Raw genomic sequence first — 118,307 nt, 5'->3', positions numbered from 1 at the left:
CCGAATACCTCCAGAATGTGGAGCTCGTGTTGGCCGCCAGAGGTTATTTTCAGTCGGTGTCTGTCAATGAATACACAGTGACGTACGGACTTCCTTCCCCCTGACGGCGGTGAGGGGGTAATACGTCATTGCTTTTCATTTTGACCTCAGGGACTTCTCTCCAAAATCCCACAGGGTGCCTGTGGCTTTACTAACAAGGAAAAGGAGGAGCGCTTGCTCCAAACAGAGAGAGATAGAGTGAGCCTTCGTTCTTGTGCCTTTAATGTAGCATAGAGTTCAGTTTTCCACTTGTCTTAAGTGCACTTATGACACTGTGCCTTGCATTGTCCTGTTCAACTGACTTTGTACTGTAACTATACAAAGATGACCAGTTTCAGAACTGGTCAAAAAAGCAATAACTTGAACTCTAAATGTAACTGTAAACATATTATATTTAAGTGTTTTTTAATTATTATTATGTAGAAGGTAGAGCTTAGTGTTTCTCTGTATCCCATGTATTGGTTTGTACACCATAAACAATGATTGCTTTTTCCAAAAAAAAAAAAAAACAACAACCCTGTTCTGTAAATATGTCTTCATTGAGTAAAGCTTATAGAAAAAAACTTGTTTTTTCAGTTGATTAGCCTTTGTCTATAGATAGATTGCTATTTCAGAGACTCGTCCAAACAAGTGTTTTGAACAGCATTATCTTGGACACGCACAGCCTAGCACGTCTCGTTTGAGGTTAATAAGGCTTATTGCAGCAAGATATTACTGTAATACAGCATTTCTGTAATTGACTTTAACTTCAGGGTACAGACACAGAGAGAAAAAAAGAGGTAATTGGTGACATTATCAAAGTGTGTCGGTCAGCTTTGTTAGCTGGGAGATTTGTTTAATGCTGAGGGTGGTTAAAGACATGTAGTGGACAGGGACAAATGATTCTAATACTGTCCCACCTCCACAGATAATTTCCTCCCCTGTGTCAGCGTTCAGGCGTGTAATCACAACATACTTCATATCTTTTTCATTACACACTTTCCCTCTAAAACTATAGCACTTTAGAGAAGGGCCTTGCAGTAGCTGAGCAAAGAATCTTCTCAAGAAAGGCTGCTCCTCCATCGCTTTGTTCAGCAACCGTAAATAGGATTTATGTCAATGGATGTGACGATCAGGACTTGTTTGGAGAATTGAGTCAAATTACAGTGCGCTAATGCACTGGTAGTGCTTCAAATACAAGTCAGAACAGCTGAATTCAAGGTTGTTGTTTTGGGCTGTTGTCCCCTCCTCTAATTTTTTTGCAGTGTCGATCGGATAAATTGAACGCATCTGATGGAACCTTTTGTAATCAATAATATTCGTGACTAACATGGGTCAATTACTGGAAAGCTCTGATCTCCCACCTGATATGACAGAAGACACCCCATCTAGTAAAAGCAGGTGTCTAACTTCAGTTGCTCTGTGTGTCTCACAATAGCCAATCACAGTAATTGTAAGAGGTTTGACCAGTATATGCGTGTACCAGTGTTTGGCATTCATATGTAACCACACACAATCTTGTTAAACCTGACAGGTCAAAGGTCACGATGACTCCAGGCATGATCACAGGTGAGGCTACTGAAGAGTCAGCGTCCCAATTTTACAGAGTGAATTTTAGAAGCCTTTGATGTGCATTTTGAAAATTACATTTATGATGCCTCTAAGCATAACAAATAAAATAGTGTACTACCATTATCATAATGTTTTAGGAAAAAGTATTTTTTCTAAGCCTCTACAACCTCCCCTCCATGACCAAGAATCTTATGGTGGTTGTACAAACACTAACAGTATGCTTATAGAGTATAAAACTACACATGAAATTCAGAAATATATGACAGATATGATCTCTAATATAAAGCACATTTTAAAAACATGCAAATGAAGTACTGTTTTAGTGTGGCACGCGAATGTCCGAAAATGGTCTGGTATTTCCTCTTCCATTCACCACTGCATGTGTAACATGAACAGTGAGTCATTTTCTGCAGTTCATCTGCTAAACCCAAGCATATGTACCAATTTACAATTTAGTTATTTGGCAGACGCTTTTTACCAAAGCGACTTACAATTGGTGCATCAGTCGGATTTCTTATACCTTCAACAGAGATCATAATAAGACTGAGCGTCAAATTGCCCCTTCGCATTGCGCCCCTGGAATACTTTTACAAACAGAAATACAAGACAAAGGTACCACTTACACTGTAGTTCACACCCGCTCTCACCGTATCCCTTTCTTAAGATATTTACCTGTTTAAAATGTAGAAAAAAATCTGAGAGCAACTTTATTTCATTTTCAGCTCAAGACTGTCGCCGCTGCAGAGGTAAGGTGACGTGAAGAATGTAATGGAATTCCTATCCTGGGCAAACGGAAGTTTGCTCAGTTCTTGCCCCTCCCCAACCAGAGACACATACATACACCTACTCACTCTGGCTTGTGGGTCAATCCATCAGTGATGGGATACAGGATGAGAATTACTGCAGCTCATGGTAAAACCCTGGGGGAGGACAGCTGTATTGTAGCACTAATGATATCCAGCAAAACAACACACACAGAATCTTGTACAGATGGTGGGGTGATGGGTAAGTACTGTCTGCAGGGTAGGTCAGTCAGTCACCTGCCCTTGGCCAGATGGGAGTCCAATCTGATGTATAATAGGGGATATATTTGAACATTTTAACAAATCTTTTTTAGTAAATGAGGATGTGGAGGTTATGGGCCTTTGGAGTGTGCAGCAATGACACCCAATCATTCATCAATTACAATTGGTACAGTTGAACATTTTAGCAATTTGATATTCATCTACTGAACACTACTTTGTGGTAAACAAGGCTCATTGTAAGTGATGATTTGCAAACTTAATTTCTGCTTAGTTCCAGCTTTGAGAAACTAGATTTCTCCAATTCCAATTTTTTTCACAGTTTTTAGGAGTACTTTGGGCTTGCTGCCCCCTACTGGCCGAAGATCTACATAACCATCATACACTTTAAAGTGAAAGCAATGTAAAAGCTGGCTTGACATGGGTTTTGTGCAAATTTGATCAAACTAAAAGAAGATGAAGCAACTCCAACCATTTATCACAAAACAGGTTTATTTAATATCTCTTTCCTCTTAAAATAATTAGATCTGTTTCTATTCATCCAAGCCTTTCATTTGTCGACTTCATATCAAATTTGGGCCATCATAAAACAAATGGTGACGATGGGACAAAGGGGGAGAGAGAGAGAGAGAGAGAGAGAAAGAAGAGAGGAGACAGAGAGACAGAGAAAGATGATATTAAGACTAAAACACAACATCCTCGGCTGTTAAATCTGCACTAAAGATTGGTCAGACTTGTTATAAAAAAAAAAAAAAAAAAAAAGTCTGAGGTCCATGTTAGAAGCCATGTCTAATGGAAGTGCTTTAGTCTTGGTGCTCCTCAAAGCCTAAAGTTCAACTGCTGAGGAATAAGACTTTTTTGATTGTATTAGTGTTTGGCCTTATGGGCCCTCCAAATATCCCAGGGTAAGCAGAGGTTTTCATTCCAACCAATCACTTCTGATTGACTCTTAAACTAACAGAAACCAAAAATATCTAGAAATATCTCCAAGAGGGCATTCAAGCATCCATGAACACAACTGGTCAAGATGAATACCAGGACATGACTGGGGTGACCCAAAGCCAGCGGTCCAGAATGATAAGAGGCTAAAAATGACTGACCATTAAAAAGAGAGAGAGAAAAAAAAAACCTCACAATATTAGATATGTTCTGAGCACTGTGACTGCTCGCAATCCAGGAACAAATGTTCTCGTCAGAATTTGGAAAGCCAGTTTCATCTGAAGTCACACAACTGCTATGCCACATACAGTACGTCTTCCCCCAGAGGTCTCCAGACAGGGAAAAACAGCATTAATACCAGGCTCGAACAAACAAACAACAAAAAAAAACAGGTTATCTGCTGGTTTACACACTGAAAAAAATAACAGCCTTCAGTGAGTGTTTTCCTCTACATATAAGAGCAGGTAACCACTGTGGCCTACTGGTTGCTGGTTGTGTTAATGGGTTTGGTCAATGGTACCAGTGCCAGACTAGCACCTACCCATTCATTTGAGGAGGGGAAAAAAGTTGACCAGACATCCTGGTTAGCCTGAAAAAAAAAAAAAAAAAAAAAAAGATTCTGACATCAGAAAAGACTGTGTGTGTCCTCAAGGTAGGAGGTGGGGATGGGGTGGTAGGGGGATACCCCCCCCCCACATCTTCATGAAGTTCCCCCACTTCTGTGGTGTCTCTGAAAGAGCATGAGCCCCTGTACCCCTTGACTGAGCCTGTTCACCTATTCTTGTTTTTTCTTTTTTTTTTTGTTTGTTTCTTTTTTTTTTTTTCTTTTTTTTTTTTTTTAAGGAGCACATTCTGAGTCTCTTCAGATGAACACAGACACACACTTCCTTTTTCTTTTCTTTCTTTTTTTCCTTCCTTTGTCTTCTGTTGTGTCAATAAAGCATCGTTGTAAAGGAAGTGGAGTGGGGGTATATACAGTGCTGCTGAAATAAGAGACAAACAAACGTGGAAGTCGACAGTAAAGTACACAGCACGATATGTGTGGGGGTGGGAAGGGGGTGGAGTCCCTCTGGCAGAGCGGAAGTTGACTGGTTGGAGTTAAGTGAAGGGGCGGTGCCCTGTCTACGTTAGGTTGGAATGACCCCGTCGCTGTTCTGGATGCCTCGCCTTAATTCAAGGTCCTCCAACTTCTTCCACAAATCCTCCCGTTCCTTGTCTTTCTTCTTTTCCCTAAAAGAGAAGAACATCACCGATTAAACAGAATGACAAAGAGCCAAGAATTCAGAAACTGACTTGTTTGTGTTTTGCTAGTGTCAGATTTGATGATCGGGACAAGAGAAACTATTTACACAGTTATTCGAATGATGTAGAAACATCGAAAGACAAAGGACTGCTTTCATTTTTTCAGCTGACACACAGTACATGCAGCTGCAGTGTTCTTACCTCTGGCGGTCAGCTTTATAAGTTGCGGCGAGTTCGTCAAATAAAGCGCTGTTCATCTCCATGAACGCTTTGAGCACGTTGTAGATTAAAGCTGATATCGCCCTAGGAGAGAACAAAGAGCGGACTATTCAGTCACACAAAGATTAAGAGATCTAACGTCTTGGACACAGTCCCTAGGCAGGGTTTAAAAAAAAAAAGAAAGTGGGTTACACATGTGGCAGTGGATTCTAGACCAACTTATGTGGCTCCAGTCATTTCACCCTAAACTTGTGCATACATCTCACACCATTCTGCAGCTACCGCGCTCTTCCCTGACTCAACTCAGGAGTCCAGCAGCAATTGGACTAAACCAACCTTTCAACAAACCAACCAAAATGTATCAAAAACATGACAGATATTGACTTAGTTAATCAATGCCTGTAGTTAGTACAGTAGTTACAGTAACTAACCAGTTACAGTAACTAACCAGTTAACCAATAGTTAATGAGAAAACTGCCCTGGTTCTTTGGGGTGATTCTAACTGGTAACTGGCGTCGTGACTGCTGTGGTTACTGGCAGTGTCTTTTGTGTTGGGAGTTTAAAGCGTTGGACTGGATGAGAGACTTACGGGTTCCAGTGCTCTTTGGAGACCCTGTAGAGACTGGCAAACATGATGGGCAGGATGACACTGGAGTTCTCTTCAATCAGACTCATGATGTACTCATTGTTCCAGTAGTACAAGGCTCTCTCTGCCACCTGAAACACACAACAGCTCCTTTTCCAATCAATCACATTCATTAACAACAACTCTGTGTGGGCCTCTAGTTTTGGTCCTTGAGACCCACAGACGTGCGCATTTTGAGCGTAGCCCAATGCAAACACGCACAGTCTATATCATCCACTTTATCAAACCACATGACCAAAACTCTGATAAGCTAAATCAGGCATGTCGGCGCTGAGGTAGACCAATTGGGTGAAGTCCTGTGAGTTACCTTGACAAATACTGTTACATTTTAGACAGACTAGAAAACACAGGGGGGCCCTTTTAATTTTTGGCCACAAACAGTCATCAGTACAGCAGGATAGCTAAGTTAAGATCACTTTTCTACTACTTTACAATCCAACAAGTCTTTGAGGTCACGCCCTCATCTTTTACCTCAGACAGGCACAATAGCAAGTCTATTAGATAATTTCATATTACTCTTCCTTTTAGCTCATTTAGGTAATATTTCACGGTTATTCTTATGGGTGAGTTAATCTGTGAAGGATTAAGTCTGGTTTGGAACCAAATTACGTTCTGAACAGAGATTCACCCACAAAAATGCAATTTAGTCCAGAGCTGGTCTTAATCCTTCCCTGGGAATGCAGCCCACGATGGTCAGAGTCAGGGAGGAAGGGTGTGTTTGGATGATACAGACCTGAAAATGAGGGCTGGACACACATCTGGAGATCTGCTTAAAAAGGGGGTCTTGGATTTTGACAAACTGTGTGGGCTCAATAACGTCCAGAATCTCTTCAAGCTCTCCGAGGAACATCACCTGAGGGAAAGAAGAGAAGCAGGACTGGTAAGGCAAAAAGATCACTGCATCCCTTCGGCACCCCCTACAGATCACGCTTTTCACAACACAAGCTTGACATACTACTTAACAGAGCACAGAGTCAGATCATACTGTTAACTGTTTTATTTTTTCTGTCAACCTGCAAAAGAAGCTGACAGAGACCGTGTTCATGTGTAACACTGACACAATGATGTCATCTCTTTGACCTGTATGTAGGACAACAAGTTTATGACCGTCACTATACAAAACTGTCAATCAACATTTATGTAGCCAATAAGAGCTCTTTACATGAAGAACATATAAGAAGTCATACAGTACATCAGCTGGTTGGCAGAGTAGCCAGAATATTTCCAGTCAAGCTCTGTTTTTTGGGATTAAAAAGACTAGTTACCTACAAAAAGAATGTTCAAACAGCATTTAGGGCTGGTTTCCCATAAAAGGATTAAGGCTAGTTCTTGGCTAAACTGAAGTAGAATCCCATTTCAAAATCTAAGTCAGTCCAGGGCAAGGCTTAATCCAAAGAAACCAGTCCATAAATTGCTGCTTTTTCTGTCTTCACATGTTCCTCTTTCTTTAGCACTAGCACCTAACAGAGAGTTGCATCCATTACCTCTTTCTGACTGCAGGTTTTTGGCCAATACTTCAACAAGCCTCTGATTACCTGGAAAATACCAGAACAGTCACTGAGAGAACACACACAGCGAAGGCAACAGAAAGATGCCGGTACTGATGGGGGGTGGGCTACTTACTGGTTCTGTTAACGTGGGATCTTTCTCAAGGAACTGTACAATACAATAAGCCAGCTGAAAAAGAAACAGATGCTTTTTAGTGTGCGTGTGTGCGTGTGTGTTTTACACCCTAATCTAATAGAAAAAAAAAAAAACCTTTACATGTACATGATCACTCTTTAATATTTAATGATGCTGATATTGTGCTATCATGGCACAGTCTGCACTGTGTGTATTGTATACCTGTGCGTGGAAGAGGGACAAACTCCGTGCTGTGTGTAGAGGAAGTAAGACTTTGACCAGGAACTGTTTGTGCTCAGCTTTCAGAGGCAGAGCAAAACCATTGATTATGCTGCAGGAAAAAAAAAATCTTTTTTTTAGCAGTCAGCAGTAAACAACACACCTTAATAACACATTGGTAAAACTGAGGTCCCATGTATGCAACCACAACAAAAGAGACCATGCCAATTAATAGCCGGGGGGTAAAGTTAAACCCTAATTTGAGTCAATAATGCTGTAGTGAAACTTCACAGAATCCCCCATTAGAACATGTGACAAAAATCTCAAGACAATAATTGCTCTATTTACCTCCCCAGGATCTCCAGCAATTCTGCCACTCCATTGAAGTGCTCTGTTTCATAGATAAAACTGCACCAGACAAGGACAAAAGAGGAGAAAAAAACCCCCAACAATCAGTGATTGTGACTTGACAGGGCTTGACAGTTGGCTCCATAAATTAAGTGTCTTCATGTGTCTTACCATAGAAAAATATTATTTATCTGTTTGCGGATGAATGCCCTGAGGCCCAGAAACTTTCCGTAGATTCTGTGCAGGACTGTCTTCAGGCAGTCCCGTTCTCGGGGGTCCTCGCTGTCAAACAGCTCCAGGAGCTGAGAGTAACAGGATGGAAAAATGATCAGTAACCTTAATGACCTTCACAAAGCACCAAGATAACTTTGCCTATACTGAGCTATGTCATAGGCATACTGCAGTCACTTCCAGAACTGCTACAACTCAGCATATTTACAGTATCTTTCTGCTATTTCTGTAAAACATCTTACTCCTATATTTCCTTCAACATCATTTCACAACATTAGCACCAACCACACTGGTTTCGGGGGGGGGGGGGGGGGGGGGGGGGGGGCCCTAACTGTCAAGTGAATACTTCCACAGCATACCTGTAATACAAATTTCTGGTCAATGTACTTTTTGGCAACGCTGGGCTGAAACTCTTGGCTCTCCAGGAACCGAATGAAGAACTCATAAACCAGCTATAGCGGGAAAAAAAATGAGAAACAAGTATTGAGTGAAAAAAATTAATGATGGAAAGACTGACAGAAAAGACCACACTGATTGGTTGAGGAGAGAAAAAAAAAGTGTAAGTGAAAGAGACTAGGTGCTTCTGCTTCAGCACCTGTAGGTGTGGCCATGAGGCCTCCAGCGTGGGTTCATCCTCCTCCGGGTCAAACTCATTACTGTCACTCGGTGGAAGGGTCCGGAAAATATTGTAGGACACCTAAACGAAAGAGAAAGTGAGAAATGTGATGGAAGAGGTTGAAGGCCATTCCAATGAATTCACAATATATGGTACACAAGGTGTTAATCATATTTAACTTCATAGAGAAAAGTCCTGCATCACAACTCAAACTAGGACAGGGGTGTTTATTTGCACAGAGCTATCTGTAAACTCAAGCTTTCTTGAGTCCAGAAGCTAAAACGTCCTGTGTTTCACGCACACAAGTTGGTCTGTTTTAAGATCTAAGCTTAAGGTCAACATCAAAACACTGTTTTATTTGTATCGCAAGACAAGGCCAGCGAAGGCAGCGTTAACTGTGCTATGGATGGAGGTCACAGTTTTACACATAAGTGCGAAAGCCTTGGGCGTCAGGAGGCAAAAAGAGTAAGTGTTCAGAGTGAACTGTTTACAGTGGGGAAATAAAAGCCCTCTGCTTTTCTCGTCTCTCACCATTTTGACCACCTCAGGGTAAGTCTGTTCTGTGAGGTAGCCCCTGCTGACGGTAACGTAATCCACCAGCTCGTTGAGCGTGGAACGCTTGTACTCCTTCATTTTGAGATCGGAGAGCGTGTCCATGAAGTCAAAGAGGGTACAGCATTGTTGAAGCTTCTTCACAAACAACTCTGGCTGTTCCTGAGCTGACACATCTAGACAGAAAAGAGATCAACAGTGAAGGAAAAACAGAGAAAACTGAGTTAGGTTAAGCAGAAATTCTACTGAATACACACAACCTCTTTGCTGCCCAGTTGTTTTGTTTGTTTTTTTTTTTTTCCCCCCTGAATGGTACCTGTCTTGCACGTTTTGGCAGAAAGCATGGAGGGCCCCCCGAATACCTTTCTGTCCATCCTACAGAGGCTGTATCTGACCTCTGACCCCAAATATTTATACTGCGACTGTCCCGTGTTTGCAAACCTAACCACCCCATGTTTTTAAAGATGAAACTGGAGACACCCAGGCCTGGTCTTGGAAGTGAGCATCCATTCATGAGGATTCTTGTCTAACCACATTCTGTGTCTGACTGCTGTAACCATACCACCCCATTCCTCCCGAGCCTGGACTCATACTGGTGTTCACAGTCTCAAACAGCAGACTCAAAATGCTATATGAAACCTTTAGATTTCATGAAAATATAATGAGACCCATCTCTCCGTTAAATGAAACCCAACAAAAAGTTATGGGAAACTGTTTTCAAAAGTTCTAGTCTGTTTCTGACACATCTTGAGCTGCTTTGCCTTGATGAGGTGAGATCTGGGCCACAAAAGGATGCGCAATAGGACCCAGAAATATCCATTACCTTCATACTGCTCATGATAATAACATTATGTACATACTACTCTGACAGAAAAAAGGCTCTGCACCTTTGGTAAAACAGCAGTTGGTTTGGTTTTTAAACTATGCCACCCTATTCCATCCAAGTGCAGCGTGATTTGTTCTTAGACAAACCTAATGATTTTGCAGAACTGATTAGAGTACAAATGGATGGAAAAAAAAAAAAGAATGAATTACAGTTCATCTGGGTGAACATTTAAAAAGCGCCAGTCTAAATGACAGAACCGAACCTTTGAGCAGTGGCAGCTGGGCCAGCTCAATGGGTTTATCCTGAGATCGGAACTGGGAGGAGCTCTGGGCCCGCTTCTGCTTGGCCTTTCGCACCGACTTCCGCGAGAATCCATCCACTTTGTCCACCGACGGAGGTGTGGTGGCCGACGAAGACATAGCCCTGCGATAAAGGGAAAAGGCAAAGGAAGGATGGAGAGAGAATAAGCATATTCTGGACATTTTATATGAATAATCTGTAAGGCTTGTCAAACAAGAGCAGCAGGATGAGTGTTCTACTGTCTCATTCTGAGAGAGAACTCAACATAACATTTTCATGAGGCGTCAGATTTTGACATCAAACGAAAACAAAAAATATTATTTCTGAAAATATGGAGCATGATCTCAAAATAATCATCTTCCATTTTGCTCATTTTTCGCATATCATTGCTTAGACCAGTGAATAACAACTCCAGACCAGACACGGACAAATTAGCATATTCTTTATCTAAGTCAGCTCCACCATGCTTGACTCAGTTTACCTACTGATTACTGAGCCCATGTCTTCTTGGACTAGGTGTTCTGGTGCTAAGCATTAGCCATAATATGCAGTCTAGTGGGTGTCCAGTAGTAGAGCTGAGAAGTGCTTATCTAGAAAATACTGTGTACATGTAGGAAACTATCAGGGTTGAAATCTCTGATTCATCTGGGGTTAATGCCACTTATGTACATATGGGGAGGATCTTATGTGTGATCCTTAAACCTGAACAATTTATTTACAGTTCTCCCAGGTCCTCCTCTTGTATTCTGTACCTATTTGACATCTTCCAAAACATTTGTATTCATTCTCATTGCATGAATAGCATTTGCTTTCGCTTGCCCTTCAGAGTTGGAGCAAAAGGTACTTTTTTCTCAGTTGAGTGAATGTGGTCAAAGAACAGTCAGTTTTAGGTCACTAGTGCTGATAAATCTAATGAACACACACACAAAAAAAACCCCACCATTTTTCTGTAGTGTTTACCAATAACACAGTACATGGTGACCTAAGCAATTTTGTGTTCTGTATGTGGGAGGCAACTGAGATTGCGATTCCAAACCTTGGATCAGCTTTCAGAGCCAGAATGGTTGCTCGAATGAATCAATCAATGTCTCTTGATGGCAATTTTTTTCCCTCATACCTGCAGCGGCGTGGGTAGTGCTACACATGACCCAGCCAAATGCCCTTCCCCCGACTTTACTAACAATTTGGGTTAAGATGTCTGGGTGCCAGCTCTACTTGAGCCAAGGTTGGGAACTATCCATGACATTACATATGATAAATGTGTAGGACCTGCAAGAATTACAAAACAGCTATCAGTGTGCACTAGAACACTCACCACAAGAGTCATTTGAGAGACTGCTGATAGGCTATAAATCAGCCACTGACTAACCAGTGTCAAGAAGGCCTGAAAGATCTTAAATTAGAATATGCATTCCCCATTCATCTCATTCATTCTCTTAACAGTTGCAGAGCCTTTAATCAGGTACGGCGTACAGAATATGAAGACGGACTTAGAAAGAGCCGCAATTAGGCTGTTCAGATTTAGACATTACATGTAAAATACCATTTACTGACCTCCTTCTCCCCCAGTATAACTAGTCACTATCTCAAATGGACCAAAGATCCCACACTAATTTTTTTTTTCTTGAACTGCTACAGTACAGCATATACATTGCAGCCTATTAAAAAAAATACTCAAGATGTACAACAATTACACTTTGGAGTAATATCTTTATACCTTGCAGAGTTAATATGTTCTGGTGTAATTTGCGTAATACTCTGGGGACTTCTGGTCTATCTTGAAGAGGACACTGTAACAATCACAGCATGTCCCTGACTGTGTGCACTAAGAAGTGAAGGAGAAGTTCATAGAAGATTGTCAAATATGGAAAGTGCTGTCGAATCGCTCCACATAGAGAGAACCACACTCTAACTGAAAACATTACCTTGGATCCCATTAAAAGTTAAAACTGGCCAAACCACTAACCACTGAAAACCGTACCAAGTGAGCCTAAAAATCTACTTTAGTATGTTTATAATCTATACAACCTACACTTATTTTACAATAAACATAGATAATGCAGACATTTTTTTTCAGTCAGCTCACAAATGGAAGGTGGATTTGGTATAGCAAAACACTGATTTACATACATGTGGCTTTGCCCTTGTTGTGTTAGGGTGAAAGCACAGAGAATGTTAGATTGTTAGCCTTTTTAAGGAGAAGTGTGCTGCTGTCTTTTCTGACTGCTTCACAGTTACATAATCTCTCAGACAAGGTCCCTGCAGGTCACACTGGGATTAGAGGTCTGGACACGCGGAAAATCTTAAGACTCCCATGCATAGGAGGAGGTGGAGGAGCACGAGGAGGAGGAGGAGGGAGCAGATAACTGGGGTACCACTGATCTATATTTGCACCGGACTAGCCTCACTGGGATCTCCCTCTGATGCAAAGCATGGAGCTGCTCCAAGTGTTCCTCGATGTCCACTAATATTCTTTTCTCAACTTTATGAAAGGGAGGGCCAAATCAAGGTGATTGTAACACAAAGAGTTTGAACTTAACTTTAAGGTTTCTGGAAAATACCTGACAATGCTAGTTAGATTTATATCAGGAGACATGTACCTTTTACCAAGGCCCTACAGTCAAATTTCATCAAAAACTTTGACGGATCTACAAATCTGGCCTTGCTATGAATGCCCCTGCTAGACCCACTCTGCCACAAACATCTGTATGCAAATGCCCCATGCAAAACATTTGGAAAAAACAAACAATAATTAAAAACTCTCTCACGAGGAGAGGCAGAAGAGAAGCTGGTACTTAAACTAATATAGTTGGTTCAAACCTTTAAATATGTGCTGATTAACTGCTATAATCGGCTAAGGACAACATGAAGGCTATGACTGCAACGTCCATGAGCAGTTATTCTTGTTGTTAATTGGAACAGAGCAGAACAAATACTAAAACCATAACTAACTAGCAAAATTAATATGAAGGTAAACTTATAGAGTCACTAGAAGAAGTTTTATTAAGATAAAAAGCAACATTAAATTTGTTTTAGATTGCTGGTTGTAAAATGACTTTTTGTACATGGAGCTAAGAAAACACTGGTCTGTTTCAACAACTGGCCTAAACACAGACTCTTAAAGTTTTCATTTCAAATTCATATACCTGAAATTCATATTCTCATCAAACCATAGTACGTACATGTGCTACAAAAATAGTGATTGCTACACAGCAAAAACACGCTGGACAACTGGGATAAAACAAACAGTTAAACAAATGTACTCAACGGGTGATTTTATAACCAAAACGAGAAGCCATGTACTGCAATAAAAATTAAACATGCTTCCTGATGGAAAACATTTGATTTTTAATTGTAAACATTTCCCACCCACATCTTGGAAATGCTTCCTAATTTCAAATCAGGCGACACATGCTGACAAAGCATGTGTACAGAGCACAAAGACCACGTAACTGAACTGACGAAAAAGGCCTAAATGATGATGCTAGTAATCAATATCCCCTTGAATAGAGACACTCCAAATCAAACATTTATGATTTAGGTACAGCTGCTTTGATACTTCAAACATATAAAATGTCCAACAGATATCCTGCTTCATACATATTACCGTCAGACTACCTGGTTTTTCACTGGATTAATCATCAATGATGAGGAAGCAGCCAATCCCAGCAACATGCATATGGTTACTACTATGTGTGCCTGGAGGAAAAGACTCACCTCACCAAAGTTAATGTTCATCGCTCTACCATTTTCTCAAATTCCACCACAAGGCGTTGGCAAATACCGTCCTTTTATAGTTGGAATAACTAAGCAATTCTAGGGTTTTGTCGACAGGAACTAATCAACAAATATTTCTAAGGGTGGGTCACTTTTTTTTTTTTGTGTTATAATTTTTCAGGATCTTCTGCTCATTCCTGAGGACATTAAAGCTTCTCTACTGACAACTCAGTACAAGTTTCAAATTCAAGTTAAATAGAAAAAAAAAATTCTGTTTTAGCTTTCAAGCTAAATTCTGGAGATACTACTACAATACTGAGCAAAAAAGAGAGGATTTTGGGACATCAAAGTTTTCATTATGTCATTTTAAAGACAATTTATTCTGTAAATCTTGTGCAGGCTTGTAAAACTGTCTGCTTACATTTACAACAGTTGTGGCACAACCTAGAAATACGATATTACAGTGCCAGTCTCTTTCAGTGGTCAAAATCCACAACGGTCACTACAGACCAAGAGAGTCCAGCTACACCCATCATGTTCTGTATGCTATGAGAATCTTCTAAAGTGTGTGGACCAGCAGTTTCCCTCTGATTATCCTTCCTTTATTAATTCAGAAATACCCGCCTTACAAGTTCACATTCACTTGCCTATCCAAGTACTGTATCCTCAATCCTCAATGGAGTGCACGTTTATTTTTGTTGGCATTAGCCTCAAGGATTTGGTTAAAAAACCCAAACAAGTACTCATCAGATGTGTGTGTGTGGGGGGGGGGGATGTGTAAGCAAGATTTGAAAGGATTTTACACTATAAATCAGATTTAAAGCTGTTCTCAAGTTTTGATTCAGAACATAAATCCACAGCCGAGTCCTCCAGCTGGCAAGAGTGTAAACTGCCAAAGCTAATGCAGCACCTCTGAGTACAACCACATCCATGTTAAGCTACGAAACTCGGAGACTCGTTTTTTAGTGGACGAGAAACAATAAGCAGGCTATCATGTGAAACCAGAGGAAAAGGTTTATTTGGATTAACATTCAACGTCCTGTCATAGTACAGAGACTTGAAAAGTCCTCGTTTTCATACGTGAAGTAAAGCACCCCTTGTATGGAGGCCTGTGTATTTTCAGCCTTGGCGCACAGGATAATTCACATTTGAAAAGTGATGTTACCTAGATGTCACCAGAAAGTTTTATTGGTGATTATATCAAACTTTGGACTATGACAATGACAAAGTATTATTGTATTAGTCATTCAAGAAGACAGAATGCAATGTAATTTACTCTTCTGGGCACAACTCAGTTTTAACTATGGAAAAACAAGAGTTCTACTGCCCATCTACCAAAGTTTGGTGTTGTCAGTACAGTTTCTCTGATTCTGTGTGTTATCGCAATGCTTTGGTGACAAGAAGAGTTATTACAAATAAAATGGCTCTGCCCCATAAAGGTGCACAGATCAAGACAAAGAAGTGCAGTGTGCTACATCATTCTAGTTTTCAGACCACAAAGAACACAGCATATTTTGCTTAATTTCACACAACACAGTAATGGCACATACGTAGACAATAGGTGGTATCACAGGGAAACAGTTACACATCATGACAACCTCATGTATGGTTGCAGCTTCACACTATTATTGGTATCACAGTTCTAGTTTTTGTCCCAATAACCTAAATGTTCATCTCCTCATAAATGTCACAGGCCCAGCATCCACAACAGAAACAGCAGAGATAAGGTGACACAGAACAACGCTGATAAAGTAGAGGCAGTCATAATTCTAGTCATAAACTGAAAGGACTTTGGAGGCTAAAAATACCTCAGAATAGCATAGCTGCACCCTGAGAAGGTACTGGCCATCCTTTACACTGTCTGTGGAGGCTGAAACCACTGTGCACAAAGTGCAAAGGGTTACACATCTCAGGGGAGACCGGTCAGAACCCTGGCACCCACTATCGCCTTAGCCTAAATCCTAATGCCTTTACAACCAGGTCATCTGAGTCAGGGAATAAAGTCAATCTGGATAATAATAATAATAAAAGAAAGGCCCTTCACTGAAAGAGCTGAAGCTGGCCTTTTAGGGTGAGAGGTAGAATAGAGGTTTGGAGATACACAAATAACGCTATTTATTACTGCCCTGAGTTAACTCAAACTGGGTACATTTACATCCAGATTATCAAAGTGCATTCTTACACACTTAAAGGGTGAATGTCCCTCTGTAAGAACAAACGGCAAGTTGTCTCTAAGCCACCAAGAAAGAAGAGAGAGATTTAAAGGGAGCGTAATGCTTTACACACAGGTAAATGTCAGTGGAAAAATAGAAAGGTATCGGAGATAAGAGCAGTCCCAACAGTTCACTGAAGAATTTATGTGCGTTCGTACCAAGGTGGCACTGACATTATGAAGCCAAGACTAAGAACATCACAGGCCTGAAATGAAAGTATCCATGGCATGACATTGTACAATGTGCAATGTACCCGACTTCTAACTAAATGTGCCAGTATTCATTAGCACATACATAACAACTCTAATTTCTCTAAATGAGAAATTACTTTTGCAGAAGGCTTTGTTTTTTTAGTGCACTTATGTGGCATTTAGCCAAACCCACATCTACAGTTTGACACGGTCTGCACAGTTCCTAGATTACGGGTGCCCTCCAGTCAAATTCTATTTTTCTTTTTTCATTTTCCCATTTTTCAGATCAGGTTTGACATGGGGTGCGCTGCAAGAACAATGTAACAAAATAATACTTTTATTTTATTGTTACACCCCCCCCCCCCAACCACACACGCGCGCACAAATTTACGGGAGGACACAGAGTACATATTTACGAGAATGAACAGAGTATCAGTCGATAAAACGCATGACTGCAACTGCAAGACAAAACCAGGTGTGGATCCTCTCATTCCCCACGAGCCTGTAGGACAAGGTGAATTAACTAAATTGTTTGTCCACAATGAATGGTGAATGACAGGCAAATAAATGAAGATAAAAAAAAACACTCCCTAATAAGACCGAATCAGGGTCTACAAAATACTCTACAGTTTGATCTGATGGTGAAGTAAACACCAGTTATATCAGATTTGTTTTGTATATCAGCGAGGAAGAAATCACACACGAATCTCAAAATGACACATCTGTTAATTCTTATAGCAACGCCGTTTTGAGATAGCTGCACAATATTTTACAAATTCCAGAAAATGTCAAATTACAGTGAATCCTATTAATCTGGTGGTTTGACTCTTTCATCTGGATAACATAATTTAGACCAACAATTTAGACCAACAACTATCTCGTTTTACTTCAGAGTTTGGGATTAGCTAACAAATGAGTGGGTGTTAGCCAGACAGGTTTGTGACCATAGACTAGCTGGAAACCGCTAGCTCAACTACAAAACAATACTAACAAATCAACATACTGAGCAAATGATATCCATCATACGGCAATATTTATTACTCAGACTTACCTTGATCGTAATTTTTCAGCGTGGTGATATTAGTTGGTTGCTTGCTCTTCCAGTTAGCTCGAGCTAAGTAAAACAATCCCGTGCCGTAACGATGAACGATAACGTTGACTAGCTAGCCACTGCTTAACATTAGCCTGCGAGCTAACAGAGTGGCCAATAATTTGAGACTTTAAGAAGTCACCGGCGACTCTAATGATCTACAATCCTGGTTATGATCTTGCGTAAATTAAACACCAGATCCCTCGCTTCTCTTGAACGATACCAAAGCTTCCAGTGATATGCCAACATTTGCTTGCTAACTAGATAGCTTGCTACACCGACTAAGTTGTGCTAGCTGCTACAGTAATCCCTATCTTGCTCCAGGCTGCACGAACAGCGACATTCGACAGCGTCAGATCTCCTTAATTTAGGTTGTTGAAATTAACTGACCGGCTACATACCCTAATGTTCCAACACGAATATCAGATATGACGATACTCGGTTTAATCACATCGATATTGCAATTCTCTCTCTCTCGGAATTTACGAGCAAAACGGACTCCCTGCACCTCTCCTTCTTGCCGATACACTATGCTAGTAAGTTCAGGATGCTGGCTCAAAACAGAACGCTCTACTTAGTGTGCTTGAAATTTGTCATAGACTCAGTAACTGGTAATTGGTTGGTGTGAACGTAAGTAATGCATTGGTTGGTTACGAGTCCTGTCCATCCATCTTTGACATAAGACACGCCTGAAAAAGTTAAACAGCAATGACAAACCATGATAGGTTGCAAAGCACGTAATATAGAGGAGGTTGGATGAGGGAAAAAAGTTCCCGTATGAATAGAGATAACCTGTGATCAACAAAACCCAAGTCGCTCAAGTCTCTGACGGAATACATACTCTTTCTCAAAATGTATTTTTCTTTTTTCGTGTCTGTTATCGATAATAGCAGTTTCAAACGTCGTGCTCTTTTCTCGGCGAACGATTCCCTCTCTTATTTTGCTATTTCCACACTTAGAAAAATGTTACATAATAAGCTTGACAGTAGCCAATGATGAACGCCAGTTACATGTCATTCCTCGACGTATTTGATGCTTTGACGGTGTATGTACATCAGTCCACAAATGAAGAAATCCAGAGCGAAACGATTTACCGAGGCAGGCTTGTAAACAGAGTAATTTAATATACTACTCAGAGCAAGCTTATCGCGTCCCTACAACCATACCTACATCCATTCACACATCCATCCACCCATTCATACATTCGTATGTTCATCCGTGCATACTTGAAAGTACATCAGTCTTCTCTTTTCTTCTTAATTTCTTCATTTTCACTTTATATTCCAACTTTCTTTTATTCATTTAATCTCGTGATCAGAAAGTTTTTCACTGAACCATTAACTTTCCATCATACGTGCCTTATCCCAAGATACCATTTATGCACCTTCAAAACAGAAACAAGAAGAATATTATAATCACAAAGTACGCTGAGCGCCTTAACAGAAAGTGTCATGGCTGTCTCATAAATCAACGAATTACCATCTTCATCTCGAGCAACTACTGATATTCAGAGCAGTTCATAGCAGCTCATTTCAACACAAGAGAGGGCATGTTCCAATCCATACACACGAGGTGGCAGTACAGCGCTGTAAAGGGGCTTCATTGCAAGCCGTTCTCCTCAAGGTGAAACATTGTGGATCTGAGTCTCCGTTTTTGTGTCCTTTCTGCGATTTCTATTCTTCTCTGACCCCCTTTGAAAAACAACCACCCTGTTTTCCCAACGAGCCAAAACAAAAATAGAAAAAATACCTGGCTACTGTTTTTTACCTTTGGAACATGACTCATCGTGTTGAAATCAAATTTATGCCGTCAGAGGTAAGTGACATTGTTCTGTTTGGGAAATGCACGAGTGAGAGTTGAGATGAAACCAATAGTTTGGTTTCCTCAGACCTACACTTAGGTCAAATGACATCTCATTGTAAAGAGAAACATTTCCTCTAAATAAATGCTAGGAGCTTGTCATTTGTGTGTGCAAGTGTTTTATCTCTGAATGCACTGACACGCACACACACACACACACACACACACACAAAGAACATCCATCCAAAGTACAGAACATATGATTAGATGAACAAGGACATTAAATTACTTAATCTTTCTCTAACTTCATAAACAGCTCCTAAATACAATGTAAGTTCTGCTAAAATAATAGATTTCTTAATTCTGAAACAAACTATACATCAAGAATCAAAACACAAGAAACATTTATGCTGATCAATTATTAGCTTTTTCTTTATTTAGCATTTAAAATGAGAGGAATAAAAGATGACTGGACTAAATATAAGGAACTTTGTTTTTGTACACTTGTGTATGTAATTATACACACAGGACAGGCTCCTGTTTATCATAGTAACACTCACCATAGTAATATTTACCAAAATAAATACCTAGTTGAGGATGACCATGGATCATTAGTATTAGATCAAGACCAAGCACAAGTCTATGATCAAACTCTTTATCAATACGTTTAAGCAAACAGTGCACCACATGTTGGATTCATTCCACAAGAGGTTGAAACCAAAAAGAAGCAAAAATCAGTTCAGCTACACACGGGTACTCGTGTACTGCATAATGAATAAACTCATATCTGCATGTTATTTAGTATGTGTACCCTCAAAGAACTTCTCAGGAACACGACCATATATTGAAGCCTGATAAGAGAGAATGAGATAAGAGAATCCAAAAAAAAAAAAAAAAAAATGCCAAAAAGGATGGGCCAGTGATATCTGAGCTTGACAATGTGTTGTGCCACATTGATCAAAAAAGGGTATGTATAAATTAAAATTTGCATCAAATACGTATATACATTTAATATTCATTTAGAACAAGATTGGGTGGCCATCTTTCAAGGTATCTGGGATTTAACTTAATGTGTTTTTGACCCGTTTTGTCAACCAGATATTTGTGCAAATATCAAATATGTTTATTTATACTTGTTCACAGGTGAATGCTGTTTAACAAACACATCACATTGAAACACCAAAATGATAAACAGTGGGTAGCAATGGCAAACACAACCCACAAGAAATACATAAGTAAAAAAAAAAAAAGAAAAGAAAAAAACATCACAAAGATTTAAAACCCTGCAGTCATAAGTCACTAGCAAATAAATCAATTAACCTATATTGTCACTTTATAAGCTTTCAAAACAAGAATAATTTTGCCGAAATACACATATGATATTAACTACTGTATGTCCAAGTCAGAGTTTGCTCCAACTCTTGTCATTACAGTTATTGGGCGTGCCCTCTTGCCTCTGATTGGAGGACTGGGATAGCCAGAGGAACAAGGAGTCAAGGCACTAAGGGTATCTGAGCCAATGAGGAATGGTTGCTGTCAGCTGAGAAATGAGGATTCAGATGATTGGTCAATATTTCTGGTACAGGTAGTTTTGCCATCCTTCCTTCTCAAATTTCACCCACAAATACTGTCAATCTGTACATCCAGAAAACACATTCACATGGACAAAATAACGTATTCCCCAGATTTAGAATAATACTGACAATCAGAATCAAACTCAAACATTGATCATTCTGACTTTGATATAACACCATTCAACAGTTTATTCAAATACATAAATAAACTCAACAAGGAAACATACATGAACAGTGAGAAAAATGATAAGCACAGAATCATATTTCAAATATATCACTTATTAAAGGACTCTGTGTTAATTCCTGCTGCTAACAGTTAAGATTCTTATATCTTAGCTTGATTATACTCAGAGAGAGGCCTATATATGCCAAGCCTAAAAACAGTTTTACCTTTTGGTTTTCTGATCGCCACAAGCTTTGAGTGATTTGTACCCTCTTTTCTTACTCTGCTCCGTTGGCTAAACGTCAGCTTTTATTAAGCCGTTAGCAAAGCCCGAGGAGCACAGACATTTTCTTTGGTCTCTCACATCTTTAAGTGGCTTCCCTTTCTCTAATAAGAGCCACAGAAGTGGTCTGGGATAAATGTCTGTTTTTCTAATTGTCGGGCTTCTGTTAGACTGGCAGATCCAGAACTGAATCTATGGAACATTTTATGAGAGAAGAGTGGATGAGATGAGAAAGAGGGAGCCCTTAAGGCAAAACTCTGAGCACTGAATTTGAAGGATGTTACAGGTCCAATAGAGAAAAACCATTCTATTATATAGCTTTCCCAGGATGTAAAAATAACCAAAAGGCCTACAGCAGTGTCTGTGTTCTGTTTGGCTGGAGGAAAAAAGGCAATATTGTTGACAGAGAGAGGAACACAATGACACAGGACGGGTGTGTGTGCATGTGTCTGCTGAGGAAAAGTGGAGGGAGGTCAATTCAAACAGGATTCAGATATTACCAAAGTGAATAGTAAGATTAGAAAGGACAAAAGACAGGTTTTGCACACTACAGAATGGGCTTTGTACAGTTCAGCTGCTGGGCAGGCATTCTATATAGGCCTGTCCCAGGTCAAAGGTTTTTCTTTTGAGATCTGATCAAGTATAAGGCTTTCCACACTTCCGACCCAAGCTCCGGGTTATTCTCTTTACAGATCTTTAAAACTGTCTTTACAGGTCACTTTCACCAACCAGTGACAGTCTTTGTGATAGCCACTCTCAGTCACAGTACACTGACTAAGAGTAGCAGAGTGGGCTTACTTAAGTCCTAACTGTTTGGCAAAACCAAAGCATGAAGACATTTTAACTGTGAAGCAAATGGCTGTCCAAACACAAACTGTATCAAACACTGCTGAGGAACACTGAAGAAGGAACAAAAGCAAAATGAATAAAGTGATAACAAAATTTAAAATAATCAGCCATAGATATTTTTCTCTTTTTTAAACTTCTAATTGCCCTCGTGGCCCTAAGCCACTGGAGAACACTTCTTAGATTTGGACTAACAATTGTTAAGGGAGCGATCAAAAGTGATAGCTGCATCGTATTGATCAAAATAGGCAGGAGGGCAAAGTCTTGCTCTTCAGGATAAATTCATGTAGCTGAAGAAGACAGGAACCAGGAAGACACAGCAGAAAGCCACCATGCCATAGACCAGGTAGCGATAGGTCAGCTCCACCGGCGAGTGCTGCCGTGCCTGTCGCACGTCGTCAGAGGGTACGCCAAACACCCGGCAGGCCAGCGGGATGGCCAGGGCTTTCATGACCGCCCTCACGGCCAAGAGCACGGCTACGCCCACCAAGAGGCGTGAGAGGGAACGCCCCAGCAGCGCTCCATTGATTACGGGTAAAGTGAGGGGCAATGCTGACTCCGGAGGATCAGGAAACAGACCCAGCTGGTGGTTGAGGTGGGAAGCCAAAGCTGCTCCTGCACCCGTAGCCAAGGCCTGGGCGGTATCGCCCCGGGAGGTGCTCCAGGTGTCCAGGGAGAAGGCAAGCAGACCCAGGCCGACATGGACGACTGGGATGACCAGAGGGGCGTGGTCATGTGACAGGTAAAAGTTGTCGATATCATCAAGCACAGGAAGGAAGACGGCTAAGATCAGCAGACTGTAGAGGACGCCAGTGATCACCTCCTGAAACACAAGTCAGCATGAAGACCCCGACACATTACAACATATATACATGTACATACCTAAAGTAAACAGTCTTGCGTTAAGGCAAACAGGCACAACCGATAATAAATCATTAAGCAGTCATAAACAAACACGCAGAGGGGAGTAAGCACAGGCTGCTACCTGCATAATGCTGCTTCACAAAATGATCTGGCTTAACATATTTTGACCAGCAAAATGAGTTTACAAAATCTTTGTGTATTAGCCTTCCAATCCTTGCACTTTTTCACAAAACATTCACAGGTCCTAACACTGTCTTGTTAGAAAGCAGTTTTGAGTTTCTGATGTGTTGGTACATGTCACACCTTTTAAACTGATGAATCAATCATTCTTTAAAGGCATTATGAAATCACTTCTGTGCTTCCTGTGTGAAAAGCAAACCTCCCACAGAGAGAATAGGCATGGGACCACTGGGAAAAGCCGGAGATTGTGTTTGTAGAGAGCAGGAGAGACCAATGTGTGCCATTTAGAAAGAGGGTAAGATATATTGTTCAGCACACTTCTTTATTGGGCATTACATTCCACAGGTGCCACTAAGACAAGAGATTACAGCTCCTCACATAGAGTTTCCTCTAATTCACTGTCTCTGTCTCTGTGTAGAACTCTCCTGAGGGTACATCAATATTTTTGTGTTTGTTGTCCTCTAATAACTGCATCTTTGTGGCCTCCTCTTACCATTGCTAAAGAGACTTTGGACACAAACATTGGAGTACACATACGTGTATGCGTTTTGCGAGGAGTACTTAGTTAGCAATAAATACGACAAGCATTGATACCAAATGTAACAACTAAGCAGATGCATTTTCATTGGTCTACATCAAAGGTGACCTCTCAGCCCATGGCTTAGCAACTCACAGTGGGAGGAGTCTCAAGGAAATATAAACAGCATCTGAAAGCAACCTTGTACTTGCTGAAATGACAATATTAACAAATGACCTGTCTAATGTGTGCATATCACAGTTATGACGAGCCATTGTAGAAGAACACTGAATTCCTCTAGGAAATGATATGACAGGTTTCAAGGAAATGGTGCAATAAAACTTAAACGCGCATACTGCAAGAAGCTCATCAGATTCTTGGTATGTCCTGAGAATCGACCAAAGGCATAAGCATTATCTTGGACAGGGGCCAGTATTTTTCAAACATCATATCAATTCCTTTTTTTTTTCTTCACCATTGAAAAGAAGTGAATCTCTAGCTGTTTTATTCACTTCCTCATTTTTTGTTTTTCTTCTTCCACCACACTTCCCTCTCTTCTTTGCTCTCTTATAAATTATAACTGAGCTGCATTAAAGTGCATGAGTTTGCTTTTTCAGGGCATTCCTGCAGCCTTCTCTGCTGAAAAGATTATCTGCTTGCGCTAGCGATCCTATCTGATGATAGTCCAAGGTTTCCCCGTGATTAGTGAGTAACCTTTAAAACTTGGGGAAGAATGTTGCCATGACCTGATAACAATCATATTTAGGTGATATGCCTCCAGACCCTCTGTTAAACAGGCCTAACCGTAAATCTAAAGAACTCAGTAACCCCTATAGGAAGCCCAGATTAGCATAACTGTGACTACAGTAACTGAGAGGGGAAAAGCCTTCTTTCGTCCACCTGTCCTGAGCATGTCAGCTATATTATGTCCAAAAGACTCATAGTCAAACAGCAATCCTTTTATCTCCTCTTTCTTTCCTCATTTTGTCCGTCTCTCCTTCGCTAATCTTAGCACTCTCACTTCCTTCACACTGCCTTCCACTTGTAAGCATTCATTCCCACCTTCTCACTCTCTCTTGCACACTCTCTATTCTTGTCTCTTGCACTGCCTGACTGGTTGAAGTGGCAGCTAGACAGACTTGCCAGAATTTCCTTCTGTCTTTGTCACATGATCATCCAGGCACAACACACACAGATCACTCGACTTTTCCATGACTCACCACTGTTGGGCTACAATACTGACCAATCAAAACTCCTTAAAGAGTCAAAATGGGCTAGTGCTGCCCCCCACATCATCCAACCACAGGGCAAAACAGAGAGGCCAATTCATCCAATCACTATTGGCAGCCTATCATGACCCATTTGTGGGGACAGGCACAGCTGGAGGACAGTGATGAGTGATGTACTGCAATCTCTCTCTCTCTGTAACAAGCAGGCACATATTCCCATATGCGCATTTGCATTACTCCAATATGCGCATATAACTAAAACATCTGTTTGCGAGGTTTGCTTTTGTCACATTTACAATGACACACTAGATACCTGGAAGTCACTTTGAATTAAAGCATCTGCTAAATGAATAAATGTAAATGTGTGGCAATCGATGTTCAGGTAGGGTGGCATACGCTCTCAAAATCAGAGCTCTGTTCAGCTTTAAACTGTTCATATCCAGATTAAAGCAAACAGCTCTTCAAGCTACATTCAACCTGCGTCACCATTAAAAATGTCTGTTACACCAAAGTAATGATGTGTAATGGGCAGACTGGGCTCCCAGTTGTCTGTCTGCGCTGCTAATTTCACTGCCAGGTTTGGAGGCATGCTCACTGGCTATGCAGAGCAGAGAGGATGTAACTGTCCAATCAGAGAAGTCTACACTGTGAAAAACAATGGATAACAGATGGAGACAACAGTGCTGTGAAATTAACAGAGCTCTAAAGAGCAGAGCAGCTACTGAGTCAGCTATGACTCACTGATATATCTAGATATAAAGACTCTGCACCTTTTGGACTGCAAATGGAGAAGGGCATGTGATAGTGCCATTGTCTTTTATTATATGTATATAAAGAATGACCTGTTTGACATTAAACAAATAAAATGACCCACAAGATTGTGAAAAATATTTATCAAAAGCATATTTAATTGCACACACTTCAAAATTCAGTGCCTTTTTAATTGATACGCACTTTCTTGTTCTGAATAATCAAATACATAAATATTCATCATAATCAGTAAACATCATGTCATTTTTGGATTAACATATTTTGGGAGTGCTTTTGTTTTTTAATCATCTGGGGTTCAGTTATCTTGAACTGCTGCCTTAACCAAACTCACAGCAGTGTCAGCCAAAGCACCCAAATGTTTATCAGCCAAGATTATACAGTCATCCTGAACCCACAATTACAGTTCTATCACAATTACAGTTCTATCATACACAAAACACACTCTTTACCAGGGACACTTTAAAGTTTTAACAAACACACAAAAAGCGGAGGAGGCGTTGCTTTGACTTAGTCTAAAACTGTGAATAACAAAAGGTGAAAGTGGTGGAGAGGAAATTCAAAAATAATGACTGAAATAAATCCAGTGGACTCACCAGGACAGAATGCATGCCCATGTAGATTCTGCTTATGCACACCAGGAAGCTCCAACACACTGCAATGCTCAATCCAAACAGGAAAGGATACTGTGTGTGTGACAGACAGAGAGAGAGTTTATCAGGTCAAGAAACAACAGCGTCGACCTTCTAAAACTAAGCTCCTGTTGTGTTTACAAGCACTTCTCTCATTTAAATGATTATTATGGAATTTCTTTCATTAGCTGTTTATTTGACGTGTGTTATTTATTTGCTAACTGACAAACAAACTGAAAAGTCATTGGTGTTGTTATAGTCAATTACATGTTCAAAATAAATGCCCTGTTCAGAGTTTCATGAGTGTGGACAAACCACAAAACAATCATTTTCATTGTTCTGTCCAATTTTCTGACAGATGCACTGAGTAAACAGAACACAAAAGAGGAAATGAAAGCTAGGAATTTTTCATCGGTCTATATGTTGTCATTCTAATTCTCAAACAGGTATTCATAGTTGCATGTTCTAAAATAAGATTACATCAACGCACGGTTAACAAAAACAGGTTGGAGAACAAGACAGACCAGTGGAGAAGCAATGATGGTTTACTATAAAGACAACACTGGGAGGGGCAAATGAAGCCCTGCACCACATAAGCACTAGAAAGGGGCAAAGAGGCCTGCTAATGGCACAAAAGGCCTTTCAATCATACATTATTTCAAACCAGATAAGCTGCTTTTTAATATTCACTTATTGCTCTGCTAGGCTGAAAACCTGCTCTCTGCTCTGGGCTGCTGCTTTATGTAATTCAGGCAATAACGCTCTCCTCCATGTACTGTCCTATTCAAATCTGGTTGAGGAGTGGGAAAATGAACACTTCTGGCCCTGTGCATGGTCTATCAAGGCTGCTTGGCACAGCTATTGATCTTATTCAGACCCACACAAATCACATGATCATTTGGAACAAACTTCCCTGTAGAAAAGATGACACACATAATTCACTTTTTAAGAGATGCTTCTACTTAAACACTAGTCTGTTCATTTTTTTCAACTGTCAGTCATATGTTTTGGAAGTTCCAAGTATAAAAGAGGTCTGGAAATGTATATATACTGCCTTGAGTCAGTCCTGGTGGTTGGCACTCCATGAAAGAAAAGCCACTTTGATCCCATAGATTAACTCAACACCAGTCTCACACAAAGCTGCAGAAGTGTCAGGTCAATGTCCTCACAAGGCCCCAGATCAAATTGGACATATTCAAGTCAAGCACTGACTATGGTTACTGTTTCCTCAAGTCACTTCTAGATGTCATGTGAGTACGATACTTTGACCCTATCTATACACTGTTAAGTGTGGTCTCTTACTACCCCCCCCCCCCCCAACCCCATGTTCATCTACTGGACGCGGTACAAAGGTACAGCACCAATAGATTTTGATCTGCTAACTAGTGCAAAATCCAGAGGGAATTAGGGCTGACTTGACTATTTTCACTAACTCAGCACAGAATTTACACGCTGTGGTGTGAGTTATGCTTGTGAAATATTAAGTATAAAGAGAGAGTCTATGGCCCATTATCCTTTAAATTGTGGTCCTGATGCTTCGAGTCCATGTGAGCCCTTCAACCATATAACTGAGCACTACATTAAAGCACAGCTGTCCACAAACACATAGAGACAGAGAGAGAAGGGGAGCGGAAGGAACTAACGTTATTGTTTCAGGCTTCCTGCTAAAGTGTTTGGAGGGAGGAAAATACAAGAGCGATGCACAAAGAGGGGCAGAACTTTCCAGATCCTTGAACACATACTTTGAGTCCAAGTTAAGATCCACCTCAAGTATCACTTCTAGCTCATTTCATCATTATGTTCATGCATTTTCTCTCCGTTGCTTTATAAAAATTCAATAGAGGAATCAGTATAATCAGTAGACTTCCGCATCAGTATCACAGTAGCAACCAGCTGAACTGTGACAAACTGTAGGGTAAGACAGCTAAGCAACTGATTTATGAGAAGATTACAAAGAAAGAAAGAAAGAAAGAAAAGCAATATGTAGGGTCGGTTTATGATTAAGAGTAATGCTGGACTTAGCCTACTGTTCACTCTAGACCTTTTTTGTTTCAGTCTAGGTCATAATCCTTGTCCAGAAAACCAGCCTAAGAGTTTATGTTTAATTCCCTTCATCAGGTTTGAGTCATGCCCTTGAGACGAAACAGCAATGTCAGATACTATGAATGCTCTTTATCAGTACAGAGTACTAAGATGTTTAATTTCCCAGTCTCATAACAGTCAGATTGACCCCTCACCTATTTAGGACTACTCACGCCACCTCAAGCCAATTCTGTGAACTTTGTGAATCATGTTGTGCACTGCTAAACAGATAACAGATGAGAGGCCGTTATCAATTTCAACTGAAGAACTGCTGTTTCTTCTCTTTTTCTCCAAACAGGACAGTAAGTGTACAGCACACTCTAACCTACTAAACCTACTATCATTTTTTTCTTCTCTTTTTCTCCACACAGGACAGTAAGTGTACAGCACACTCTAACCTGCTATCATTTTTTTGAGTCAAGGGTCTGTGAGGTTCAGAGCAAAGAGCTATAGCCATGATGAGGAAACTGAATGGATATTATTATAATAATATTGTTGCACTCCAGTTATGAATTTGTAACATGTCAATTTTAGACACATAATAAACACCATTGCAAAAGAAGAAAAATACTACGTAAACCAGAGGTGGTTGAAGATTCCGCACTTAATAACAAGGCTACATACATACAGCCCAAAACCTGCTGGGTTGATATGGTCCAGCACCGCATATACACTACAGCATGACCAGTCCATGCAGTCTGGGCCAATTCCAAGACCTCACTTGCTACAAAACTGAATCAGGGTCAAACTGCACTCTGAAACGCTGCTCTTGTGGCACAGCAGAACAGAGCCCACCACCGCAAAGACCTGGGCTCCTGGAATCCTGGTAGCAGGGCTATTGGTTTGGCTCTGCATCCACACAGACATGACTGGCAGTGTTTGTGAGGTGGAAGCTGGCGGGTGATCGTATTCCTGACTCTGAGACTGTGACTCCCACCGCTTTATCAGTGAACTACATTAGTGGTGAACACAGACCTGGGGAGCACAGGGTGTTATGGAGCAGCTATGTGGTAGTCAAAAATATCCCTGGCCCATTTGAGGGTTGTGCAAACTAAAGGGAATAGAAATACGAGGGAACTGGCTACAGCCAAGCTGGTAGAAAAAGGGGATTAAAAAACCTGCACCCAATATGTAACGCATTAGACGTCTGCACTATGTTCATATTTACACAAAGGTTTACTGTATGTTAACTGTGAAATTCCAGCCTGCTGCTGTTTTTCAGGTATTAATGTAAATGTGGCAAGGTCCTATTGCAGCCATGGCATGTTTAATCTGCTACACCTACTGGGACATGGTTTGATTTTGTGGATTTCATCCAGCTCTATAACAACAGAACCTATACATACCTAAGCAGATCTAACATACAGACTAATGTTTGACTTCTTCTGCATGCTCAAATCAGCTTATTTTCTTATGTGACGTACTTATTTATAGAGGGGGAAATAGGGATGAATGTAACATATTGCACAGCAACTTTTGTATGACCACTATTACGTACATCATTGAGCTTGTTTCATAAGAACTTCATTTCTCCTACCTTATGATAGTCTGCAAGTGTGTGTATCTTCGAATGTAGGTAAAACAGCGGATAGCAAAAGGCTCAAAACATAGTTATCTAATTACAAAAAAGATCATTTTAGACATTGAGCTATTCCATCTCCTCCGGCATTCTTAGCTCTCTGAATACCCTATTTTTCCTGTAGGCTAGGTGAACACAGTTAACCATCACTTCTCAGTTAATCAGAAATGATAACCTAACAATCCTCACCACTGCATACCAATAACAAAAGTATTACTGCATATTAGTGGGTTTTTGAACAGAAAAAAGTACTGTAAATTCTTTATGCCAGTAAACAGTTTTCTCAAGACTTGGGTGGTCTAGGTTGTGAACATTAAAAACGCAATGACGTAATGGGCTTGTGCCACGCAATTTAGAAACATAAAAAACGAAAAATGAAAATAAAATGAAAACACGTGCATTGGCCAGTATCTGTAAACACTGTTGAGTATGGAGAGTGGTTAAGTCTATTCACTATTCTGTATCAATAATAACTTCCATTGTCTATCAAAATTAGGAAGCCTTTTAAGCTTCTGCACTATATTTTAATAATATCCTTTCTTCACTATTATATCTTGTCTCATTCGTCCCACCGTTCCATTCTGTTGAGGTAAACATGCATAATAGACATCCGATACTACGTTCTCTCATGACAAATAACTGGTTGGATAATTCTCAACTTCTATACAAGACAGTGCACTGAGGGGCAAAGCATACCTCCCAACGGTTGTATGTAAGCAGGAATAGACAGAAAGGGATGGCTGTTCCAGTCATAGCGTGTGTAGATGGCATGCTGTATTCGGAATTATAGAACACTTCCACTTTGACCACGGGTGGTGATGCTGGACGCGTCCACCGGACAAGATCTTTTGTGGATTGCCCGAGAAGTAATACCAAAACCCAAACCACGATAAGCTGTCGGCTGACATAAGCATCGACGTTCCACATCAAGAAGGGGAAGAAAACGATAAAAAACATCTCATTGCCAAGTTCTGTCCCGAGGGTGAAGAGATAGAACAGAAACTTATTTTCAATGATAAACTCCTGGCCAACATCACCGGTCAGTGAGTTCTTGCGTAGCGGCTTCACTATTGCCTTTACGCCGCCTTTCTCTCTTCCGCTATCGACCTGCTTTGGAGGGTCATTCGTCGGTCCAGTATCGCTGTCAGTGAGCTCTGCATTTTGCCCTGCTCCCTCTCCCGCCTCTGGTATCGTAAATGGCCCGTTGAACATTCCATTAAAACGTTCGTCCTGTTTTATGTTTCCAACATCAAAGCCTTTTCTCTGTCGTGCTCCTTCTGTTTGCTGGACATCATCTTCTTCGCTCGTGCTATCAACCGCAAATCGCTTTACATGGGCACCGTTAATAGACGGTTCCACTTCACCGTCCTCGCTACTGGACGTTTTTCTAGCAAAAGTCCCTCTGACACCACATAACTGCTGAAATTTCGCGACATGATGAGGATTCTGCAGATATTGACACAGGCGAACGAAACGCTCAACGAGGTCACTCGCCATTGTAAAACCGAAAGAAAATCAAACCGACGCAACGCTCCACACGCTGGGGATGCGAGGCTGCTTCCTTGAACATATGACTAGCTTGCTAGGTTAGCGAAACCACAATATTCGCTCAGAAAGGTCTCCCGCTGCATAACACCATTCAGTATATATACAAGCAATACATAGGAGTGTGCATCTATACTAAAGAATCTTTTTATATTTAAAAGTAAGGATATAATAGCTCTGCTCCGAGGAAACTGGTGTAGCTAAACGTATGCCCGTTATCTGACGACGACTGTAATGTTATTCCAGTACGACCACTGTAGTGAGTCGTATACGAGCTGCGGGAGCGCGCATGAACGGTGACGTAGGGCCATGTAGTTGGATATCTATGTAAAACTCCACATGTTTACGTCACATTTATTTTATTTTTTAAAAAAATATGCTGCAGAACTTATTCACAGGTTTGAAATGTTTGATCGATATTGCATTTTAACAGGTCTCTCTCTGAAATTAAATGACAGAACAATTTAGTTTGCAGCAAACAATATCAATTGCATGTAATTATTTAGGGCGTATGCATATCTTCACCTAAAAGTTTCTCTAACAACTGCCAAAGTGGAAGGATGATTCTATCTACTTACCTATTTGACTAGTCCTACGAATGCCCTGGACATTTTTCAAATGGCACACAACTTGTGGATGGATCTCACCCATGCATATCAGAGCAATCAGCATCGTTTCACAGTTGAACACCTCTTTTGGAGTGTCACGTAGGCCTACTGCAGGTCCCATCAATGACGTCACCAAGCCAAATGTCACTATCCTCACTAAACCAGTGGAAGGGCCTTCTGCAGTTCTTTTACTGTCTTTGTATGAGTAACAAGAAAATAAGGAAAATGAAATAAAGTAAGTATGATTTCTGACATGGTGCTCTAAGAGTTCTGAGGAGCAAGTTAAAGGAATGACTCTCAAGGACACATCCACTGTACCATGAGTCAAGGTTCCAGCTGATTTAGTGAAACATAAAATTCTATTCTCTCACAAATAGGATTCTATGAATTATTTCATGATATGTGTGTTCTCTCCAACCTCTAGCCTCTGGGAAATTGCCTCTGCGACACACTACATAGCACACAGAGACAAGACCACTCACAAACGCATCACAGCTTCTGCCTCCTGTGCTTCTCTCCTTGACAGATATCTAATTCTCTCTCAGTGCATTACAGCGCAGTTAAAGGTTTAATAAATTTGACAAATTATCTTAGTTATCTCTGCATGCATAACATCCTACTGACACTCATAAGTGTGCCCTCCTTCAGGAAGAATATCGAGACATCAGAGACATGATCAGTGTAACATCAACTATGCAAGTGATTTGGGAAAACACCACTATTTAAAATTACCCAGCCACACAAAGTAGAAAATACTTTCAGTCACAGCTGAAAAATGCCTCCATCTACTGGTAGCCTATTAGTGCTACCAGAATGGGTGTAGTGCTCGTATACTATGGCAGTGTCTTAATGTCTCTGAGGGCCCTTAATGTTTGTTACTCCTTATGGGACAAGAGCTCTTAAACCGACAGGAGATTCTGCAAATGTAAGTAGAAATTGACAAGAGACAATAAAACAATAGCCTGCCAGTGCAGTTGTATGCATAAGAATGTACAACCCAGCTGCATTCCCACGTATACAAATGCTCAGTTGCTCCAATCATATTTCTAGGGATGAAGTAAACCATATTTGTCAGCTGCACTCGCAGACAAACAGAAAACATTTGCAAAGCCATTTAATATAAAAGTTTCCTGCTATAGGACTTTGTGTAGGACTATTCTGCACTGCCTGACATGGCTTCCTGCCTCTCGATGCATGACGCCCTTCCTTCCTGACTTAAACAAATCAGAGGAGGGAAGCTCTTTCACTAACATTATGAAAGAAAACATGGCTGTTTTTCATAATGATACTTCAGAGAAGAATTGAACCTAGATGATGGAAAACTGTTTCAAAGAAATAGCAAGAATTGTTCTGATACATTCTTCGTGATAATACACAAAGTAGATAAACCCTTTAAGGAACAGTGAAAACAAATCTTTATTACAGGCCCCAAAATCTAGTCAACAGAAGCTAAGGATCATATCCTTTTGAATTAAAAATGTGTACACATCAACACACATTATACATGAACTCGGTAGTCATTTAAACAACTTGAAACCCACAACCAAGTACAAACTATTTTCACACATGAGGACATTTTTTACCACACATCTCAAATGGTCAACACATTTAATCCAAAGCAAACCAGTTTTAAATATAATTTCCATTTCACCACTTGAATTTGTACCTTTGACTTCTGCGTTTCACTGAAAGGGAAAAGAGAGAGCACACAGACATTATTTTTGTGCTTTTAAATGCAGAAAACTGCAGTGCACTTTGACATATTATGACGTTTTTCACTTTTTAAAACAGTAGTAAGCAACCTTAGTCTTACATCCCCATCCCTGCTCTACATACTAGAATATTCTCTGAGGTCTCAGGAAACATGGCTTTTGCTTACATGCTGATTTGTCCTCCTCCTTTGAGCTCAGAATCCAGAATTTTGTTAGTTCATCTTCCCCTGACAGACAAAAAACAGGGTCACAATACACTCACATTAGTAATGCTATTATGGTAAGATTAGGTCACGTCTTTGTTCACAAAAATGCAGTGAAAACCACTGAGCTCCAGTTTGACTCACACTCTTTCTAAGGCAAGACAGAGCCGATTTCCTAAACAAGAATTAAGGACTAATCCTTTTCTAAACTGTACTGTGAATGGATAATCTCAACATGGGCTGTTACATTGCTTTATGTATTTAAATATCAGAGGGTGTAAGTGAGCAGATACCTTTGCCACCCAGACTTTTCCACGTGCGGGCCCTGAGAGAGGGGGGTCTTCTCCTGCGGTAAGCAGGGGGCTCCTGTGCATGGTCTGTCCCTGATCCTGAGGTGTCCATCTCGACCTGTCTGTGTCGGCGTGATTTTGATACCTGCACACAGGAAGTTAAGAAAAAAGAAAATCAGTCCCACTCTTCGCTGACAGACATGTAAATGTGAGACTGGTGTGGAAGAACATGACTGGCCTCTACAGAACCCTGAACTCAACACCACTGAACATGTTTGAGATGATTTACAACACTGGCTGCTAGCCACGCCTAATTACCCAACATCAGCACCCGACCTAACTAATTCTGTTATGCCAAATCCCTACATCAATTTCACAAAATTTAGTGGAAAGCCATCCCAGAGGAGTGGCAACTATTATAGCCATAAAGGGAGGACAAACTCCATGTCAATACTAATTATTTTGGAATGAGATGTTTGATAAGCAGGTGTCTGCATATTTTTGCTCATGAATTTTGGCATTGTATATAGGCTACTCCTGTAAAATTGTCTGCTGAAAAGAGTCAAGACAGACAGCCACAAACCTCCGTCAGGTGTTTGTAGGATTTCGACTTGATAGCAGCCAGTAGTTCTGCCCTCTGGGAAGACTGCAATAACATGATAAAAATCCATTAAAGAAAAGCACATCACAATCTATACATTTGTCTGGTGTAGTTATCTACTACGCAAGATGCTTTGAGAACTGATGTGGAAAGCGATTTCATTTGACTCACCTCAGATTGCTGGGAGGTTATCTTCTCATTGGCTTCCAGGGCTTTACCTTTCTCAGTCTGGCAGTGCTAAAGTTGCATAAACACACTGTCACTTACAGAATGAGAACACAGATCAAATCAAGAGTCTCCACAATGATCGGCACCGAAACACACTGACTTTTATGAGGTGATAATTAAAATATGTTTTGTTTTTATTATGACACACATGAAGTCAGATAATACATAGGGGTCTGAATTATGTAGTTTGGCCTGAACATTTTTTAAATTAATTTTATACAGGCCAAAGAATCAAATGGAAGACGGTGCTTTTTACACTGTGGCTTAAGGACAAATGGGGTTGCAAAGAACAGAACACTCACACACAGTACAAACTGTCACAATGCAAACTCAGTGAATTGATTAGAGCTCAGCTTTTGATAGCAGTACTGCACTTTAAAGACAAGAGGCAGAAAAAGCCTCCAGATTATCTAAGCTGACTCACAGTGTTCTGCTCTTGCCACTGGTGAAAGTCTAGTGCGTAATGCTGCAATCGACCTGGCAGATCAAGAGGCGTAACACCCACTTTTGAGGATAAAGACAAAAACTCTTTCATGTGGTCATAATGGCCCTGGATATTTGTAATTTCCTGCAAATGACAAATAAAAACACACATAAACATACTAGACGGATGCCATCAAAATTACATGAAGGTTTGCAAATAAAAGACTTTTTTTGATCAATAAATAAGTCAAATCTCAGTAAGTGGACAACAGGACTCAATGGGGTCCAAGATAGTGTTCAGAATTTTTCTAAAAATGTTAATAGGAATTATCCATCAATCTAAAAAAAAGTACAAAAACAAAAAAAACGATATCCCAAGACATGTTAAAAATAGACATGTTAGGTACTAAAGCACCTACAGTATAAACTGCTGGGGTGCGAGAAAACACACTGATGTTGTTATAAGTGCACACAGAACAACACATATAAACAGAAAAATCACTCACGTCCAGTGTCTCAGCAGAGATGAGCTCAAAGACCCTGGCTGGGCGGTCTCGGAACTCTTCACACACATCCTGCGTGACCGCTTTTCTCTTCACTTGGTACATGAGCTGCAGATCAACAATGAGTCATGCAGAAATGTTAGAGCCATGTTTAGTCTGAACCTTTAATAAGACAAAATAACACCTTTAAAGAAATATATTTCAGAGATGCTATAATATAGAGACACTTTCAATCTCAGATGCCACTTGAGCAACGTTGAAGTTAAGTGCCTTACTACAAGACACAATAGTAAACAGCAGTGAGTAAGGAACTTTGAGTAGTTTCTCTCGCCTGCTAGTCATGTTTCTCTTGGTAATATGTAGCCTGTTATCAACCCCAACCCGCTGTTTGCCAGGTCTTTTTTCCTTCCCTTTTACTCACTGACAAGGTCCTGAGTTACACAAATTGACTTTCATATAACACAGTTCCAAATATGACAAGCCAAATGGAAAAATGTTTCATTCTCGGGTCTTACTTCCTATACAACTGCACATACAGCAGGTTCCTCATGGTAGTCATCAATCTAATTTAGCTAGTTCTTTTGCTGAGCCAAGCAAGTATTATTCGAAAGCAAGCAAGTATTATTATCGAGGGTGAGATAAACATAACAAAACATAATTTTTTACTTTAAGACAAGGTTGACCATCTCTCATACTGCAGAATTTTATTCCCACACAAATCTGATACACCTGGGCCTAATGTAAAGGTGTACAATTGTGTTTTAAACAACAGCTTACGTATTGCAACACTGAGATTCAAATGAAATGATTATGCAAATTAGCATTAAAGTATAGTCTTTCAAACACAGAGCCCTTGACTTTGTCAAGTCTGAAACGAAACCCTGGGACTGACCACCAGAGAAAGCTTTGACCATTTCTGGTGTAGAACAAGTACTTGATTATAATGAGGACAGTGCACTACCTGTTTGGGCATGGCACAGAACAGAAGAGCCTTCTCACACACAAGTCTTTTGTACACATAGATCACATCTAGGTGCTGGCAGCTGATAGCATCTTGAACAAATTTCTGCACACCTTCCCAGTCTTTTAAAGCCATCCAGATCTGGGAGAGGAATACACAAGTACCAACCATTAGCTTGACAGTCTGATTCAAGGCTTATCATTTCTTCTCCAAGTCAAGCTGATTTATAGTGACTATGGAAGGCAAGCATAAGAAACAGAACTGTGTAGCTCTTAGTTTAAGATAAACGCTAGGTTAAAGAAAAATGTAACCTTGGGCTTACAGATTCTCCATATGAAAAGATTTAGTGAGACAGGAGGAGTATTGACTAATACCTTTTCCTTAGGTGTGGTGAGTTGAATGTGGTACATGCCAAAGAGCATGTACAAAGCCCCAACTCTGATCTGAAAACTGTACGGGGGCAACAAGTAATTGTAGGTCGTGGCAAAGGCAAGACGTGTGAAGATCCTCCTATCATTTAGATTGGGATCTCCGCTTTTCAAACACAAGGGTGATAAGAGAAGTTGTTTTTTTTTAATTATGTTTGTGGAAATACAATACTGTAAGGGATAACAGGAATCATAACATACAATTCAGTGTTTCCTATCACGTGCAAAAGACGCACTTAGTCTATATTCACACTTCATTTAACTAACCAAAGAACTGGTTAATGAACAGATTCTGCACAAGCTAACAACAGCTTACTAAAATAAACTGGAAAAGTCCATATCTCTCCAAACTGCTGCAAACTCCTCATATCGCACAGACTCCGTCATCTGAAAACGCCCAAGCAATTCCTCACAGTCCATTTTCAAGGGCTGCAAGAAATGGTCCCAAGTCTTTGCTGCGGAAAAGAATATTTTGCCAAATAAGAGTTCACCTTTGACACAGAAAGACTCGATTAGCTGATTTTTTCCCGATAGTTTACCCGAGGGCATCTTTCAACAGATACAAGAATCGCAGTTCACGATGTACAGATTTCCACCACGACCTTCTGTAGGAGTTTGCTGAGAATCAAAAATCGAGCCCACTTGCGCGAGCGACCTAGCAAGCAAACAAACAAACACCGTTATTGCAAGAAGTCCTACACAGCCTAATATCTGTCTCTTTGAAATGGAGTTTAGTGGGCTTTCTAGTTTGTCATGGTATGAAGATTCATAGGACTTAAATGTAACCTTTCTGGCTATGCTGAATGGGAGAGCGCCTCAGATCTGCAACACACTCATTAAACGTCAGTTTGAATGTGATCACATCGTTTTAAATATGGAATCCATCGATTCAAGCAACGACTTGGTCCAACAGCACGGCCTTGTGGACATCTTGAGCTAATGCATAACATGAATGGAGCGTGTATAACAAAGGATACATATATAAAACTTAGTATCGCCCCGCACGAACGTTTCGATCTAACCGTTGTAACAGTGATTAGCATCAAGCTAAAAAAACGCTAAATATCGTAAGATACATGTATATTTAGTGTGAATCAAATTATCATTTACTCCGGTGTTTCTCAAGTCCTGGTGACCCGAAACGCAGCACACTTTGGCCAGTACCAAGCACCATTACACCTAGATTTCAACGCCAAGGGCTGGGTAATCAGTAGCTAAGTTGAATGAGGTGGATATCACTGGACTACAAAAAATGTGTTGTGGGTCTCCTGGACCAAGGTGGAGTACCATCAATGCAGTTACTGACAATACATATTACTCGTGAATGAAAATGAGCCACAAAAGTTCAGTCACTTTGATCTTCCAGGCCATACAAGCTGGGTAAAGAAAATGATTGAAAATAATTTATTCTGGTAAAATAACAACTTAAAATCAAAACTGAGAGTAAACTATGAGTGCAAAGTCCACTATTGACATTGTTATGGACACAGTATTCTGGGGGTCTAATTTACTGACTAACATAATACCCTCAGTGTCACTAAGGACATATCGTGAAGACAACCTGTCCTAAACTCACTCAGGCAATGTGAGCATTTAGGCTAATGACACAGTGGCCCTTTCTTGGCATAAACAGCCAATAAGCCCTTCCCCTCCCGTGCTCTGGAAGACAGTGCTTGCAAATCTTCCATGAACCAATGAGGCATTCATACCTGTGCTTTATTCTTTCTATGAGTAAAAGTGCATGGGATGTCATCTGTCTATCTGTGTAAAACAGTGGTTCATAAAATGAGTAGAACTTAAAAATTCCACCTTTGCATTCAAATTTTCTACAGCCAGGAATAATACACTCAAAGACATAAGATAATCTGGTCCACAGTTGTCTTTTACTGATGATGCATTAAACAATACATTTAGTGTTAAGAGAATACAGGAGTACAGACTGCAGAGATGAAAGAACAGAAGATTACTGTGTGACACAATCACAGAAGTAAATGTCTCTCCTAATGCAAAAAAAGGAAAAATAAAAGACAAGGCTTTCAATAAAATATTTTCAGCTCAATGTCAGCACCAATATAAGGGTGACATTGACAAGAAAGCATGAGAGGAACAAATATTTCTTGACATGATTTGAGCATTCATGTTATATGCCATTAAACACTTGTAAAACTGGAACAATTGATACATCAGCTTCGCATTATCGTTCTACAACAACTTTAACATCCATGACATTAAAAACTAAACTGCTATATGTTTCTGCCCAAGCCTGATGTGCATCTAAGCATCTACTATGAAGAGAAGTAGACAAAAAAGACTGCTATAAATATAAAATCTATCGCATCATTAAACTATAAATCTGTTTCAACATCTCCAAGATAAAAATCATGATACGGTCATTTGCTTTAAGCCAAAAACATGTCAGATTTTTTTTTAAAGTTCCCTTTAACACATTCTCTGATATTTACTTTCAAATGGTACTGTTACCATTCTCCTGTGCCATTCTTTCGGAGATACAGGTTATTTACGTGGGTCTGTCCACAGAAATGGGAAAATAACATGAGCAGAGAGAGAAAAGTATTATTAAACCACTCGGTCTATGGTGAATAAGCCTTTCATATAACTGTCACTGAATGAATCTGAAAGTTAGGAGGAGACAGAAAACAAAAAACAGAGAAAAATAAATTGTTCAATCTTTCATTAAAAGTACATATTTGTAAAAATGGTTTGTATATTGCATGAACTGCTGGTATTTTGCTTTAAGAAAATAGATTGTTGTGCGACTGTAGCAACAATACACACTGCTGCGGAAAAAAAAAAAAATGCCAAGGGGAGGTTGTAAGGCGACGGGTGGAATCCAGGGTGGAAAAGGGAGAGATGAAATGACAGAGATAATTGCGTTAGAGAAGTGTGCGCTTTCGAGTTAAGGCTCTTAATTTTGCCATTGGTCTCTAAGAACACAACCTCAATGTAATACTCCTCATTTTCCACAAGCAGGAGCGAGGCTACTGCTCCTACGCACTACTCCCTCACATTGCTGGTGGGACGGAAGCCCATTGAGATCTGGGGAAGGTGCAGGTCTGATAGGACATAGAAAATATAAATAGAGGGTGGGGCAGGAGAAGTCGGTGTGCAATTGAAGTGGGATGTGGGTTTGGTTTGAGAGTGGGGAGAGGGAGTAAGGGGGGGTTGCAGTGTCCAGTATTGCAAAACAGAGCACCACTCAAATGACTTGGTCCAGGGCACGTAGTAGCTCATCTCCCTGGAGCAGAGGGTGTCTGTCCTGGACAGGAGCGTTGACCTCGCAGTCATAGCGTGTGAGCTGTGGGAGGCCACCACTACACTCCAATGAGCTAGACAGCAGACGACTGGCCACCTCTGCAAATCACAGAGAGAGAGAGAGAGATGAGAAAAACTGTTAAACTGAAAGTAAATCAAGACGCTTAATTAAGACCAGTATGTGCTTCAGACCTAATGGACAAGTGTCCCTGAATGAAATCCATTAAACCTAGTCCTGGACTAACAGACTAGTCTAGTCACTCTGACTAGTCAGCCTCACACGTATTGTAATAATCCCCGTTAAAATCCGTCAAAGACTAAAGTTTCCTAACTAGAAAGAACGTAATTGTGCAGAATTTGAAAGCAAACACTCATTATTTACCTGAAGGCAGTATGAGAATAGTCTTGCTTCCACCGAGTGCACTGGAGCCTTTCACCTCCAAGACCTTGGCCCTCTTCCCTGGTTCTATAGCCTCATCCACACTCTGAAGTAAAGCACCCTACAAAAGGACAAACAGCACACTTAGCATGGTTGTGCAAATTACATGCAGGCTAATGTAAGGGCTGTTAAATTGAAAACACAAAAGGTCCTTTAGGATTATCTCATCCATGCAGACCGTGCAAATCCTCCTCCTGTGGGGCCAATGCATATGCAAAACTCTGCCCCCAGTGAGTGTATGAGAAACAATGAACCTGTCTGCATAGGGTAGAGCAAAAGCTTGTACACACATGGAACCTTAAGCTGATGAGAACTATCCGCCCCTGACCTTGTGCTCAACAGTAACAGATTTATTTAAGGGGAAAAAAAAGATAACAAGATCAATTAACATTCATGAGAGTGGAGGAGACTCACCAGCCCAAAAGCCTGAGACAAAGAGGTCACTTCCTCCAGTTTCCGTTTGCGCTGGACATTCTGAAGGGCTAACATCTTTGGAGAGAGATCTCTCTCCATTCTGGGTGGCAAAAAAATGAAAATTGACATTCCAATAAATAATATAATAATGAAAAAAAACCTTTAACTTTCTGCTAATCCAGCATTTTCCTCTTCCTCTTTAGTCTCTCAGTCTGTCCTAGCCTTTGCACAGATTAAACCATCACCTACACTGATCATCAAGTCTTTAATGGGTTTAATACACAGGAAGCACCACTAATTTAAGTGGTACATGTGTGTCTTGGTACAAATGAACCTTCTGACTAAATCAATGCAAACAAATCCTAAGCTGAATTAGCTATGGTATACCTGTTACAAACAGGGCTGCCGCCTTGTGGGGTGGCACATCTGACTGGGGAGGCGTCACGGCTGCAGCTCCCGCTCCCACTCCCACTAAAGGGCGAGACAGGTGCACTGCGCACCTCCTGCAGGAGATGGAGAGGTGAGGGAGGACGGGAGGAGGACTTCTGTTTGACCAGACTGGCAGAGTCGGAGGTCACGGCAGCAGGGCTGGGCAGGGGCTGGAACAGTGAGCTGATGTCAGACATTGTTTGTGGAGCTGAGGGAAGAGGGTCCAGTGGGGAGGGGATGCGCAGCTGGAAGTCATCATCCATTGGGATGTAGGGAGCCAACATCTCCAGATCCAGATCTCCCATGTCCTACAAGCAGCACACAATGTCGTTACAGTCTATTAGGGACCTGATGTTCCAAGAGGAGTTTGATTTTACCTCCATGATTCATTTTTATAATCAATAATATTCGGTTAAAAACTGAGATCTACAGACGTATCAAAAGATACACAAAAGTGTTATTGTAAGTGGTGGCACTTCTTGTGGTTAATACTGTGGTCAAAACACACATCAAATAATGCTTTACATATAATTTAAAGATGATTTTATTTGTTAACTTTAAAGCAAGAGATGTAACTTGGGTTCAGTCAGTGGGTTCATTTATGGCATACGCCAGTGATGAAACACTTGATGGTACTACTAGCCTTTAATGCCAATAAACTCAGGCATTAAACACAGGCGTGACGGAAACAATACCATTTTGTTGTGATGTACACATAATATGATTCCTGTGCACCAGTTTTATCCATAAAATTAAAGTTATTATGTATCACTTTTAGCCAGAATAAAAGTGTTATTTGTGAATTTCTGTCAAGTTTTATACCCTCAGCATATTATACTTATTACATCAGATTATTTTTTTTTTTTTTACTGATAACCTGATGCTATTTATCACCTAGCCCTAAAACATCATACACAGATTGCAAAGTCAAGAAAATTATTACCTGAGTGGTAAATGGGTTCTTCGCTTCTGTGTCAATAGCAAACAACTTCTCCACAAGATCTAGTTTAAATTCGGAACCAATGTCTGTGTCCACCGGGAAGCCGTAATCCAATGGGCTGTTAGGCTGAGGACACATCAAAAAGCACATTAGTACATTTAACCAACTCCCAAGTCTCAACTTATTTATGTCTAACACACAACAAAATATCTTAAATCAAGCATGATTTTTTGGCTCAAATATTAACAGGGCTTAAACATGAGTAAATACCTCTGGGGAGCTGGCTCCAGTACCGGTGCTGGAGGGGGTGCCCACAGTGTCCGGGGCACGGTGCGAGGCATTGGAAAATGGGAAGTCCTCTGTGGCAGGCTCTGTTTTGGCTAGAGCTGGGGTGGGCTCACTGGGAGCCAGAGGAGAGAGAGCCAGGGGCATCTTCTCACTGGAGGCTGGCAGCATGACATCGTTGTATAGGGGTACATCATTAAGCAGCTGCATGTCCGAATCTGAGAACCAAAAAACAAAAGGAGAGAGAAGGGGAGAGAGAGAGAGAGAGAGTCAGGGACACCTCTTTCTGTACAGCAGACTATAATATTATGAGGTAGGGAAATGCTCTGACCTGAGCTGGTGAAGTCCAGGGAGATGATGGTGTCTCCTGCAGCTGGAGCCAGCAGGGTGAGGGCCTCAGGCTCCTCCTTCAGCTGCTCGTACAGGGTCTCTGAGCTCTCCGTGGCACAGCCCAGATCCTCCTGCTTGGTGAAGATCTTCATCATGTCCACCTCTGTGCTCTCTTCCACCTCCTCCTGTTCCTCTATCTTCTCTTCTTCCTTCTCCACATCTTTCTGCTCACTTGCCGTCTGCTGCAGGGAGAGGATCAAGTCGCCCTCTACTATCCCACTGCAAAAAAGGACATGGCGTATTACAGAAAGCACATACAAAGGGTTGAGAGAATACTGTTACCGCTGCAAAAATAATCTGTACCACACTGAGTAAGTTTCCCTTCAACAAATGAAACAATTAGCTTGCGCCAGTGTTTTTTTACTAACAGACAGTTTGGCCACAAACAGTAGTAGAACATGAGCAGATGTTCTCCTACCTGAGCACATAGTTGACACATACAATGCACTGAGGCTGAGAGTTCTTTGGGTTGTAAATGACTGTGGCTTGGGTCTCTACCCACACGTAGCCTCCCTTTTTGGCCAGCATGCGATACTGTCCGGTGGTAGCCTGGCCCTTGGCAAACACTGAGTAAGCAAAGGTGAAAAGGAAAGGAATATTAGTATCCATTACACCCATCGCAGCTTAAATAATCAAATATCTGAAAAAAAAAATCTGGCAGTATTATCAGTTCACTGGATATTATTAATGGGTTTGTTTAAATATTTAGTAAATCATCCACTGAGTCAACCATGTTAAACAGGTGACAAAATAGCACAATTTTAATTTATCAGGTGAGTTCTCTTGCAAGAAAATACAAGCATTACAGATGAAGAATAAACTCATTGTAACATGTCATAACGTAGTTCAGTATGGGATCCTTACAGTTGTGGAGTGTCTTGGTCAGGTGGTCTGAATCCAGGGCATGGTAGAATTCGTACACAGACCTGTTCAGCAGGTCGTCGGGATCATAGCCCATCAGCTCTGTGATCCTAACAAGCACACAGAGACAATGGTTAGCTTCAGACGCTGTTTCAAGCGCAGGTCCTAAACACTAAACACATAGTTAGGTGCTTTCTAGAATGGAGCTAGCCAGTAAGCGTCAAGCTAAAATGATTATATAAAAAATGAGTACAACAACATCATGCTGAGCAGCTGGAACAGAGGGATATAAAATAGGCATTTGCTGATGACGCTGAGGCAACAAAAAAAAAACAAAAAAAACAAGGCAAACAAGAAAAGAAAATATAGAACTGAGTAAACCTGTAACAATCATTCTGTATTTGACATGCAGCGCAAACAAAGGCCACTGGGGGGCAGGTTTCACCACATTAGAGCAGAGTTCACTGACTTATCTACAGCCTATCACAAGACAAATAACCTCAGAACAACTCAAAGCACTTCAAGTGATATTTCCATATTTAGCCACAAATGCAACAACAGGTCTTGTGCTTAAATCCCAGGGGCTATGTCACAGCCAAAGTAGCAGCAGCAGGAAGAAGCCTAACACTACAATAGGAGGAAATGCTGAGAAGAATATGACTCCAACACAAGGGAAAAAGCAACTTGTCAAGACACTGAACATAGAGAAAAGAAATAAGAAGTGTCCACAAAGAGAATCGGACATGTCATTTAAGAAAGAATAGGGGTAAAATTACCGACAGCTCAAAAGCACATCATTTCCAGAGAAATGCTGTGAGTAACTGACAACAGGGAAGTACCATCAGACATAATCTGACCGTTATCTTCCTAATGGGATCAATAAGAAATAAAGATGAAGGGATATAAAGGCATGAGAACAAATGAGAACACTGGTTTCTCTTCACCTCTCATCACAGTAGGAGAACTTCATGTCCAGAGTGTGGCGGCTGAGGAAGGTTTTGCTGTCCAATGGGACCTCAATGTTAGAGGGATGGGGGATGGGCTCACAGATCAGCACCAGGTAGGTAATCGGGGGCTCCCTGAAACCACAGTCCCCGTTGGACTCATTGTGGTGCTCCTGAACACGCACATGCCCAGTACAGTGCAGAACCTGACAGAGTATGAAGAGAGGTTCTTGAAACTGGACTACACCAAATTTACACAAAAGGTCCAAAGCAAAACACTTAAACATTTATTTCCGTTACATACTGCACAAAGCAAAGCACTCAGATATTAGTTTTTCTTACATATGATACAAAGTAAAACATTAAAGATACTTGTAATGGGGTCAACTCAAAAAGCATGTCTTAAAACACAATGGAGGCATAATTAAATACAACAGATCAATCATTTTAATCTTCTCTTTATGTCTGTCTCAAACCTCAAGCTAACATGCTTCCCTCACAGTGAGAGGAGAAACTGAGTCACAGTGAAAAACAGTGCTGAAATGCTCTGCTTTTATGTGCATACACCCTTAGAACTCAGAGTGCTGCTCCGCCTACAATTATTAGTGCAAACAAAAGTCAGGAACCTCACAATGACCCACACACACTTCACAAAAACATCTGAAGTTTAAATAAGAAGCTCGAGGAAAACACTGAGGGTTACAGCTTCAGACAGCGTATTGTTTGTGATCCTGTAAACAACTATCCTTGGCAGAATGTAGCCTCAGATTAGTGGGGGAAAGGATATTAAGGGACTGGTCTGATCGTTGCTTTGTTCTAAGAATACAGTAATCCTGCCTAGTGATCGCTTTTTGTGGCTGTGCGTGCCAGATATTACATCATTCACAAGTCCTAAGTGAAAACTATTTTTAAATGACAGTGTTCGCTGTACTGCTTTTGCCTGTTCTGAAATCAGATTTGACATACTGGGCACAAACAAATAAGGTGTCGTTCAGATTTGATGCTTTGAATAAAAAAGACCTAGGATCAGTTTCAGAGCTGGGATTAACATAGGATCAGATTTGTACCTTCCATGTGGCAGACTTTATATTCACAGTGCGCCCTCTACTGGTGAGCGTGCACTTCATCCGAAGGAAGAAGCTCCGTTCTGTGTTCTGGTCCTTGGTTTTCTTTGATCCTGAAAGTTAGACGGATGGCACAGGAGTACGTAAAAGACCAACATCTGTGAAAACTGCACAAACTATTATCATACGTTTCAAAGCATTAGACAAAAATTGTTCCAGAATCAAATAAGACCGGCAGCCTGACATAACACAGTAGTAACTTACCCGTCCTGTGGACCAGCATCTCCCTCAGTTCTTCATGGTCACAAGGGTGAGCAAAGTCAAAAACACTGTGACCAGTGAGATCAAACTGTCACAAAGAGAGGGAGGGAGGGACAGAGAGAATACTAAATTATCCATCATGTGACTATGCAATATAAACTACTTGTTATATGATGGCATTATGGGTCATTATGAGTCCAAGGTTTCCAAAGAAGATCACAAAGAGACAGTGACAAATGGAATGAATCAGGCGTGGCGGGTACCTGTGTTAGGCCCATGCACTTGTTTACATTCTCGGAAAGGTAGACCATGTCTCCATCCTCCGAGAGCACCATCAGGAAGCCCTCCAGGGCTTTCAAGTAGAAGCTGTTGAGTTGACTCTCCAAATCAGACTCTTCCTCTTTTTCATCTGCACAGAGAGAGACTGCTCAGTTTCTTTTCAGCACTTACTCACTTGTGCAACCCAGTACAAAAAGAGCACTCAGGCACGCGTTATGCCAGCTAACACTACAACCCAACATTCAGTTCAGCTAATTAAGGTCCTGTGTAGCATCTGAATACTAGAACAAGGCCTGTTAGTTTAGGTGTGCAACAAAACTCTGGAGAGGCAGCTGGCTTACAGAAGAAGGATTGCCTGCCCTGGTGTTAAGGCATCGCTAAGTTTAACGGTGCAGTAAGGACATGAGAGGAGGAACTGCATTCTTTAAGAGGATCAGTACAAATCTGCCACTTCACTCTCATTTACTGACCAGAGGTAAGCAGCTTCCTCATGCGCAGGTAGCTGATGGTCAGCCTCATGATGGAGGCTTTGTCCAGGTGGGAGGTGACATTGTGCGGGAGGGGCAGCTGGTGCGCTAGCTCGTAAAACACCTCAGACTCCTTGCCCCTGCGACACCGCGCTGCATCCCTGGACTTCTCCTTCCTGCGCTCCGAGCTCACCCTGAAAAAGGGAGGAGGAGAGAAAGGCACATTGAGCTGTGTGGTTTCAAACGAGGGGGAGAGACACACATATCACAGAGTAGACAGATGCAGTTTGTCAGCTGAACGGGAACTTGGATGGCAGCTGTACAGTCAACATCAAATCTGCATGAACAGCAAACTCATAATCGTATTGGTCTCTGCTCAGACATGAGAGTATGGGCTAATCGTGTGATTGGGTGGAAGAGGGGGAGTGTCTGGGCTTCAGATTTGAGAGTCAGTTACAGTGCCTGGCCTTGAGCCAGTACCAAAGGTGGTGACAGAAAATGGTGTCAAAGCAAATCCCTCACTTTCAAATGAAAACACAACATACCACTATTGCCAAAACTGCCAGGTACATTTTCCCACACACTCAGAATCTGAAGCAGAGGAAATCTTATAGGTATTAAAAATGAAGCAAATTCATAGGGAGGAATATATCTCCTACATCTAAAAGAGAAACACATCGGGTAAAAATTCTTTTTTGCCAGTCTTTCAGCAACAGTATGCACAGATTCATTCAGCTTATTTGTTCAAACTGCCTTTCATTTGATCCAATATTACAGACTAGACCATGCAGAACCACTTTTACTTTACTGAATATTCCATAACAGGGAAGCTGTTTTAAAGAGAGTCTCAGTTTCATGTATAAACAGCTTGTTTCGTGTCTAGGCAGGTGAGTGACTTTACTAGCAAAAAGACAAAAAATAAAACAAAAAAAGACTGTCAGGTGATATCGCATGTCAGCATGTTTAACACTAGGATTCACTGCTTTCTAAATCACATGTACTGACTTGCCTAACAAACAATAAATTTCTAAATTTCAAAGCAGACCAAATAAAGGTTAACACAATACAGCCAGTGCACTCAGAGTCAGGGATGAGCCACCCTCCTGAAAGGCACTGCAAACTCAAGGGCCTCTTTGAGAAAAATCTGATTTGTAGAAAAGGTATGCCTCTTTCTCAGTTAGATATGCTACCTCCCCCTCTTCAGCTTATTCACTAAGTTAGGGTCTATGGCATAGTGATGATATGACACAAAACCAAACAACTAGTCTGGTTTCCATTATTTTGTGCAGCCTGGTCACTTAAGGTGAGTTCTAGTGATCTGGTAACAGGTGTGTCTAATGTTTGCTGATCTGGTCATAGGTATGTCTACTGAAAGCTTGCTCGGACCTAGGTGTTAGTTCTCCTGCACCTGCCAACATCGATCCCACAGAGATGACACCCACAACCATCCACATTCAATACCAATACTTCCCCACTGTCCCCAGAATATGAAGGAAAGGCAACTTAATCCAAACACCTGAAGGGCTTTAGTAAAAGGGCAGGATGCCAAGGCCGGGGAGTGGGGGGGGGGTGTTGACCTTCTTGACTGACAACAGCTTAAAATTATTCAACAACAAAAACACAAGAGACTACATCTCTCTTGTTGTAATAACACATAATTCCAAAAAGGCAAAACAACAATTCATGTCATGTTCTATGAGTCTAGAGGATGTTTTGGTGAGGGTGATGCAGTTGCTGGTTAATTGTGCAATCATCGCAATTTCCTGATCATTCTGAACCATAGCCAGAATGTTTGGTGTCACAGTAACTGGATTGAGAAACAACAGCATGTATTCACTCTGATAAGATTCACTGCTACAAGTTTCCTTTGGCTCTCACCAGCTCCAGTCATGTGTATGGAAATATTATTCTGGATGTTTGAAAATTTACTAAGCATAAAAGCAAAAGTAGGAGGCTTAACATTTGGAGTGTGGAGCCACATTCAAAATACCAAAAGACCGGTCCATTGTCTACTCTGCCTGATGCATTAGAAAACAGGGCAAAACACATCAGCTGTTAGATGATTTGTAAATGATAACCCTGTGCAAGCTGGGATAAACCCTATAATCAAAACCACAAACAGAGATTTAAGAGAATGCCACCAGGTGCGAACACCACATGACATTAGACGACTGTCTGCCAGGCAGGAACTTCGTGGTCTTCAGGGACTCCACACACTGAAAGACTCAACGTGTTCATCAAGTAAAAAAAAAAAATGTATATTATATATACTTGACAATTAAATGTTTACCTTAATACAGCCTTGAAATTACATACAGCTGTGCAGGCCAGGACAGGAAATTCTATTGACGTCAGTCAGAAGTGAGTAAGATGTTGCAAGGAATGAGACACAACAGCTATGCGTTTCACTACTAGAGTGTAGCCTAAGTGAGTCAAAGTTCACATCGGCACAGCCAGATTTCCAACTGACTCCAAACCTACACTCATCCTACCTACATGCTAACGATTTATCTGAATAACGAGATTAACATAGAATAAAAACAAAGAAAAATTAGGCATATTAAGACGATGGTTATGAAGGTTATTATAACAGCGATTCAATTCCTTTAAAGCAAAGACGTCCTGATGCTCAAAAACACTTTAATAAGCCTGGCTTTGCACTAAAAACTATTACGTAGTCAAAGAAGTTAAAAACTGTCATCTGTATCAATTAAGGCCAAAATTTAACAACAAATGCCTGTTATATTTCCAAAGTCAATACACTGTCGTTGGCCTTCTCAAGCTATAAAAAAACATGAAAAAGAAAATCATGACATACTTCAATACGCAGCAATCTTATAAAAGAACGGCTACTGCGCTCCTGTCATATATTTAAAATATAAGGTGAATTCAGGTATATTGGGACATCAGGTAAATTGAGACAGAATTACAAAAACTCTCCCAATATAGCTGAATTTACCCTTAATACATGAAAATAAAATACAAATACAACAAAATCAATAAAAACCAGAAGAACCTATGACTAACTTTTAGCACACATAACTTACATAATACTAATCTGTTTGAGGTTTAAAACGAAATAAGGCCAAAACACTGCCTATGCTTGTAGATATACATCAAACTCATTCAACATCTTCATCGCAGTAGCTTCACAAAATGAACAATTCCATTCAGATGTTAATTATATCAATACTGAACACTGCAATGGGCATTTCGTCTTGAGAGCCTCGTCTGTACCTATATAATAATGATTTTTTTCATTGTGAAAAAAAGTTCCAAAGAATGACTTGTCAAGTTTAAGACAAGTCGGTGTTTTGAGATGTGAAAAGTATCACCATAATAATTGCATCTGTCATACTTGCGTCGCACCTAACAGAATTTTGAAGCTTAGCGCACACCGGGCCACAAATACAACAGATCTTTCTCAAACTCAACATTTTACAACTGAATGTGCACGAGAAATTTGAGTGAACGGATGCCATGCGTAATATGCTCATTTTCACTCTGTAAAGTTTAACACCCCAACATACGTAACTGCAAGAAAGTTAATGTCGATGGGCAGCTACACCTCTAGTTAAAAGATTCCAACGTTTCGCTCTACGCTGGCAGTCAGGCGCGAGCACTTTGAAACTGTTTTCATTTACTGCAATCAGAATCTTACAAACTATGTGAACGACTAATGTATTTATTTAGATGACATCCGGCGCAGATTCAAGGAACACTCACTGACCTCATCAGCTAATTACCTTTGCCTGGAGATCAGACTAGTTAAACGTGTCAATGCCGGCCAAATAACTACAACTTTTGCTAATGCGGCACTAGTGCATAATTTTCCGTGTACACCGACAACCCTGCCAGTTTAATTCCAAAAAAAGCGTACGATGTGAATGGATCTCAACAAATGCCCAGTCAACAAGATACGTTTGTCTAGAAGTGAAATTTGTGAGAATTTACAAAACGAGTTATGTGAAGTAGAGTTGAAAACGTTGGCTCAAACACAAACAGCAAGCAAACTGAGTGGAAAATAGCCTTTTTAGTTGTTTTTTCTCGGTATGTAGCTAATACAAAATGGCGACGTAGTTTATAGCTAACCTATACTGCTAGTGGAAATGCTAATGTTAGCAGGCTGTTTGCTAACAAAAGTATCATAGCCGGCTAGCTAACAGGGAGAGCACTCCACACTGCACGGTTTGACACTCGACCCGATAAATTACCTGGTTGTAGGTACCACTAAAAACAAATCTCAAACCTTACCTTTTCTTTTCAGTGACAACTCCAGTATCCATTCCCGGGGAAACCTCTCAGTAAGTAATGTTTTCTCAATCCACCGCGACAAAACAGTAGCTACTGGCTCCCAGGCCCGAGAATGAAGGACGTGGCTGTCTGGCTAATAAAATGAGTAAATTCCACGAAACTTGACAGAAATAAACCTGTAATAGACCTCAAAATATTCTTTTAAAGGATGTAAATTCCAGAGGTCAGACCTCTCAGTTCCTGAAGGTCAAAACATTTGTCTTCCACAGACCACTGTGGCACCTCGCTATCTTCAGCACAAAGAGTTACTGTCGCTCCGTTGATCTGGTTTGCCAATCATGTTACTACGTTGAAGGTTGTATGCTCGTTCTCGACTAGTCTCCGAGAGCGAGCAATCACGTTGCTGTTGCGTCACCTGTCTAGGAAAAAAAGTATTTCCTTGGCGATACCCCTCTAGCAGAACGAAATATACATGTAAAACATATATATGTACACATTTTTTATAACACATAAAGTACATAAAATTAAATGCTTAATATGGTTAATGTAAGGATCTGTGGCAGAGTACTCTAAGCACTAGGGCATGCTAGATTAAATAGATTGAAAATGCTGCTCATAAATTACTGATTTACAAAAGGCCAGAGCTGCTCCAAAGTGGTTTGAACAAGTGTTATTGATCTCGCGGGCTTTAGCTGACAAGGGCTCCTTGAAACTGTGAGACGAGCAAAGTGTGTGCTGATGAGGAGTATTGACTGAATTTTGAAGCTATGCCATGACAGTGATTAAGCCTGAAATCTCCAGATTAAATTAAAAACAGGACACGGGAAAGAATACAGCAAACAAACTAATTAACAAAATATGACCCAGCTTGTCTTGAGTCATGACAGACTGAGCAAATCCCTCAGATCCATCTGATGGTAGACCATTCCACACCTCACTGGCAGCATCTGACCTTAAAACGTGCTTAGAGTAAGATTTAAAGAGGAAGTGGACAACAACAAGTAAATTAAGTGCTAAGGCATGGCCAGGCATTAATATTAAGGCATGACTGTGCATCACCCATGTTTTGAAACTTCCTATTTGTCCTATCTTCCTCAAATGTTTTTGTTCTTTCTTCTTTTCCTCTCTCTCTCTCTCTCTCTCTCTCTCTCTACCCCCCCCCCCCCCCTCTCTTTTTCTGTCCCTGAGTGGAATTGCTTTGAGGCTATATCTGAAAGCTGCCAGAGAGCACAGAATCTGAGCCATTAACTAAAACATAAACTTGTGGTTGCAGTCAGTCAGATAGGCGGTAATTCCATTAGAGACTCCATTTAGTGATCAAAAGAGTGGCTTTGATTAGACAGGACTTCCCCTAAGAATAAGATAAAGCCAAAACAAGCTTAAACAGGATCTGTTGCACATTTTCCTTTCAACAATTGTCATCATTCACAGAAAAGTTGAGAACACAGGATCAGTATATGTTGAGACAGTGGCCAGAGAGTTATTTTACACATTTAAGTGTGACAGATCTGGATCGCTAAAACAGAGATCACCACAATGACAAACTGGTTATGGAGCATGGACAGCATACCCGTATGAAGAATGTGGACAAATTAGCTCTCCCATATATGCAGAAACTGTATAGAAAAGAGTTTCTAATAATTATGATCAAGCTTTACACTGAAGCATCTGAGCCAGTTAATCAAAGGCAACGTGAAAAGGCAATGAATTAAAAAAACAAAACAAAAAAAAACTTGTTAAAATGCATTCAGCTCTACCGCACCTTAAGGCTCCACTAAGCATATATTCTAAAGAAGCACAGTATTAGACTAATTTAATTTGGTTAGTACATTTGTCAAAACTTAAAATCTTAACTTAATCACAGTCCTGCACTAAACTATTGTAAGAAGTTATTTTGACTTTATAATAGACATTTCATACACTTTCATTACACTTCAATTCAGGCAACCATTACTTTTTTCTGTGCCAGTTCAATTCACCTCTGCAACATTGCCCATATAGGCCTCTTTGACCAAAGGCAAGGGACTAGACATTTTCTCTTTTTTCTGTTGAATCCGATATTCTGCATAAGGACAGATTTCTGCTAAAGCAATGATATGTGTTCTTATAATGCTGTTTTTCCCCATGTTGGCTAAAGCTCCAAATAGACAAACAAAGACTTGTCTAGTGCCAATCATAACAGAGACCTCCCATTCCAGAAAAGATCAGAGCTATTGCCAGAATCATTTCCCAATGAGTTAGAGCTCACAATGGCATAGACATCACTTTTACCAAATTTGTAAAAGAAACCAGTGACTGAGTCAGAATGAGTCACACATACACCCAACCAGACGAGGCTAGTTTTTTGCAGTTTAGCGTCAGGGGTAAGGTAAAGGAAATGATCAGACAAACAAACAAATGTGAACCTGTTGTCTACCAGTCTAACAAGAAACAATGATGCACATTGTCCTCACCCACAAAACATTTAGTCCTCCCTGTTATAGACATGCATTAGAATTGTTATTAAATAAAGCATATGGCCACTGTAATAACTGCTATCTTGTCAGTTACCCACTTATAAATGGACTATTTTATCCTTGAAATGTCTAAAGGGTGCAGTAGACAGACTTGGCATGAGTGTGAGCAGTGGGCGTGTTTTGCCAGATGCCTCAGCCGTCTCTTATTCAAATCACTAGAGGGCCTGGAGTCAGAATGGGCAGGGCTTCAGTTATCTAGGTCAACTCAGGGCCTCTTGTAGCAGCCAAATCTGCATTAAACAAACAATGCGTCAGTGACTGGAATGCTCATGCCGACGCATGACAAGTTGTGATGAACCCAAGAGACTGGAGCAGAAGAGACGGATGTTAACATTGCAGTGCCCAAAAGGCAATTAAATAGATTTTGACTTGTCTCTGTATACTCCACACAACTAAATTAAGATAATGTTAGTCTGAACTTGATAATTCCACATACACTCCTAGATGGAACAGATCCACATGGTTTGAATGCTCATGCATTTCCAGGTGATCAATTCGGCTGTATATACAATTGCTAGTCCTCTCAAAATCATTATTAACTATTGCTGTGGGATTGGATAATGTTAAACAGAGGGGTCACATGAAGACACAGTGAGACACACAGAAGGTTAATGATACCTTCACATCTCATGAGAGAAGTGATGGAACAGGCCTTAAAGTTTCACTCTAAGGTGTAAAGAATACGTTTATGTTTATTTCATAAAAAATTCAGTTCCACCATTTGGATCAGGTTCAGCTCATCTGGTTAATTATTCAGTATATCTGAGGAAGAGAGTTGTTACTTATGCTGTTGCATGCACACAATGTTTACCTTACACGATCCGGCTTCCTCTCCGTTCTTCACTGCTCTCCATCATGAGCTAAGAATTAAAGATTAAAGCATGTTGACTGAAATGTCAGAAGACTTAATGGTTCAAGGGTAATTTATTTGGTTTGACCCAGAGTATCCCATTCATCTTCTTTCACAACACAACTATTTAATTTTAAAAGGTCTTTTGGGGGAAAAATACCTTTGTTTAGGGAAGAATCAATTGAGAACCTATTTTCATCTCAAATGACAACCCCTGGGACTCGTATGTCAGTCAGAAAACTTTCCGTTAACAAGCAATGTTCTATTCTCAGTTTCTCATTAGCACCTCTTATGTTTTACCACTCAGTCATGGTCACGCAATATCAGCAAAGGTTAAAGAGTTTACAGTTTGCTTATAAATGCATTTTTAGAAGTAATACTATTCCAACAAAGCAAATGAACAAAGGCACATCTGTACATGTACATTGAGGCATAATCTGTAATGCAAAAAAAGAAAAAAAAAAAAAAAACACTCCAGCTCACTTGCTTTATTCAAACACATTTGAATATAGAATCCATACCCAGAACAGACAGCGCAAACATCTTCAACACTTGTGGAATACTAGAGATTTTCCAACAACACACAGAGAGTGAGTTCCTGACATTGTCCTGAGTAATTTGCAATCACCAATCTCTGGGGAAAGATATAAAAGGGCTTTGCTTCCCTGTTTTCATAATTTAAGTGGAAGACTTGGCAGGCCTAAGGAAATGGCTTTGTCTGAATTGCGTGCATCAGCTTTTGAGTTTAAATATGTGTGAATACAACAGTGTGTCAGTGTGTAACATCACCAGCAAAAATGACTGTGTGTCACTTGTTTATTTATGCACAAATTAAAATTTTGTTTGCGCAGAGTATAAATATATATATGTGTGTGTCTGTGTGTGTGTGTGTGTGTGTATGTGTGGGACAAAGAGAATAAATGAGAAGGAGATTGCATGTATGTATCATCACTGTGTCTAATCCTGATCGTTTACATTGGAAAGTACAGTCTTGTACATATGTAAAAAACTACAAGTTCTCCTGCAGCTCAGGCGCAGTGAAAGAGAAGTTTGCGAACTCTTCCTGATTGGCTGGTGGAATAAGAGCCTCCTCTATTGGTGTTAGCGTGGGCTCCTCCTGGGTAAATTCTCGGTCAAAATTATTTACATCCACCATAGATTTCTACAAGAAGAACAACACAAAACAATTGCTTAGATGAGTCTCAACTGATTATTCTTAAGAGAGTGTGGCTGACCATTGGCATTATCATCATATGCTATTGCTGTGGTTGTAACTTCAAACACTGTTTATTCACAGAAACACTGACAACATATAAACAGTCTGCAGTGTACCAGTAAAGCTGTTCCTTCAAGAATGGTACAACCACAGGGACGTTATACTTCAGCTGCATTTGAAAAACTACTGAAGTACTTTTTCTTAAGGGTGGGCAGACTTACTATTCTGGGTTTGAAAGGGGGCTCCAGCTCTCGTTTGTTCAATTTCTCCCAGTTGAGCCCAGAAAAGAATGGATGAGCTGGTATTGCTTCCTCCAGTCCGAACCTCTCGACACAGCCCAGCCGACAAAGAGGGTCTTTCGTCAGGAGCTGTGGACGGTGAAACAAAAAGATCTTGCATACAAACTACTAAAGCACCTATTTTTTTAGTTTTAGTTTAGTTTCTTAGTTCACTGTGCCTTGAAAATGTAAAGTATTTCAAAAACAAATCTGAAATCTATGATTTCAGGGAGAAAACCATCTTGTGGAATAGTTGCCCACAGGAAGTAAACTTCTAGAATTGCTAAACAACTGCGTAATAAAAGAATCATTAGACTACCCTTTTTCATTTCCGTTGAAATATCTGCGGTAAGGCCAAACTGTCTATCTCAACACTTGACTTGACCCCAAAAGTGTTCAGCAACACACTCTGTCGTTCCAGTAACAGTGTCATCAGATGCATCACAAAGAGACAAGTTACCTGTTACAGTTCTTACTGAGAATACAACTATTTTTATTTAATCTGATTTTATTTTTTATATCTCAAAGAGCTAGTTTGAATTTTATTTGGTACTGAATGCGAATGACCAGAGTTGCACAATATGCTTTGCTTTTGTTAAGACAGACATTGTATAGAGGAGTACAAAGCTAGGTGTCCTCGCTTGCCCCAGCATGTCTAGATGGATTGGTCAGTCTGAAAAACAACAGAGCAGTTCTCACAAACCCTCCCTAAAACAACTTACTCATTCTGATTTTTCCTTCTTTTTTTTTTTTTTTTTTTTACCAACAAAGACAATGGATTTTATTGATATTACAGATGCTATTTGTCATATTTCATACTGCAGCACTGCACCAGTCATTTTTAGTGAGTTTGAAGACAGAAAATATATGAGTGGCATCAAGCCATTTAGATACATCATGAGTCATAAGCCTCTGAACTTTACAGATGTTTCCATTCACGTGTAATAGGATTCCCAGAAGATGCCATAATAATCCCAAAATAGAGAAAATTACATGATGGTAGAGCTGATAGAAAAACGATGGTGATTGTTAATTCACATGGGTTTAAAAAATGAGACAGGACACCAGTAATTTCCTCCAGCAAGCCAGGGCTGGGCCATTAACCCGGCCCAGCCTGGATGCTCTCTGTCTGGCTCGTGGTCGGTAAACTCACGTGGAGATGGGGCTGGAGTAACCACAGGCGTGGAGCAACTGATCTGCTTAATCCCCAAGTCTCTCAGAAAACTGTCATTCTTAACACTGATATGTAATGCAATCTTAATTCTGGTACAAGAAAGGAAATACTTTCTCAGTATAGATTTAATATAGACATGGGTGAGAGGGGTCTTCCACACTGAGGTTGATGTGGGTTAAAAAAAGAAAACAGGTCTGTCAGTTTTGTGAGCTGACAACATAGGGGAAGGTCAAGTTGTAAGCTTGGTCTTACACAAAACAATGTTTGTGCAACTGGTGTTGTGGTCAGTAGCATTGTGTGATGTCATTCCATGTTGCATGGAGCTTGGATGACATCACACCATGCTAGTGGTATGCAATCTCCATGTTTCATGGAGTTATCTGCAAGCAATTTAAATCCTTCTCAATATCCAATTTAGATTTATAACTACAAATTCAAAGGCCGTATTCAAAGACTCTTTCTGGGACTTTATGGAAGATAGCACATATCCACATTTAGTCTAGAATTTGGTTAGATTATAAAACTACACAAACCCTGATTAAATTTTATAATACGAGTCTCTTTTTTCTGGTCCATGTTTTAATTTGGACAAACTGAATTCAGAAAAAAACTAACTATTGGTGGTAAAATAATGAATGGAATGTCTGCCGATGAATGTATATGTGACAATATATCTGTATGTTGATTGGTGGTTGCATGAAATCTTGCATGAAGTTCAGCTGCTCAACTGATGTTGCATTTGCATTTGAGTTTTGCAAGTAAATAAAAAAAAATTACACTCAGATAGCACCATGTAACCCCAGCCAAAAGTCTGAGTATGCGGCAAAGGGTGAGACAAAGTGAAGCAGACTCTGAATCAGATTGTGGTTTAAGGTGTGAACACATGCTTGTCTGAGAAGAGTTGGGGTTGAATTATAGAGTTGTTTCTCTGAATGTATCAATAGTAAACACTGAAGTGGACTCTGATACATTTTTACGGCAAAGGCGTGTTCATGGTGTGCCATTAGTAAACATACCTGAGTCAGTTCATTAGCTCATTTCGACTGAACCAGTCATCCTCCCTTTCTCAATATCAGATTGCAGTGTCTCAAATTAAGACCATACCTATCCTGCACGAGCACAGCTTTCCAGGAGGAGGACTGCTTACCCATGCTCACCCATGTGGAAAGATCTTACGCTATAGATTTTCCTCTTCTGGATATGTCTCACAGGCTATAAAACTCACCCCTTTAAGGATGTCCTCTGCCTCATTGCTAAGCCAGGAGGCGTAGGTGACCTCTTCTCTGAGAATACACTCAAACAGCTCATCCTCTGTCTCTGCCTCAAACGGGGCGTGGCCACAGAGCATCTCAAACAGCAGCACACCCAGAGCCCACCAATCCACCGATGCCCCGTACGGCTCCTCAAGGATAATCTGAGACAAAAGATAAAATACCCACACAAAATGGACAAACCTAATTGTAATGACACTAAACACACAAAACATCTGAGAAATGGATGAGAGCACAAACAGTGCAAGCTTACAAACACATGCACAAACATGTGCAAATGTGAACGGGCACACACACACACACACACACACACACACACACACACACACACACACACACACACACACACACACATACACACACACACATACACACACACACACACACACACACACACACACTCACACACCCAAACACACCTCATCTTACATCAGCGTAATAAATGATCTCACCTCAGGGGCAATATAGTCTGGTGTCCCACAGAATGTGCTTGACTGTGCTCCGTCCAAGATGCCCTCTTTACACATACCAAAGTCTGCCAGTTTACAATGGCCATCCTTATCCAGGAGCACATTGTCTAGCTTCAGGTCCCTGTAACAGAAAACAAGATTGATACCTATTGATCGCCTGATTAACTAACAACATTTGCACAGTGTCTGTCATATGTGTGTATAAATATGTAATAATGTACTGTGAAAGGTGCTTTTCAAAGACTTTGATGAGTTTATGCCACTGATTTTGCATGTACTAGGAAAATCACAGAGGCTAAAAGTGTTAGTGTTGACTAAGGTCTTATGGTCAAAAAAGGAGCAGTAAACAGAACAGGTTAGACAATACTCTTTAACACAAAACACACGCTCAAGCACCAATCAGTCAATACCCAATGACAGAGTGAACTGGTGATTTTTCTACTAATCTCGTGTGCTAAGTATACAGTGAGTTATTGGAAAGGAGTGGCACTATTGATTTAGTGGTGAACAGAGTGACTTACTGGATTCTCACTACACACACACACAAAAACACACACAGAAAGAGAGACAGAGAGAGAGAGAGAGAGAGAGAGAGAGAGAATATGTTTGAATGTCAGAAGGAGAGTTAAGATTGAGCTTGAGCTGTGTGACATCATGAGTAGGCTTTGCATGATCACCTGGTGACAGTTTTGACTGAGTTTATGGAATAGGGTTTATGGAATGTCTGGATACCCACTTGACATATTATGTATTCAAACACCTATAAAGTGAATATTCCACATGGTATAATAGTTCATGTATTTACACATATTTTTCAGTATCCCGGTTAAAACCACAACAAAAATATTTGATGTTTATATTATAGTTTGCACGTATAACTGATTCAAATTCAGAGAGATGGCAAGAGAAAGTGAGTGTGAGAATGCGTGTGTGTGTGTGTGTGAGTCAGAGAGAGAGAGAGAGAGAGAGAGAGAGAGAGAGACAGCGAGAGAAAGAGAGAGAGTGTGCTGAGTTTGACAAAAATCATGTTTTTTTCCAAATAAGGGTTCAAGGAGTGGACGGCTAGAACATGCTATCTCTCACGTTTACTCTGGTGGAATCTGACAGTGCCAAACAAACTGGGTGACCTGTTCACCAAACCTGGCACCAGACACTGCCAGCATGGCACAGGCAGGAGTGGAACTGTCTGTGAGAAGTGCCTTGACCACTATGTGTCTCTGTGCCCTGGTGTGAATCACCACACTTTTACCCATCCCCCCGAAGGCCTCAGTTAAACCCAAATGACAGCCAAACCAGTTCAGAAAACCCAAAACAACCTAAGGGATTAAAAAGCACGCGCTGACAGCTGTGGCATAAGCACAAATGTACTTGTGTCTGTTATAAATGCATCATGGAGCACTTTTCAGTTACTTCTCAGTTTTAACAATTTAAAGAATGAACAATTTAAAGAATGTGTATAATGAGCTCTCGTATATTTAGCTGAAGATGACAGGTTATTTTTAATGCATTTATTTGAACAATTCAATGCATTTATTTGAACAATTGAATAGAAAATGAAGTCCCCCTAAGGAAGTCAGTGGAACACAGATAATACATTCAGTCATTCTCAGTCATTGCAGTTAGAGTATGGGAGACAAAGAAAATAAAGGCAAAGGAGGACAACCCCCACAGTGCAACATCTAAGCTGGTCCTCTTGAATGGGCCTAGTGTACTCTACTCTTCAAAAGAGATTAGAGAGTGATTATGTCTGAAGCGCAAGCTCAAATTTACTAATCTAACATCATGGGTCAGCAGAGATAATCAGCTGACTGACTCAGAGGTCATTTCTACAAACAAAGCTCACATGTGAATATATATACTTGATATGGACTTTCAAGAGTATTTAATTAATTTTTGTAAAAATTATAAAGTATATTTTTGTGTACATGTGTGTCTGTGAAAAATGAATTTGAAATATTTGGTTGCAAGAATGCAGGTTTGTCTGCAAACAGCTAAATCTTTCAAAGAGAGATAGGGGGCGAGAGAGCGAGAGGCAGAGGGGGAGAGAGAGAGAGAGAGAGAGAGAAAGTCCTTGACTAAAAGAGGGCAGCAGTGCAAGCCAAACGCTCCTCCTCCAAGTCAGTTTGGGTAAACAGCTTACGTAATACTGGCTTCATTTCCTGCTGCTCTGCTAGGCAGACTGCTGTAGAGTCAGCCCACACACACAAGAGTCCACACACACAAAATGTCCCCACAGTGAATATTCTGTCATTCAAACTGAAAAGAAACCTAGCTCCGCCAATCCAATGAAACAACATGCAAAACAACCAATTTTCTGATCAATTTTCACTTTCTGTATTATTATTCAACAAGAGAAAATTCCTCTTTGAGTTGTGACAGTAAAACAACTGACTTCAAGTGCTGTAAAATTAACGGCAGATATGAGGACGGCCAAGGGTGGAACAGTCATAAAAATGACAGCGTTGCTAAGGTTCATGTCTTCAGAAAGCCCCGTGGGGGGATCTTGTTAAAATACTCCAGCCCTCTATAGTCTGAGCCTTAGACAACTGCCCCCAGGCTCTTTACAGCTGAATCTACGTTGGCTCCGTTCCCTCGCCGTTTGAGAAGCTTAGAGAGCGTGTCACATGATTTTCCCCAAAGCGGGAGGAAGTGCCCTTTATCACAGTACGGGAAGGACGCTCAGCTAGAGGCCGGCCTCTGTCAGTAAAGAGTAACTCATCTCTAGCGTAACATAAATAACTGAAAAACACCAACAGACACAAAAACACAAACAGACCACCACATGCTTTGCTTCATATTCTAGTGGGCACTTTCATTTTACTGTGACTGAACCCTGACCCTAGCACCAAATATCATTGTATTTTTCATTATTACTTCAACAATAATTGACACATTTTTTCCCAGAGCCTCTTGGAACATTAGCCCTGCATGAATTTAAACCACACACACATACACAACACACACACACACACACACACACACACACACACACACACACACACACAGACTGCTTAGTGCTTAGGACAAAGCATGTGTGCTCCCTTAATTTTTCATGGCACACATGAAGTGCAATAGCTCCTTCAGTCTTTTATTGTCCTACAGTTTTTCCTATATTGAACACCACACCATGTATGCATGTAGATCACTCATATTTTCCAATGGGATGACACCACCATAGGCACAATCAAGTCAATCTTTATATGGTTGAATAAATGAAAAAAGATGGAAGGACAAAGTACAGAGGCATGGTGCAACTGGCCTTCAGAGTGACCCTTGGCCTCTGAGCCCACCTGTAAATGATGCCCTTAGAATGGAGAAACATGAGGGCGGAGGTGACTTCAGCCGTGTAGAAACGAGAGCGCGGCTCGTCAAACCGCCGTGACTTCTGGATATGGAACATGAGGTCTCCACCATTAACAAACTCCATGACAAAGAACAAGCGGTCCTAACACAAAAACATGAAATAATACAAGTCTAATGAATCCCAACATGGAAATATGAGACAATCAATAATATGGTTTTGTCTGAGCTTCAAACAGGCAAAAGACCACATCTATCTCCCATTTTCTTCAGAATATGTGGATACACTTCAAATATTTGTCTTTAGACTTTTAGCTGACAGGAATGTTAGCTTTCAGTATTGCTGTTGTGAGTGAGCGCTGGGGCTAAAGTGTTGGTTGAGGTAGGTAGGCTTGCCAGGCCAGTAAGATATAAGAAAATCAAGGTCATAAGGACATACCAAAGCCCCAGAACTAGAGAGCAAATGTTATCGTTCTCAAAAGAGCAAGAATAGAAAGTGAGAGGCTTGATAGTAAGAGCAGCAGATATTTATCTAAAACTTATTTTAGGACCTACAGCAGATGATCAACTGTCTTTTCAAAAACAATCATGTGTAGTGTTGTAATCGAACCTAAATAGTTATTTTAGTAAAAAAACACTATATTTTATACATATCACACATACATTATTGTCAGTTATACATATATCAGTGTAGCTTAAACAAATGTTGACAATGACAACAATAGACTACTCTATTAGACGACTACTAAAATAGACCTCTCTAGTTTCCTCCATTATAAAAAGCGTAGAATACATGATGTGCAGGAGAGGGAATAAAAAAACTTAAATAAATCTTAAAATATACACATTATGTTTTCACTTTATTTTTGGAAATGGATGAGGTGGTAATTGATGCAGAAATGTGGATTGTTTAAACTAGGGCTAACTGTCATTTATTTTAATACTTTCTTTTCCCACACGTGATCTGGCTCTAACTAGTCTATTCTGGCTGCTGCAGGTAATAGGTATGTCATGAACATAAACATGCTTGCTAAAGGGAAAAGAGCTGTAATTTGCTGCCACCTACTGGTTTTGTTCAGTTATGCAAGACAAACACCTCAGTCAGAGGTAGGGCGTTTCATTTAATATCCAAATCCAACTCTTTATCAGTCTTCCCACAATGCACCACTTTATGTCAACAACAGTAATGAGCTATTTGTGAATAGTTATCAGCAAGCTGAAATGATTGAGCAAATCATTTATAGTTCAAACAACTAGTAAATCAATATTACATTCTTGTTAAACATATATCTGCAATTTGCACGTTGTACACAATTTTATCTATCCATTATAGAAGCTATTAACCAATAATTAATCATGTGACAATACATATGTTGAATTGTTAGTCAGCATCAATATTACATTTACAAACAATTAATGATGATGATTTGATCATTTTTATAATTCTTTACTGAACTATCACTGCTTGACGTACCCATTATTAATAAAATATCTGCAAGCTGCTGCCAAATTCTAATTAAATTATTGAAACTACAAGGGACGGTCTATATGCATAATGTCATTACAGTTTGGTGAGGTGAGTGTGTGTGTGTGAGTGTGTGTGTGCGTGTGTGTGTGTGTGGGTGTGTGTGTGTGTGTTTTCAGGTCAGGCTCTCACTATAGTCAAGTAGAGTTAGAATTAAGTAAGGTAGAACTGGGTGACATGTGCGCATGCACACACATATGTGTGTGTTTTTATGTGTTTGTGTACGTTGTACAAGTGTGTGTGTAGGTGTGTGTGTAAATAAGTGTACATGTTAATTTTCAGGCCCTCACAGCAGTCTGGAATCAGAGGTAGAGCTGAGTAAAGTATGGATGTGCGTGCGTATGTATGTCTGTATGTGTGAGTATGTGTTTGCATGTACACGTGTGTACATGTGTGTGCATGTGTCTGTGTGTGTGTGAATGTTTTCAGATCAGCTTCTTACTGTAGTCTGAAAGCAGATGTGGAGCTCAGTGAGGTACAGACCATAGCGTGTGTGCATGCGTGTGTGGTTTAAGTTTCTCACCATGGTCTGGAGTCACGTGTAGAGCTGAATGAGGTTTCGACCATGCTGAGTGCACACATACGTGTGTACGTGTGTATGTTTTCAGGCTCTCACTATAATCTGCATAATTTGCAAGAGGAAGTAGATCTGCATGTGGTGTGGGTAATGGTGTGTGTGTGTGCATATGCCTGTACACGTGTGTGTGTGTGTGTGTGTGTGTTTGCTTTCAGGCTCTCGTTAAAGTCTAAAAGCAGAGTAGACCAGTGTGAGGTAAGGGTGTGTACACAACAGGCGATTTGTAGGGGGATGAGGGAGGATGCCATCCCCCTTGTTCACCCACCATCCCCCTATATAGAGCAGTGTCAGTGACCATTGGGCCATGCCCCCTGTTGGCCATCAGGCCGCCCCCCCCCACCCCTACCCCCCTTTAAAAAATGACAAATCACCTACTGTGCGTACATATGTCTGTATGTGTGTGCGTGTGTGTGTGTGTGGTCTCAGGCTCTCACTATAGTCTGGAAGCAGAAGTAGAGCTGTGTGAGGTAGGGGTGATGGTGTGCCAAGGCCAGAACTCTCTTCTCTGTCATAGTGGACTCCACATCATCGTCCTGTAGAATCACATCCTTCTTCAGCATCTTCACCGCGTACACCGTCTCCGTGCGGTTCAGACGAGCCAGCATCACCTACATACAGAGGCATTTCATCACTAGTTTACACTTCTCCTCACCAAATCCTTCTTCAGGAACAACCTCAGATGCTTTTTAAACCAACATATATACATTTAAAAATGATTTCATAATTTTTTAATTTTATCTTTAATTTCAATTTTTTTTTCAGCTATTTGGAGTTTATGTTGTGAACCAGGGTTTCATTCAAATATTAAAGAAAGACTAAAGACTCATGGAGTGACATCAGCATACAGCACACCATCCTCTGATTCCAATTAATGTATATTGCCTATTTAAAAAAAAATACATATCTGTGCGTGCACATGTGGGCTTAGGAACAGATGAATACATTTAACACTGTCATATAATCAGAGGACAGATTATGAATAACCTCACTCTCATTCAGGTACTATAAAAAACAAGTGAAATCAGATTACCATTAAATCTGTAGATTATTCAAGAGAATATTCTCTGATGTAAAGCTACTTCCAAAACCCAGCATCCAACAACTCATTCCTTGTTTAAAAGCTAGAGCAATACGTTTTTGGTTTTCACCAGAATTCTGTTCTTTTACATTTTTCCCGTTTTAATATTCAATGGCATGCCCAAAAAGCTACATCAGATCTCACAGATAAGATATACTCCAGTCTTTAGCTTTGTTTTGAATATAATAATTTTTAAAAATATGTTCTTTTATACTTTCTTTACTTCCTCTTACAAATCCCAAATTTTGGTAAAGGAATCTAAAAGTAAAAAATGTTTTCACACTGCTGATTCTAAGTAATGAAAGGGTGTGTTATAGATTGCATTCAGGGACCACTGTTTAATTATTTTTTATCAGACTATATTCCTCACCTTGCCAAAACTGCCTTTGCCCAACACCTGTAGGAAGGTGAAGTCTTGCAGTCGTACCCTCACATGCTCCTTCTGAGGAGTCTCAGCTTTCTCCTCACTCTTCACATTGGAGTCAGGAGTCTTAACCGCAGTCATGTTTATCTACAGGACAAGAAATGATTTTTACTCACAAAGATATGCATGGATGGATATAGCCATGTACACGCATGTATGCATATGTAAACACACACACACACACACAACATACACACACGCACGCACGCACACACACGCATGCACACACGCACACACGCACGCACACACACACACACACACACACACACAAACACACACGATAATAAAGCTCACTTCCATACATTTATGTTCTTCTCAACAAACTATACCCACTAAAACAGTGTACACAGCCAATTTCTCAATTCAGAGTTTCAGTTTCATCCTCTGAAGCTACCATCACATAACAACAGTCATAACATGGTAACATACACGCATTAATACAGGAAAAGTACAAAAAAAAATTATTCTCTCTATCCATCAGCCTTGTTATGTCACATTGAACACATGAAACAGTCTATCTGCATTTTACCAGTCTAACAGTTTACAGTGTCCATGCTCTTCTTGGGGCTTTCCCACCAACTATATTTATACCACCACAGGAACAACTACAACTGCATGTTTTTCATCATAACTGGACGTTTAAATCCAGGAGATATCTGCGTATCAGTACATGTGGGCTCACACCTTTAATTTTGTGTACTAAAATGTTAACAGGTTGTTTGTACATCTGGCCCTTATAATGAAGTGAAATTTGCTGTTTACAGACTGCACACATTATGAATACCTGGCTATGTTTTTTAGACAGCCGGCCCGGCTGTAGGCCAATCTCTGCCAGCTTACTGGCCAGTTCAGCACTGTTCACTCCACAGTTTGGCGCTACGTTCTTTTCACAGCGAATGTGGATGTTCATTTTACAACCTGGTAACAGACACAAAACACACACACACACACACACACACACACCACATCAGTGAAACAACAGTGCACTAGAGGCATACATTGGAACACCAGGGCTCTTCTGTATTAGTAAATGTTTTCACAGGACTGTAGTGTTTTTTGAGCAGGGCTTTAAGTGGATGTGTATGTGTGTGTGGCTCTTACCTTTACACTGCAGACCCTGTTTGATCACCCCATAGAGTAGTGAACCACAGTGGTTACAGTATGTGGGAACCTTGTAATTGTGTACACTGAACCTGTGTGGGACATTGATGCTGAACCTTTGGCTTTGCCTCTGTGGAAGAGAAAAGTCTTATAAACACATGGAAGAGTGGTGCGCCTCTGTTTCCCCTCTCTATCGCTCTCTCTCTCTCTCTTTCGATTCAGTAATATTTGGTTGGCATGAGTGTCCCCAGTACATTATTGCTAAAAACATTTTTAAGATGAAGCAAAAATCAGAATTGACCAGTGAAAAGGTTATTAAGTACGAGAGGAAATTCGGAAAAATAAAAATAACTTTATATTAAATTATAAACCCAGATCTTGCTTTTGGCCTGTGACTTTTTGCATTTGAATACACCAGAATACATTTACTTACAGATCTGGATGCAAAAAAAACCTGTGACTTTTGCCTGTATTGAAAATCAATTGAGCCAGACCTGAGGTGGTCATTCTGTCTAGATTTCAAGGCAAACAGTCAATAAAAAAGCTAGACATGCTTTGTTATCAGACCCCACCCATCCCATGAAGAGATATGACTGTCTGAAGGCAAGTCTGCTGATGCTAAAGATAGCGCTATTGCTGTCGGAAGACATGTCAAAGAATAATCTTTAACACATAACATTCTGCTAGCAATGTATGTTGGTGCTGGCTGTACATTTTCCTCCTCTCCTCAGACATTGTGATTACATAAAAAAAAAAGAAATACAATACATGCATATAAGGCTGTCTACCTTACTGCCGCTTTGATCATTTGTCTGGGTTCAAGCTTTACCCCGGTTACAGGAGAGTTGTTTCTCTTGCACTCATTTTCGTCTATGAAAAGGCTGTTTTTACTATTTATTAGGAACAAGACATCTGCCAACAAACTACACCTTTAAGTATTCAGTGTGAACACACCAGCATTGCCTGAACTCCTGAACTGTGATCTATGTACAAAAATCATAGTGAAACAACAAGTACACCCAAGGTCACACAGATAGATAATAATTGTTTACTTATATATCCCGTGTGATACCCTACACACATTTCTTTCAATAGTTACTTTTACTCATTTACACACACACACACAGAAAGACATAAACTATGACTTCTTACCTCTTCACTTGCTTGTTTCTTCATGCGGGGACATTCCGTCACAACCAAATGGTGACATTTCTTATGGACCACACAGGTGCACACTGACATATTGACATACACATTGTTAAACTACCATATCTGCTCTGGCTTGTCTGAATTAAATAGTGGCAAGAAACATAGTTTTGTCTTAACATTGGCATTGCTAACTGTAATTATGGATAAGCCTATACTGTTAGCTTCAGAAGAAACTGACGGCAACTTTACGTAGGCATGTGCTAGCAAATCACAATCATCTAAGAAGTATTAAACTTACCTTGGCATTGGTAACCTTGCTTTCCAAAAACGCCCCTGAGAGAGCAAGAGAGAGAGAGAGAGAGAGAGAGAGAGAGAGCGGTGATTAAGTGATGAAAACACCCCCACACCCCCACATCATTTCCCTTTTTTCCTTATGCCCTATTTATGTCCCTCTGTTTCTCATTTTTCCTCTCTCCATCTGTGTGTGTGTGTGTGTGCGCGCGTGTGTGTGTGTGTGTGTGTATGTGAGTCCCACCAGATAAAATTGTTGCAGTGGCAGCAGAACGTGGGCTGTTTTAAGAAGGTCGCCATGAATTTGTGTCCATTGACCTGGTGGACTTTCCTCCTCAGAGCCCTCTGCCTCTTCCTGGACAACTCTTTATGTGACTTCCATCCATTCTGTGTAGCCTCATCTAAGTGTATACACAGTGGATAACAAACATTTTTTAGAATACGTGGTGTGGGATGGCTGGTGGTAGGAAGGCTTTAATTTGAACTCTACACATAAACATCTTATACAGAAGATTCAGGTCCCTCCTTGGACTTTTAGTTTCAGGTGGGCTGAAATAGTGTGTGGCCCTACAGGCAGACAACTGTCCAGCCTTGGCCATGGAGAATTTACACTGGTTAAGGTGAAAATAGAACAGATGGAAAACGAGGATGTTGTGGAGAATATGTTGAAAGAGAAGAAGGATTCCTCTTTACCGTCTGTAAATGAGCCACTGAGTGAGATTGAAATGTAAACACTGCCCTCTGGTTCCAGATTGACCTGCCAAAGAAACAGAAAAAAATTCCATTGGATGTAACATTATCCTTCTGTAATATTATCCTGTAATATAGTCCGGGTAGCTGTCTTACAAAATGAACCAAACAAGCATTAACTCCAGACAAAGTCACAGACATCATATGTGTGGATAGATGTGAACTCATGCATCATCATCCCTTTCCTGACTCATTTTAAAACATGTGAAAGTACATCTGAGTGCTTTGGATTTTTTTCATGGTTCGGTTTCAATTTGGAAGAATCACAGTTAAGATAAAGTGGATTTATGTGTCTCTTTCTCTCTTTAAGTTTCTAAATCTTGTGTTTATGTATTGTGCTGACACAGTGTAAAGATGTATTATATTCTTATTTAATCTACATACACTCTACTTTTTCTTGTCTAAATGCAGTGGATGGTAACCCCTCCTAAGTAAGGACTTCCCTCCACCTTGTGAGGTGGGAATTCTTTAGATTCCTACTTGACTACTTTCCAAGTTTACGTTCACGTTTCCGCAATCTACAACTTCCCAGAAGAACTTGAAGCTCTCTTCCCCTCACTTCCTGAAGACAACAGCCTGCTTATCCTGATCCGCAACATCCAGGTAGTTAGGTTTCACTCTCTGGACTGTCTGCCACCTCTGTAAACAATTAACACGACTATCTCTGTCTGCAGAATGTCTCCTTCCTTTAAATGTTTTTCAATTTTCACCTTCCTACAACATCCCCCAATGCATGTCCACCACATTGCACCAATAAACTGTCTTTATTGGTACCCTCTCCTCAATATCATTTTCATGCACCCAATACTTGAGTTCCTCAGGGTTCTGTCCTTGGTCCCTAGCTCTTCTCTCTCCGTATGATGTTTCTAGACCCAGTCATCTCCTCTCACAGGTTCTCACACAACTCCTACACTGATGACACTCGTATTGTCCCCTCATTTCTCTTCACTGACATCCAGTTAATATATCTCATTTTTGCATGCCTCTCCAATACTTTCACCTGGATGTCTCACTAACAGCTATAACTCAGCCACGATGAATCAGAGCTTTGCTATGTGACCACTACAACAGTAAAAGCAGTGTTAAGAATCTCAGGGTGACCCTGGATATCCACTTGTCACCTTTTCTAACATCTCATCGACAAGCAGCCACATACTGTATAACATCCATAGAATTAGCTTTTTCTCATCAGCTGTGGGTAACAACGGCTTGTACATTCCAGGCTAAACTATTGCATCATTTTCTTGTCAACGTTCCCTCCCTGTACCTGAAGTGGTAGCGCACCTGGTATTTGGCCTCCTCTAATTCTTATAATTAACTTTCCTGCTCTGCTCACTCCACTGGAAAGCTACATACTCAATTCAACACTGTGGCTCTTTCTCAAAGTGCTATAAAAGGAGTCACACCCTCAAATATACAGGTTATAGTCTGCCTTTACAATTCGACATAACCACTGTACCATGCCTCATCCAGGCACTTGACAATGATATCACTATGTATTCCCAGATCCTGGGATTATAATAGACTCAACTTTTTTCCCAGCACACCCTTGTGGTGGAATGACCTTCCCATTGAGTCAAGAACTGTCAAGCCTTTTCCAATCCCCTGCTGCAGACTTAAAACACATCTCTTCTCTCTTCTGGACACGCCTCATTACAGTCCCTCACCAGTAATGCCTCAAATCCCCACTTTATGCTGCAACTATAGCGACTGTTGTTAAAACCTTTTTTCATATATTTACATTTACATTTAGTCATTTACCAGACGTTTTTATCCAAAGCGACTTACAAAAGAGCACAGAGGCTTAAATCAACATGTCTCAGTATGCAACTAGTGCCAAGAACCACTCCGAGGACCATGTGTGGTTTTAGTGCTTTAGTATGTCATTTTTTTCTCTTGCCCTTCCTCATAAAAACATACTATTCCGGCACGGACCTATTGTAGTTGTTTTCCAACCTAATTTGGCCGACTTTCATATAAAACTTTCATATATGCTCTTATAAAACAATCAGGACAAGAGCATAACACAAAAGCAATAAACAGTAACTTGTAATTTATTTGCCGTTTGCAAAAGTGGTACAATAACAATCAACAGAGCCTGAGACTACATAAACTAACTAACTACTTACACTTATTCTAATACGAACATTTAGGTTGGTGCACTTAGCTCATTGGGCATTTTTGCTCATCTTGAAAAGGAGAACAAAATAATATTGGTGTAGATTTAGTAATGAAGGACTGTGAAGTTGACTGATATATAAAAAAGTTCTTATATCTACTGCAATGTTTCTGTCCCCCTTTAAAAAAAAGAAAAAAGAAAAAAGAGGAGTCCTCATTGTGGTGAGTGTACAGTTTGCTGTACGTGTAGAGCATCACTGCAAGGCAAAAACAGGAAATGACAAGAGTATTTGAAATGATCACTTTTCATGGCAAATCAACGTGATAACTCAGAGTGTCCTAAAAATGGTTCTGTTGTTTGTTTCACTTTATTCTATTCCATACTTGTGCTCTTAATAATTTTAATATTGTTAGGCCTAATAAATACTGTTTTTCATACTATTATATAATTATTATTTCCATACTATATCTGCTATGAGACTTTTGAATTGATTTTTAAATTATTCTTTGTACTATGGCATACCTAATGAAAAGGATTGTCAGTCTCCTTCCCTGTGTTGCACTGCCTGAGGAATTTTAGTTACATGCACAGAGTACAAGGAGAGCAGGTTGAGCCAGTTGCAAGAGCCCAGTGTCTGCCTTGTATAGTGTACCATGCCCACCATACAGAAAGAAACCTGAGCACAACCAACATTACCAGCAATTCTTTCAGTGATTACTTTAACAAACATGAGTCCTGCCAACTGGGTGTCTGAATGAAGTAGAGAAGGGTGGGCAAAGCACCAGGAAAAGAAGAAGCCCACTTCCACGGGTATTTCTGCCGAGGACTGTAGCCTACCATCAGAAACTAGGCAGCTGGGGGAAAAGTGTCAGGCCATGGCTGGCAATGTAAATGTCCCTTCACAAAGAAATGGGTTGATTCTCACCTCTGTTTTAAATCTGTAAAAAATACAGTTTAATGATTGAATCCCCTAACACCAAAGCACAGAGAAATAATTGTCTTGAAAGGCAATGTCACCTACATTTCAGCCTCCACTTCATGTAAGGAATTTAGGCTAGTCGTCGAGTGATCACTGAGAAAGAAAAGGAATCCTGCCTGGTTGGTTGATCTACATACTTTTGCGCAAATGACAGAGAGAAAAACACTGCCGATTGCAGTCTACAACTATCAAAATTAGCAGAGCACAAAGACACATCTTTAACACATGTGCATACACACATAAGAACTTAAGGGATTCAATTCATGGCCATTCATCACCTCAGCGCAAATTTAGGCTAAATGTGACAAATTCTTTTTTCTCTCTCATTGCATAACATTATGTTATGCTGACATGTTCTCCATGTACATTGCATAAGTAAACCAAAGCAAAAGCAAAACTGAATTTAAAAAGTCAAACTTCATCCATATCATTAAATAGATCACAGAATCTGAAATGTTTAATGTAGCCAAAGGTATTGAACTATCATTTATTTGGAAAGCAACACACATAAATATATCATCTTGCCACAAATAACACACTCTTTGATGCAGTTTTCAACTTTTAGCATTACCATAATAGCATTTCAGCTGCAGGGAATTTCCACAATAAAAGAAACATGTACGGGCACTAAGATAGGGTCCTGGGACATGACAACCTTTAAGTCAGTTTGCCTTGGCAATTATTCCACAAGCATCTGGAACTGCAGAAGATTTATGTAGAACCATTCTTCCACAAGAAATTCTACCATATACTATTTTATTGATGGTGGTGGAAAATGCTATCTCTGATGGTGTGACAGAATGTCCAGCAAGTGCTAAAATGGGTGAAGATTTGGTGACCGAGATGGCCATGGTGCACACTTAACATGGTTTTCATGTTTTTCTGTGGCAGCTTGTGCCTTATGAATGAGGGCACTGTCAGTCTGCACCAGTCCTGTGGGGACAGAAACGCATCGCTACAGAGAGGAACAGATCACTCATAGAGTAGATCAATTGTTACAATCAATGGCTTTGAAATTATTGGTGTTTACCCAGATGTCTAAGGAGTTTAGTGGACTTCAACTACATCAGGAAAAGACACTTCACACCATGCCAGAATGAACAGAACACATTACCGTGGGAACCAAGCACTCAGGCTAGTAGATTTCCTGTGTAGGTAGATCTGTGCCACATGTCTACCCATCTGCTTGTTGAAAGCAGGGTGGATGATCATTCATCTGAACAAATCACTTTCTTCCATTGCTCATTAGATCACTGTCTATATTGTTTGAAACATCTTACCAAGAGACATACATGTTTAAGAGTAATAATGGGTTTATGCTTTGTCACTGGACTGTAGCATCCCTTTTTGTAAAGCTCTTCATGGACTGTTGATTCAGAGTTGCTCACGTGTTTTGATTTTCGGGTGGGACGAATGTGTGGATATTTTGGTTGAAGAGTATATACTTTTGATCATTGTTCAGACTGGCTGATGATGTCTTTCCCGCTGACTTTCAAATCAACATCTACTCTTATTCACTCTTCCTCAACAAACATCAGCAATCTGAACTGCTTTTGCCATTAAACCTCCAACTAAACAAGCCTAACCGACCTCCCCTCTCTCAAACTTACCGAGAGCTCTCCTTCTAGACATATTAACCAAATTCATGGACAATGGGGCCTGTCCAGCATTTTTATATATGACCTCAGTGCAACATTTAAAATCTGCTTTCTGTACTCTTAAATTAAGACATTCACTCAAGTGTTTCCTTTATTTTGTCAGTTGCCTACATGTGTGTATCACTAAACACAGACTCTTAAGTGCTGACATCACTGGACCCTTCCACATTACCCACTGTGAATGCATGCAGACCAAGATCATATTTCCATTTATTCGTGTTCATGATGGTGGGCTATGGGGCGTGCCACATGTTTAAGAACCACAGCCTAACAAACCTTACATCAAACCATCAGCATTTACATAACAACTCATTTTAACATTAGCTTACTGGAGTCAAAGGTGGATTTACAGGAATTAAAAGTGTTCCACATGAACGATGGGGTTTGCTCACCCAGTTAAGCATGTGCTAGGGTACCTGAGTGGTTCAATTGATTGTTTATAGATGTCCAACATGTAATGGGGCCCTAAGATAAGGCATGGTTTCGGCCCATGACTTTGGGGGTATAGAAGGGGGTATGACAGCCATGTATGTGCTCACATGAGACCTTGGACCTTGCTACTGCAGCTTAAGCATGTGGAATTTGCATGTTGCAAAGTGGGTTGCAGGCTGTGGTTTTAAATAATGCACAGATGGAGGTTTGAAGACCCTCCTGAGAGCTCACAAAAGAGAGCGGCAAACAAGACATGCGGTTTATGAGAACAGAAAGAAATGTAAGCACCAAAGAAGAGGAAAATACAGACAATGCATGTATGCACGCTTTTGCTCTCTTGCTATCTATGTCTTGGTTTCTTTGCTCGCTCTGGTCCAAAGGACCAAGGAAGTAAGCAGCTTGGGGGGGGGGGGGGTCTTAGAGAGAGAGAGAGGATGAAAGTTTCCTCTCTAAGTGTAGATGAATCAAACTAAAATCAGATAAAACTTTTGAGACATTCCCTATATTGCAAGTGTCCCGCTTAAGAAACAATGACTTTCAGTATTGTCATTTTTTCAGTTTTTGTCACAGAACAATATTAAATCTGCATTTAAGCAAGGAAAAAAAGTGTGCTGAAATTTGCAGTGTTGCATTAGTTTAAATCACAAAGCATCAACGCAAAACTAAATCTTGGCCATTTTTCCTTTGGACAGAACCCAGAATCACTTGTCAGTCAAAAGAACCGTCTTAGATATCAATATAGGTCTAACCAAAATGACTTAACCAAATTAATCTGTAACAACGCAACAGAAAATATTCTTACCCATCCCTCGAATGTCTGGTTGGTGTTTGTTGGTGTTATTAAATCCTCTAGCTGAATCGTGCAATTTGCAACGAAATCGTCATATCCTATAGGAGTATCGTGGAAGACAGCTAATTCCAATACTTTCCCCTCAGTGATATATGGACAGAAGTCCTGGTTATAGATAGGCCTGTTGGTTTTTGACTTTGTTGCGGTCTGTCCGACTTTAAAGTTGTCGACCTTCACGACTATGTATGGATCCAACTGATGAACCTTCTTGTGGAACGAGTACCGCGTGGAAAAGGTTGTTGGTTTTAAATCCACAGCCTCGCCGATACGAAGCTTCATATGACCGCTGAATTTCATTTTCGTCTCTCCATGTGTAAAACAACGCGAAGTTCACGAGAAGTCAGACTAAAAAAAAAATTTTGTACTATTTGAAGAACAGGTCTGCAAACGATTACATTATTCGACGAAATGATAACCTCAAAGTGATGCTAAAGCTGTTCATTTAAAACAGAAGTCCTTTAGAACAGTCGGTGATCGAAACAGACTAACGTCAGCATTAATTTGCTGTAAAGCAAATTAGTGACAGAGTGCCTTTGACTACTGCCTGACATTTAAGGTGGCCAACAAGGAAAGACGTATCGGCATTGAGTCCCGCTGTGAAGGAAGTCCCCTCTGACACATCAGTGCCTCTTAGGAGTGGTGACGTTAGGTTTCGACCATAACGCGGCTCATTCCTTTCGTACATGTCATAATTTCTTAAAAGAAAAAATGCAAACAATGCGGTGATAACAATGCAACGCTGCAGGGTACAGGTTGACCATGAAAGGCCACATTTTTAAGATCCAGAGTGAAATTCAGGCTAAATATAAGAATCCATAATCAAGAAGTTCATTCATGAGGAGATGTGTCCACGTACAGTTCTCAGTTATGGCATAACCAAAGAGCCCAATCCATGACTGATGAACAGGCACAGTACTTAAGACTGAAGTCAGTCGTTTATATGCTATGTTATGGCACTAAAGTTGACGTACACATCTGTTGAAATCACAGAATCACATATACTGTAAGAATATACAGACACTGAAAAAGTAGCTATTCACTTTCAGTGCTTTGTTTATCTCAGAAGTCGTTAGCACTGAGGTCAAAGCTGAAAACAAGCGTGGTAATTATTTTTTTTTTGTACTCCCTCACCAAGGTCCCAAAGATGTAGGCTACACCCACATTCTATACTCCTTGTTTAAACAGTCACTGAGACTTGTTGACAAATCGAATTAAGGTTTTTAACGAACTCCAGTCTGGCAGCTTTTACTGATAGCCTGTAAACCAGCAAGTGTGGCTGTTCACCGTACTTCAGGAGAATGGGTTGCAGCTACTATTGTCTGAATAGGCAGGCAAGAGAAATGACTTTCCAGTGACTTCCATGACAGCCTCTACATGACAACGACAACAACAACAACAACAACAACAACAACAACAACAACAACAATAATAATAATAATAATAATAATAATAATAATAATAATAATAATAATAATGATTATGATAACATAATAACAATAGTAATAATAATAATAATAATAATCGTTTGAAAAATTTTATACGGTCAAATCAATCCTAAATTCGCCTAATCTTTTCATTTCTAAGAAAGCACATTCATGGAAGATCCTCAAAACATTCAACTGATACAGCTTCTGGAGAAGTGCAGTGCACTTTTTCCCAACAGAGGGCAGTATTGCACAAGGTTATAGTTATGATCTTTCCAGTCAGGTACGTTTTCCACCCTCTCTCTTTGAGGAAATCTGACATGTGTTTTCTTTAGGTTTACTTTGAATGCTCAGTCATTATGGCAGCAGTGCAATCGCCACCTCTGTTTGATAGACAAATTTGTCATCATCGCCTTTAACTGGTTTGCTGTACTATTATGAAACTGAGACAGCATTTTTTCTCTTTTTAAGTTTGAAGCAGTGCCTTAACAAAAATGTCAAGAGCAGTGGGATTAACAGATCTCAGTATTACACTGATGTGCTGGTCTTCTATATTGATATAGACACAGGTGGTGGATATGTGTCATTAAAAATATCCTTTTTTAAAAAATCCATTTTTAAACTATCAGTTTTAAAATTCTCAATATTAGCAACCCTTATTTGTTACAAAGAAACACACACGCATGTAGGTGCTCTGTTTCTCTCTCTCTCTCTCTCTCTCTCTCTCTCTCTCTCTCTCTCTGTGACTTAGAGAGAGAGGGAAAGAAGCACCCACCCACATACCACATACTCATCCTCTCTCTTTCACATATAATCATAAAAGATACTCCCTGTGTGTGTGTGTGTGTGTGTGTGTGTATCTGAGAGATAGTGAAAAACAGACAGACAGACAGACAGACAGAGAGAGAGAGAGAGTAAGAGAGAAAGAGAGAAAGAGAGTAGGCTACCTGTATGCATACATGTATGATTCCTTATGACCAGTATGGGGGTCACACACATCTGTTTCTTTTCAGCTGTCTTAATTCTAAATAAGACCAGATGTGTTGCAGCTGTCTTTTTCGCACTCCGCCACACCAATACCAGTCAATCACATTTCTTGTGAATCCAAAAACTCACAATTTAAGACCTTTTCTTCATGCAGTGAGTCATGAGCAAGGAGTTTTCTATCTTGCCTCTACTGCAACAAGAGAAAGCTTTAGTTACTGTGGCAACAACAACAATGGCTGGGCACTTAGCAGGACTGCTTTGGCCACTCCAGTAATGGCTATTAGACTTTCTGTACCACATAACAGGCAGTCCTTCAAAACTGAGTGGAGATCATTTTTTTCTTTAAACCATTTGTTTATAAGGCCATGCACTTCAGCCTTGGATCTTAGCATGTTAGCATGTTGCTACTCATTCACTTTTCCAATACATTTAACTATGCCAACTGTTAAAAAAAATGTTAAAATAACTGTTAATATATTCTACGAAATTATAAAGATGCACCATTTAAATGGAAGAGGGGGTGAAATAGAGGCAAGTCTGTATGTGTGTGTGTGTGTGTGTGTGCGCGCACACGTGCGTGTGTGTGCGTTTACACACGTGTGTGTGTGTGTGTGTGTGTGTGTGTGTGTGTGTGAGGAGGAGCTGAGGAACAGCTTAAAAAGACACTTTCTTGCTATGCTGACAGGGTCACACTGACCTGTGTTGAGCTGTAAAATCGCTGAGGTATGTGTGAGTGAGACCTCATATGTTCTGCTGTGGTATGATGAAGGGAGTCAGTCAAAGGTGAGAAGCGTGGGGTTAATGCACACTTTATCATGGGGGGGGGGGGGGGGGGGGGGGCGCTTCTGCTCCCCCCTGAACTCTGCTGTCTCCAGTGTCCTCCTGGCGCCTCACAAATTATCTGGTGTCAAAATCTTAGATTTACTTTCTAGAATATATCTCTAACTTATAAGATTTTTAACCTGTATGCTCCCTCAGTGTTAATTGCACTCCAAGAGGCCAATCATCAGAATCCATAGAGAATCATTAGAACATAATTATGTTAAGGGAAAGGCTCTTAATCTGTGGTAGCCAACAGGATTTTCTAACCATAAACATGCTTAAAAAAGTATAAAACTGTTTCAGTGGTACCATCTGCAGTGACACATAGATCAGATTGTATTCCTTTTGCGGGACCACTAGATGTCCCTGTAGCTTATCACATGAAAAGTTTAACTTTTCATGTGATTCCATTTTTTTCTCAAACTGTGAGTCCATTTTTGTGGATAGACTACCATCTCTGTCCTCTGGCCAACCACAGTATAGATTTGTTTAGAAGTTCTTTTCTCAAAAGTCGCTATACGTTTAGGAACAACAAAACAAACACAGCTCTTTAGATCAATACCACTGCAGAAGGAGCAGCATTAGGATACCAGAGATACATGGCACCAAGACCAAGGTTTGGGTAGTGTCTGGTTATCTTTTTACAGTGACGTGTGGAAGGGCTTTATTTCTCTGTGTGCCAGAGGGACACACTGGTGACAGAGAGAGAGAAAGAGAGAGAGAGAGCAATGGGGAGTTTGTTCATGACGCAAGATAAAAAAAAAAAAAAAACAGCACCTGCTTACACATCATGGTCCAACAATGTGACCCCCTGAATGTCAGCCGATGGGCTACTGAGTTACTATATTAGCTGAGGTTCGCGACAAGTCAGCCCAGTCGGACAGCGAGTAGCACCTCATTCATCATGCTTTATAAAGAACCCGGGGGAATATGTGCCCCTCAACACGGGACTCCGAAATAGACACATTACAGCCTCAGTGCCTTCTTCATACGCATCTACTATCCTCATGCTATTAGATCCTCAGTTTTATTGACTCAAAATATTGATTTGAAGCCACTTTAACTATGTGACCTGATCAGCATGGTTACTGTTTTGGTGATAGTACATATTGTAATTCGCTTTTCAAAATGCCTTATGACTGATTAAACAGAATCCAGATAACCCATTCTGACTACCTGCAATATGTCTTTGATTCTGCCTTAAAAATATTACTGAATATTGCCACTCACTCCGTATTTACATATTTACACAGACCTTTGATTTGAAAAAAGGTAATTTTCCAACCCGATATCTTCTCATTACACATTTAGCATCATGCAGAGTTAAAAAGACAATCCTGCATTTGATTATGCTGCTTGTAAACTGTAAACAAATGTTTTAATGTAATCAAATGTGCTTCTTAGTCACTTTTTTCAGTATAGCTCACCATTTGTTTTGAAATCAGATATGAAACTCGGGTGTTTCTGAAATGTTATTCTAAAAAAAGACTGTCCTGTGCACATTTGTATATTTTCTGTTCACAAGTTCTGATAAGCTTTTCAAACTCTTCAGCATGACTACAGATTCATGTAAATCATGTAGAGAGTGATCCATCAGTAAACATGATCCACATCACTCAGCTACAGACCAACTACCAAAAAAAAGAAAGAAACAAACAAACAAACAAAACGTGACCTTAAGCATTCATTCAGGAACTAAACGGGGTAGGTGTAACCTGACCTGCCTACTGCGTCTGTCAAATAATCAAATAATGGAGAGGAGCCAGCAAAGACCTCATTAATGCCGTTTAGCTTGTACCTCATAGATTTATGGAGAGAGAGAGAGAGAGAGAGAGAGAGAGTATATGTTATGTATGGGAGAGAGAGTAGGTCTGATCTGTAATCAAATGATAGAATCTGAAGTGTTTCCACTTTCAGTCATTGACTTACACAGAGAGTTATCAGGAAAGAGATTGTCGTTCACATGGTCCTTTGCTTTAAGGGCTTCACACACACACACACACACACACACACACACATGCACAGGCACACACACTCACCCACAAGTGGACTCTTAAGAAATGGGTGAGATTGCCATTATGTTTACATTGATACATTGACTGCTATTTTATCACATTATTAATATTCATTCATTTATTCACTGTTCGATAGGATTGCTGATAGGATTAGTTCAACTCAGACTTAAATTTCTCAGAAACATAAAGGGACAGCTCTTATTTTCATGCAAGCCTTCAGGATGACATTGTCATTGGCTAAAGTCTGAGTCTTGGCACATATAATCTGTAATTATCATCCAAACAGATATGAACTCATAAGGCTGGATATTGGGAACATGTGAGATTGATTTGGCTGAGGGACGTGTAATGTAGTACAGATGTGTGGACACACTGCTTACAGAATGACGAATAGACTGCTCCATTAAGCTCCATCCCATCAAAGAGACAAAGAGATAAGTGGAAGACACCTGTTTTCCCAACCAGGTGACATCTCAATTAGTCTCTCTTCTCACATATGGCTGTATAGTGTGTTTTCAACCTCATTTGATATTTGAAAATTTTTAAATTTCTTTAAAGTTGATTTTATTGCTATTTGTCTACGTTGGGTTCAAGTTTGAATTTATTATGTCGGATGACGCCTTGTACTATATCTGTTATTTAGCACTTTGTTTCTGGTGATGTATGTTGGATTACTTTAAAGTGATTTTGTGTGGAAAAAGGAGCCCAAGATACAAGACTAAAGTCCCCCATCACCTGATGAAACTGAAATTATGAATCAAATTTACTGCAGATATACCTCATATACATGTATGAGTAATATACATATTACAGCCAATATTCCAGGCTGAAAAAGTTACACTGATACCCAGTCATTCCTCACGCCCCCCCACAGTATTCACGCCAGAGCAGCATTTCCTGCCGCTATCAAGAAACCGTAAGAGTCAGGTATCACCATGATACTGAGACAAATAAACTACAAGCATTACAAAAATCATAAAATAACATTGTACAAATATCTTAAGTCTCAATCTCAGTTATTTAAATTCCAGTTGCGTTTATCAAAATCCCAATCATTCTATTTTAAATTCCACACATGGTCGGTGTATTTGACTCTGAATACAGACGTGAACACGGTGGCGCTTGTATGGAAGTTGAGGACCAAACGAGGGGATCGATGTATAGAGCTAAAATAAACCAGCCATGTTAGCAGTGACCTTGACCTTTGAGAAAAATAAACACAGTAGTGAATAACAAATCAAAATAAACAGTCTGGATTTGTGCCAAGGAGCCTTTTCCCTCTTTTACTGACAGAGTCAGTCAGCAAGCCCAGGATATCTCCAGGAAAGCCAGGGGCATTAGAACCCAGGCCCCTGCCGGATGCCCCAAAGCCCATGGGTTCAGGTCCCCCCCACCTCCACTTCCAGCAGCTGAGAGACAGAGAGAGCGAGAGAGAGAGAGAGAGCAGAGAGAGCAGAGAGAGAGATTGATAAACATATGAGACTATGATTAGCTACTCAGAAAGAGGGGGAGGAAGTCAAGTGGTAGAAGGAGGGAACGTTTTGTGGAGATTCCCATTCAATCCATTTATATCCCATAAGCTATATGTCTCTCTCGTGCCTTTTCTCCTGTCGCTATCATTATACAGTCCGCCACCACTCAGAGGCGTTTGACTCCAGGTCAGAACCTTCAGCTTTGGGGACGGGTAATCCCTTGCCCCAAAACATCTAATACTCCTGTTACACAGCCCCATTCAGAACCGCCCCGCCCCTCCTCCCTCGCTGAGCTGTCCAGCTGTCGCTGTAAGCCGAGCCCAGGGTGGGGTTGCCGTGGACGACTTTACTCTTGCCTCTGGATCTTATCAACAACAGAGGCGTGGAGCCAATCTGGACCTAGTTTGGGTTTCAAGGCCACACTCGGCTCGTTTTAGAATAACAAGAGTGACATCAATAACACACCCCGAGTGGAAATGGGTCAAGAAAAACAACGTAAGAATGGTACACTTTAAAACACACCCGCGGGACTATTCATTTTGCTCTGTGTGGAGCTACCTCAGACTCAGTAGGACTGCCAGTGCAATTAAACTTGAGCTGATGAAACTCTCAACTTACATTTACAGGTTCTAGAAGAAACATCTTTAAAAGAAATAACATCACTGAGTGAAATTGTATGAGCGTAAACAATAAAGGAAACTCATTCACACAGCAGAGCATAACCTAAACAGAACTAAAAGCAGCTTCTCTCAAAGGGACATGCAGAGTATGCAGAGAGCATACAGAGAGCTTTCAGATTGTGTTCGAGTAATGGGTACAAGACTGGTATTAACAAGTTCATACGGGAGTCTCCCCTACTGTTCCCTGGATATTGGGCAGGTTCAGCTGAAGTCATAGTCTAACATGACACAAGTGCTATGACTGGAATATTCCAAGGCCACTCCGAGAATGTGATTTAAAAAGGTGAATGTAAACATTTTGCTTACAATGTTTACAAATGTCCATAAATGTTCAACCAACAAAAGTATTTTAACATTCTGGGAACATTGAGAACACCAGAGAAAAATATTCATATCTAGTGTGTCCAGCATGCAGATAAATTGTTATGAAACTGAAATCATTAACTTGCTATCTACAATTCATCTGAAGAGAACTGTCACATGGTGGACGACATTACTCAATATGTTAGAATGTGGCTCCACATTAATCAGTCAAACTCTGCTCACTCTTTTAATGGAAAAGAATGCCTGCCCTCCAGGCCACACACTGCAAGAACACTGGAACTATAATTAAACTCAATTAGCTAATCAACCTTAGATTGGGTTAAGGGGTGTTTACTCAACGTGGGCTTACTGTGTAACAGATGGTAAAACTGGTTAATGAGGGTAAAAAATAAAGGAGTTTGTATTTTGGAGCTTGGGACCAATGGGTTTGTGTGAGTCTTACTGGGGGGCTGTGTGGAGCTGTGTGGAGGTGTCTGTGTGTGTATGTATGTGTGTGTGTGTGTGCGCGCGTGTGTGTGCGCGCGTGTGTGTGTGTGTGTGTGTGTGTGTGTGTGTGTGTGTGTGTGTGTGGAAGGGGGGTGCTGTTACTGGGTTTCTGACATGGCGCCTGGGGGTGGGGAAATGAGGTTTCAGAAGTTTATCCCCATAAGGCCCAGAGGTTACCCACTAATCACCTTGGTGTTTTGGGAGGACAGTATGTAAACACTTCTTGGGATAAACAACAACAAATAGAAATATAGGATATCTCCAGTATAGTAATTACATATAGCTAAGGGCTGCCTTGGGAAAGTGAAGTGTTTAAGGAGGAGAGAACTGAAAGTCAGTGGTGAGAACACAGGTTGTTTGGATCTTTTGAGAATCTTTATACTCTATTCATTCAATAAGATCATGCCATAGACCTATAAAATGAAGAGGTTAATCCTCTAAAAAATATTTCAGTGAGCAGTGTTTAAGCTGTTGCGACACAGAAAGACCAAAACTTCATCATTAAACACAGGCAAAATAATTCACAGTCTCTGTAAGGCAGAGATGGTCAGGGGAGGACACCAATATCCTCCTCACCCAGCTCTCAGTGGCAGCTGTCAGGTCAGACTCTGGGTCCAGGTTCCCCTGCAGCTGTCCGGGGCGCCTGGGATGGTGATCCTTCTCTAACTGGAAAGATCCGGACTGGACAGAGCACCTGCTGTGGTTGGCACTGGGAGCTCAGGGTAACCTTGGCATGGGGTAAGTGGGCAATGCAGCTTTGGAGAACATTGTGATTCCAGAATCTTGGGAGGAAGGAAGTAACAACTGTAATCCTGACTCATAAACCTGCAGGATGTAGTCAAACTATCTATAACGATCCAGTGAATTGTCCTTTGTTTTGCTTGTAAAGGCAATACGAAACATGAATAAATGATGTTAGCACACCAAGTCCTAACTACACCACGTGCCAAGAAAGAGCGTAAGTTCAGTTTAATACTCAGACCTATGGTTATATGGAAAGAATAATTATGAGGCAGCTGTAAGTCAGTGTGAAGGGAGCAGTGGGTGCCTGGAGAGGCTAGATCAGTGAGGAGAACAATGGGCCAAGCTGCCCTCTCTGCTCCAAGATCTGCTAAGCTCAGTACTTTTTTGTCATTCTGTTAGTCAGCGAATGAATTATATTATAAATTCTGATGACTGCAGAATAACTTTTTTTTTTTTTAAATCTTTTCAAACGGCCTTGGGGAATATACTTTTAGGGGGAAAAAATGTCTGGTATAGCTAAACATGGTCTTCTTCTTTTTCTTTCTCTTTTTCTTCTTCTTCTTCTTTTTTTAACTCATTAGGGCATCTGCTGTTGTGTTTTTCCTCTCATGTATGTTTATTCTCTTTTAAAGTTCAGGCCTTTGATGTTTTGCTGGATGACCCTAATATGTGGAGCCAGCAGAATGCAGCGGGAGGAAGCGATGGCCTCTGTTCCTGAGGGGGAGAAAACTGAAGACTGACTGGCCTCTGTGGTGGAGATCGATCGACTTTCATCCTGCTCTGGAGAACTGCGGGTCACTCAGCTCCTCTCATGGCTCAGCTTGTTCTCTTAAACATGAAGCGAATACAGCTAGTGTTAATAAAGGCACAGTCTACATAACAAGGACTTAGCAAGTCCTTGTTTAGGTTTTTCCAAGTTTTAAAATCATTTTTGGATGTGTGATGGAATAGCATTGAAAATTGTGGCTTTTCAGTATAGCGTTTGTGGATTGCGGATGGAAATACCACAAATGTATAGAAAGGAGGGGAGCTACATAAGCCTTTTTAGGATGGGGGGTGGGGGGGGGGGGGGGCTTCGATACTTGAGATGGAAAAATGATGTATTTGGAGCATTCATCAAGGCGGTCATGGAAAACTTGAGACAGTTAGTAGAGAGTTGTGTGTGAATGTGCGTTGGCAGTGCGACTGGGTGCTGCCACACGGACACCCTTGTGAAGGACACAGAGAGGGAAGGGGAGAGCAGAAAACGCTGACGTGCCCGGGCTCCGAAGGTAAGACGAGAACCGCCTGGCACAGCGTAAATGGAGTTGGCACCATGTAGAGAGGGCAAGAGGTAGCTTAGTGTCAGGCTGACTGGCACTCCAGTAAAGTTTAACCATTGTAAGCATCCGATCTGGACCAGACCCGTAGTCCAGTAAAAATACCTTCCAGAAATTTGTCCAGAAGCACGTAAAACTGCGTCATACTTAACAACAATCCTAGTCATGAAGCACTACATAAATATCACACATGTTTATTAGAATATCTTTTAGGACCTTAATTGTCATGTAACTTGTGTATTGTGGCAGGCAAACAGCAATCATTTTGAGCATTTGTAGATGAGAATAATGAAGAAAAGTCATGAATCGAATGACTTGTGGCAGTAGATGAGGATTTGTGTATTTTTTGTCTGGTAAGAGCAATGTATTTGGTAAACGTGTCACCCATTTTCACAGAAGGGTTACAGGATTTATTTAAAGACTTTTGTTTCCCACATCATCCAATAGGCTATGTCTTTTCCTCATGTTTGTTGTTATAGATTAAGGAAGAGTTTGCTGCTGTTAATTTCCCAGGGGGATCCTTATTGCAGTTACTGTGCCCACTCATTCTTTTCTACTTTTTTTTTTCTCAACCACCTTTTATCTCTCTCTCAGTCTTTCCCTAAAATCTGTGACTGTAATTTAATTAAACACTTCATGTAAAAATGCACGTCAAATGTCCCCACATTCAAGGACACCCAGGTTCAGTCTCTATTTATAAAATCCCATCAGTTAGTGGGGCAACCCACTGACCTCTGACCCTAAAGTACAATCATACTCTCTGTAGTACTATGGCTTTAAAAATAGTGCAAGTGTGTAAGAAATTATAAACGAAAAGAAATGTTAAACGAAACTAATTTAAATTAAACTAATTAAATTATATGACACAGACTGCTCTGAGAATGTCAAAATTTTCATCGTGACCTTCTCCTAGTCTACGGAAGTGAATTTGATTGTAGAATATCTATATTTAATGGGCAATCACTTGATAGCTATGCTCACAGCTTGCTGATGTTGTCATTTTGGTGTGGATAGCTGCATATTGATTTGCTCTGATGTTGATTTCAGTTTTTTTCTTCCTGTACAGAACAAGGGCTATTTCCAGCACTGCTAAGGCGGCTGTCCTTCCTGGTTTGATCCCCTAGGCAACCAACGCGATCATTCCTTCCAGAAAATGAAGAGCAACGCGTAACCAAACACCAGTATGGGCCCCTTAAGAACCAAATGAATTTCTCTCTCTCTCACTCTCTCTCTCACTCGCTCCTTTTCTCTCTCCCCTTGCACACCATATCAACATACACAAAGAAAGACAGAAAGAGAGAGCGCGAGAGAGCAAGAGAGAGAGAGAGAGAGAGAGAGATGTATATATGTGTGTTTGTGTGTGTGTATCTTAATGAATGTGTTGGCGGGTAACTAACTATATTACTGCAGCGCCTAGCGAAATGACAATATATGAGCCAAATACCAAATGAATGTATGAGTATGTCACTATGCAGGCAGCCAGGTATGAGCTGCTAATTCTCGTTGTATCACATGTTTTTTTTATATACACCTTTGGTCTGGAGCCAGATGACTGGCTTGCTTTGTCTGGTAATATTTGATTGACAGCACGCATGCTGCTCTTTTCAGAGCCACCGCTCTCTTTTTGACTTCTGATGACATCCCCCACATACAAACACGCAAACATACAAACAGACATGAAAATCCTCATTCACATGTCTTTCTTTAAAGGATCATAGCCATTCTTTGACTCTGTCCACCAAAGCCACTGTGAAACTCCCAAACAGTGTTTCCTATATCCAACAGCTGCTGCAGACTATTCTTTCTTTCTTTCTTTCTTTCTTTCTTTCTTTCTTTCTTTCTTTCCCTCTCTCTCTCCTCAATCTTTCTATCTTCCTGAATTCATTCTTTCTCCTTTACTGTCCTGGGCCTCGCTCCTTGTCTGCTGCCCCTCCCTTTATCACCCTTCTTTCTTTCTTTCTTTCTTTTTCTCCCATCCATCCCTCTGTCTCATTTCCTCTCCAGAAGGCAGTGCTGGGCTTTGTTAGCCACCTTGAAACCCAAGCCGTTTCAAATGGCAACATCTTTCAGCAGCAGGTCCCTTCTAAAGCATTAGCTGCAACTCGATCTGGCTGCTCAAACAGTACCTTGTTATTGGATAAATACAGGGCAGCTGGAGATCCCACAATGGCCCCCTTTCTCGCCTATAGGGGGCGATATAGCAGAGTGAATATGGAGAGGGCAGTAACACACATCAGTGTGGACAGCAGGTTCAGAATATGACTTCACAGTATTGATACCCTGTTTCTTTTAATGATGCATTTGATTGGATCTGGTTCTCTCAGTCTTTCTCTCATAGACCAAGGTCACACTGTCAGTCATGTGATCTAATTATATCACTTAAGTGTATTTTTTGGTACCTCAGATGGTTTTTAAGCCAGTCAATATATAAATATTCATTTCTGCAAGAATCATAAGTGCCCTCAAAAGTATATATAAATCTGTATCATATATGTACATGTATATGTATATGTATGTAATTATCGATAATAAAAAGTTTAATAGAGAATGACATCTAAACTATTTAGCTGCATGGGGTTGATTGCTGAAGTAGACTTATATGTTATAAAGGATTGCCTATCCCTTGAAAGTATTCATTTAATCAAAAAGTCTACTGAGCAGCAACGATTACTTGTTTAGATGTCCAGGGAAACCAGGTTGCAGCATCTGTGAGGTAACTGATAAAATTACAAATTTAAAATTATTTAAAGTTGTTTGTTTTGGGCACAAGCAGTTTTGTGGTTACTAGTCAGTGGCCACAGTCTTCCTGCTCTAACTCAGTTTCAGAAATGAAATGATTACTACAAGTCAGCGACTCAGGTGATTCATGCTCTGTGCCTGTTGTAAATGAGTAAGAAATGACCAATAAATGTGACAAACAGAAATTCTCAGTCAAAGGTCTGCTGGGGTGGTCTGAGATCCACAGAATAAAGATCCTAATCAGACTAATCCTACTGGGAATGTATTTACTCACAACCATTCACTTAATCCCACAGAACAGGACCAGGATGCCTGCAGAATGAAGCAGTCAACACTAAATATCCTACACTATGAAAACAGACCCCTCCGCCCCCTAAGCAAAAACAATTTACCTGACTACCACAAAGGCAGAGTCAACACCTGTCACCCCCAAATCTCTGTGAGGTGCATTATTCAGTTTACTGTTTCAATTTTTTTTTTACTGTGAAGAGAACAGAGTTGCAACAAAAACTCTGTATGCAATGTGAAACCCACAGCACATATGGAGCCAGTGAGCACTGCTGCCCATTCTGTTTAACAGAGGTGTCTGACATGTAAAAGAGAGAGAAACATGTTACATAACATCTGAGTGGTCTCTACTGGACCAGGCAAAGACCACAAAAAATTCTTTTAGGTACTTAAAGTTCTGTACTCTGGTTTAATGAATTGTGTTAATTTTGAACTTAGATGTTCCATCTATATTTATTTCAACAGTGCTTGGAATAGTTGAAGTAGAGAAAGAAAGGAGCTGTATGCTTGGAGGAGTAAAGGGAGACAGGTCAAAATGGGGGGCAGGGGGCATTTAGGAAGGAGGGTCAATGAATCTGTTTCAGTCTGTCTGAGAACAGTGGGGCGGTTGCTCCATTGGCCTATAACAAACTAAGTCTTAAACGCATTGATACGCCGTTAAAACTGCACAGAAGACTGTGTGTGTGCGCCTGAGAACAACCTGTTTCTCAAACACCATGTGGAGAGTTTTCATCTATCAAACATAAAAAGAGGGAAACAAATATAATGCAAACACAGACAAGAAAAAGATGCCCAGAGAAAGTGAGGGTGAAAAAAAAAGGAGGTGAGAGAGAACAAGACAGAGGGCGCAGACCTGAGCAATGAAAAGAGAGAGAGAGATGAGAGTGAAGGAAAGAGGTTGAGAGAGGGCGATTTCTCAGCAGGGCTGCCTCTGGCTTTCTCTCACATGTGTTCCACATAAAGCTTATCAAAGGGTTCAGTCCCCCCTGCGGCACAGGCCTGCCCTGCTGTAAAGAGCCATCAAATGAAAGTGTGACAGACTGAAGGGCTTGTAATGGGTATACAGGAGACTGGAGAGAGTCCAGACAAACACACACACACACACATGCACACATACACACACACACACACACACACACACAAATGATGATAGGTGCACTGCTTAAGGAATAATTGATTGAAGTTATTTCTTTTGGCCTTGTCCCTTGTGATGTAACGATTGTTATGTTCATCTGGAATAAAAACAGGCAAATCTAAACCAATCAAAGCTTTGGAATTTGATTTTAAGAGGTACAAGTTCTTCCCATGTAACACTATGCTCTTGAGGATGCCAGGTTCGGGGTGGAAGGTTGAATTCGTTTTTTGTTGTTGTTGCTATATTCAGTGCTTTTACAGTCTTGGCTGGTTTGATTTCTGGCCTCTCTACAGTTCTCTTACCTCTGACTAATGTGAAGATACAGCTTTTCTCTACTGTTTACACAAATAATGAAACTATACACACAATAATCAAATTCATCATCTGCTCGTCTATAGCTGTAAACTATTTCTGCAATGTTACATAAACAGTGTATATGGTTCCTCTTAAAACATTTAACACATTTGTCATTTTTCAGACAAAATTAACCATGATTATTTTTCATGGAGAAACCTCCATGTCTGCTTTGTAAACTCATGACCTAAGATTGAGATGTGTAAATTCCACATGTATGAATCCAAAACATTAAACTATACATTTCACTGTTAAAACTTAACGTTCCTCAGTTGTTTAGAACCTGTGCTGTGAGACTCACAAACCAGTCTAAGTTTATGTGCAGAAAGAAGAAAGACTAGATTATTTTTTTAAACCATAAGCACAGGTTGCTCACCCACACACAAACCGCACCTTCACTGAACCCATCTTACCCAATACAACTCTCCTCATTAGGCACCATCATAAGTTTAACCTGTCTTGTTAATGAATCCATTCAGTTCAATTTAATTTCCACTAAAAATGTTAACAACCGAACACATTCAGTTCTCACAGGACAAAAACATATATATATATATATATATATATATATATATATATATATATATATATACACACATACATATATATATATATATACACATTCAGTTCTCACAGGACAAAAACATATATATATATATATATATATATATATATACACACACACACATATATATATATATACACACACACACACACACACACACATATATATATATATATATATATATATATATATATATATATATATATAAGGATAAGGAGGAGGAGACAAAGGAAGAATAACAAGGAGGACAAATGTTTCAGAGCAACGTTGGATCACCACGTGATCTGTCACGCTTTAGTGGTTTGGGTATGTTTGTTATGCATTTATTTATTTATTTTGCCAAATGAGAAAGGATACGCTGATGGTAGCAGTTTACAAGTGTTTACTCCAGAACAGGAAGTCCCAGTTGTTGATATTGTTCAAGCACACAACGAAGTTCAGCTGTTCCGGCTTTACTTCTCCACCTGTGTTTCTGCAGTTCCCCCTCCAAAAGTTCAGGTCCTGAATTTTTTACCCGTCATATGTAGTGTTCTTCTTCTGTGTCTTTTCCTTTTCAGTGGTTTCTCTGTGATTTATGTTGCTGATTCCAGTGCTGTAATGTCGGGGGGGAAAAGCAGACAGATAAAATTACCAAAGCTCATTGTGTGAGACATACTCTTGCAATATCTGTAACAGTAAGCAATTATATGCAGTGACCTAACGTCCAATATAAGTTATGATGCTTTAGCTCATTGAAATCTGAATATTCTAAATAGTAGTAAGTGACATTTTCATATTCTGCTTTGGTTAAAATAACTCGGTGTTTGACTGTATTGTTTGACATTTATAGTTTTGGTTTTAAAAAGCTGTAGCAGTTATACTTCCATATATAATATTTAATAACCTGCTGCTGCTGTGACTCTTCGTATTAATTTTATTTGACACTGCTTATGCTGCATTCAGTATGAGATATTTGTCCCAAATCAGGCAGCTGGACACTCTGTGGTGAGAGTTTTGGTCATTCAGGCTGGAGAATGAACCAAAGCAATGAAAAAGACCCTGCAGTTTCTGAACGCTGCGTAAGCTTGTCTTGCCTGAGTGCTTGCCTGGGCTACCTTTTCCTGGGCTGTGAGTAAGGCTGCTTTGCCTGGGTTTGTGGTTTGGCTGCAGTATGAAGGATGAGAAGCACACCTGCTGGGTAATCTGTCATTACAGCTGGAGGACAGAGCTCAGCTGTCCCTCACTAATCACCCACATCCCTCCTCCTCCTCCTTCTCTCAGTACCCACCCCAAAAACACCACCCGCATTCCCCACACAGCTCCAGTTACAGGCCTCTGTGTGTGTGTGTGTGTGTGTGTTGGGCAATCATATAAATATTTTACAGCATACATCACCATGCTGATACTCTCATCCAGTCAAATTACAAAAGCAAACAGCAAAAGAGAGAAGTACAAAATAAATCTCAGCAGATGCTATGAAAAGCATATTTTATCTGCATCGTTGACTTACAACTATGCAGCCCTGAGCCTTTTGAAGTTTCTAGTTAGGCAGATGATAAGACAACAGTCAGTCACTGACGCAATGTAACTAACTATTCTTTATGAATCAGCACCAGTCTCATTTGTTTTCAGTTACCCGGGAGCTGCAGACCAAACCAATGAAAGAGGGCAACCTCATTAGTCTGTCAGCAACAGGAAACTCTGATTGGGTCATTTCCTCCGCTGCTCCCTTGTGCTGATGGACTTGCATTTGCCTCAATGTTATAGACCTAGTTTCAACCAATAGAGGGAGCAGAGAGGATCAGGAGGTGATATAGGGAACCTCTAGGCACGGGTCCAAGCTCCTTCATGGTCGAATTTCAGTGAGTACCTTCAAATCATAAGTGCTCAGAACATTAATTTAGGGTTGATATGTGTGCTCTGGTTTTCATTTCGCCTCAGTGCTGATTCGCCTGGGAATATTACAAGACATATTGGATTGGTTCTCCAGACAATAAGTCAAAAAACCAGTACACTAACCTCTCTAGCCCCTTCAGGAGTAAATGAGCAGATGTCTGCCGTAAGGTCACGAAAAACCCAAGCTCTGTCAAGGGATATTGTTAGAATCCTGACAAATTTTCCCCAAGACCAAAAAATCTAATGAAATTTGACTTCTTGGATTCCACCATTATCCTAAAATAAAAGATGCATTTTATAAGACTGATTTCCTCCAAAAACGTTTGCCTTGCTGGATGTTACATAGTGCCAAAGTGTCTACAGTGTCTAAGAACAAGCTAAAAGCCCAGGAACATCAATTCTCAGAGTATACAGGCATTTATCAGTTGTAAAACACAACAGACCTAGTTCATGATCTAACTCTGCAACATTACACTGAAAAACTACTGAGATCAAACAGCTGTGGTTGGTCTGTGAGCTGCTCCCTAGAGGCACGCATGCTGCTCTTTGACAGAAATTCGGTCTAGATGATCCCTGTTGGACTGCAAGGAATGAGCGAAGCAGAGACAGATGAAGGATAACTGGTAGCGCTAGACTGATCAGTAGAGTAGAATAAGGATAGATTTAGGAGTAGTAGATGAAGTGCTGACCTATGACATCTTTCCATGCCTGATAATACATAAATTCAGAACCAGCCCATAAAAAGATGTGGTCTTTGACTCCAGCCAGACAATTGGATTACCCAAGCTCAGCTTTCTGGTCAATGAATCCAAAAAAGGTCAACTTAAATTTGAAGTTTACTGCTAACAACCAAGGTACTTGTGTCATTACAGACATTCTCATTGGTCTTACTTATTTTCAAATGTTTCTCTTTCCTTGGACCAAAAAAAACCACGGAGCTGTAAGGAATGGTAAAGCCCAAACTGTAATTCTCTTGCACTTCTCTTTGGCCAAATGTTCTCTCGTCATTTCCATTGAGGCTGGTGCTGGAGTAACTATGATGACAGAGTGGATTGTGCAGTGAGAGCAGAACCAGAACCTCATACTGTGATCCACATTGGAAAACAAACCACTGTGTGCCACTACCAGGAGCTTCTTAGGAACAGCAAATTGACTCCATTTAAATGCGTAAGCACAAAGTCATGGTGCTACACTAAGAGCTCAATTAGCACTGGTGAGAAAAAAAAAAAAGAATCCTAATGGAGACACCAAGAGGAAAATTTCAAAAACCATGTGTCCCTAAAGTCAAACTGAACCGTAAGAGGGTTTAGGCACTGGAGACTTTCACTCATTCTTCAAGAAGGGGCGTGAGGAAAACCAACAAACTATAAATTATTAATTATGGCCTTCTTTATCTGCTCAATTTCCCAGCGGCCCCTTGGGAAGGTGGATAGAGGTTGAACTTCCTGTGCGATGTCGTCATTGATCCCCTGAGGGAGGAGGCGGACAAGGAGAGAGGAGACGCAGACTAAACACCGCTTATTTCTGTGCCCCGTCACCCTGACGATGAAAGACGACTGCTTGACAGCTGCACTCTGGAAAAGAAAAATAGAGGAAAAGTAAATCACTTCACCAGCAATTAACGTAAAGAGGAGGAGAGAGCGTGTGCCTTCAGAATGCTCCTCAGACTGACAGTGAGTGCTGAGAAATCTGCGTCTTTCAGGAATGAAATCATTTCTGAGTAATGTGCCAACAGCAACAGCCTCTCTCTCTCTCTCTCTCTCTCTCTCTCTCTAACATATGCACATAGTACGCAAATATGCACAAACACAGACACACACACACACACACTTTTGTCAAGTGAGGGGGTCTAATTTACAATTAAGAGGGCATCAATAGATCTTTCAACAAAATCACTTAATAATGAAGTTTCAAACTATATGTTAAAAAACCCCAGTCATCACAAATCATTATAATAAATTGTTTATTTTTTACTTAAGATCAGTATTCAAAAGCTTTCATAATGAAATTGGTTGAACTTGCAGCCTAACAAGCCTTACATACATGAAATGATTTTGAGTGATTATTTGGACAAATGCAGATGTTTAATAGATCATCTAAACAGAATAAACCATTTCAGTCTGGGGCTGCTTCTACTGAAGGCAAGTACTGACACCAAATCCAAAGCTGAAAACAGCATAAACCAAAGAGCTGAGTATGGTTAGGGCAGATTTCAAGTTCTATATTAATAATGTAAATACACTGTGTGTGTGTGTCTGTGTGTGTGTTATATGTGTGTGTTATTATGACTCAGTGTACTACAGGGAGGCTCTGTAAACCCCCTGCAGCTGGCTAATAAAAAGAAAACACACATACACGCAAGCACACACATGCACAAATACACACACAGCACTTCATACCTCAGAGATGACAAAACTACTAGTAGGAAACTAGGGGGAGAGAGAGAGAGAGAGAGAGAGAGAAAGAGAGAGAGAGAGAAAGAGAGAGAGAGAGAGAGCGAGAGAGAGAGAGAGAGAGAGAGAGAGAGAGAGAGAGAGAGGAGGGGAGAGAGAGCGTGTGTGTGTGTGTGTGTGTGTGAGAGAGAGAGAGAGAGAGAGAGAGAGAGAGAGAGAGAGAGAGAAGAGGGAAAATTCTTCTACGAAGAAGTTTGTACCGCAGAACTTCTTTATTGCCTGCATGCATAAGCAAAATAGAAAAAATGTAAAATTGTCACCAGTCCTGATTCACCTGATTTACTAGAATGAAGGATGCATAATTAGAGGAGAGTTAACAAACCACACACACACACACAGTACACTACACTGCACTGCACACATGTCCCCTGTCAGAGCAGCTGCCCAGTGCTATGACCAGAAATCTGGAAAGCCCAGTGTCATCATGGACTTGCTGCTACGTTTAAGTAGATTCAGAGATGAGAAGAATATGTGTGCACTATGTCTGCTTTGAATGTCATTGTGCAGAAGCAGTGTGTGCAATCAAAGACACACTCTTAACATGCTAATGAGTGACACTTGAGCTCCATTTCCTGAAAGACACACACACACACACACGCACACGCACACGCATACGCATACGCATACGCACACGCACACGCACACACACACACACACACATTACAACACTAAGTCATTCTTTTGGTGTTACTACAGACTATAGGAAGACAGACATACAGCTCTTCCTGAAATGAATGTTTAATTTTGCATTTCTGCTTCCTGTACATCATAAAAGTTAGTACTCATTTTAGTACTTCTTAGTACTTAGCACTGTAACTGACTCGCTGTCTGTCTCATGTGCAGCTGTGTTCACCACCTGTAAGATTTTAACCCTTTCAGCATTTTGATTCATTAAATGACAATTTAAACAAGAAGACCAGCTATAAGTGATGATTGGGCAACTAGTATGTGAAGTTAAGTAAAAACTATACTTCTTTATTGTCACGAAATATCAAATAATTTTGTGTTATGTTTCAGACTCACTACCTCAATTCTATGATCAGTTCACAACTTGCATTTTTTCCCCTCTGTGCTTATTATCCTCATGGCTACGGCAATGGTTTGACCGCAAACCTGACAGACTTGTCTTGCGAGTAGCTGGGCACCGGGCCAAATGCACCTGAGTTTGACTTCAACAGAAATCCCCTTCTGTCAATGTCTTCTTCATGGAATTTCAAGCAAGACACTTTGGAGGTGTTAAACTAGGCATCTCCTCCATGAGGTTTCGACATTCAGCCATGACTATCTTCAAATCAAGGTACTCAACAACTTTTTGGCTGATCTGTGCTGGCCCAGACATAACCCCAGTCTCAAAAGTCAGGACTGATGAAGACCATCCTGGGTCTCCTATCTGAGATGTAACTATTCATCTGAGCATGCATGCCACATCACAATGCCACATTGCAAACAAACAATCTGAACCATGGCAACCTTTGCCACTGTAGGATTAGATTACTCAGGATTACGACTGAGCATAATCTATCGGTAAACTGAGAAATTACTATTATTTTCTGACTATGTAAATTACATAGGCATGTGCTGCTGATGAAGTATGACGGTAACTGTTTAAAAATGTGTTTTTGCTGTTCCTGAAGAGTAATTCTGATGAAGAAGGAAAAAATAAAAACAGTAATAGATAAAGAGTGGAGTATGTGTATAAGTAGTCAGGTTTTCTTACCCTCCTTGCAAGAAAAGAGATCATTGCCAAGAAAAACAAATTATTCCTTAGAGCATCTTCCTCCCATGTGATAACATCTAACAATGACACATATGATTGGGATGAGGCTGAGAGCAAAGACTGGTGAAAGAAAGTGGCTTGCTGCCAATGGTAAATGTCATAGCCATTTCTCAACAATAGGAGATCAAGTCCAACTGTATTCACAGGTAAAATCCTGGAAGAATGAGGTTCACACCACCAAACTCTCAGGAGCCCCTATCCAAACAGTGTAGGCTCTACAGAGAATGAGGCAGCTGTCCGCTGATAAGATAAGGACAGAATTCCCATGTATGCTGGGGGTAAAAGGAAAACTATTGTATGTACTGGTGAAGGACTGCATTTTTCAACATTTCCACTGAGTATGTCCTATCTGCAAGTTGGAAAATTACTGATATTGTCAAATGACATATACAGTTTATACAGAGAGAGAATGAGAGAGAGAGAGAGAGAGAGAGAGAGAGATACAGAGAGAGAAAGAGAGGGTGAAACTGTGGAGTGGATTCTCTCTCTTTTTTTCAGTCCCTTTTTCCCCTATCTACTTTTCCATTATCAATCTATCTCTGTAAACTCCTGCTGACAGAAGAGAATTATGCAAACACACTGCGAGACAAAGCACTCCCCCTCAAATGAAGACCCCTTAAAGCAGGAACACCAAGGCTTGTTTTAAACCAATTACTAGAGACAACAAAACTGAGCAGTGGCTTCATCGGCTACAGCATAAGTGTGTGTCTCTCTGCCATATACAATAAATAGCTATCTTTTCATCAAATTCTAATAAATCTTCTGTAATGTAAGGTAAGGTAAAAATGAAGAAAACTGGCTGAGTTTTCTACCCCAACCAGATTAATCAGAGCATCAGTTTTGTTTACACATAACTTTAATCTGAATGATCAGCTAAGTGATTTTACTTGTGATGGTCAATAGGACATATTTTTCTCTCTTCTTGGAAAAAGGAGAATAATCATGCTGTTACATGCAGCCAAGAATTCCTATTGACATCGCTTCTGTGACAGCCTGATTGTGTCAGCTAATAGAAGGGCAGTATGGTGCAATGTTATTCTATTCTTTTAACAATCGCCATAGGCTTTATCATTTCCATTTAAGACCTATATCACATCTCTCAGTGCAACAAAACTGATGTTTTGTTATTAAATACGTTTTACTATCTGTGCTACTGAGATGCACTGGGTACACAGTCATTGGTATTTTAGGGCCAATTAGTGATTTTGAGATTCAGTAGGTCAAGGGAAAGGCAGGAATGTTCTTCCTTTTTCACTAATACAACCCTTAAAGGTCAGAGTTATAATGTATTATATGTACTGCTGTATTAACAGCACACAGGCGTAACATATTGTATCCATATATGAATCTTCATTTCATCTGACTTACAAAGGCTGATAATGGAAAAAGTCTCACAACGCTTTATGACAACCTCAAAACACATTACATGTCTAAGCTTTAAGTGTCGTTTTTTAACTGTTATTCTGACAAAATGTGTGGGAGTTGGTCAGAGGTGGGTTCTCTGCTCTTGTTGACTGTACACAAAGCTAAGTCACACCCTGAACGGAGGAACCGGGGAAAGGAGGGTTTGTTGGCACTACAAAACACACTGTTGCCACCAGACCAAAGGTGACCTACCAAGGGAAGAGGAGAAAAGATCCTTTTCAGGATATTTGTTCCAAAGAATTAAATAAAATTCATTGGAAGTGTGCAGATAGGTGCAGAGTGTCTAAATTTTACTGCAGAGAGGAGGTGAACTGAACTGTGCATTAAATTAATTAGCTGCTCCAGCACTGGGATGATTTGGACATTAAGCCATTTATTGTATGAATGAGAAAATGTGTATTCACTTAGTGGTTTTCAGTCTATGACAAACTTGTTCTGTTCTGTTTGACATCCTTGTTTTCCAGTGTTTTGAAGAGCAGTGAAGCAGGACTGGTTTTGAGAGACAGCGTCTGTCCTTGCTCAGCAAACACGATGTGCCTATAGCCGTGTATAAAATGCTTTAATCCCACAGAGAGCAGAGGACGGAAGACTTTAAGTGTAGACTGGTTGTTGTTGGGTTTTTTTTGTTTGTTTGTTTTTGAAGCAAAACAAATTTTGAGTGTCATTCAAGAATTCTTTCCACAAAGAAGACTGTTGCGCTCAAAGATGTTAAGAGATTAAATGAACATTGGCTAAAAAAAAAAAAAGGAAAGAGGTTGACAGCAACTTTCGTTACATCAAAGTGAAAACATTTGATGGACACTTTGGAGTGCACGCTGGGAGATAATGATTAGTCAGGAGTACCAGAGTATTGGGCTGATCTAACCAAAGGGGGGGGGGGAAGCATTCTTTAAAGACAACAGTCATTCCAGGTGTCAGTCATTCTCTGTGGGGGTTAACCCCATTTTCTCCCTTAAGAACTTAGTGGGCAGATGCACAAAACACATAAGCTTGCAACATAGTTTTCAGAATTACATCATAAGCTGAGACAAACCACTGTTCAAAGCTAAGCCGCACACTCACTATGATACTAGTGTCACAGTCTGTTTCAAAACATGCCAAACAACAAGATGCCATGTCACACAGATAAGCAGGTGGCAGTGCCCAGAACAAACCCATGCTCCACACTTAAGTTGCTGTCACCGGGGCGACAAGACAAAGCCACTGAGCCGCCAAGAAAGTTGGCTATCTGTCTCTGTCAGGGCAGATAGCTCAAAGACAACAACAAACGTTGGCAGTGCACAGGGACTTCCTCAAAAAGGCTATCTTTACTTAAAGAGGTTCATGTTTGCGTTATTACACCGTTAAGTCTCAACGGTTTTAGTCTATTGTAGTACGCTAAAGCCCCATATGATCCCCTCTGAGCTGACATACAATACTTTTTGTTTGACATGTCTTTGTAGGTGCGGTGAGGAAGCACATCACCCAGCTATAACTCTATGGTAACATACGCGTCCTCTGACAAACCAGACAGAAGGTGAAGAACAAGGCCACTTATAAACCCTGAAACAGAATACATTTTTTCTCATTCCAAGATGAACTAGACAGAGAGAATAAAAAAAAAGAACTGTTTGTCATGAGTTTCTTGGGTTGTTCCGAGTTCCGAGTATTTTGATTGATGTATAAGATAATAATTGTTTGGCTAACTCAGCAAAAGAAAAAGTACCCAACACCAAAGACTGATAAAACCAGAAATGTGGAAAAACCACAAGCCATCAACTCCAAAAGTGCTAAGCTATGGATTTCTCACTATGTTTACTAACAAGAGACAACCAGGTAACATCCTATTTCTCTATTTCCCAAGTCCTGCTGTGACCAGTCATCTTGGCTTGTCCATCCGTCGTGAAGACAGCTCCCTATTGTAATGGGTCTGGGGCAGGTGTCTTATGGTTGCCCCCAGGCTTCAGGTTCAGAAATATGGAGAACATATGGAGAGAGGCGTGGAGGTTGCTCTGGGGTTGGGGAGGGTCGTAGCTCAGTTCTGGCCAAACCACAAAGGATCCATTCATAGCTGTGGCACTGAACATGTGGAGAACGCAAGAGTAATGAAAAAGACAGTGTGTAACAAACTAAATATCATAGGAAACTCTGTGTCTATAAATTGGTGTGTATGTGAAACACACTGATTAATGGACAGAGACAGAAGAACATAAAAGATCTATGAAGATAAAAGATCTATGTAGAAGAACATAAAAGATCTATCTATGTAAGCCTGAATGAAGCTAAGGATAGTACTGCATCAGATTAGATCTTTCTCTAATGTCTCCAAAAAGACAAACCTGAGAAATGAATTCCCACAGTGCACTGGTGAATTACATCAGTACATTCAGAGTTCCCATGGATGGAGTGAATGTTTACATAACTTTATGGCACACAATATGTTGATGGGTGTGGTTTTGTGTGTGTGTGTGTGTGTGTGTGTGTGTGTGTGTGTGTGTGTGTGTGTGTGTGTGTGTGTGTGTGTGTGTGTGTGTGCGCGTGCGTGCGTGCGTGCGCGTGTGTATGTGTGTGTTGTGTGTACTAGTCAAGATTAAATATGCTAGACAGGCACAAATCTTTGGTAAGGATGACTCAACACATAACAGATCACCACCACAAGAGAATCAAAAAACAAATAATATTACAATAGTACCTACACACTAACCAAAAGTACAAGCAGAGCTAATTTGTTTAAAATACAACTACAGTTTTCTGTAGACAACGAATATATCTAACATCTCTGCCCAAATAGCAGTCTGAGTTATTAATCACACTGTTGTGAGAACACAAATTAATCACACTGCTGCAAGAGAACAGGCCACATATTCCCTCCATCAACCCCCAACCCTTGGGCTGTTTCCCATAGAGGCTCAGTTAAGAGCTGGTAGAGGAGAGAAAGATAATGGAGTTTGGTGGCAACACGCCCATCTGAACAGCTGCCTGGTCTTCTCTAGAGCATATCTGCTAAATACCCTTTAAGAGGGGCCTTGAGGCTGTCCTGAAATGGAGCAAAGCGGCTATAGCATAGGCTCGGGGATTTCACCTTATCCCTGCTGGAAGATGTCAGAACTTCTTCCCCTCCATATACCTGTTGAATGAGCCATTGAGACCCTCTTCCTCCCCAGTATGTTTAGCTTCTTAGTGTCCACTGGGAAGCAGCAACCCTGGCATCTGTGCGCCACCAAACATACCAGAGAGCATGTGAGTACACTGCTGTGTACAGAACAGATGCCAGGTATTCTCTGTGTGTTACGTTTAAATTTAGGAGGCAGTCGTGTCAAACACCCCTCCAGTTTAGCAAGAGGCATCACGGGGGGCACCGTCAGCTGTTGTGGTGGCTGGCCCACATTCAAAAGTCCAGTTTCCAGTAAACAGCATTATAATTCATAATCGAGAAGGAAAAATAGAGAGGTGCTGTCTGACTCAAAGGCAGAAACAAATAGAACCATTAAATGTGGTAGTAATTACTCAGGCCAAATCATGAAAGTCTGGCAGACTTGCAGACATATAGCCATAGCATGAGTAAATTTTGTTTGACACAGAAATTAGTCACTGTACATCAGCATCCACGAGCCATGAGATAATAAAGACCAAGTTGATGGCAGAGGAGCAGTTTACATATTAATGCTTTATTTAATTTGTAGAAGTATATGTAAATCCTGAATTCAGCATGTTGTGTCATTATTCATTTGCTGGTTTTAAGTAATTATAATGCCCCTTTGTAACAACCAGGCTTATATCTATTAGCGCTCTTTTCTGAGCTGTGCGTACTTGTGAACTTACAGGATCATCTACTTGCCTGCATTCCGCCATGCTCACCTTGCGCAGGTACCCGCGTCTAAACTGCACGTCTGACATACATTCCCAGAGCAAACATTGGCTCGCTCCTCCCCCAGCTGAGTACGATCGGCGAATCAGAACGCTCTCTGGATTTGGACTCCCTTACTGCCTGGGTTGCGGAGTTTAACTTATGCTGGAGCAACGAGCCTAGATCTTATCCACACCGCTCAGCGACCAGACACCTGATCGCGCCTGGATGGCAGGGCGAAACCCGATCGCCTAATGTGCTGCCCTAAACCCGGAGGAGTGACTTACTAAGACGCGTTAAAAATGTCTTCTTGCTCAAGCGAGGTCATTAGCGCCGATGAGATCAAGAGGGAGAACACAAGGGCACTGGAGAATCGGAGGAGTGTCAAGCTGTCAGCGCTGGACTCTGCGGAGTTGTCTATGGATAATGCAACTTCAACGGCAGCTGTCGATGGAGTCCGCTCCGAACTTTTGGATTGCACCCCGGCCTCACTGGCCTTTTCTCCCGAACAAGTGGCGTGCGTGTGTGAGGCACTGCTGCAGGGAGGAAACGTGGACCGCCTGGCCAGGTTCCTCTGGTCACTGCCGCAGAGTGACCTGCTGCGTGGCAACGAAAGCATCCTAAAAGCACAAGCGATAGTGGCCTTTCACCAAGCCCGCTACCAGGAACTCTACTGTATCCTGGAGAACCACAGCTTCAGCCCGGCGAATCATTCTTCGTTGCAGGACATGTGGTACAAAGCGCGGTACACTGAGGCGGAGAGGGCGCGGGGCAGACCACTTGGCGCAGTGGACAAGTACCGTTTGCGCAGGAAATATCCTCTTCCTCGGACTATTTGGGACGGAGAGGAGACAGTATACTGCTTCAAAGAAAGGTCCAGAAATGCGCTGAAGGACATGTACAAGCGAAACCGATATCCTTCCCCTGCAGAAAAACGAAATCTCGCCAAAATCACAGGACTTTCTTTGACACAAGTGAGCAACTGGTTCAAAAACAGAAGACAGAGAGATAGGAACCCGTCCGAAGCGCAATCGAAAAGGCAAGAGCAAAAATCACTTTACCTAAATGATGTTTATTACGTTTAGTGTTCACAAAATTTTAGGTATTGTACTGCCCATTGTTATTTTGATAACTGGGTATTTTAGACGCATGTAATGAATTGTTATTTTTGGAATGCCTATAGACATGGTGTCAGACGTTTGTAGAATGGGAGCACACTCCAGCACTGTTGTGAAATACGAAGCTTTGACCGTTTTAGAGAGGTGTCGTTTTAGAATCAGACGCGGCGTACCCTCAGGGTAAACAAAACAAAAGGAAAACTTTACATAAGAATTATACAATTATAGGGCCTTTCGTTGGGGTGAACATCAGTTTTATAAAGAAATTAAAGTGTGTTCTAGAATTTACAATGGTGATGGCATCTTTAACAACTTAAATTGGGCACACGACAAAATGCTCGCTCCGTTTACTCTTTAATGCTTATCAGCATTCAAATTAACATACCTATTGTTCGGGTTTGTTTGTGGATTTTAGGCCCTAAATCCAGTGTCCACACCCTGATAATCTGCCAGGAAGATCGATTTAGCCTTTTAGTTCTTCTGACCTCTCTGAGCTGCCTCAAGCACTTTAAGCGTTCATATGCTGATAAGAGAAATATCTATATTTGTAAATATATGCTACATGGAGACTGAAAAAGAATAACTTTTTCATGCAACTTGTTCAGATGACATTTTAACTTGTCATACAGGAAAGGACAGCCATAACCCTCTCTCTTTCCCCAACCACATGTCAGTCAAACATGGCTTTTATCATAAATAATACATCCTACGTAAATATGGGAGGTAAACTTTTTTTTTTTTTTGCTCACGTCAGCGATGAATGTATGCTTTGATGCGGTATGATGTGTCATCATTTAAGCACCGAGACCGCGTTTCTCATGTCCCAAAGCTCCCACCGCACATGAAGTGCTCATGGATTAAAAAAGCAAAAAAAAAAAAAAAACGTGTGGAGTTTCGTGTCAATAAGTGCCTTTGTATAGCATGGCTTCCCCGGCCTCTCTAAAGGCGAAACTGCAGCTGTTTCAGTCAGTAAAGAGTATTTCCGAAGGCCGCCAAGCCGAGAGCGTGAGCTTTTCATTTTATTCTTGACCCCAAGGGTAAGAAGTTTATTTTAGAAACCATAAAGCTGCATAGAGAAATATTTTTTTTAGATTTATTTAACACTTTTTTAAAAAAATTGTAACCATTTGTCATCAAATGTTCATTTATTTAGCCACTCACCTTGATCAGTTGGTTTGAACAATGATATTACACAGCCTAAGATTTAGATTTTTGATATAGATGCATTAATTGAACTATTTCAGGCATTTGAATGTAGTGCATAAATTAATATATTTAATATTTTAAATTTATGATAAAGCTTTGCATGGTGAGTGGATTTTTAAAGTGTATTGTTTTGTGAAATGAAGTTGCTATTTCTCATGTTTATTTCAGTGAATCTGACGGGAACCATAGCACGGAGGATGAGTCCAGTAAAGGACAGGAAGATCTATCTCCACCCCCTCTCTCCAGTGGCTCCACTGGCTCAGCCACCCATGGGACAGCCCCCCCTGTGGTCTTCTCAGACAGTGGTACCACTGTCATTCAACAAATCGGTGATGTCAAAATGCCATCACATCCCTCTGGTGGAATGGGTTTCAGTGGTGACCTAGCAAACACCAGTACTCACTTCCTAAACGGTGGAGCCTATGTTCAGTCCCATGGCACCAGCACCCTTTTGAATGGACTTGGTACATCTAGTGGACATTTTGTGAGCTTTGAGTCCCAGAGAGTTTCCCAAGCCCAAGATTCAAGGCTCCTCGGTGGTTCCTCTGTGGCCTACAGCTCTTTCTCAATGGGGATTCCTGAAACAACCACGGGGAAGATGGAAGGAGTTGTGTCTCCTCACTCTGAGGAGGGTGTCACAACCTCAGTGGTTACCTTTGCTCCCATATCTTCCTCATCCTCCTCTTCCTCTGGTGGTCCACATCTCAACAGCTACAGTGTGGTTAACCTTCCTGGTTCTGAGGCCAACATGGGTCTTCCGCCTTTACTGCTGCCCCCAACTTCTACAACTCCCTCTCATGGTAGGAGGACTACATTGTAGGCCAAAATGATCCATTAGTAGCGACAAAGACAGTAAAAGATTCTAAATGTTGTTAATGATAGATTTTGGTGTTTCAAAACATGTGGTTTACATTGCAGAAATCAGGGTAGTCAGGGTAGAAACACACATTCAGAGAACATTTAGAGTACATTTCAGAACGTACTTTGCCAAAATCATGTGTACTAGTTGTAATAACACGCATACAGATAACATTATGTAAAACAGCTCTTCCTCTTTGAGGAGACATTGGGAGTTCTTGGCACCAGACTGATAACCCGACAACGGCTAATTGCACCATTACTTTGGAGTACATTATAACAGGATATTTTATTGGGTTAGGACTGCCAAACAGCCAACCTCGCGAGTGGTGTTATCCAAAGGGCAGAGTCACAAGGTCTTGAAAAATAGGATTGTGGGCGAGGGACAGCAGAAGGGCATTCTGGGTAAAAAACAGAAGAGGTTTAGGCCAAGCTGGCGATGACTTTAGGGTCTGACTGAGTACCAGGCCTCCTAACACCCTCCCCATGTCTTCTCCAAAGCCCTAACCACACACTAATGGCTCTTTCCATGAATATTTTATGGCCACATCAATAAGAGCAAGGCTGGCTGTGTGTTACTCTTCTCTCTCTACAATCCTCTTCTTTTTTTCATCGTTTAATATGCAGTTTATGAGCCACATAAAAACAAACCCACCCCTGGCTGAACTTTTGATTTAGGGGAAAAGCAATTGAACCTAAAAGTCCAGCATGAAATAGAAGATATTAAAAGTGTTTGCCAAAAATCTTTTCCCTTTGTCTATAATTTTAAATGCAAAGCCAATAAAACATGCTTTTATGAAAACACATGGTTTGATATGCACTACCACAGCGACAGAATGAGACAGGAGACAGTTTCTATGTTGGGTGCTGTCTGTTAGGTAAAGGCAGATAGAGTATGCATCCAGACACAGAGTCCTATATCTTTCACAAAGAGGTAAACAGAGAACTCCCACAAGCTTGTATTCCAATGATACCAATTTTCATATTGATTTGCATTGTCCAGTGGATTGTGGAGCATATGAATGACAATGACTTGTAGTATGAATCTAAAGGGAGTTATTTTTAAGTTGTATATCATCGAGTCTTTTTTCTAAGGGTTGGCAAGTTCTGTCTTGGTTGATGCAGGAAGCTTAGAGAAAAATGTGGCTCTACCCCCTGTGTGTGTGTGTGTGTGTGTCTGTTTGGGGGGGGGGGGGAGGCGGGTACATTGCCTATGTGATTATTTATCGTGTTTTTTGCATCTAATGGAAGAAAAAGGGTCTGGCTCATGGCCAGACAGCGTCAGTGCAAAAGACATGCCAAAAACCACATTCTCCACTTACACGGAATTAACGCCAACTTTAGCTATGGACAGAAAATGAAAAGGTATTCCATTTTACATTTCAAAAACTATATGCAAATTCTTTCATGGATGAAGAGAAAGATAAACAGAGATAAAGGGAGAGAGAGAAAGAAAGAAAGAGAGAGAGGGAGAGAGAGAGAGAGAGAGAGAGAAGATGTAATGAATGACTTACCAATAAATAAAAGATTTAAACTGGATAGACAGAAGAAGAAAAAAAAGAAAGAAAAAAATCATGGCATAGTGCACCTCCTTGCCTCCTTCTTCCTCCCTGGGGCTGATTATGAGCTGCGAGAAGCCTAGCTATTGCCAGTTCATGCAGCAGTTGTCTATAATGAACAGGACAGATTAGTCTCTGAGGCCAGAGTTTGTAGGGTGAGACAGCAATTTGTGTACCAGTCATAGAAATCAGAGCACCTCATGGACCTGCTGTCCTTTTCTTCTCCCCCTTTTACAGGCTCTGGACCCCTGGGTAGTGTGGTCAGTGATTCCTCCCAACAATCCAGCCATGCTCTCCTCTACACTCTCACTCAACCAGTCAAGCAGGAGCCCCTGGATGTTGGGGCAGGTTACCCTTACTCTTCAGATGTGCCTCTGGACCAAAGCGGACAACTGGGCTACACCGCATCTCTTTTCCTTTCCTCGAATCTCACCGCTTCATCTTCAAATGGCAGCCCAACTGTCACTGCAACGGTCACCTCGACTCTGTCTGCACACAAAGGCCACACATCTTTAACTAATAATGTCCACAGCTCTCACCAGGTGGACGGTGGAGTCCTGTCTTTGGACTACAGGGACCATAATGCTCAGCTGCCTCTGTCAAACACTCTGGATGTCTCGTCAGGGGCAAACGGTGCAGTTAGGGCGGTCTGCAGTGATTTGGATGTAGAGGGAAAAGAGCTGGCCAAGTTGCAGACTGTACAAATGGATGAAGATAACAGTGATCTCTGACCCTATCATTATTGTTGTTGTCATCATCATCATTCTTGCTGTCATCATCATCATCGTTGTCATCATCATCGTCATCATCATCGTCCTTGCATCATCATCATCATCATCATCATCATCATCACCATCATCGTCATCCAGAGACGAAGAGTTGCGTCATATGTGTGACTTTCTTGCGTAGCGTCAGGAGCCCACTCGGAGACTCAACAGTTTCTTGAGTGGTCTCATTTCTCTCACGACTGCTGCAGGGTGTTAAACAAGCATGTAAGCAAAAAAAACAAAAACAAAAAACAAAAACAAAAACAAAAAACAAAACAGAATTCAAACTTTACAGTGCCTTTTTTTTTGTCCAAACAGCCTCAGTTACATCAATTTAAACTCTGAGCACTGTTGTGGTAGGCAACGATGCACTGTCCTTTTGAGCACAAACCTTCAGCACTGTTTCTTTATCAGATCTGAGATTTGAGAGAGTAAGAGAGAAAGAAAGGCAGGTAGACAGAGAGGCAAAAAGAAAAAGAGGGACTAGAAATAGTAAATGTACCATAATATTTCTCTCTCGGTCTCTGTTTAAGCACAGTGTAAAAATACAAGCCTGGAGACGCCACTATACAATGACTGCAATTTTTTGTATTTTTTATTTTCATTGACAAAAGGTTATCAAAGCACATGTGTGAATTTTCATTTAATGTTGTTTGATGTTTTATATTTAATTTTTTTTTTTTTTTGAGCGTGAAGATAGTAATGTGAATTGCAAATTTGCTAAAGTTTGGCTTTATGAGAATTGTGACAAAGTTATGAATTTATAATTGTAAAAAGAAAATGCTTTCTTCTTGACTATCAAGGCTGGAATTTACTAAACCTCTATATACAGCAGGGAAAGCATATTATTAACCGCCAGAGCAGCTGTTCTTATGTGCCTTCCTTATAGAAGAAGACCTGTTAGATAAACTAGCGATGGGCATTTTTTCTGAATTATGAGAGGCCATTTTTGTTCCATTGTGTGAACTCATTGTGAATGTTATCATTTGAACTCTTCAAACATGCAGCTCAACTCTGCTGCTTTTGTCTTAAGATTAGAAAATGGGAGTAACACACTGCAATGCGTTTACCTCTCCATGGTATTTCTAACCTAAGATTTTCTTATCCCAATTTAGGTCTGTACTGATGATGAAAAAAGAGATTGTATGGGCTGAATGATTAGTTAGACATTTAGACATGAAATTAACTTATTTTTCTAAACCAGCTCTGTTCTCCCATTAAACCTTTATATTTGTACCTACTGAACGAAGGGTCAGTGGATTATTTTCTCTTACAGACATTTTAGGTTTCACCTTCAGGGTTTTGGAAAAATACCCCAGATAATTCAATAAGTCCAGAAAATGACGTCTGACGGTATGAATCAGCCCTTCCTCTGAGCATTGGGTGAAATGACCACGTAGGTTCGACCGACGGCAGTTGTGACGTCAGTCAAAAGGAAATTCAAGACTCCCTGAATCTAACAGGATTAAAATTTAGGCCTCTAGGATAGCTGACTGTGATCTCAGACATTACTAATGTACAAATGTGTTCGCATGCAGCTCGATGCAGATCAACCTCCTGTTTTCCACCAGGAGTATCTCTGTGATCGTTTGCCAATGGCTGGCAGCTGTATAATGCCTGTTCACTCTTAAAGTGTCACATGGTACCTGTCATGGCTCCAGCTAGAGGTCATCCAGAAAAGCAGAGTTGACAGAGGAAAAGTTCGACATCCGTATTAAATCTCCAGGAACGTTTTCAAGACGCATAAACCAGAACAAGACGTTTATTTTGAAACTCTCCGCCAAAAGCTTCACTTAACATCTCAATTTGTAAACAAGTGATAAGAATAAGAATGATTTATCACAACTTAGATAAAATGCTAGATTTGATCATTTATCATTCTCTAAGCTCATTCATGAAAATGTGTGTGTGTGTGGGCGTGAGACTGGAAAACAGGAGCTTAAGAAGGAGCATAACAATGGAATATTCCTATGGTCAATGAAGTCTGTGGTTTGTCAGGGGGGCAGTCGTGGGAACATTTTCTTCTTCTGACGCACTGACATAGACACCAGCACAAGTGAGTCATTACTAATTGAATGGCGCCCAGGTAGGATTTGTGCGCGCACACACACACACATATACAAGAAAAGAGGGGGGGGTAGACACACAGGTAAGGAATCTATTGTTACCTGTGCAAAAGGTGACCCTGTCGCCTAGGGCACCAGATTAGTTGATTGCCAGGTATCGAATGACGCCTCCTGGAATATTGAAGAGTAAGAAAGCGCTATTGTTCGAGGCTTTGAGCTAAGCAAGAACGTGCTAAAGAAAAGGGGACATGTGTGTACCATGTCCCCAGTTTCCCCTGGGCTACCTGAGTCTTTTTTTTTTTTTTGTGGGGTGAGGTGAGTATCTGGTTTCTATTCTGATTCGTGATAATACACAAGTCATTGCATCTCTTACTGCATGAATGGAGGCGCCCACTGAAAATTATCCAAGACCTATAAAAACTTTAGGCCACTACAGAAGAGCTGTATCATCATTCCAGCTTCTGTTAAGTGTATAGACTTAATCAATGTAAAATATAAAGAACAGTACATTTCTTTTTTCAGTCAGGGACTGAAAGCTGTATGGAAATACTGAATCGGTCAGGTAACTTTTCACACTTTGTGGCAAAGACGCGTGTTATTGCTGGCAGAAGGAGGCCAAAGAAAACTAGGCAGCTCCAAAGAAGAGCGCTTCTAAAAGATTCTGACCTTTGACTTTTGCTGGGTGTTTCAAAGCTTGACATTTAGTGTTCATTGCAGACTGCCAGGCATATGTAACCTGACCCCCATCCCACTGTGCCTCAGACCCACAGAGTGTGCTAATGTGGGGTCAAGGGTCAACAGGATTGGAGTGGCTAAGTGCAGGGGTGGATCTTGAACGAAGCCAAAAAACCACAGCCGCCACACTCGCCGCCCCTGCTTTATGTGAAAAAAAAAAAAATAAAATCTGATGTTAAAAAAGACCACAGTGCAAACCTGACGCCTTGCTATTTTTCAAACTTTGAAGAAAATAGAAATAAGTCTGAAGTAATCTAGCCACTAACCGTCACAAACCAACTTGCTGTCTTTTTTAATCTAAATGGAATAATATTTTCATTTTCATATGTGTTGTGAATTTTTTGATTATAGATACTCTTAATTACAATACCAAAAGTGATGTTTGAAAACTGACCGGGCCTTGACCCTGCCCTACTCCTTCAAGGCATTCAGAGAATGCTTTCGACATACAATATAATAAACAGGAGAGTCCACTGTATGGTAGTGAATTCAGATGCAGAAAATGTATTGTATTGTAAAGTGAACACTTGCTTTTGTACAGACAATCCAAACCCTTTTCTAGTTTGGACACACAGGGCGCGTTTTCCCCAGAAGGCCTGGAGTATTCTTTTTTGGTTAGTTAATTAATTAGTTAATTAACAGTGAGAGTATTTATACCGCCCAACATTCCACATGCTCACTAGTGTGAAAATATATAAACACTTTAAGAGATCATTTTAACTCTTTCAGAGTAAATTCAACACTGGTGAACTGCCTATGAACCTTCATGACCCTTCAATACATGTTGTGCAATATTCCATGTACTGCAATACAAGAAACACACAATAACACAGCTTGGGAGAGGTTAGTGCCATGTGATATGAAATAAGGGTTGGGAAATGAGTGCACCAAGGGTACAACATGACCTGTATCTGTTGTAACTGTTATTCTTGTTTGGCAGGTTGTAAGATTACACAGTTATTAGCCTGCTTGTGTTTTTCAGCTAGCTGTTGTTACCAGCTAACTAGTGGTACTAAGTTATGGCAAAGTGGTGGCAAGGTTTGGCTTGTGGTAGAAGGCATTTTTGCATTTTGCTGAATAGGCCTAGTCTAAGTAGAGTAATTTAGGGATAAGATGAAACAGGCGAAGAAGAGGCATATATTATCCTTCTCAATAAAAAAGAAAATTAATAATGGGCAGAAATTAGAACTGGGGATAGATATGGATGTGATTCAGTGCAACCCTGAAGGTGAGCAAGTCAGATAAACAGCAAAACTGGTATATAAAGAAAATCCACGGAAAAGACACACACGCATGCGCGCACACGCACACACACACACAGGAGTGCACACACACACACACACACACACACACACACACACACACATACACAGATCCAGAGAAGGAAACAAGAGTGATCAAGAGCAGTAAAGAGAGAAATTAACACGGATCGCCAAAACTTGGAGATACTTGGATTGTAAAACATAAAAAGAGAGAGAGAGGGGCTGTCAGTGTTCGCCTGTTCTGACATGAGTCCCCGCACTTCAGGTATGTGAACCTGTGGAGATGCAGAGGGTGTTTTAGACTTTTCAACCATGTAGTGGAGTTCCATGCAACATTTTGTGGGGCTATGCTAACTTGAACATGCTGCATTTGGCTTAATATTTTTTAGCATGAAGTGATGCTAACTGTAACTGGACACGCATAAATAATGACTGGTTCCATCCTGATCTCCTCATCTGAAAACCTCTGGTGCCATCCCATAACTCAGAAATCCGACAATGGATCGAGTAGTAGCTGTCATATGGCTAGAGCATTTTGTTCGTAGCAGAAACTTCCTCTTAGCGACCAGATAAAGAGTACATGGCCCTCATTGGTCTACAGCTTAGGGTCTCAGGAGTCCATGGGTGTTACACACTGCAGAGCTGGGTTAGGCAAGAGGTTCAAGCATCTGGAGGGTAAGATAGTCCAGAAAACATGTACTTTGGAGCAGAGAAGTGGTTGTGTGAGAAGGAGGGATCTGGCAGAGGAAACAGAGTTTAACCGAATTTGCACTTCAAGTGAAATATAGTGCATTTTTCAAAGACTCCTACTTATTGATCTTCATGAGGAGGAGCCTCTTAAATCTTTATTTTCATAAAGCTTGCTGCTGTTTTTCTGAGTTTGCATAAAGGAGGACATTGTTTCCTCACTGTTTAATTTTTTATCCCCCATCCTCTCAAAATCATGCTTTTGTGTCTGTTTGTCTAAAGTGGGGAATTCCAAACATACTGCCATACAGGAAAAAGATATTAGGAATTCTGTGCGTGTGCATGTCTGTGTTTTTAACAAGCAGGAAGCATAGGATTACAGGTTCCTCACAAAAGAAGGGGGATTTTTTTTTAATCTCATTTGAATAAATCATGAAGAGCCCTTGAAAATGGGGCTGTCAGTAGATCGATGGGAAAAAGCTGTGTCTGGGCAGGAGCGTCATGGGTAACAGACACCAAACATCCTCCAGGTGTTTGTGTATGATTCTCTCTCTCTATCGTTCTCTCTCTCACACACACACACACACACACACACACACAGTCCTAACGGACAAAATCCTAATTGACATGTGGACAGTTTCATGAGCCAAAGATGTTCTAAGAAACAAGTTGAAAACTGAGACAGCAGACCAAATGGCAGACCTCCCAGACAGCAGAGGTCAGTGTGGTATCTATTTAATTCCTCCATGTTATATAGAAACAAGGGACAAGAGTACAAATATATTTGTAAACAAATTTATCTGCTTACAGGATCCCTTTGGAGTGTTGCTTAGGCTACTACTACTACTACAAAGGTATAGTGACGCTTGAAAAATTGGGTGTGGACAGCTTTTCTTGTGCTTGAATATTAATTAAGGCGAAGACGTTGTTACCTGTAATGGAAAAATGAGTCAGGATACTCCTCTTAGATGTAATAATTCTTAGTAATCCTTCTCTTTGTTCTACAGTAGGAAGTATCCCCTGCGTTATTAATGGACGCACAATGTATTTATGGTCACATTTTCCAGTTGTTAGGATATATTTTCGATAATTTACTTTATGCCATTAGCCTAAACTGAACTCTAACAGGAGGTGACTGAAGATGTGGGCCTGTAAATTTTGAGCCGTTAGAATTTTTCCGGAAATTGCATTTTCGCTCAAAAGCGTTCAGAACGCTCATGACAAGAAGCGTGTTATTTTAATAAAGATTAATACAACGAAGTTGTATCTTAATTTTTCAGTGCTGTAAAATTACGCACACTTGATATTTTTCCTTGACCTCACAATCCATAGGTGATCTGCATTTTTTTTTTTAAATGAGTGGTAACCAGAAGCTTTCTTCAGACATAAAGACAGGTTACCTTTTTGGGTGACGTCTCATGTTTTGCCTAATTAAGTAAATAAATTGCTGTGTGTCAAACTCTTAAGCCTTTGACTAATATCAACAGCACCATCACTATGATGGCATGTCTCCGGACGAACAAAAAGCAATCGCAATCATTAACTTATTATTATATAATATGCGCGTTTCAGTCACAGTTTTAACGAAAAAAAACAGCTGGAAATTATATACAAGTGTTATAATAGAGCAAAAAACTGTTTGTTAAGAGCATTTTGCCAACATCACGCAATACAGAGCGCTTTTAAAGCTATTGCTCCAAAGTTTAATTTCCTCAGCGGAACTCTTTGGCTATTGACCCGCATTTGCAGTCTAGGCGTTACAACATTGAATTTACCATTTCTCGGCCAAAATGTACACATCTTGAACTGATTATGACTTAAAAACAGGCAAGGCCTTTTGGCTTTTAAGATTAGTGGATGTGCACAGTGTGGTAGAGACAACAGGACAGTCAGTGAAGCTTTGGCATGAAAACAAGTATATGATAATGAAGAATATTGTTGGAACTAAGGAGACTGGTAATGGCTGTGAGTCGTGATAATTACTTTATAACGGACATTTAATATTAGTACGTGTATCATCTTAACAATTTACTAAAATAAAATCATAGAGTTGAAACGCGACAATTTGAAATTATGAACTCAAAATTTTCATTATGGACACCTTGTTCATACATTTGTGTGAATTCGCATCTTCGGTGCATAATTATGATATCGAAAACCTCCGGAGATTAAAAATATTCACGGAAGTAGGCCCACTTAACAGTGAAAACTGTGAGTGATATGAAACTCGTAGGCCATATCAGATGAAATAATATTGCATGCTTTTGTGGACATATTTTACTCCTTTTAGTGCTCCATATTGCTGTTTTACTTGGAACATAAATAGCCAACAACAGCAATTTGCACTAATTACACTGAGGATGCAGGGCTAAATAAGCGTTAAAGCGTTTGTCTTTAAGTTTTGCAATGAACCATTCTGCTTTCCTAGGTGAGACACCCAGAGATGCCCAGCGCTACCCAATACACCGACGGTTTCTAGCATCGGGGCCACACCCGAGGCGCTGTCATTATGAACTGTGACATCCTCATTCCTCAAAGACAGATGGGTGAGTTGATTTTCAAGAAGGTGTCTTTTTGCCAGCTCTCTAGGGACTTTGGGCAAAGTTGTTTTCACAGGTGTGCAGATCGGACGCTAAAACTAATTAGTCCCCGTTTTATCTTAATGACCTGAGGCCGTGAATGAGCCTCGATTCGTGTGACTGTCTAAATTCAAAATCGCCTGGGACAAAATCCCTTAAAATCTGCATCGACACATTTACTTTGTGAACTGGAGAGCGGTCCGAGGTTCACTTGAAAATGGACGCCTCGTCTCAAATTAAATTATAAAGAGGTGCTTCATTCCGGGTGAGTGATTGTGAGTCTTGCGTCGCCTGGGTGTCACGTTGCAGATCTCAGTGAAGATAAAGAAATGCGATCTATTCCTTAAAACAGCGTCTGGATGGCAAAGAGCTCGCTGAACACAGAACTCATTTACTAATGCAACGGTTTTAGATTTCACTGTACATAGAAATGGGGAGGGAGTGGGCAGGAGACAGAGGAGAAAGGCTTTTCTCTGTGCCAAAAGAAAACAAGTCATTCAACCGCCATATAAACCGTCCAGAACTGTGGAACTGCACATTCCGAATATTCTGCTGTTGGAGAAGGGAAAAAGGAGGGCAGAAGAATGACACTCCCAAGTTGAAATGCATGACGCAATGGCGCACTGGCACAAGCATGAAAAATAGGGTGTAGGGATTCAGTTATTTAAAACCAATACCGTTATCCCCAGTGTGCTATATTCCTGTTTAATGTTGCCCTCTTTCTACGGATGTAGTGTTAGCGAGATGAAATTCAACTTAACATTACCCGCTGGCGTTCATTTACGGCATTCCTCACAGTTATCGGTACACAGTTATCTGTAGTAGCTTACGAGATATAAGATTCAGTGGAAACGCAAAATAGCTCAACGCTAATATGTACATTAGGACTTCACCGGCCCAACTGGTCTGTTACAATACGCATCAGCTGCAGGTGTCTTAAAAACGTTCAGGTGTAAATTTACTCCCACTTGCGCACATTCACATACTTTCTATGCAACACTCCAGTAGGCTCGAAAAATCACAAAATGTATAAAAATGAAATATATATACATTTAAACATTACAGACAGTCGATATTCTGTAAAAGGCGTGGTTCGCTGCAATATTCTAATTGAAAGGTTTGTTAATAGTGTAGGAGATGAACTATGGACGTTTATCACATCATTAATAATGCACTGTAAAAGTAGTTAAGTTAAATGCAAATTGAACACTGTGTGGGCTTGGCAAGGGATGAGTGTAAGCGCAGTCTTTGGAGGGTTGCTTTAATTGATTATTATCGAGGTGGACCCTCTCCCTCAGGTAAAACAGGAGACAAGGGATCCAGTTTCAGACCACTGCGTCCCAGGGGGAGGAAATGGGAGCAAACCTCTTACCGTATGTCGGTTGGGATAGGGTAGACTAGGAGCCAATCAGTAGACGCACAGTGGTCTTTTAGCGTGACATGACTCGATAGGGAGCAAACTGTCTCCACCAAGCATCCAAACTTCGGGGCGCGCGTAGTGGACATCTATAACGCTGTGTTTTGCGCAAAGTCTCGTAGTCAGCGGCGCAAGAATAATTTGAACAGACAAACAACTCTTCATTTCGCCATTTTCTCCATTCCGCTCCTTTCTAAACTGCAGAGGAGAGCGGTTTGGTTGTAAGGAGTGAAGCGTTTTATTAGACGTCATGTCAATGTTGCCCTCTTTCGGGTTTACCCAGGAGCAAGTGGCGTGTGTTTGCGAGGTGCTTCAACAAGGCGGGAACCTCGAGCGATTAGGCCGTTTTCTTTGGTCTCTTCCTGCCTGTGACCACCTTCATAAGAACGAGAGCGTTCTCAAGGCTAAGGCTGTGGTTGCTTTCCATCGTGGAAACTTTAGAGAGCTCTACAAAATTTTGGAGAGTCATCAGTTCTCTCCACATAATCACCCCAAACTCCAACAGCTATGGCTCAAAGCTCATTACATCGAAGCTGAGAAACTAAGGGGACGGCCGTTAGGTGCTGTTGGCAAGTACCGAGTGCGGAGGAAATTTCCTTTACCCCGCACTATCTGGGACGGCGAGGAGACGAGCTACTGCTTCAAGGAAAAGTCCCGAGGCGTCTTACGGGAGTGGTATACGCACAACCCGTATCCCTCTCCGCGGGAGAAAAGAGAATTGGCAGAGGCAACCGGGCTGACCACCACACAAGTCAGCAACTGGTTCAAAAACAGAAGGCAAAGAGATAGAGCTGCCGAGGCAAAAGAACGGTATTCTAAATTACTTCATAATTTACACGTTACGTTTCCTGTTTCAGCCCAATGTTGTACCTATCATCATCATGGTTATATTATTAGGTATAGTGCAACTGTCGTTGATATTGATAGCATTGTAGCTGTGTTAACTCAAGATTTTCATTCCCGATTTACCTTCCTTAATATTCCCTTCCGATATTCACTGGCTTTGCCGTTTTAGCACTCACGTACTATCCAGACAAATACACAACCATTTGTCGCTAAAGGAATCACTTCATAGCTCTGAATTTTCTTGTAAATAATTTCTTGTTTAAATGATCTTCAGAGTTCAGTAATAATTAATGGCTTTATTTGGATAGGCTACACGGTCATAGGTCCTTACAGTGGCCCAGTGATAACTCTTGACAGTCAGGTTTCCCGTGACTGAATGAGGCTGTTGTAAACATATTGAGAGCTGTATTTCACATAGTTTTAACGGTGGAATTTAAGAATTCAAACAGGCGAAAAAGTGCTTACTTCAGGACAACCTATCAAAAATCAACCTACTAATAATTTGCATCAAATGTACACGTTTTGTGAGCATATTCAGCTCTATGATTTGCCATATTTTCTCTTAGCAGCACTTTGCCTCAGTTTG

General features: G+C 40.6%; 7 protein-coding genes across 8 annotated transcripts in view; 2 read left to right on the top strand and 5 right to left on the bottom strand.

Moving 5' to 3' along the window:
* Window positions 1-4,388: 4,388 nt before the first annotated feature.
* ppp2r5ea (protein phosphatase 2, regulatory subunit B', epsilon isoform a) lies at window positions 4,389-18,089 on the bottom strand. Its single transcript, XM_030770826.1, has 14 exons — window positions 17,546-18,089; window positions 10,336-10,496; window positions 9,227-9,423; window positions 8,675-8,776; window positions 8,439-8,531; window positions 8,020-8,150; window positions 7,849-7,908; window positions 7,504-7,612; window positions 7,282-7,335; window positions 7,143-7,193; window positions 6,392-6,511; window positions 5,602-5,729; window positions 4,995-5,096; window positions 4,389-4,781 (listed from the first exon to the last, which is right to left on the bottom strand). The coding sequence occupies exons 2-14, from the start codon at window positions 10,490-10,492 to the stop codon at window positions 4,679-4,681; spliced, it is 1,407 nt and encodes a 468-aa protein (XP_030626686.1). The 5' UTR covers window positions 10,493-10,496; window positions 17,546-18,089; the 3' UTR covers window positions 4,389-4,678.
* Window positions 18,090-20,351: 2,262 nt separating this feature from the next.
* sgpp1a (sphingosine-1-phosphate phosphatase 1a) lies at window positions 20,352-31,861 on the bottom strand. The gene is made up of 3 exons (XM_030771964.1): window positions 30,798-31,861; window positions 26,405-26,494; window positions 20,352-23,073 (listed from the first exon to the last, which is right to left on the bottom strand). The coding sequence occupies exons 1-3, from the start codon at window positions 31,596-31,598 to the stop codon at window positions 22,522-22,524; spliced, it is 1,443 nt and encodes a 480-aa protein (XP_030627824.1). The 5' UTR covers window positions 31,599-31,861; the 3' UTR covers window positions 20,352-22,521.
* A 2,040-nt stretch (window positions 31,862-33,901) lies between these two features.
* snapc1a (small nuclear RNA activating complex, polypeptide 1a) lies at window positions 33,902-38,152 on the bottom strand. The gene is made up of 10 exons (XM_030772160.1): window positions 37,920-38,152; window positions 37,550-37,709; window positions 37,176-37,316; window positions 36,218-36,322; window positions 35,713-35,856; window positions 35,232-35,297; window positions 35,043-35,105; window positions 34,463-34,604; window positions 34,134-34,193; window positions 33,902-33,939 (listed from the first exon to the last, which is right to left on the bottom strand). The coding sequence occupies exons 1-10, from the start codon at window positions 38,150-38,152 to the stop codon at window positions 33,902-33,904; spliced, it is 1,152 nt and encodes a 383-aa protein (XP_030628020.1).
* A 1,312-nt stretch (window positions 38,153-39,464) lies between these two features.
* On the bottom strand, window positions 39,465-52,241 carry hif1ab (hypoxia inducible factor 1 subunit alpha b). Of its 2 annotated transcripts, none has more exons than XM_030771608.1 (15): window positions 51,904-52,241; window positions 47,653-47,843; window positions 47,167-47,312; window positions 46,907-46,991; window positions 46,646-46,755; window positions 45,579-45,784; window positions 44,638-44,744; window positions 44,192-44,339; window positions 43,715-43,992; window positions 43,369-43,601; window positions 43,102-43,224; window positions 42,117-42,466; window positions 41,730-41,829; window positions 41,259-41,376; window positions 39,465-40,975 (listed from the first exon to the last, which is right to left on the bottom strand). In XM_030771608.1, exons 1-15 carry the CDS (start codon window positions 51,933-51,935, stop codon window positions 40,821-40,823), a joined length of 2,382 nt encoding a protein of 793 aa, XP_030627468.1. In that variant the 5' UTR covers window positions 51,936-52,241; the 3' UTR covers window positions 39,465-40,820. The 2 variants fall into 2 exon arrangements, with proteins under 2 accessions (XP_030627468.1, XP_030627469.1); XM_030771609.1 differs by having other exon boundaries at window positions 41,730-41,820.
* A 4,037-nt stretch (window positions 52,242-56,278) lies between these two features.
* Window positions 56,279-76,208, bottom strand: prkchb (protein kinase C, eta, b). Its single transcript, XM_030772159.1, has 14 exons — window positions 75,864-76,208; window positions 69,817-69,880; window positions 69,368-69,524; window positions 69,131-69,165; window positions 68,836-68,918; window positions 67,684-67,813; window positions 67,367-67,500; window positions 66,529-66,669; window positions 65,515-65,688; window positions 62,969-63,123; window positions 59,661-59,799; window positions 59,163-59,351; window positions 56,707-56,853; window positions 56,279-56,431 (listed from the first exon to the last, which is right to left on the bottom strand). The coding sequence occupies exons 1-14, from the start codon at window positions 76,206-76,208 to the stop codon at window positions 56,279-56,281; spliced, it is 2,046 nt and encodes a 681-aa protein (XP_030628019.1).
* Window positions 76,209-102,875: 26,667 nt separating this feature from the next.
* six4b (SIX homeobox 4b) lies at window positions 102,876-108,093 on the top strand. The gene is made up of 3 exons (XM_030771047.1): window positions 102,876-103,660; window positions 105,114-105,745; window positions 107,600-108,093. Exons 1-3 carry the CDS (start codon window positions 102,924-102,926, stop codon window positions 108,091-108,093), a joined length of 1,863 nt encoding a protein of 620 aa, XP_030626907.1. The 5' UTR covers window positions 102,876-102,923.
* A 9,032-nt stretch (window positions 108,094-117,125) lies between these two features.
* The window catches only part of six1b (SIX homeobox 1b), a 1,682-nt gene continuing 500 nt past the window's right edge, over window positions 117,126-118,307 (top strand). Inside the window, exon 1 of the mRNA XM_030771140.1 lies at window positions 117,126-117,685. Within this exon, the coding sequence (XP_030627000.1) occupies window positions 117,126-117,685 (560 nt within the window). The remainder of the gene's footprint in view (window positions 117,686-118,307) is intronic.

This window comes from Chanos chanos, chromosome 4 (assembly GCF_902362185.1).
Source record: "Chanos chanos chromosome 4, fChaCha1.1, whole genome shotgun sequence".
NCBI classification, from domain to species: Eukaryota; Metazoa; Chordata; class Actinopteri; order Gonorynchiformes; family Chanidae; genus Chanos; species Chanos chanos.
Note: the sequence above shows the minus strand (reverse complement) of the source record. Positions and strands in the feature narration are given on the sequence as shown.

Excerpts from the sequence above, each read along its gene's own strand:
- ppp2r5ea (XM_030770826.1), bottom strand. The coding sequence starts at position 10,492 with ATGTCTTCGTCGGCCACCACACCTCCGTCGGTGGACAAAGTGGATGGA. Across the intron at positions 7,909-8,019 it reads ATAAATAATATTTTTCTATG|TTTTATCTATGAAACAGAGC; the intron begins GTAAGACACATG and ends TGTCTGGTGCAG. Across the intron at positions 7,613-7,848 it reads TTGCTGGAGATCCTGGGGAG|CATAATCAATGGTTTTGCTC; the intron begins GTAAATAGAGCA and ends TTTTTCCTGCAG.
- six4b (XM_030771047.1), top strand. The coding sequence starts at position 102,924 with ATGTCTTCTTGCTCAAGCGAGGTCATTAGCGCCGATGAGATCAAGAGG. Across the intron at positions 103,661-105,113 it reads TCCGAAGCGCAATCGAAAAG|TGAATCTGACGGGAACCATA; the intron begins GCAAGAGCAAAA and ends TGTTTATTTCAG. Across the intron at positions 105,746-107,599 it reads TTCTACAACTCCCTCTCATG|GCTCTGGACCCCTGGGTAGT; the intron begins GTAGGAGGACTA and ends CCCCTTTTACAG.
- prkchb (XM_030772159.1), bottom strand. The coding sequence starts at position 76,208 with ATGAAATTCAGCGGTCATATGAAGCTTCGTATCGGCGAGGCTGTGGAT. Across the intron at positions 69,166-69,367 it reads CACTGCAACAATTTTATCTG|GGGCGTTTTTGGAAAGCAAG; the intron begins GTGGGACTCACA and ends TTGCTCTCTCAG. Across the intron at positions 66,670-67,366 it reads TGTCTAAAAAACATAGCCAG|ATAAACATGACTGCGGTTAA; the intron begins GTATTCATAATG and ends CTTGTCCTGTAG.
- hif1ab (XM_030771608.1), bottom strand. The coding sequence starts at position 51,935 with ATGGATACTGGAGTTGTCACTGAAAAGAAAAG. Across the intron at positions 47,844-51,903 it reads GTTGTCACTGAAAAGAAAAG|GGTGAGCTCGGAGCGCAGGA; the intron begins GTAAGGTTTGAG and ends TCCCTTTTTCAG. Across the intron at positions 43,602-43,714 it reads CCTGGACTTCACCAGCTCAG|ATTCGGACATGCAGCTGCTT; the intron begins GTCAGAGCATTT and ends TTTGGTTCTCAG.
- snapc1a (XM_030772160.1), bottom strand. The coding sequence starts at position 38,152 with ATGCCCTCGGGTAAACTATCGGGAAAAAATCAGCTAATCGAGTCTTTC. Across the intron at positions 36,323-37,175 it reads TCTGTGCCATGCCCAAACAG|CTCATGTACCAAGTGAAGAG; the intron begins GTAGTGCACTGT and ends GTTGATCTGCAG. Across the intron at positions 34,605-35,042 it reads CCTACAAACACCTGACGGAG|GTATCAAAATCACGCCGACA; the intron begins GTTTGTGGCTGT and ends TCCTGTGTGCAG.
- sgpp1a (XM_030771964.1), bottom strand. The coding sequence starts at position 31,598 with ATGGCGAGTGACCTCGTTGAGCGTTTCGTTCGCCTGTGTCAATATCTG. Across the intron at positions 26,495-30,797 it reads TTACATACAACCGTTGGGAG|TATCCTTTCCTGTTTGGATT; the intron begins GTATGCTTTGCC and ends TCACACACACAG. Across the intron at positions 23,074-26,404 it reads TGGGCATGCATTCTGTCCTG|GAGGTGATCACTGGCGTCCT; the intron begins GTGAGTCCACTG and ends CTTGTGTTTCAG.